Source organism: Adiantum capillus-veneris, chromosome 24 (assembly GCF_014529385.1).
Source record: "Adiantum capillus-veneris isolate H3 chromosome 24, ASM1452938v2, whole genome shotgun sequence".
In the NCBI taxonomy this organism is placed as follows: Eukaryota; Viridiplantae; Streptophyta; class Polypodiopsida; order Polypodiales; family Pteridaceae; genus Adiantum; species Adiantum capillus-veneris.
Window position 1 is genome coordinate 136,415,704 of NC_140954.1, and position 140,578 is coordinate 136,556,281.

The 140,578-nt window shown below is 42.6% G+C and overlaps 2 protein-coding genes across 2 annotated transcripts; one reads left to right on the forward strand and one right to left on the reverse strand.

Moving 5' to 3' along the window:
* The first annotated feature begins 53,156 nt into the window (after window positions 1–53,156).
* On the forward strand, window positions 53,157–57,256 carry LOC147427213 (uncharacterized). The gene is made up of 3 exons (XM_086498896.1): window positions 53,157–53,527; window positions 55,169–55,239; window positions 56,387–57,256. The coding sequence occupies exons 1-3, from the start codon at window positions 53,425–53,427 to the stop codon at window positions 56,522–56,524; spliced, it is 312 nt and encodes a 103-aa protein (XP_086355022.1). The 5' UTR covers window positions 53,157–53,424; the 3' UTR covers window positions 56,525–57,256.
* An 819-nt stretch (window positions 57,257–58,075) lies between these two features.
* Window positions 58,076–116,294, reverse strand: LOC147427214 (uncharacterized). Its single transcript, XM_086498895.1, has 14 exons — window positions 115,867–116,294; window positions 92,905–93,034; window positions 87,983–88,046; window positions 87,823–87,894; window positions 87,683–87,746; window positions 60,569–60,702; window positions 60,340–60,491; window positions 60,174–60,261; window positions 59,908–60,104; window positions 59,748–59,822; window positions 59,563–59,653; window positions 59,339–59,467; window positions 58,945–59,016; window positions 58,076–58,767 (listed from the first exon to the last, which is right to left on the reverse strand). The coding sequence occupies exons 1-12, from the start codon at window positions 116,189–116,191 to the stop codon at window positions 59,432–59,434; spliced, it is 1,428 nt and encodes a 475-aa protein (XP_086355021.1). The 5' UTR covers window positions 116,192–116,294; the 3' UTR covers window positions 58,076–58,767; window positions 58,945–59,016; window positions 59,339–59,431.
* Between the last annotated feature and the right edge of the window lie 24,284 nt (window positions 116,295–140,578).

Below are 140,578 nucleotides of genomic sequence, written 5' to 3' on the forward strand. Positions count from 1 at the left end.
ATAGATGCACGAGTGGATATGTATGTCATGCCAGCTAAGGGGGAGGGCTGTCCCATCATCCTAGGGAGGCCTTGGCTCATTGCTGTGAATGCAGATCAAAAATGGGGAAGTGGTCGTTTGATTCTTAAGAAGGGTCAACCGGTGGTGTATGATTGGCGAGAAGGAAAGCAACTAGATATCAACTATGAAACCACGGCAGATGAAGAGAGCGAGGAGGAGAGTCCCTACTCAAGTGATGAGGAAGCATCAACCAGTGCATCAACCAGTGAAGAGGAGTCTTCTTTGGAGGTAATGGGAATTGTATTCAACACCAACACTCAAGATGTTCCAGTAGAAGAAAAGCCAACAGACAATCACACACGAGGGGATGAAAGATGCCACCACCTTGAAGAAGGATTTGAGAAGATGCTTGCAAAAGATCTTACGTGTGAGGAGAAGAGGTCCTACATCAATATGTTAAGGAGGTATCCCAATTTGTTTATCACTGACTACTCACAAATAAGAGGTGTAGATGTAATAGAGCATCGAATTGAATTGAAACCAGGGACCAAACCCGTGGCTCAAAAGTTAAGGCGACTAGGATCTGTGCAACAAAAGGCTCTCCTACAGGAAGTGAATCGACTCTTGAAGGCTGGCTTCATCTATCCAGTATCCAACTCCAAATGGGTATCACCTATTGTAGTCACTCCCAAGAAGAATGGTAAGTGGAGGGTCTGCGTGGATTACAAACCCCTCAACGCTGCGACAAAGAGGGAGCACTTCCCTCTCCCTTTCCAAGATGAAATTTTGAATGAAGTAGCAGGTCACGAATGCTACACTGTGTGTGATGGGTATTCAGGATATTTTCAAATTAGAATAGCAGAAGAGGACCAACCAAAAACCACCTTCATCACACCTTGGGGATGTTTTGCATTTAGAGTAATGCCTTTTGGGCTCACCAATGCTCCTAGCACCTTCATGAGATTCACAATATTTGTATTTCAGCCATTCTTTGGAAAATCTATAAGAGTCTTTATGGATGATTTCTGTATTTATAGTTGTAGATCACTTCATTGCCAAAAGGTTGAAGAGGGGCTTAAGAGGCTCCATCAATTTGGGGGACAACTCAACCCAGAGAAGTGTCATATTGGTGAATCTCAGGTGGTTTTGCTAGGCCATGTGGTTTCTTCACAAGGAATTCAAGTGGATCCCTCTAAAGTAGAGGCCCTTTTGTCATTATCTCCACCAACAACAACAAAGGAGCTAATGACCTTCAACCACAAAGTGAGGTACATGTCTCGCTTCATCCATCTCCTAGCAGAAGCCATCGCCCCTTTGCATAGGTTGGCAAGCCAATCTACATTTGAATGGGGGAGGGAACATGCAAAATGTTTTGAGGAAGTGAAGGGCATTCTTAGCTCTCTCCCAATCCTAATGCCACCAGATCCAAAGGAGACTTACTATGTCACTCCAAGTGTAGGTTTCGAAGCAATTGGTGTTGTTTTGATGAAAAAAGATCCTAAAACATCATACATGAGGCCGATCTATTTTGCAAGCAAGGTGATGACTCCAGCCGAGAAGGGAGACACTGAAATGGAGAAAGTGGTCTTTGCAATCTTGTTTGCGGTAAGGAAGTTTCGATCATATCTTCTCCCTGTGCCATTTGTTTTTCTCACCTTAGAGCACAATCTACCATATGTAGTACAACACATGAGCCTCTCATCTAGAATAGCAAAGTGGGTGCTTGAACTCCAAGAATTTGAATACACTTTCCTTGTAGAAGATAGCACAAGAGCAGGACTTGCAGACATTCTCACCTACAAAGTGAGAGAAAGGGAAGGATCACGACTACAAAGAGAGGAAGGCTCAAAACAGTTCAAAGTGAAGGAGATTGATAATGTCCATACTTTATGCTTTGATGGAGCCTATCAACGCCAACAAGACAAAGCAGCAGGGGGGATCCTCATTTTAAACCCACAAAAGGAGGTAATGGTTAGAAAAGGTATCACTCTACCCAATGTTCACTCTAACAATGAGGCTGAGTATGCTGCTCTAACCCTTGGGTTAGAAGAATGCAAAGAATTAGGCATACAAAGACTTATTATAAAAGGTGATTCTTTGCTAGTGGTCAAGCAAATCCAAGGGACTTGGAGGTGCAAGAATCGTACATTGTTTGAGTGTCTTAGTAGTGTAAGAGCTTTGATGAAGGGTTTTAAAGCAACATAGGTACAACACATTGTGAGAACTCATAACAAGGAAGCAGACTTACTCGCAAATGAAAAGCTTCAAATGGCGGTAGGAGGTGTGAAACTATATGAACCCAAATATCAAGGTCAAGAGGAGCTAAAAGACATTATCTTCTTTCTACAAGCAGGTGAGTGTCCCAAACACTTAGACAAGGTGCAAAGACATAGACTAGTTAAGAAGGCCACACCTTACCAGTTGATCGGGGATGATTTATATCACAAAGGGAAAGATTTGGTCTTGAGGAGAGTACCAGGTGTGCAAGAGATAGAGAAAATTCTTCTTTCATGTCATGATGATGTCTGTGGTGGTCACTTTTCTCAAGATATTACAAGTAGGAAGATTTTACAAGCAGGGTTTATTTGGCTGAGCTTACATCGTGATGTCCAATATTGGTGTAAAGAATGTAAGCCATGCCAAATTGCTGGGGATAGACGACTAACATATGAGCCTCGAGTCCCAATAATATCTTATGGCCCTTTTGAAAAGTGGGGTGTGGATGCAATAGGTCCCCTACCTCGTACTTCTACAGGGAAGGTTTTCATCATCATGGGTGTTGACTACATGACACGATGGGCGGAAGCAACAAGCACAACCCGAATCACAGCTGAAGAGGTATCAAAGTTTATTTTTGATCATATTTGTAGTAGGTTTGGAATACCCCTGGAAATCTTATCAGATCGAGGCCCGGGTTTTAGGGCTGACCTTCTGAATGATCTCTTGAGGAGGTCAAAAGTGAAACACCTGCATTCCACACCCTACTATCCTCAATGCAATGGATTGGTGGAAAAAGTGAATGGAATGATATGTAAGATCATTTCTAAACAGGTTGTGGACCGGCCTAATGATTGGGATCGCCATTTGACGGCTGCTCTTTGGGCGTATAGGACATCTTTCAAGGTATTTACCCAATTCACCCCTTTTCATCTAGTTTATGGACAGGAAGCACTTCTCCCCATTGAGGTAGAGCTCTCAAGCTTGCGCGTTCTTGCAAGAGTGGCAAAAAAACCAAAGGAGGTTCTACATGAAAGGATCTTAGATCTCCAACGACTTGAGCTAGATAGAGAAGAGTCCATTGATCACTACATCACCAAAGCGACAAGCCAAAGGGATAAAATCAACAAGAAGCTCAAGGGGAAAGGATTGAAGGAAGGTATGTTGGTTCTTCACTATGATAACCGACTTGATACTCGACTTGACAAAAATTTTTTGCAAAGATGGGAGGGACCTTTCATGATAAAAACAAAGTTTGGGAATGGTAGTTACAGATTAGCAGATTTATCATGAAAACTCCACAAGACCAGAGTCAATGGATGGAGATTAAAGCCCTACTTTCAACGTATCAATCCGTTGATAGGCAGTCATCTGCCTACATCGTCTAAGCTCCAAATTGGCATGGCTCCCTTCGGCTTGGCAAATGCTCCACCTATTTTTAAAGCTTTGATGTGCAAAGAAGAACCAGACTTGGAATCTGAACATACCCAAGGCAACCCTCCCATCTCCGATTTATGGGATTGAGATAATGAAAAGCAGGTCTAATGGAGTAAAAGAGTGCATGACACTCCTCCTATTGAAAAAAAAAAAAGTGGAAAAGGAAAAATGACAAAAAAAAGAGAAAAAAAGAAAAAAAGAAAAAAAGAAGCAGCACCGTCCTCCTAAAGATATGAATATCTCTAGGCTTGGGGGAGGGCTAATATGAGTGGCATAAAATGGTAACCATCTTTTTGCAACATTTGTCAGCCTACTCAACATCCTCTTCCTCATATGTGTATATATTTTTCTATGCTATTAAGTTATCTAGAGTAAATTCCCCCTCTTTGTTTAACCTTTGTGGCGACACATACATTATACTCTTTCCAAAAATGTCACCTTAGTCATATATTTATATTACCACCCTTTTCTTTTTTGCTTTGTAAATAGAATAAGCATACAATAACCAACTATATACCCCCAAACTTTCTTACCTCTTGTGAATTAGTAGTAGAAAAATAATATATCCATCTTCCACCCCTTATAGATAAATTCCCATGGAAATAAACTCTCCACTTGTCTTTACCAAAGATTATGGTCCCTCTCTACAAGTCTTCTATGCCCCCTACATAGGTGGCCCAATATCTCTGAAGAATATACATATAGTTTCTCTCCTTTCAAAAAGACTCCAATTGTATATTCTTTTCACAAGAAAATAATATTGGGCCCTCCTCTATTTGTTTAAGCATCATAGCCTTTTGAAAAAGCATGATTCCCCTTGGATGCATACAAGCAAAGGGCCCATACAAGAAGACTTTGAAGCAAAAGGTTCCCTAGCCTAGTGTGGACCTTCCAAACCGAATTCCTTGGTGCATGGGCATGAAGAATAGTCCAAATTCATATCAAACATGTTGAGAAGGTCAATTTTGCCTTTTGAAGCATATCATTCCGAGTTACAGGTAAAAAGTTATGGTCAAAATAGTGTAAATCTGTCAGATTCGCAGCAAAAGGGAACTGTAAATCAAGTAAATCAAGAGAGTGAGATCTTATTTTTCCCCTACTCATCTTCTAGAAGAGCAATGAGTGTTCAAGGTCACTTGCATGTGATGGGACCAACCTAAAGATGCTTTCTAAATGCCAAGACAGACAAGTTGAGATACCCCGCAGGAGCCACCCGTAGGGCCTCATGGTGGGGCCCACCTACATTATGCACCCCTATGGAGCCTTCACGGTCTAAAATGATATTTTTGGTGAATAAATAGTCCCTTTTATGTCCAATATTCAATGAGTGGTCAAAGGACACTTAATTAGGTCTAATCACTTACTCTAATTAAGTGTAGCATAATCCCACTCCTACACAACTATAAATAGCCCCCCTTGGAGAGACTCAAGGACACACACACCTATATTTTCAACTTCATGTTGTTTCTTGATCAATAGTAGAGAAAACCCCAACTCTCCCTCTTTCACATCCTCCCTCCTAACCCTCCTCTTTGGAGGAAGTGCAACTCTATTCTCCACTCTCTCCATTCTACAATCTCTTACTCCATCAACCCAATAAATCATTTGTAGCACCTCAATAACTTGTAAATACATCATGATCTCTCTCATGGTTATGTTAATGATCATGAAATCATCTTCAAAAACTTTCAAGTGTCGCAATTCGTGATGGTTAGCCAGCGTCAGTCCTCCCCTTAAAAGGTGTGCGAGAAATCAAGTAAGTGTTCTATTCTCAATTTACCATTGGTTTGTTTCTCCACACTTATTCAATTGGTCTAAAGAAATTTCTCACTCCAACTCTCTTTTTCTTCATTACATGTGCATGTGGCTACCTCTCATGGTGATTTTATTTGTGTCATGGCATTGCATAGATGGAGATGAGCTCTCTATGCAAAGTGTGTTAGTTTGATGAGCTCTCTATGCAAAGTGTGTTAGTTTGATGTAAGTGATTCTCTTGTGTGTTTGAGAGGCAAGTCTTGCGCGCATAATTTTATTATGAGTGCTTGAGAGAGGAAGAGTTTGGATGTATTATGGGTATTCTTATAGGGAGAAGGTGAATGCTATTCCACAAATTGCATATTTCATTTTGATGCACGGCATTGGGTTGCATAATCGTTGATGGTGTTCAAGTGTCCAAAGTGTATATAGAGTAAGGGGGTTTTCAAAGTGTGTTGCTTGGGTAGGTGAGTGCAAATGTTTTTTTTTTTTTATTGGTTTCCTTCTCCACTCCCAAAAGAAGGTGGTGCCCCAAGTAGTGTGCATACCTCTTTACGAACATTTTGTGAGGGTAGGCCCATTGGTTTGGGTTTAGAGGCCCCATTTCAAAAAGCTGGCCCTCAATAGATGAGCGTTGAATCACTCACGATAGTGAAGTTATGGGCAACTTTGACACGACAACACAAGAGGTGAGGGAATGTGGAACAATAGAGATGATAATCAAAGTGGACTTCAGAACATTTCACAAATATCTCTTTGACTGCCGATGGTTTTCGGGTGAGGTTAAGAGACATGAGAATGGACTCTATATGGTAGACTTTGGGCAATTTCATCGCCGGAAGACCGACAACTTGGTACAACCTAGTAGTTGTGAGCAGGTAAAGTCCATGTGCAACTCACTAAAACATTATATGATACATACAAAACTACATTCATGTTGGTGTTTGATCTATGACCTACAGGTGTTTTATGTGCCTTGTATGTATCGAAGACGACTATGGTATGTTATTCCAATCGCACCATGGAGCAGATCTATCTTTGCAGATATGAACACAGAGACTTTGGCAGATCCCACCATACCATCTCAAGAAGACGCCAATGACGATGATGCAGTTGAGGTCGAGGAGAACCAACCATTCCCAATAACCAAACATAGTGAGGAGGAGGACGAGGATGGAGAGGATGATGATGATTCAATAGGAGAGGCTATAGAGGATGAATCAATAGATTTATTTGTTGATTTAGCTACCATGGGGTTGGACATGGATGTAAGCACTTGTAGAGATCTCTTGGAGGATTAAAATTAATAAATATCTTTTGGATTTTGACTTCTTTCTCTACTTATGCTGTAAAAAAGGGCTATTTGTTTATGAACGCAAGACAATACAATTTTGATCATCGTTCGCTTGCCATTTCCATATGAATGCATAGTTGACATAAGATTTTGAGGTGGAAACAAAATATTTTTGTTTATAGAATCTCATGGAGTACAAATGAGTAGAGTAGGAGAATCATACCAATAGATGAGGTAAGCAAAGAGAAGAGAGGTACTAAAAATCCCAATGAGAATGGGATTTCTTACACTCCGTGCAAAAAGGGGGTGACAATACAATTTTGATCATCGTTTGCTTGCCATTTTCATATGAATGCATAGTTGACATAAGATTTTGAAGTGGAAACAAAATATTTTTTGATATAGAATCTCATGGAGTACAAATGAGTAGAGTAGGAGAATCATACCAATAGATGAGGCAAACAAAGAGAAGAGAGGTACTAAAAATCCCAATGAGAATGGGATTTCTTACACTCCATGCAAAAAGGGGGTACCAATTTCTGAAAAGTAACAAAATAGAATAGGATTTATAGAAAGAGCAAAGTGGGAGAGGAATGGGTCACTTGGATCCTTTTCCGGGTGCGGTAATTTGGGCGTTTATTTGTGCGGTAATACATGCGGTAATTAGCATGGTAAAGCAGGGCAACGGGCCACCGGGTCTGCATCATACACTATCTCTCTTTCTTGGAGCTCTCTCTCTCCTCTTATGCGGTAATGGTGTGCGGTAACAGCACCATTCTTCCATAGTGGCGTCAGTGTGCTAAGAATAGCCAAAAGCGGCCAAATCAAGATCTCGCATGTGAACAGGCTCTAACTAGCTAAATTTGGTCAATATCAAGGCCAAAACGAATCTCTATTGCAAGTCGATGTCAAATATGATCAATCGTAACACTCTACGGTCAAATCAAACCAAAATGCAATATTGCACGTGAAACAGCTCTGAAACGTGTAATCTGGAAAATCGTAGACCCCAAATCAAAATCCGTGTCAAATAAGGTCTGTGTGTGTAATCTGGCTCAAATATGCTAAAAACAGCTCAAATCGACAAAATCGGACAATTTTAGATAAAATCTGACTCTCAGGGCTCTAAATGCGTCTATTCGTGCTTAAATGCGTGTGAACGGGGCGTGTGTGGTTGTTTGATGCATGTGCAATGCAATGAAGAGAAACAAAACAAAGAAAAGCAAACAAAACAAAAAAATTTGTTGTTTGAGTTTTTGAAAAAAAAATTAAGGATTTTTTTTTTGTCTCTTGTGTGTGTGCGAGAGAGAAAACGGGTGTGTGTGTGTGTGTGTGTGTGTGTTTGTTTGCGACTTTGTGAGTTTGTTTGTTTGTGACTTTGTCGGTTTGTTTGTTTGTGTGTTGACTTTCTTGTCTTTTCTTTTTTTGTTTGTTTTGCTTTTGTTTTGTGTGTGTTTGTGTGTAGGGGTTGGGTCACACAACGTCAAGGAGGAAGAAAAAGAGAAGTATTTTATGCGCCGCAAGGCACGATATCAAAGCTTAAAACCCGCTTTTAATTAATTTTTTATTTTCAAATATCCAAAAAATACCAAAAATGGCCGAAATTTAGCCGAAACTCCAAAAAATCACCTGAAAACCCCAAAATTTGTCAAAAATTTTCTTAAAAATCTCCAAATAAAATTGCCAAAATCACATCAATTCAATTGCCAAACAATTTTATCAATAAAATCAAGACTATGCAATTAAACCGGCAAAATTAGGTCAAAATTTGACGCAATTAGAGTGTGTAAATCTCTGTTTTGAGCACAAAAATACAGCATTTTAATCATTACACACATCATTTATGCAATCAAAACATTGAATTAACCATGTAAATTAAACACTTTTTTATGCACACACACACTAAAAAATTGATAGTTTTTACCAATCTTTAGGTGCGCACACAAAAGGGTTAAACTTGTCGGATTTGCAATGTGATTTCACAAATCAATAGTTGCATGAGCACAACACACATCAATCATCACAATTGAAAAATCATAACGCACACATTGATTTCTAGGTGCACAAACATGGCAAAATAGTGCACACACACCTAAAATTAGCATACACACACTTAATTAGAATGCACACACACTTGATTTTAGTGTACAAACACTTGAAACTGGCCATTCAAGCATACAATTAACTCAATTAGGCACCCTATTAGCAATCCACAATCACCAATTAGCAATTGAAACTTATTAAATTCATGCGCCACCAATTCTTAAAAATTTCGGCATTACGACGACGTGAAAATGAATAATCGCATTATTTTCAATCCATAACATCAACATTGCATTGCATCACATAGCATTACATTACATTGCATCATGATTTCTACACAATTCAACACATCTCTAGATTCTAGAGAGGTTGAGAATACCACCTTGATTACTTTTCCTTGAAGATTAATTGAATGGTCGAATGCTCCAATCCTTCATAGCACATTAGTAAGTTAGCAAAAATTAGTCAAATTAGCAAAGGGTTAGTGTCAAATTAGAGTGCGTAAACACACGAGGGGCAAGATATGGTCACACATTAGGGAATTATGAACACAATGCTTCATGCACACACATTCAAAATCCACAAAAATATATATACACAAGTGAAATTAGTAGTGAAATTAGTGAGGGAATGCATTTGTTTATGCCACAATTATACTAGCTTAGGTCATCGTCCCTGGCAACGGTGCCAAATGTTGGGGGTCCCATCGTTGCTATAGCTCCAATGACCAACAAAATTATCAATCCGGAGGGATGAGCTACCCGACTAGGGAATGGAAACACTCACACAGTTAGTGAGCTAATCGTGGCAACACAAATGGTTAACTCTATGAGGTGAGCTTCTTAGCCTATGGAGGAGCTAAGCCGCAATGAAGGGCAATCTCCATATCCACTTCTCTTCACCTCTAATCAACCCAATCACACACACTATGATTGCAAGATTCACACAACACTAATCCTATCATGCAACACACTAATCGCAAGCACACACACATAGATCTATCGAGCACCACACTCCAATCAAACCTACATGCACACACAAGCAAAAGAGAAAAATCACACAAGATTAGAGAGGGATTAACCACTAATTGCTTAAGATCTAGTTAATCTAAGCATCATAGGCAATCATAAGAAGTAAGAGAGAGGCATAGTGAGAGAGAATGAATAATTGATTAGTGTTAATCAAGTCTCATGAGCAAGGAGAAGCTCAAGGACTCCATAGCCACACACCTCAAGAGCTCTCACCAAAGAGTGCTCTCAACAAATGACTTGAGAACCCTAATTTCTCTTACACACTGCCTATATACCTAGGTTAAAAATATGCAATGTCCGGCCACCCAAGGCCTTTAGGGCTTACCACTTACTGAATCTGCAACCTAGGCACAGTAAGTGACCTATTATTTACAACTTGGAACTCCCATTGAGCCCGTAACACATTAAAATATTACAATGGCTTGAAATAATTTGGGAATTTACAATACGTGACCATTTTGAAAAAATGTAAAAAATGTGTAACTGCAATCTTTACTGCTTCTTTGCATTCATCTTCGATGTGCATTCGTAAGTGTTTGGTCTTTAGCAGCTTCTGTTAACTGACGTTGACTCAGTTAACATAGAATTAGAGTAGGATTTTGAGAATGATTGGCAGATGAGATAAGTCTTAAGAGCAAGGCTCATAAAACCATAAAAAACAAGAAAACGAGTGTTTGTGGACACTTTCCACAACCCCATTGCAGTAGAACCTAGGATTAGGGTAAGTAGAATCCGAGGTGGATTTCAAGACATTGCTCTCTCCAAAAGAATCAATTGTGAGTGTTTATGCGAAGTTGTAGAATTTCAAGTCTACGGCTAGAAATAGCACCAGAAGACTGTCAACCACTCAATCCGATTGGAGAGCATGCTTTAAAGGTTGAAAGAACCAGTGGGTAAGCTCAAGGACACATTAAGGTAAAAATTTCAAGAATTTGCAAAAACTCATATTATTTACTTTTTCTTGATATTTTAAGCCAAATTAAGTTTTGACTTAACTCAGAGGTTTAAAATAACTCGTGAAAAGACTGTCCAAGGAAAAAGTACAAAAAAGTGTTCATTTTAAGCTTAAAGTAAATAATCACAATTATTTACTTTCAGCTCAAAACTGACCAAAGTTAATACCATAGACTCTATGCATGTGTACAAACATCTTCTGTAAAGGACCACTGAATTTGGATCAAAAACTAAATTATGTACTTACTTTCAAGAATTTGAGTGTAAATTGGGAAACTTTTGTTCAAACCAAGTGAAGTTTGATTCATAGGCTTATATTGATGTGATGAACAAGTGTACATGCTCAGTTGACCAAAAAGATGCGAAAATTTGCCAGAAGTAAATAAGCGCGATTATTTACATCTGCTCCACTTTTCAACTTTTTTGATCAAGTCAGCATACCACTAGTTTTATCACGTTCTATTAAGCCCACAAACCAAATTTGGTAAGATTTGGATCATTGGCTTGAAATTGTGGCCAAATTTCCCAAGTCAGTCTGCAGAGACAAAACTGATGACCATTTGAACAAAAAATGTCCAAACTTGATGAAACTTGGCTAGGGAGCTTGTGTTAAGCTGCTTAACAGATCTGTGTCAAGATTGATGCAAAAAATTGCAAAAAAATAGCTGAAGTAAATAATCACGATTATTTACATCTGCTACAAAAATTGATATTCTTGCACATTTGAGTATACCACAAGGTAAAGTATATCAAGTAGATCACACAAATCAATTTTGGTGAAATTTTGATCACAAAAGTGAGACTTAAGCCAGATTCTTGAAAACTGAGTTTGCGGTCACGAAACAGTTGATAACTTGAACAAATTTTGTCCAAACTTAGTGAAACTTGTCCAGAGACCTTCACAAGTTGCATACTTGGCATATCAAGCAAAAAAAAGTGCAAAAAACTGACAAAAGTAAATAATCGCAATTATTTACCACTGCTACCCAGAGACACCATTTTTTACTTTTGAACTTGTATAGTGTTAGACCAACATAATGTTGGGATTAAATCCCAAGTGGCCTCTTATACGGATATGGCCGCCCGCCCACCTAACTCACTTATCACTAACTCTTTGTATATACTCACTTATACTTTTGTGGATAATAAGGTTTTGGGAGATAACCCTTAAACGACTTCTCTATGTACTGTGTAAGCTCTCTGTGTATCTCTGTGTGTGTGAGTCGATCTATGCTCCGCTCCGCGACTTCAATTGGTATCAGAGCTTGGTTCATTGCGGTTTTGCGTAATCGCGTGCGCACACTTTTCAGGCAGATTCTCGATCCGGAGCTTGGAAATTCACACTCGGCGTTTTGGGAGTATTTCCACAAGGTGACCTGCGATTTTACCCCCCTTTCGAAGATGTTTATGCCCTCAGAATTTCATTTGAGCACTACATCAGAAGATAGGTTTCAGCCGCAAAGAAACCCATCTTGTGTAGATTGGCAAGCAGGAGGTGGTCGGCATCAATATCGGCATCGACATACATCACTCATTAGTCTTCAAAGCATCATCCATAGACCAGGTACACATATATATCATCAGATATATATATATATATATTGCAGTTTGCATTGCTACTTCTTGTGCTTGCCAGGTTCCAAGGGAGGTGTGGCCATACGACGGCTTGACACCACTGGCATGTATTGCAGATTGATGTACTATGATTGTGGGTCGGCTAGTTGTGAGTCACGCTAGCAGACAGACCACCGCAGCAGTCATAGGACAGTGATTGGTCTATTGTAGGATGTATGCTAGTTCTGGGCAGTTTGCTGAGCCATCTGAGAGAGTCGTGTGTGAGGTTTTTTGAAGCCAAGCACTGGGGGCTGGGTTACCCAGTGTGAGGTGGATTAGGTTGCTGGAGTTCCCCTCTACACGCATCCTCTTCGGCGACTTTTATCCCATAGCATGTATGACTTTGTGTAGACACTGGATTGCATCTTATGTGTCAGGCCGTTGAGGCATTGTTCAGGGTTCAGCCTTGAGACAGATACAGGTTCTGTCATCGCCCAGACAGGAGACAATGTATGCTTACAGGATAACATATTACAGAGATTCTTAGATTTGTCAATGGTCAGCTATTTATGGTTGTTTTTGAGCTATCTTTTGGTTTCCAGGGCTCAGTTTACAGGGGAGACTCTGTCAAAATTTTTCAAAATACTGACAGTTCTTGAGGAGAGGTGTTCAGCTTGTTGTTTACAGCTTGTTTATTGTGTACAGAGGCCAGTTTACAAGGGAAACTCTGCCGAATTTTTCCCAGGAGTAAACAGTTTGGCAGATATGGCATCTTCTCAAAGTGAGACTCTTTACAACATAAAGAAGCTGGATGGCACAAACTTTCCATTCTGGAAGAAGCAGATTTGACAGGTTTTGGTGCAGAAAAAACAAGTGAAGCCACTGAAGCTCAAAGGGGAGAGACCATAAGTTATGGCTGAAGATGAGTGGGAAGAGCTTGACGAGTTAGCTTGTTCCACAATCATGCTGACACTGGCAGAAAATGTTTACTTCAACGTAGCAGAAGAGACTACATTGTATGGCGTATGGCAAAAGCTATGTGGTATGTACGAGAAACAAAGTGCTGCTTCTCAGATTTACTGGCTCAAGAAATTGGTGGATTTGAAGATGAAGGAAAGGACAGCCATGTCTAATCATCTCAATGAATTTCACACAATTTTCAGCCAGTTAACAGCACAGGAGATAGTCTTTCCAGATTCAGTGAAGGCTATGTTTCTCTTAATCACTTTGCCAGGCAGTTGGGATACTTTCGCACAACGTTAAGTAATTCTGTCGCGCTAGAAGGTCTTACAAGTTCCAATGTAGAAGGTAGCTTGCTCGCAGAGGAAGTGAACAGGAAGAACATTGACAAAGGCAAAGGCAATAGTGCTTTGGTCGTTCGAGGGAGACAACAGTCTAAAGAGAAGAAGGGTAAGAAGGCACAAAACCAAAGTAAGTCTCGTGACTCGAAGTCAAAGGATGACATAGAATGCTACCATTGTGGCAAGAAGGGTCACATGAAAAGAGACTGTACGAAGTGCAAACAAGAAAAAGGCAAAACAAAGAGTTCTGAGCAAGATGAAAAGAAGAGTTCAATGAAGATTGAAGAGGTGAATGTCACAAGATCCGGTTCAGACAGTGATTCTGGTATAGTAGCTGGTGACATCTTCCTCATGAGAAATCTTGATTCTGTTTTCTTGACTGCAGAGGATGGACATGCTATGAGTGATTGGATTATCGACTCAAGGGCATCTTTACATGTTTCTCCGCACAAAGAGTGGTTTACATCATATGTGGCTACTAAAGATTATGTCAGACTTGGCAATGAGCAGGTTTGTGACATACTTGGAGTGGGAGATGTGCAGTTGAAGTTTCAGAATGGCTCTTCTTTATGGCTCAAGAATGTCAGACATGTTCCAGCAATCCGAAAGAGCTTGATCAGTCCAGGGAAGTTGGATGATGCAGGTTATGTGACAGTTTTTGGGAACAGCGCTTAGAAGATCTCCAAAGGTTCAATGACTGTAGCACATGGCAGCAAGTCAGGAACTCTGTACACTTTACATGTTTCAGAGGTTAAAAACCATGTAATTAATGTGATTGAGTAGCCAAGTGTGTCACTGTGGCATCATAGGCTAGGACATATGTCAAAGAGAGGAATGGAAATACTTTCTCATTATGGTTATTTGCCTGGCTTTTCATTTCAAGATTTCGAGTTTTGTGAGCATTGTGTTTATGGTAAGCAAACATAGGAACCACACAAATCAAAGAGGAATCGTAGGGACGAACGGTTAGCTCTTGTGCACAGTGATCTATGCGGACCAATGCCTAGTTTGTCACTAGGGGGAGCAGCGTACTTTTGTACATTCATAGATGACTATTCTCGCAAAGTATGGGTTTACTTCTTGAAGCACAAGGATGAGGTGCTCAAGGTCTTTAAGACATTCTTGCAGCTTGTGGAGAATCAAAGTGGTCAGAAGCTGAAGTACTTGAGAACTGACAATGGTGGAGAGTACATTTCCAAAGCTTTTCAAGACTTTTGTGAAGCAAAAGGGATTAAGCGGGAACTTACTGCACCATATAATCCTTCACATAATGGGGTTACAGAACGTATGAATAGGACCATACAAGAGAAGGTCAGAAGCATGTTGTCAAATGCTGAGTTGCCTGATGGATTTTGGGCGGAAGCAGTGGCTACAGCAGTCCATTTGATCAACAGGTCTCCTAGTAGGGTTCTGGATAAGAGTGAAGTGACCGATATGGTATGGACAGGCAAGGCACCTTCGTTTAAGCATCTCAGAGTCTTTGGTTGTGAAGCTTATAGTCATATTCCTAAGGAGTTCGGGAATAAGTTAGAACCAAAGAGCAAGAAGTGTATATTTCTTGGCTACGGAGAATCGGGCGAGATGGGTTACCAGCTTTGGGATCCTGAGTCCAGAAAAGTTATTCGTAGCAATGATGTGTATTTCAATGTGTCAAGTGTCACGCTAAGCCAGAGAAGATAGAGGAGATCAGAAGAGTTGTCTTCAGGGAAGATGGACCTAGTGCTAGCACATCAAGACAGCCTGGTCAGGCTCAGGAACAGCCTATAGTGGCTAGAGAGGCAGAATTAGTTGTGGTGAGACATTCTGAGCGTGTCTCCAACCCACCTGATCATTAAGTGCCATCTCTAAATTATGTCATGCTCATAGATTGCGGAGAACCATCTTGTTACAAGGAAGAATTATAAGTGGTTGACTCAAAAAAATGGCAGTTGGCCATGCAGTCAGAGATGACAGCTCTGCATAAAAACCAGACATGGAAGCTAGTTAAATTACCACAGGGCAAAAAGGCTCTACCTTGTAAATGGGTTTACAGGTATAAGATCACCGCTCATGATAGTCAGCCAAAGTACAAAGCAAGGCTTGTTGCCAAGGGCTTTAGGCAAGAACAAGGCATTGACTTTGATGCAGTCTTCTCTCCAGTGGTCAAGATGATTACATCGAGATGCTTTCTTGCATTGGTTGCCATATTGGATTTGGTGTTGCACCAAATGGATGCCAAGACAGCATTCTTGCATGGTGATTTAGATGTGGAAATTTACATGCAGTAGCCAGAAGGGTTTCTTGAGAAAGGCAAGGAAGATTTGGTATGCCAGTTGTTAAAGAGTCTTTATGGCTTAAAACAATCACCGAGGGCATGGTACCAGAAGTTCCACAAGTTTATGCTTTCTCAAGGCTACAAATGTAGTGAGTTCAATCACTGTCTATATACAAAGAAGGCTAAGGATGGCAGTTGGATGATCCTTATTTTATATGTAGATGAAATGTTGATTACTGGCAAACACTTGGAAGAAATTTCAGCTTTGAAGTCAAAGATGGCAAAATCGTTTGACATGAAAGACATGGGTGAGGCAAGTCATATACTTGGTATGCGCATTGAGAGAGACAGATCAAAGAAGTTGATTTGGTTATCTCAAAGAGAGTATATTGACAAGGTTTTGCAACGTTTCAATATGGAGAAGGGAAAGGCATTGAGTGTTCCATTGCCACCAAATGTGAAACTTAGCAAACAAGATTGTCCTGTGTCTGAGGAAGAAAAGGCTGAAATGGATAAGATTCCATATGCGTCTGCAGTGGGTAGTTTGATGTATGCAATGATTGCTACACGTCCGGATATGTCATTTGCAGTGGGAGTGGTTAGCAGATATATGTCAAATCCCGGCAAGAAACATTGGGAGGCAGTGAAAGGTATCATGAGATACTTAAAACATACAAAGAGTATGTGCATATGCTATGGTAGTCAGGATTTGAGTGTCAGAAGATACACTGACTCAGATTATGCAGGAGACTTGGATAAGAGGAGATCTACATCAAGCTATGTCTTTACATTGGCTGGAGGTGCCATATCATGGCGATCTCGATTACAAGATTGTATTACGCAGTCTACTACAGAAGCTGAGTATGTTGCAGCAAATGAGGCATGCAAAGAAGCTATTTGGCTTGGTAGATTGGTAGCAGACTTGGGAATCAAAGTAGATATGCCAAAGTTATAGTGTGATAGTCAAAGTGCTATACAATTGGCAAAGAGTCTAGTGTTCCATTCGAAGACTAAGCATATTGATGTGAAATATCACTTCATTAGGGAAGTACTTGAAGACAAGCAAATACAACTACTGAAGATCCACACCAAGGACAATCCTACTGATCTGCTCACAAAGGGACTTCCAAGAGAGGGCTTTGTGCATTGTCGTGAGTTATTGGGCATTGGATAGATGGCAGCCATAATCTTTGTACATTTCTCTTCATAGATTTACAGTTACTTAAAGTGCCACATTGGATTTTAAGTGGGAGGTTGTTGGGATTAAAGCCCAAGTGGCCTCTCATACGGATATGGCCGCCCGCCCGCCTAACTCACTTATCACTAACTCTTTGTATATACTCACTTATACTTTTGTGGATAATAAGGTTTTGGGAGATAACCCTTAAACGACTTCTCTGCGTACTATGTAAGCTCTCTGTGTATCTCTGTGTGTGTGAGTCGATCTACGCTCCGCTCCACGACTTCACATATACAAGGCCATCGGCAATTTTAGGTTCAATCGGATCCAAATTGGTACATGTTCACTCAGTTTACAAGTTGCAGATTAGTCCTTTGGCTTTTTGCAAAAGTAGAATCTGAAAGTCTCAATTGATGACTCACTTAGCTCAAATTGGAGTGATATACATAGACTAGTCACAATAGTTAGCAAGAATTCTACAATCTTTGTGAAAGAATAGCTAACTTGATTAAAACTGATACAGGAATCAGGTTGCAGACAAGGGATTGAAAGCTTGACAGAATTTTCAATCAAGTCAAGTGAAAGAAGCTGATAACAAGTCAATCCGATGGTAAGTACTCTATCCAGAGCTTCACGAGTCTATATGAAACTTAGATCTGGTTGTATACTAGCAAATCAAGGCATATTTGGAGAGACCGCTGGTAGAGTATCCACCAAAGAGAGTGTAAACCAAGGAGATCACTTGCAAACTATCTTTGAAGAAGTCTTAGATACATTTTCAGAGTCAACATCTAAAATGTCTTCATATTCAACTCATTCAGAAACCGGAACGACAGTGCAATATAAGCACATACTCTCTTTTTATAAGACTAATCGCCATGGGGCTCAGGTTTACCTAGATCCTAATGAGGAGTATGCCATTCGCATTGATGACCATGACATAGAGTTTGAAGAGGAAATCAGGGCAAACAAACAAGGAAAATGTGCATGGATAAAAACGGAACTCAGTAATTACAAGCGGAAAACCCTAATGTGATAGACAAATGGGGGTTAGAAGTAGATACCATAATTCCAGATATGGCAGCAAAAGAAGGACTACCTACTTTAGAATTTGAGGGATACGATCAAGTTCATTTGAAGCCTTTGAAACGGCTTAGTACAGATAATCCTAGAATCGGAGTCTATTGTTGGGAGAATAGAAACGTCAAAGATCTCCTATGGACTTCTCATGCCAAATCAGGACGGCTAACACCCATGAAGATCATTTATATCTTCAAAAGCATAGATAAGGGATCATTGGATCTAGCAACCTACCTGTTTAGGGATTGTTATAACAATAATTTTGCTATGATGACTTGTGAAGAGGTGGAACAAACCAAATACCAAGGGTACTCCATAAGGGATCGGATATTGGGCAAAGGACCAAAAACTATTCCACAAGAAGAACTCCACGAGAGATCTTTTGAGAGTGATGTTAAGAAACTAGAAACCACCTCATCACGAAGAAAACCGGGTGACACTAAGGCCAGTCCAGGGCTACATGAGTCACTATTTCCAACAGACTGGTTTGAAGGACTCAGAACAGGACCAACTGCCAGAAAATCGGGAGTTGAACCAAACACATATGTCAGACCAGCTGATTTTCAAATATGGATCAAAAAATACAGTGGATCTGGGGATCCATATGACCACTTAGCAAGCTTTAAACAAGTGCTAAGAGCAGAATGCATATTTGATTTTCATACCCAATTCGAAGGATTTGGAATGACATTAGAAGGAGAAAGCACTGACATGGTTCCAAAACATTCCACCAAGGTCAATCATGGACTTAAACACATTAGCTCAAGGATTTGTAGCTGCTTGTTCCAAAACGGGGATCAAACACAATATGGTAGCTCAAATCTATAGCTTCAAACAGAAACAAGGTGAGTTGTTAGGGATTCTGCAACTAGAATGAAGCAATACATTGCAAGATACCCAGAGCTAGAGATACCTGCAGAAGAAAGACTAGTATCATGATTTCTAGAGGGACTACTAAACAAAGAATTTCGTGCTTTATTGTATAGCAAGAAGCATATGACCCTAGAAGAGTGTGTGTCAGATGCTATTGACTTACGAGATAATTGTGATATTTTCAACGAAGAAGATGTCCTTAAGGATAATCAAAGCAAGAAAATAGCATCCACCAAACCAGCACAAGTGGGAACGGCTACTGCAGCACCGCTTTCAGCCATAGAAGACATGCTCAAAAGGATGAATGACATGATGAATAACATGCAAAAAACGCCTACGAGGGGACCAAGGCAAGGAATACCTCAACAAGGACAACCAATTAGGTTGTAGAAATGGTGTGCAATCGAGGGTAAATGGACCAACCATGAGACCAATGAGTGCTATTACCAACCAAAGTATGATGGGAATGTTCAATATGTGCCTATGAGGCCACAAGGACAACCCATGTACAAATATCAGTCTAATATAGCCCCATCTCAAAGATCGCCGATGGGTATGGAAAGAACTCAACCTGTGTTGGGTCAACAACCTCCATATCCTAGACATAATGCAGTACCTGTAAAGTACATGCATTCAGAGGGAGTCATAGATGAACAAGCACTAGTGCATGTTACACCCTATGCTGAGCTAGCCCATCTACCATAATGGTAGAATGAGATTGGTATAATTCACATCCACCTCCAGTGGAAGAACCTGTGACTTATGCTACACCAGATCTTGTACCAATGTACTATGTAGCTAATCTAGACCCATGATTAAGCCACCAAGAACGGGAAACTGTCATAACTGTGGTGCAGATGATCATTGGAAAAATGAACGTTCAGAGGCTGACAAGAACATTAAGTGAGTTGAAGCTTTTTGTATGCAATGTTGCAAAAAGGGAGTACACTTCCCTGAAGATTGTCAAAAAATCCTTTAAACAAGGGTAAAACAGTCGTAAACGTAGTCCAAGTGATACCTAGTAGCTCGTTAGAGAGTGAACCAATTGTTCTAATCAAGATAATCACCAGAGCCCATGTTAAGAAAAAGAAACATAACTCCCCTGATAATTCGGAGAATACAAAAATCTCCTCTCAAAAGACCAAAAGAAGCAGAAGCAAAAGTATGAAATGAGAAAGCAGAAACAACGGATTAAAATTGAAAAGAAAGCAAGGAAACTATTCCAGGAAAAGGTGAAAGAAACTGGAAGTGAAATCAAGGAAACCACAGTGAAATCTGGAGGATCAATTTTGGTCGAGCAAAATTTTTGAGCCTATTAATACAGCCTTGGAAGCTTACCAAGCGGGACTTAAAGTAGGCCAAAACATGGAAAACAAATGGAAGAATTATCCTTCTCCAGACATGGAAGTAGATAAGCTTGAAGCTTATCAAAATTTGGTAAGAATTACTCAAGAGATGTTGGAAAAACAAAAACCAAAGTTCGAGAGTATGGAAAAAACTGAAGAGCTTGTGGTGGCAGGAACTAGTAAAGAGAAATCAGAAGTGGTGGTAGAATCCCACCTTGAAGAAAAAGAGCCACAACTTATAGTGCCAGACAGCAAAGACGCTTTAGACGGAATTCCATTAGTAGAAATATTGACTAGGACACTTATGGAAAAAAGTTAGAGAGATTAATGATAGGAGCCTAACTCTAAAGTCAGCTCCTATAGAGGAAGTTTGGTTAGACAATCTACTTCTTGATATAAACATGGATGTACAATCCTTGTATGGAATTGCGGCTCTGAAGCTTCAGGAATGTCTGAACCATTGACTTTAAAAACATTACCCTCTTACTTGGGAGATAACAAAGATGAATCCATAGTGTGTAAAACCACTCAGGTAAAAAAAGCGAAACAGATCCAGAGGTAGACAACATTCATTCAATCATGTCTACACCCATTCAATGCACTTTTACTTTAGGAGAATTGTTGAAAATCAGACCATATTTATGGAATGATCTACAGAAAACTCTAGAGAAGGTGGGGATAATGTTGAAGATGATGAAACAGGAAACAGAAGGAAGATAGCAACTTAGTGTAGGAAGAAGATGGAGAAGGAGAAGACACAGAGCTTGCGTAGGAGATCTCTGTAGTCTATCTCTCTGTATTAGAATAATAGAGTATATACAAACTCAGAGCTACAAATCTTATATGAGACCCTAAGAGATAAGGTGTCCTTTCACACCAGATGTTCAGGGGGAAAAACCCAGTGGGAGAAAAGTCCCCTGGTGAAGCGCGTATACACACTAACACTACTACATGTCTACAAATCCCACCTGTAGTGATAGTGTGAATCCGTACAAGGTAGCAAATCATCATGTGTATGAGAGTAAGCCCAAAGATTTTCGGAAAGCTTCAAACTTTTCTTGTGATAACGCCTTTGTAAATAGATCTGCAATGTTATCCTGTGTAGGACAGTAAGTTAGTGTGATCTCCCCTGCATGTAGCCTTTCCCTGACATAGTGGTAGTGAACCTCTATGTGCTTTGTTCTTGCATGAAATACTGGATTCCTTGCAACTGCCATAGCACTCTGACTGTCAGTGAAAATGGTAGTGGGTGCCTGTTGAAACTCACAAAGATCTGCCAATAACCTGTGTATCCATACACAATCAACGTTGCCGTGAAAGCTGCCCTGTACTCATCTTCACAAGTTGATGTAGCCACTGTGGGTTGCTTCTTGCTTAGCCAAGATATACATGCATTTCCCAAAAAAAACAATTCCCACTTGTAGAATGTTGTGTGTCAAAATCACCAGCCCAATCTGAATCGTTGTAACCAAGAAGCTGCATAGAACTGTGCTTTCCATACATATCCCCCCTTGGAAAGAACATGGAAAGATTAGGGGTACCTGAAACGTAACGAAGTATGCGCTTCACAGCCTGCCAATGATGCATACCTGGGCTGTGCATAAATCTGCTTGCTTGTGAAACCCCAAATTGAATGTCTGGACGAGTGTTGCCTGCCAAATATATCAAGCAACCAACCGCTGCTGCATAAGTATGTACATCAAAAGGTTCTCCAGCATCGTGCATGCTCAACTTTGATCCAGTTTCTACGGGTGTAGAGATTGGTTTACAATTTTGCATACCAAACTTGTCCAAAATTTTATGCAAATATTTTGCCTGCAACATGTATATGCCATCATCTGATTGCACAAACTGAATACCCAAGTAATAATGTAGGAAACCAAGATCAGACATCTCAAAGGTTTTTCTCAAAGCATCTTTAAACACTTCAATTTCATCTGTAGTATTGCCTGTAAGAAGCATATCATCCACATAAAGTGTTAGCATAATGAGAACTCTATCTCTCTTTTTGACATACAAAGTACTTTCTGTTGGACTATTCTAAAATCCCTGGCCAATCAAATAAGTATGTATCTTCTCATACCATGCTCTTGGAGCCTGTTTGAGACCATACAATCTTTACGCAATCTACATACCTTTTGCTCTTGACCTTTTACAACAAAACCATTCAAAAAAGAAATTTTGATATCCAACTGGTACACTTTCCAACCATGATGAGCAGCAATTGCAACTAGTGATCTAACTGTGGACGCACGAGAAGTAGGAGCAAAGGTTTCATCATAATCTATGCCTTTCTGTTGCGCATAGCCTTTTGCCACAAGCCTTGCTTTGTACCTGTCAACAGTACCATCTTGTTTACTTTTTACCTTAAAAACCCACTTTGTACCAATAGGCTTTTTACCTGTAGGCAAGTCCACTAGATCCCATGTATGATTCTTATGAATAGAATCAATTTCTTGTTGCATAGCATCTTTCCCCTGAACACACTCTAAAGCTTGTTCAAATGAATCAGGCTCATCTGCATCACAAAGAGTGCTAAAGCAAGCCAGGTCTACTTGCTCTCTGCCAAAAGTAGTACCAGCACGTGATTTTCGTGTCAACGGTGCATCCAACTTGCTATCCTGAAAAGTTTTTTGAACCCATTTAGGCAAGGTTCTTTCTTCCCTGAGAACTTCTTGCTCTTCACGCACAATTTCCTCTACATCATGAGGTGTCACATGCTGATCAAAAGATTGATCAAGATTATCAACCTGTTGTGATTCTTGATTCTCCACAAAAGAAGGAAGCAAACCTTCAAATACATCATGTGTCTGCATATGAGGTACATCAAAAGCAACCATAGGTTGAGCAGTAGTTTCTGCAAAAATTACATCACGACTTTCAAAAATCTTGTTTGTAGCAGGATTGTAAAGTCTATAACCTTTACTTCCACTACTGTACCCCACAAATATACATATGATTGCCTTATCATCAAGCTTCCCACGTAACTGCTGAGGGATGTGAGCATAAGCAAGACAACCAAAAACACGAAGATAACTAACTGAAGGTTTTCTGTCATACCAAGCTTCATATGGAGTAATGGTCTTCAAGGCACGAGTAGGACACCTATTCAAAACATGTGCTGCACAAGCAACTGCCTCCATCCATAGCTTATGAGGCAAACTCTTAGCCTTGAGCATACATTTAGCCGTCTCCATTAAAGAACTGTTCTTCCTTTCTGCAACACCATTCTGTTGTGGTGTGTATGGCATAGTGCATTGGTGTTTAATGCCTTTCTTTCCCAAAAAATCCTTAAATGCACCTGACATATATTCACCTCCTCGATCGGTACGAAGAGTCTGTACTTTTCAACCTGTTTCATTTTCAACCATGGCGACATAATGTTGAAAAATTGCAAACACATCTGAATTTGCTTTGAGTGGATACACCCAACAAAACCTGGAAAAGTCATCAATGAAGGTCACAAAATAAAGGCTGTTTCCAATAGATGGCGTCCTCATAGGACCACATACATCACTGTGTACAAGATGCAACTTTCGTGTCCCTCTAACTGAACCATCCTGCGGAAATGCAAATCTGTGCATCTTTTCAAGAACGCAACCTTCACATACATGTCTTGGTGGCATCTCCAATAAAGACAAATCATGCACCATATTATGACGTTGTAAAGTCATCAAATTGCCATAACCAACATGCCCAAATCTAGCATGCCACAATTCAGCATCCTGCATGGCCTGAGTCTTTGTTTCTGCAATACATACCTGAATCTGCTTTTCATAATGATCTAGCACAAATAGTCCATTTTCCAGCGTACTTGTAGTGATAAGAGAATAGCCATTCTCTCTATCTCGTACAACACATTGTCATCCTAAAAAATGACAACAAATTCTGTCATCCGCAAGAGAGGATACAGACAACAAATTCTTCTTGATCCCTGGAACAAATAAGACATCTGGCAAGCATAAATCTGAACCATCTGAAATGGTAATCAAAATCTTACCAACGCCTTTGATTGGATAAGAAGCATTATTTGCACATGTCACCTTCTTTCCTGCTGGAGCTGCATCCAATGAACAAAACAAATCCTTCCTTGAAGTAATATGCCTGGATGCACCACTATCAAAGTACCAAATCATTTGTGTCTCATCAACACTGTAAGCAGAAAAATCTGAACATACTAAGAAAGCATAAGAATCCTGCACAAAGTTTGCAAACTCTTCTTTAGCTGTAGAAGAATCACCAGAAGCTGAAACAACCAAACTTGACTCTTTCTTCTTTTCTTTAGCAATTCGCTTTTTACACTCACTAATGTAGTGACCAGGTTTCTTGCAATAGTGACATTTACCTTTCTTCTTGGACTTGTCGGAATCACCTTTAGACTTCTCTGAAGACTGTCCTGCACCAGACTTGGAGTAATGAGCACTCTCTTTACCCTTGTTTTTGTTCTGTACAACAAGAGCATGATCCATACCATCCACCTGTAAAGACTTGTTCTTACGTGATTGATCTTCCTTCAATAGCAAAGCCACTAACTCTTCAAAACGAAGAGGCTTAGGATTAGCTCGCAAAGACAGAGTCAAAGAAGTCTGAAAAGTCAAATAAGATGGTGGTAGTGAATTGAGTGTTTTGGAAACCAAGTCCTTCTCTGGAATCACTTCATCAATGCTAAGCAATTGCTCTTTAAGATCCCTGATTTTTGTAAGATGCTCGACGATATCGTCACCTTCGTCCATTTGTATTTTGTCAAGTTGTTTCTTCAAAAACTCTATTCTGGCAGCGTTTCTTCCTCCAAACATAGCTTGCAGAGTGTCCCAAGCATCCTTACAAGTTCTGCAAGATCTGATATGTGGTGTGATTGTCCTCTTTATGTTTAAGGCAATCACAGGTATAGCTTGTGCATCTTTAGTATCCCATTTCTTTTGCTTTGGAGTGACTTGTGCGGGTCATGCACCAACAGCTGCACCACGGCCAGGCGTGGCAGGTGCAATGCTATCTGGATAAACTTCATCTCCAGATACATAATCCCACAATCCTTTACCAACCAAAACATTTCTGGCCATAAAAGACCAAAGAGAATAGTTGGTACCATCCAATTTGTCTTCGGATGTAAACGCACCAAAAAAATTTTTCTCCGTAGATTGAGCCATACTGTGGATGCACACAAGAGAGCAAAAGAACTTCCAAGAGATTCACAAATCTCCTCTCCAATGCAAGCAAAACTCTACACAAAATCTCAGCACAAAGCTAAGACAAGCTGCTTCTCAAAATAACTGTTTACGTGAAGAAATTCTATCAAAAAGCACACCCTCTTGATCTAAACGCCTCCAAAAAGTAACTTCTGCTACGCTACTCATAACAAAATTTTGAGGGCTCGAACGGCTTCAAAAGGGGGGTAGAACTGCAGGTCACCTGCTGAGAATACTCCCGGAACGTTGAGGATGCTCCCACGAGCAAATTTTCCAAAAACTGCCTGAAAACTACGATTGCGCGCACGGACGCGAAAACTCAAGTAGAGGCTCTCGAAATCACCTTGCTCTAATACCAATTGTTGAAGATGATGAAACAGGAAACAGAAGGAAGATAGCAACTCAGAGTAGGAAGAAGATGGAGAAGGAGAAGACACAGAGCTTGCGTACGAGATCTCTGTAGTCTATCTCTCTGTATTAGAATAATAGAGTATATGCAAACTCAGAGCTACAAAGCTTATATGAGACCCTAAGAGATAAGGTGTCCTTTCACACCAGATGTCCAGGGGGAAAAACCCAATGGGAGAAAAGTGCCCCTGGTGAAGCGCGTATACACACTAACACTACTACATGTCTACAGATAATAGGGCTAATCGCAAAAAAATTGGGAAAATCAAAACACGAAATGGATAACAAAGAGATTCGATCTGTTCCAATGAACAAAGTCGGAGAATACTACGAAGGGGAGGAAGGAAACACAACCCTTCCAGTGAGATACAATGATATATAAACCATGGCAATATTGGATAGTGAAACAGGCATAGCCATAGCCACAAAAGCAGTATGGGAATCATGGGGACAACCAACCATTAGACAAACTTGAATGAAATTGCAATTGGTTGATGGACATATCAAAAGACCCTTAGGATTTCTTGAAAAAGTGATAGTTAATTCCTGTGGGATTGAATATCAAAACACTTTTGCCATAGTGGACTTTGGAAAGAAACTCAATTACGAAATCATCCTGGGAAGACCTTTCATGCGACAAGTACAACTCGTCCAAGATTGGGAAAACAATAAATTATACTTGAAGCAAGTGGGATCTATAACAAGGGTTAATCTAAAAGATCACACTTATAGAGATGTCATGAAAATACCCATACAAGAATTTATTCAGTCTCTTCGGCTTAAACTAAGCTTCCATCTTGGTTGAACAAAGACACACCTATTTGGATGTGGGGAGCCTCAGAAAACGGAAGCTTAAAACAAAATGAATACATCTTAGAAAGGGATTGCACAGATGAAGCCTATGTACCTGAGCCCTTTCCAGAACACTTGTTTGAGCCATTTGACTGGAATCAGCAACAATAGATGTATGTGTAAATACGTTTATGCCTACTCAATTTTGCAATGAGGATGTCTATGGCATAATTACCATACAGATGATCTCAACCCTTCACATTGAAGACGAAATTCAAGAATCCAAGAACTTGATGAAAGCTCAACAAGTATTTTCAGACCTCTACTATGATGCAACAGATGAGTTAGAAGAACATTCAGCTACCTCAGATGATTCAGGGTCTAAAAAAGAACATGTAAGAGCTAAACTACTCATAAAAGGAGGGGAGGAAAAGTTTTTTGACTTTCCAAACCAAAAACCGAGAAGACAGAAGTGGTACAGAAGAAAAAGAGGCACAAAAAAACTTGAAAGCTAAACCTATGCCATCAATCTCCAGTAGAACACAATTTCTGATGCAGGTAGATACACATGATTGTGTCAAGGACAAAATCACTGGTAGATATCCTTTAAACAAAAATCAGGAAATATCGAAAACATTGAGAAAAATGAGAAAGTAAACTTAAGAAAAACCTAAATACCAGGATAAGAATTCCACCATGACACGAGTTGAACGGAGAAAGAAATATCAAGAGTTGAAAAAATCTCTAAAGGAGATGTATACAACTGAAATGGAAACCACAGAGCAGGATGGTAAAGATGTAATGAGTGTTCCATCCATTACAAGAAATATACTCTCCAAGACCAAAAAATCATAGTCGAACAACCTGTCAGGGGACTACAAAAACAGGGTGAGTCCTACGGAGGACCTGAAAATGCAAAAAAGATAGATCTAGCCAAACCAGGAGAAGAGCTTAGACCTGCCTACATTGAAAATGACCTTATGGAAGAAGAAGAAGAGATTTTTTAAAGCTTATTGAAAGATACCGAGATATCTTTGCTTGGTCTTATAAGAATCTCAAGGGTGTTGATCCAAAAATTTGTCAACATACCATACTGATGAGAGATGATGTGAAACCAAGCAAACAACAGCCATACACTTATAATGAAACATTTTCCAGAAAGATTAAAGAAGAGATTGAAAAGCTAAAGGAAGCTGAATTCATTTATGAAATTGAACACACGAATTGGGTGTCTCCTATTGTGGTAGTCCCCAAGAAAAATGGAAAATTAAGGGTGTGCGTCAATCTCAAGAAAGTGAATGTAACTACCATTAGAGACAACTTTCCTCTTCCAATCACTAAGCATGTTTTAGAACGAGTTGCAGGAAAAGAAGCTTACAGCTTTTTAGATGGCTTTTCGGGATACAATCAACTTTTGGTTGATCCCAAGGATCAACATAAAACTGCCTTTGCGACTGAATGGGATATTTTTGCCTATCGGGTTATGCCTTTTGGGTTAACTAATGCTCCTGCCACCTTTCAAAGATAATTGAGCCATGCTTTTAAAGAATATCTTTGGAAATTCTTGGAAGTATATATGGATGATCTATGTGTACATTCATCAATCTGGGCTGATCATTTTGAACACCTCAAAAAGGTATTCGAAAAATGTAGACTTTATAGGATTTGCTTAAATCCTGAAAAGTGCACATTCATGGGTAGACAAGGAAAAATTCTTGGACATATAGTATCTAAAAATGGCATAGCTACTAATATGGATAAAATTCATGTTGTTTTTTATTTGCCTAGACTGACAACAGTCAAAGAGGTTCAAGCATTCATGGACATTGTGGATATTACAGATGGTTCATGTACATGTACGTTATAATAGCAAAACCCATGTACAGCTTGATTACACATTTTGAATGGATTGATGAGTATGAAGAATCCTTCATGAAGCTTAAGCAAGCTCTCAATTTAGCTCCAATATTGAAAGCACCAGATTGGAATAAAATATTTCACATACATGTAGATGCTTCTAATTTTTCCATTGGGTGTATACTAGCTCAACCAGGAGACGGAAAAATTGATTTTCCTATTTCTTATGCTAGCCGACGGTTGAATATGGTAGAGAAAAACTATACCACCACCAAAATGGAAAGATTAGGAATGATCTATGCCATCAAAAAGTATAGACATTACCTATTAGCAAACAAATTTGTGTTCTTTGTGGACCACCAAACCTTATTGTACTTGGTCAACAAGCCATGCACATGGGAAGAATAGTGAGATGGTTCATCAGTCTTTTGGCATTTGATTTCACTGTAGTTGTGAAAAAGGGCACCACTCATCAAAGAGCAGATCATTTGTCAAGGATTATTTTTGGAGAATTACCTAAGGGAGTAGACGATGATCTACTAGATGCATATCTGTTCTCGGTTGAAATGATACCTCTATGGTCAGAAACCATGGTATCATTGATGGCCATAGCTCAAGTGGATTCCCAAATACCACTTCTTATTACAATCAGATTAATTGGGCAATCGGCTATGTATCAATTACTAGCTGGAAGGTTGTAGAAAAGAAATCAAGATGGAATATTGCTTTTATGAATTAATCCAGAAGAAAATCCAATACTTGAGTCAAGCACATATTACCATAGTAGGACTTTACTTTGTGGAAGACTAGACTATGCGACGGATCTTGAGACTTGGAGTATTTTGGCCAACTATGAGGAGGGATGTTCATTCTTTTGTGAAAAATTGTCCTCAAAGTCAAAAACAAGCAACCATATCTCATGTAACATTGTTCCGAATATCACTTGTTCCTAAATGGAGTAACTATCTAGTTACTTACTTATCAAGCCGAATATTTCTTGAGGATATGAGTAAACGCCGTCAAAGAGCAATTGAAACTGAAGCAAGAGACCATGCTCTTATTGGAAACCAATTATATCGGAGGGGTAAGGACCAACATCTGCGTCTTTGTGCAAATGAAGAAGAATACATTCCCATTATAGAACAAGTACATGCTGGATTAGCTGGAGGTCACTTCTCTAGTGAGACCACCGCCAAAGCAATCTTAATGGTAGGCATATGGTGGGCAACACTTTTTGCAGATGCCAAGGAATATGTTTGAAGGTGTGATGCATGTCAACAAGCTAAAATACAAACCCGTGTAGATAGCATGCCCTTAAGACCAATGATGGGGGCTAGAGCTTTTGCAAAATGGGGTATAGACTTTGTTGGGCCAATACAGCCACCTGCTTATAGAACCCAAGCTCAGTATATCATTGTAGCTACGGAGTATTTGAGCAACTCAAAAGAATGATGCCGGAACCACAGCCACATTCTTATATGAGTATGTGTTCACAAGATATGGACTACCAATAGAAATTCTCAGTGATAGGGGAACTCATTTCCTCAACGAGGTAATAGAGTATCTGCTTAATGAGTTTATGGTCATCCATAACAAATCAGCTCCCTATCACCCACAAGCAAATGGACAAGCTGAGCATACGAATACAATTCTTAGCTCGGTATTGACTAAAGTGGTTAGTTTAGGAAGAATAGATTGGGAAATGAATCTCCATGCTGCTCTATGGGCTTATCGAGTTTCATTCAAAACTGCTATAAATGCTACACCCTTTTGATGCCATACTGCCAATAGAATTTCTATTGCCGACATTAAGGGTAGCCAAGGATCTTGAGTGGACTGGACATGAATTGTCAAAAAGACTTGAAGATTTAGAAAAGCTGGATGAGCAAAGGCTAACTATTGTAGCTCATATCTACGCACAAAAGAAAAAACAAAAACAGTTTTTTGATTCCCATCTCGTTATAAAAATCTTCAAGAAAGGGGACTTAGTTTTAGTCTATTCTCTTAAGCAACACATTTCCAAGTTTAAGAAAAAGGGAAACGGACCATTTGTAATTGAAGATGTATCTCCGAATGGAGCAGTGAAGTTGTCCACTCTAGATGGTGACCCAATGGCTAATTGGATGTCATTTAAAGAAAAATAATTTTCCATTAACCAATGAATTGCGAGAAAGGATGCATGCAGCCAAGCAAAGAAAGATAAAACGACAGCAAGTTATTGATGAAGCCCAAGAAGAAGCTCGTCTTCGAGTACTCAAAAGGAAAGCTGCTCTCGAGAATCAACAAATATCGATTCCCATCAACACTCTGGAACCAGATGATCGACAATGGGAATTGCAGAAAGATGCAGATGATGAATGGTTAGATGGAATGGACCTTCAGATCAAAGTACAGTTGAACAATCATAGCACAAATGCATTGGTCGACAAAGGAGCGCGAGTAAATGCAATCAGTTATTCCATGTATAAGAAAGCAACAAGTCAGTCTTTGACAGCAGGAATAGCGACTAGTAAAGGATGCAACAAGAACTGAACACCGACATTGGGAGTAGTCAACCTAAATGTGATAGTACATAGATGTTCATGCCCTCATCAATTTGTATGCTTATCAAATGAACACATGAATGAAACAATGATTCTTGGTATCTCATGGATGCAGACGTACAAGGCAGTACCAGATTGGGATACGAATCAACTCAAGTTATCACCTAAAGGCGGACAACTCATTGTTCCAATTGCACCAAGCAAGGAAGAACGGAAAGGAGGTTACCAGCAGAACAAATCACGAAGCAATCAATCTTCTCCATCCTATTGACAAGCAAATGTTACAATTAGCATGCAAGGAGTTAGGCAAATTCGGGTACCAAAAGCACAGCTTAAGGACAAGCCGATTCAAATCTGGGTGCCCAAAACGTCATCTACTGTACCAAAGACGGTTCCAAGGTTCAAAACACACAGAGGAGTATCTTCGAGCAGGGAACCTAACACGAAATGGATTTGGAAGAAAAAGGAGCACTTATCTTCTCCGCAAACACTAAAATCGACAAAGCAATGGAGGGTTAAGACTCAAAAGACTCAACCACACCATAATGACCAAAGCAAACCAAGATACCTATGGCGGGTAAAAGCTCGACAACCATCATTATTGATACCGGCAGCTCAGAAAATCAACATAACAAAGCATCTTGATGGTACAATCAAGCAAAGAGCACACGAGCTACAAGATTTGCTCTTTGGAAGACAGCAAAAGAAAACCTCGACATTAGAAACCCTTGAGTTGATTACTCAAGACCCAACTCTTGCACAACATAATGGTTTTAACTGCATTGATCTTCAAAGCATGGTAGATCCAACCAAGGCTATGCATAGACACGATTGTTCAACCCATGCACACAGTCGTCCCAAAGTACGCCATCTAGGAGAGATGGAAGGGAACTAAGTAATTAAGGGCAATGTTTGAAGAGGGAGGAAAAAGGTTGATGTTAATGTGTGATTTTTTACAAAATTACCTAATAATGTCCTTACAAGTCATCAACAAGGAAAATTTTAATTGATAACATATCCCCGATGAGTGTAAATAGTGTATATACTATCAAAAAATCATCAAAAAAGAGTTTTTTTTTGTTATTTTTCATCATTTTTCTTGATATTGAGACTTAAAACTAGAGAAATCCAACAAATAAAAACAATCAAGGCAAGCTCTCAAAAAGAAAAAAACAACTCGAAGGCTACAAAGCGTCAAAATTGACATACGAAGTCAAACTGACTCCAAATGGGCCAAAATTGAATGGGTAGCTTCAGGACTATATAGCGGACAAGTCCATAGCCTCAAAAGTGATTAACCAATTCCATAGGCCATGTAGTCACAAAAATTGATGAATTCAAAGTCAACAAAGCATGAAGTGATGCCGACAAGACAAACCTTTACCAAATTCAATTTAGGACTTGTTTTAGGTGTATTGAATATGTCTAGGTCAAAAATTATCAAGTTTAGCAAGAAAAGTGACTGCAATAAATAATCGCGATTATTTACTTTTGCAATTTTTTGGCTTGAAAATGGTACCATCACTTCACCTATCACTTGTGCACACCTATTACATGCCACATTTCAAGTTTGAGCCAAAATAATCAATGATAACTTAGAAAATTGTCAAAAAACGCAAAGAAGTCTTTCCAAACCGATTTATGAGTTATTTGTCACATTTTTTGATCCAAATCACACTATATCTCATACACAGGGTCTCCATCATGCTTAGAACCAAGTTGCAAAAAAAAAAGTACACTTTGGTAAAAAAAGTTAATAATCGTGATTATTTACTTTCTTGCCAAACTGGATGAATATTGCAATTTTGAGTTCATGGAACCAAAGCACATGATGTTCCAAGCCCACTGACCAAATTTGAGCTAATTTGGATCTTAAAATCTCAAAATCCATTTATATCTACTGTTTCAGAGACGAAAAGCCTAAATCTGGCACCATTTCCACCTTGTGCACTCAAATGAGTCGACACTTTATTCAGAGCACCTAAATGCCATATAGCACAAGCCCATCATGTCAAAAATGCAAAAAGTTGGAAAAATCCCTCTACTGTAAATAATCGTAATAATTATTTACTTTTGTTGCAAATTTTTGTTTGTACTTTATGATTTTGATCTTTACATGTTTTTATGCATCTATGCATGTTCAAAAATTGCTTTGAAGCAAATGGGACTTAATTGTCAGCAATTCAGAGTGAAGGGCATTTCAAACCAGAAATTGCAAAAATTTTCTAACTTTGGCACTGTATTCACCTAACAAGAGCAATGCAAGCTGCCCAAAAGGCAAAGAGAAGGGTGACCAACAAGGAAAAGCACATCAAGTACCTTCACTAAGGAGACCGCTGTGACAACCTTTGTTGACCTCAATCCAGAAGCAAGTGGAAGAACCACCAAGGTATACAACACCCAATCATGCAGTTGCGACTACATTCACACAAGTGTTGAAGTCGACAACCAGGAAACCCATTGATCACGTACAGTATGTGCTATCAATGATGAAAGGTACTAAGAAAGAGGGTAAGATAACTTACCTGGGTGCACCTGAGGTAATAACAAGAATAGCATACCATGCTATCGGCCTGGCAGACAATTTTTCGCCTGCCTTAGATTAGAACACATGGATTGTGTCTGCACAACCATCTCCAAGAACCACCCGCTCCTCAAAGAGAGTTTACAAATTTGATGAAGAGTCTCCTGAAAGCTCCCATGAATCTCATAGCAGTGAGAGCTCAAACAACAAGGAAAGACGGGCCAAAATAGAGGAGATGAACAAGAAAGCAGTGGTTGTGCACCAAGAGGAACCTCAACAGAAAAGGGCGAGGTTTGAAAGAGAAAAAGAAACCTATGAAAGAAGCCGCCAAGCTGCAGGTGAGGACCCAGCAAAGTGGGTTCCCAAAGTGATAAGGGGTCCCAGAACTAAGAACCCTTCCTGAAGAGAACCACAAGATCCAAAGGATTCTCTAGAACGCATGTATGCAGAGGTAGAAGCCCTCAAGTTGAAAGAAGCTCAGGAGGCAGAATCCCCAAAGCAAAAAGAAGCTCAAGAAGGTGCAAGAAAGGCAAGGGAGGATGAAGCGGAACAGCAAAGACAAGCTGAGGCAGCGCAACAAAGTGAAGCCCAACACGAACAAGGTGAGATGTCTCCCAGACCAACATCACCATATACAGAGTAGGTAGATCATCCGATGCCAAGCCCTCCCCCATCACCAACAACTAGACCCACTGAGGGTGAGCAAGCCAAAGAAAAAGAGCCAGAACCGAAAAGGGTAGCAAGTCCTGAACCACAAGAGACTACCAATTTTGAGCAACCCAAGGCACAAGAAACAGAAGCCACACCTTCTACAACCACCCAGAAGGAAACGGCAAAGGCATCCATGAAGCCTCAAGAAGACAAAACAGCAGAGGCAACCGCACAACCTCGAGGAGAGGTAGAACCCCAACCGCTACCACAAATAGCCGCCACAGCCCCACCCAAGGAGCCACATACAAAGACTATTGAAACATCTAGGCAGCTCACAGAGCAAGAAGACTGGCAGACGAATGACAAAGTTATTCTACAAGTAAACGAATATGCCAAGCAGATGCAGGAGATGATAGAGAAAATGCGAACAACAGCACTTAGCCGCAGTGCTGAGGCTAGAGAGCTGGAGATGGTTATTGACGCTCTCCAAGGAGAGCTAGAGGACATAATGATTTTCATCACTGATCTGCAGAAACAAATTCAAGAGCTGAGAGATGAAGCTAAACAACACCAACTGGCCAGAGAGGAGGACACGGAATCACATTGTCTGTTTCGGGAGTGCCTCAATGATGTAATGATGACATGTGGGTATGAAAGAGCTAATTTTTTTGTCTTCATGGGCGGATGAAGCTCAAGAAAATTAGAATGCAATCCAAATTGTTTTCAATGGTGGCGACAAGAATAATACAATGAGCGATCGAGAGCGTTCTTATCTTTTCCATTGGAAGCAAAGCTTGAATCAACATACAACAAAGTATATGGCGCAAGCTTCTCAACACATACACAAAGAAATGTGTGAGAAGTGGAGGCAAGCACCAACAAAAGAGGTAGCAACAATAGAGGCTCGTCCGATACGCCAATGGTGGCGTAACGGTCATTGCATAGACCGTAACATTCCACACATGGATTCATGGCTTAGCTGGTGGGAAATTCGTATTGCACATTGGGGTGGCATTATGACGTGCGTAGAAAGAAGCTCTGTTGGACCAAACATCGTACGCACAAACCTTACTGAGAGCAAGCATGGCAAACTGGCTACTAGCAGGGGAGGGGTTTTGTAAACACATTTCATTATATGATGTTAAAGTTACAAGTCCAACACATCTACTTGAATAAGGTGGGAACAAAGGCTTAAGCATGATGCTATGGTAGCATGATGGCATGGTAGCTTAGGATGATGACTTGACATCATTTTGGATGGTCAATAACCCTTGCATCATCAGCTATACACATTGAAGCATCTACAACAACCACCAAGCAGTTAGGTGGAAAAGTATCTAAAAGGTAGGAGCAGATTCAGGAGGTGCAGCAGGCAAATTTGTAGGGACGAAAATAGCCACCTACAGCTGTGATCTCGTGGAGAAATACAAATAGAAATTCTTCTAATCCATGTGGACTATAATCCTATCAGAGGGTTTATTCTAATTCAGTTTCTACCATATTTGGTGAAGGCGCCAAATTGGCTGCCTGCAGAGTTGCAGACTGCACACAGAGGGTAACCTGCCAACTTGGGAGCTACCTATTTGGAGATACAACCATGATCTCTTCTTGGACTATGAAGGAGATATGTTCCCCACATAATGGTGCATCTACCTACCAAAGGGATCCACGACTTATGCTCAGCATTGAGAGATACAGATATATAAAGATGTACTAGTACACAAGTTCAACAGAGAGACAAACACAGAGAGAAAGACAGAGAACAGAGAAAGAGAGAGAGAGAGAGAGAGAGAGCTAAGAGACCTTGTGAGGCTTAGATCATCTTGTATAGAGTGCTTTTATCTGGGAAAACACACTCATTGTACTTGGGACTTTAACCTCTAGCTTGGGTTTGGGGATCAACCATTCAGTCTCACAGAAGTACCTATACTGTGTACCATTGGTACTTTCCGAGTACCTGTCTAGGTACTTCCAGAGTACCATAAATGTCTGTTTGGTACTATTTACTCTCTGTTATTAGTATTGTTAAGTCTGTGTCACAATACCTGTATTGGTAGTCTGCAGTACTTGCATTGGTAGTTTGCGAGTACCAATATTGTATCTCAAGGAAGCTTCATCATCAATAAAGATATTCCTTTCAGTATATCATTGTCTCTCTCATATAATTTAGTTAAACACTTGTCACTCTCACACATATCTTAGCACAAAGATCCATCCCTTTACTCCCCCTATTTTTTCACATGGTATCAGAGCAGGTTGTAGTGCCAAGATAGAGTGATCTTGAGTGAGTTTGAGTGAGTGCAAAAATCCCCCTTCATCACACTATTTGTGAGGAGTTGAAGATGGCACCAAGCCTACATAATCTATATTTAGAGGGAGCTGAAAAGCTCAATGGCAACAATTATGCAACTTGGAAGGTGAAGATGGAGTCCCTACTCTTCTTCCAAGATTGTTGGCATCTGGTTTCCATGGAGAGACCAAGTGAAGAAGAACATGATGAAGAGGAGCTAGAAAAATGGGACAAGAAGGCCATGTTTGCAGTCCACATGCTGAAGTTAAGTGTCAAAGATGACATCCTTAGCCACCTAATGGATGTGAAGACTTCCAAGAAGGCTTGGACACAATGAAGAACATCTATGAGTCAAAGAGCACCTCAAGGCAAGTAGCATTGAGATCTGAACTTACCAACACCAAAAGGAATCATGGAGAGGATGCTACAAGCTTCATCAAGAGGCTCAAAGATCTACATCAACAACTAGTAGCTGTTGGAGACAAGATGACAGACAATGAGTTGTCTACAATCATCATCCATGAATTGAGAGAAGGATATGAAGGTCTTGTCCAAGGGCTTATTATCTTGAGGGAGAAGCCATCACTTGATGAGATGGAACAAATCCTTAGAGATGAGGATCAAAGGCAAGTAGCCATGAAGATCATACATGAAGGAGGAAATAATACAAGTAGTACCACCAACAATGACAAAGCACTCTTTTCAGGAAGAGGAAAAGGAAGGACAAACACTCAAAGAGGAAGAGGAAGGCATCAATCCAACAACACTCATGATCAGTATTCTCATGAAGGTAACTCATCCTATCATGGCAGAAGAGGTCATTCATCTAGAGGTAGAGCAAGAGGAAGAGGTAGGAGCACCTACTACTCTATGCAATGTTATAAATGCTCAAAGTATGGGCATATTGCAAGGGATTGCAGAAGCAACCAAGCTTATTGGAAAGGAAAATCAGCCAACTATATGGATGGAGACAAAGAAGAAGGAAGTTCAGATTGCTTTCATGAAGATACATCATTGCTGTCCTTGGAGGAGATGGCAGCTCACACTCATGAAGACCCATGGTGGATTGATAGTGGGGCAAGCTCCCACATGACCTCACATGCTGAGTATTTCTCTAGTTTAGATGATACTCATAATGGCATCATATATACAACAGATAGTACTCCTAATAGTATTGCAGGTAAAGGAGATATACCCATTCAATTGGGCACAGGAATGAAGAAGACTCTTGGAAATGTTCTCTTGGTACCATCCCTTACCAAGAACCTACTTTCAGTTGGAGCTATGACAGAGAAGGGCCTCAAAGTGGAGTTTGAAGGCCAACAATGCCTCATTAGAGATCCAAAGAATCACTACAAAGTACTTGCCAAAGGGCAAAAGCATGGAAAGCTCTTCAAATTGGAAGGAACACCATCAGCATTTTCAGCCACATGTGGTGGTGAATCAACACCTATTTCAACCACAAAATTATGGCATAAAAGGTATGGGCATTTGAGCTTCAAAAGCATGTGTATGCTAAAGAGTCAAGGCATGGTTTTGGGCATTCCAACCTTACAAAGGATTGGGAAAGTATGTGAAGCATGTTGTCTAGGAAAGCAGTCTAGAAGCAAGTTTCCTAGGAGCAAGACTAGGTCACTTGGGATAATTGATTTTATCCATGCAGATGTGTGTGAATCAGCCCACACTTCCTCACTTGGTGGGCACACTTATTATGTGAGTTTCACTGATGACTTTTCTAGATATACTTGGGTTTACTTCATGAAGTTCAAGGCTGAAGTATTTCAGATTTTCAAGCTCTTTCACATGATGATTGAGAAGATGATAGGTAGAAGAATCAAAGCTCTCAGGTCTGACAATGGAGGAGAATTCTTATCCAAAGATTTCAGTAAATACCTCCTTGAACATGGGATCAAGAGGCAACTAACTTGCAGCTATACTCCTCAACAAAATGGAGTAGCAGAGAGGAAGAATAGGACACTCTTTGAAGCAGCCAGGTGTATGCTCAAAGACAAAGGACTTAGCAATAGCTATTGGGCTGAAGCTATCAACACTTCATGCTATTTGATGAACAGGTCTCCTACAGATATCTTGAAGGGAATCACACCATATGAAGCTCTACATAAGGTCAATCCAAAGGTAGATCACCTCAGAGTCTTTGGGTGTTTGGCATTTGCTCACATTCCAGATGAGAAGAGGAAGAAGCTGGATGACAAGTCAAGGAGATGCATACTTGTTGGATATAGTGATGTAAGCAAAGCTTACAAGCTATATGATCCTATCAAGAAGGAGTCATTCATTTCAAGGGATGTCATATTTGATGAGAGTGCAAGCTTCAAATCAGCCACAAAGTCAGAGGATGCAAGCTCTCCATCACCTCTCAAGATGGACATACCATCCAGCATGCAAGAGGAGATTATTGAAGAACTAGAGGAAGAAGATGAGGAGCATCAAGCAGCCCTTAGAAGGTCTTCAAGGACTAGAAGACAACCTCAAAGATTAACATATCACAGAGGTAATGAATCAAATTTTCAGCAATGCAATCTTGCACTTGTTAGCTCCATATTACAGCATGAAGAACCTACCACATACAAGGTAGCTAGTACCAAGAAGGAATGGAACCAAGCTATGGAAAAGGAGATGGATGCTCTCCACAAGAATGAGACATGGGATCTATGTCCATTACCCCCCAACAAGAAATCCATTGGATGCAAGTGGCTTTACAAGCTGAAGTTCAACAAGGAAGGGAAGATTGATAGGCACAAAGCAAGATTGGTAGCCAAAGGCTTTGCTCAACAATATGGTTTGGACTATGATGAAACCTATGCTCCTGTAGCCAAGATGAGCTCTATTAGGTTGTTAATTTCTATAGCTTCTATCTTAAAGTGGAAGCTTAAGAAAATGGATGTCGACAATGCCTTTCTCAATGGGCTACTTGAGGAGGAAGTCTACATGCAGCAACCAGAGGGATATGTTGTTGCAGGGAAAGAGGACATGGTATGTAAGCTCAACAAGAGTTTATATGGATTGAAGCAAGCTTCAAGAGCTTGGTATGGGAGGATTGATGATCACCTCCAATCTCAAGGATTCCAGAGAAGCCATGCTGATCACACTCTTTACTATAAGGTACAAGGCAAGGATATGATTCTTGTTATCATCTATGTGGATGATCTTATCTTGACAGGTAGCAATGAAGCTATGGTGGAGGATGTTCAATCTCATTTCTCCAAGGAGTTTGAGATGAAGGACCTTGGATATTTACACTACATCCTTGGTATTGAAGTCTCTAGGCTGAAGAAGGGAGACATCTTTATCTCTCAACAAAAGTACCTCCACTCCATTCTTGATAGATTTGGAATGATCAGCTCAAAGCCTATTTCTACACCTATGGAGTCTAGTCTTAGACTCACTAAGGATGAACATGGTATTCCCTATGATGCTACACTCTATAGACAACTCATAGGTTCTCTTATCTACTTAACTATCACTAGGCCTGATATTTGCTTTGTTGTCCACTCACTTGCTCAATACATGCAAGCCCCAAAGATATCTCATTGGAATGCAGCCAAGAGAGTACTTCGGTACTTGAAAGGTACTCCTTCCTTAGGTATTTTGTATGGAGGAGACAAGCTGAATCTACATGGTTTTAGTGACTTTGATTATGCAGCAGACTTGGTGGATAGGAAGAGCATTAGTGGCAATGCTTTCTTTCTAGGTGCAGGAGCTATCTTTTGCAGGAACTTGGTTTCTTTGGAAGTGGCCAAGCTACACCTATCATGTGTGACAACACCTCAGCTGGTTCTTTAGCAAAGAATCCAGTGCTACATCAAAGGACCAAGCACATTGAAGTCAGAGAGCACTTCATCATGGAGAAGGTGCAAAGTGGAGACATAGTCTTACACCATTGCAGCACCATGGAGAATGTTGCTGATATCTTTACCAAAGCTCTAGGGAAGGAACTTTTCTTCAAGCATAGATCAGCACTTGGCATGATGGAGCTTCCCTTAAGGGAAGGAATTGAAGAATAAGGGAAGGCTCTTCATGCAAGATCAAGCAATAAGGGAAGGCATCACAACAAAGCCTTCAACAATTTAATGTTTGGTTTGCTTTAGTTGTTTTTGATTTCAGGTTTTACTCTTTTCAAGATGCTTATGGACTTGAGGGAAGGTGTTAAAGTTACAAGTCCAACACATCTACTTGAATAAGGTGGGAACAAAGGCTTAAGCATGATGCTATGGTAGCATGATGGCATGGTAGCTTAGGATGATGACTTGACATCATTTTGGATGGTCAATAACCCTTGCATCATCAGCTATACACGTTGAAGCATCTACAACAACCACCAAGCAGCTAGGTGGAAAAGTATCTAAAAGGTAGGAGCAGATTCAGGAGGTGCAGCAGGCAGATTTGTAGGGATGAAAATAGCCACCTACAGCTATGATCTCGTGGAGAAATACAAATAGAAATTGTTCTACTCCATGTGGACTATAATCCTATCAGAGGGTTTATCCTAATTCAGTTTCTACCATATTTGGTGAAGGCGCCAAGTTGGCTGCCTGCAGAGTTGCAGACTGCACACAAAGGGTAACCTGCCAACTTGGGAGCTACCTATTTGGAGATACAGCCATGATATCTTCTTGGACTATGAAGGAGATATGTTCCCCACATAATGGTGCATCTACCTACCAAAGGGATCCACGACTTATGCTCAGCATTGAGAGATACAGATATATAAATATGTACCAGTACACGAGGTCAACAGAGAGACAAACACAGAGAGAAAGACAGAGAACACAGAGAGAGAGCTAAGAGACCTTGTGAGGCTTAGATCATCTTGTATAGAGTGTTTTTATCTGGGAAAACACACTCATTGTACTTGGGACTTTAACCTCTAGCTTGGGTTTGGGGATCAACCATTCAGTCTCACAGAAGTACCTATACTGTGTACCATTGGTACTTTCCGAGTACCTGTCTAGGTACTTCCAGAGTACCATAAATGTCTGTTTGGTACTATTTACTCTCTGTTATTAATACTCTTAAGACTGTGTCACAATACCTGTATTGGTAGTCTGCAGTACCTGCATTGGTAGTTTGCAAGTACCAATATTGTATCTCAAGGAAGCTTCATCATCAATAAAGATATTCCTTTCAGTATATCATTGTCTCTCTCATATAATTCAGTTAAACACTTGTCACTCTCACACATATCTTAGCACAAAGATCCATCCCTTTACTCCCCCTATTTTTTCACATATGATGCATGTACAACTAACCTAGAAAATTTCGTCTTACAGAGCACAAAGGCCATTTCATATAGCCATGGAAAACACATTGGGAAGGGTCCATCAATACCGAAGCTTGCGGAGCGCCATGAAAAACGTCCCAGTCAAGTAATAAGAGCAGTGAACGAGGCTATCGAGGGCACTGCAATGTTTAAAAAATCGACTCCATTGACAGAATATAAGGAGACATCAAGGCAAAAATGCGATCCAAATGAGGTTATCAATGTGGATGATGATGCATCGCATAGGCTTGAGTACAACTCAGTTACCAAAGATCGTAAGAAGTGTGGAAGACCCCGTAAGATCAACTTTGCACAAGAAAACACATCACAAACCCCAAACCAAAGTACAACTTCAGGAGGGCAGTATGTAGTGGAACACAAGGTGAATGAGGCAATGTGGGCCATATGACAAACTCCACAAGGAAGTAGAGTCACATGTAGTGGCACGAGAAGAGGAGGACGAAGGTGTGGAAGCAGTACTGCAGGTTCAAGCCTTGGTATATCGGGCCCATCTTTTGAAGGATATCGAAAGCATCCCAAAGGTGTGGTGTGTCAGTGGTTTTGGTTTTGTCCAGATCATGTCTTGCATTGCCACATAGTAGACCAAAACATTGAGCCACAACCTCAACATCCACCACACATTTGGCATGTGCATGTGGGCACCAACCTAATTAAGGATGAGGTGAAAATACTGCATGAAGAAGCTCTCCTCTAACACCAGTTTCTCCTACACAAAACCAAACCAATACTCCTTCAAGTCAAAAGATACATCCTCTCCTCAAGGCAGTGCACGAGCCACAATGCAAGATGGTGTGTGTGTATTGTATCGGTCTTCCATTTCCAAGGACGTTGCTCGCAAGATCAGTCTAGCGCTAGCACTAAGAGAAAAAGTCATAGAAGAGATATGTAGGGAAGATGGTGTTTGTGAGGTCTTCAAAGTAGAGACCCAAAGTGAAGATGGTCATGTCGGGTTGTACAATGTTTGTATTTGCAACCAACCATTGTGCACATGTCCAGACGTCATGGAACGGGTGACAAAGTAAAAACCATATCTTGCATGTAAACATTTGTATTTTATTCTTCTGCGTGTGCTAGGGTTAAGCCAAAATGAGAACATTTTTATCCATCAACCAGTTCTAGCAGATGTTGATATATTTAAGGCACTGAGCCGAGGTAGGACCTATCCAGGCATAAATGCATAGCATTGGCCGTTTCCAATTTCTTGTATGTCAGATCACAAAGTGGACAATAATACCAAGTTCTAATTTGATATTATGATGGCCACCTTTTGGTGCATTGTTTTGCAGTTTTTTCAATAATTGTTAAAGTTGGAAGGTGGTTGTTTATGTGTCATATCGTGAATAGTGCAAATAGAAATAATTTAATATTCTCACAATTACTATAAATTGATTGGGCTTGTAATATTTTTGTGAAACCATCCACTAGCTACAATAGTGCACTTCTCTTTCTTTGCACGATGATCGACGATCTTGAGAATAGAATCAAGTCTGCGTGGGATGCCATGGAATCCATTCCCAATGGAGAGGTATTGTATGGAGATGAATGGTTTAAGGAGGCTCTCAAGGCAACGATCAATGTGTATCGCCTTTATTATTGCCGCACATACCTCAATATGTGCACCTTGCTAAGCTTGAACAAGAAGGGACAATTTGCCTTCTCTTGTTGAAAGAAGGTTGCACTCATCACAGAGGAGGATGAGGAGCAAATGAAGGAGCAGCTAGGGAACGTGGTGAATCTTCTTTTGCCACTTTAGGGGAGCTCTGCTGCAGATCCCGGGGCTTCTAGAGGATGAACGCTTTTCGTGATTCTAAAGTGTTGTCTATGTAATGCAAGTGCAATAAAATGTAATGTTTTCTATTATTAATGGATGTTCATCTTTCAAGTACCCTTGTCTCTATTGTTTTTGAAACAATTTGAAAGGTGGCACATCTTTGTCTATGTCTAAACCTCCCTATTATCTTACTGCCTATCTCTATCCTCTTTGATTCATACTCTCTCTCTCTCTCTCTCTCTCTCTCTCTCTCTCTCTCTCTCTCTCTCTCTCTCTCTCTCTCTCTCTCTCTCTCCCCCAAGGTGCATGAAGGTGGAACAACGGTTGATTCATACTCTCTCTCCCTGTCCCCCTCTCTTTCCAAGGTGCATGAAGATGCAATGACGGTGGGGGGGGGGGGGGGAGAGAGAGAGAGAGAGAGAGAGAGAGCAGGAGAAGAAGGAGAGGATATTGGAAAAAATGAATGAGATAGAGTCTTTGGCCACTAAAAGATTGGATGTTAAGGTTCTTGAGAAAGAAGAAAGAGAGATGAGAGAGAGATAAGGAGGGGGAGAGGACAAGACAAAAAACTGAATGAGAGAGAGAGATAGGTTTCAAGACACTAAAAGATTTGATGCCAAGGAGCGTGAAGGCAAAACAATAGAAGAGAGAGAGAGAGAGAGAGAGAGAGGTAGAGAATCTTTTCTAGAATCTGCTCGACCGATTCCTAAAAAGCGCTCACCAAAAATTACTCGCCTAGAAATATCCCCCGCATTTTTAAAAGATGACCAGCTACCCACTTAATAAGTGGGCAGCCAATTATAAAAATAAAGTAAGGTATTAAGTGGGCAATCGATTATAAAAATAAAGTAAGGCTTCTTATGAAACAAATCAGAGATACCTCTTGGGTTGAAAATATAACGTGCGATTTGTCTCTCTTGCCTTGCCAAATATGTCGCCAACTCTCCCTCTTCTTTATCCCCCTCTACTGCTATTGTTGCCAGCACTAAACTAGATATACTTGCCGGTCCCAAGTGCCTATTAAATTAGCCAACATCCCCTTCTCTGCTCCCAGTGCTAGCAATAAGGAGCACTCACTGGGAATCTGGAAGTGATCGTGCAAAGCTAGCGTACGAAGGTCTTTTGTACTTGGAGGGGCAGCTACCGATTGTGAATATGCTCTACGAGTATTGTTTTTGTATTGTGATTTTTGTAGGTACTCCATCACGGAGAAGGTGTGAGGAGGCCTTGGCCTACATTCAGGATTCTGAAAATGGAATTAGAAACGGTCTACGGAGTTTTGCACTCCGTGTGTAGACAAAATAGAGAGCTTGCCTCTCAGAATTTCCCATAGGGGAAGGAATTGACCATTTAGTCTAAGATTTAGAATGAAGAGGTTACCTTGGTTCTTGTGCTTGTAAAAATATTCTCCCTAATAAAGATTCTATTTAAGAGGGAGAACCAACTCATCTTCTAGTCCCCAATATACTATGTCGATCTTCTCCTCTGTCTCTTTTGGTTGGAAGGTTATTTATTTTCAGCTTGTTGATTATTTGTGTGCACTCTTGTTTGTGGCAGCCATCAACAAACTTGGAAACGCATTGTTGCTTCTCTGAGTTGGGGAGATTAATCCCTTTGATAAGTCCTTAATGAGGCAGTTGAGCCCATCAGCAAAAACATCAATCGAGAGGGAGCCAGAGGATAACCTTGCCTTATTGATCTTTCTAAGCCAAAGCATCTAACAACTGCCCATTAAGGGAGATTCTTGTCCCTACTTTCTCAAAAAGGGTTTTAACACAGAGAATGATGTACTGACCAAAGCCCATAGCTTCAAGAATTGTCATAATAAATGACCATTCCAGCCTAGCATAGGCTTCATCAAATTCTACAACACAAAGTTCTGCCCAGACTCTGCAGCATATTCAAAACCTTCCCATAGTGTAATGAAAGATTCTATGATTTTCTTGCCCTTAGTAAACTCTTTTTGTTCGGATGAGATCCGTTCCATCAAACTTATGCATATTCTGTTAGCCATTGCTTTAGCAAATATCTTATAGGCAGTTGTCAGCATGGTTAGAGGTCTCCTATTAGACAACTCATCTTTGGCCCGTCGCTTGTGGAGAAGATTGATAACCCCCGCATTGATGGAACATGGCAAGGCTTGATTGTGAGATCCCCAACCCGTCAATACCAAGATCGGGATGGGATCCTTGACAGGTCTCTAGGTCTGATAAACATCAGAGTCTCTAAACAAAAAAAATCCAAGGAATATACCTTTACCATTAACAATGGCTAGGGTCTATAGCCTTAGAAGAAGACCTAGTCCTGTCTCGCAGCGGAAACGGGACAACGTATTAAAAGTCCAAAAAAACTATTTCGGCCCTATAACTTCCACAAATTTGGCTAAGGTATCCTCAACCAACGCTTTTTTCCCCCTAACATATGTGATGGCACAGCCGTTGGTGGACTCCTCTTCCAAGTAAAGAAGTTTTCCAAACGTTTTTAGTGCGCAACATGGATAATTACCTGACTAATCAGGTCTACCCGTCCATGATTGACAACCTTAGTCACTTACCACCCCGCACTCACACATGATTTCTTTGCTTTCTAATTACTATCACATTGTTTTAACATTTAAAATAATGTTTTCTTTTAACTTTTCATCACAGTATTTCTTTCAATCAAGTATTAAAGACAGCATTGAAAAGCATTCTTTTGGCAAACAGACATCTTTAAACTTAAGACAGGGTACTGTCAATCAAAACATTGTCCATAATAACCATGACCAGTACTTTTCTTGTCTCAAGATCACCTAAGGGTGAAAAAATGGCACCCATTCCTTATTCACAATCCGGAGTGGATAAATCCCCACCCAAGGTTCCGGGTGACCATACACCAAACCAGTTGCCCATACAACCGGGTGGCTCCCCTAGGATAAAAATACGGTATCCTAACTTATGTAGAAACATCAAGACATGACACAGAGTAGAAACTCAACTTTCATGGGGGTAATCGACTTATCCGTGGCTAGAAAGCCATCATTATCATCAAAATATACCAAGGAGTCGGAGGTGTCTTGAGACAAGCTGTTTTAAGGATGATCAATCATATCTTTCCTAATTCAACCAGTTTTAACCCAAACAATTCTTTCCTACTTTATAAACAAATGCACGTTGGTTCTTAGAAATTACCTTCCGTCTCTGACCAACTATTCCTTTTCTGATTCTTACTCACTCCTTACATATGCAATGTTAACTTATAAAAGAACTTAAACTATTTAAAGACTTAATTGAATAATGGGAAACCCACCTAGGACTGATCGTCCATTTGCTGGCTGCACTAGCGCCTGAAGACTCTCCTCTGTAGGCCTACTACTAGGCCCGGTTTCGTCGTCGTGCGATGCTCTAGTTCGTTTTGGAGCTACATCCTCATCATCAGATGTAGGATTTGCTCGGGTCCTTTTAGGTGCCATAACTTCTTATCCTTATAAAAAGGACGTCTAATCATTAGGTAAATTATCGGAAAGCTAGACTTAACCTTTGTATCCAATTTTACCCAGATCTAGGTTAAATTTATAGTGTTAATTGGTAAATTCTTAACCTAGTAATTTCTTATTTTCTTATATAGGCATGATAAATTTTTCCAAAGCTTTCCTAAGGGTTTTCTAAGCTATCCTAATTTTCTAATAATTTTGTATATCTTTTTCCCTAATTTTTTCATTGACTTTTAAGCTTGGAATCTGCTTATTTTGAGATTAATATTAATTCTATTTTTTTCTCTCAAAGATTTCATTTCCTCAACTTTATATCACAGGTTTATACTCACTATAATTTTCCTAAAAACTTTTGACTACAAAGTCTGTTTATTTTAATTAATCTATGACCAAAAATAGGACTTTTAGTCAATTATAATTTTTTACTTTTACTAATAAACTATGGTATAATTATCACAAGTAGATAAGGATATTTTTTTTCTCTGATAATTATCATATTATTTTCCAACTTAATTATATAATTTATATCTTTAATTTTCAGCTAAAATTAGTATAATTTGACTTAAATAAATATTTATACTATTTTTCTAACCTTGATATTTTTATAACGGCCTTTTTATCATGTAGTCTAACTCCAATAAATAGTATGTAATCATATCACATGATTTACTATTTTTCCCCTTTACTTTATCCTCAAAAATAGTGTTATTCTACTGAGATAACTAGTTAAACTACTTATCTGAGATGATAATTATTTAAGGTATTATTTAATTCTAATAATTATCTCAAAATATTTTGGATTAGTTTACTATTTTTTCTCTTTTATTTTCTCTTAAAACTAATGTAATTCTGTTGAGATAATTAGTTAGACTAATTATCTGAGGTTAGGATAATTGTCATGAGTTTCATAAGATGTAATTTAACTTTGATAATTATATCAAAGTATTTTGAATCAATTTTGTATTTTCTCTTTTTTAATTTTCCTTTAAAATAGTGTAATTATGTTAAGATAATTAGTTAAACTAATTATCTGAGGTTAAAATAATTATTACGGGTTTCATAAGATGTGATTTATCTCTGATAATTACCTCAAAGCATTTTGGATCAATTTGCTATTTTCTCCCTTTTAATTTGTCCTAAAAATAGTGTAATTTTGCTAAGATAATTAGATAAACTAATTATCTGAGGTTAACATAATTATCATAGGTTTTCTAAGATGTGATTAATCTTTGATAAATAAATCAAAGCAATGTGAATTGATTTGCTATTTTCCCCCCTTTAATTTTTTCTAAAAGCAGTGTAATTCTGCTAAGATAATTCGGTAAACTAACTATTTGAAGTTGACATTATTATCATGGGTTATTTAAGATATGATTTACTTTTGATAATTATCTCAAAGCATTTTGAGTCAATTTGCTATTTTCCCCCTTTTAATTTGTCCAAAAAATAGTGTAATTCTGCTAAGATATTTATGAAAATTACTCAAAAAATTATAAGATAATTTTCTTAGCATAATGACAGTCTAACACAGCTTTGATAATTATCTCATCTTAATCTAAACTTAATTAATATAATTACCATTAATTTATGATTAAAACGAATAATTTCAGTCCTAATATGATATAATAATTAATTAGCTTAATATCCCTAAGCTTAATCACAATAATCAATAGAGAATATTTAATTAAGAGAGGATTTTTGAGATTAATCTTCAATTATTTAAGAAAATTATAAATAGGTTAAGTTAGCTTTGTTAATTAAGAAAGATTATGGCTAATTACCGTTTAATTAACCAACTAGAGCTTGATCTCTAGTGATTTCTGCGTAGAGGTCTCTCTATATGAGAGAGAGTGTGCCAAGGCTCCGAGTCTATCTGAAATTGTGAAGCAAGGGTCATATTTATAGGTTTTTGGGCACTCACAGGCTGGAAAATGGCAGTAACTTGTATCCCAAGCAGCCCTACAGCTCCAAAAATGCCCCCTGCTGTTAAATCTAGTCTGGGAAAGTTCATCATTACCCCACACAGCCCCCTCAGCTTCCAGAATCGATTTTGACTAATTTTAATGATTTTTAATGATGAAAATTGGAATATCAGTAATTTCTAGAACCTTAGGATAAGAAAGTCTTTGTTGATAATAATTACTTAAACCATCCAATTTTACTTAACTAATTGAATTCCTAGTATAACCTTTCAGGGCCTGTAACTTTTCCAGATTTTATCGGAATCCAGCTCTGAAAAATTCTAACCCTAGTAAAGCTCTGGTTACGGTTCCAAAAATACCAATATTGACCATAATTGGATCATTCTACAGTGTTTTCTCAACATCCAAGTTAATTTGATCGGCTTTGTACAATTTCTAAGGTTTTAGAAACTGGAAACCTTACATTGATGCTTGACCAATTCCTCCCATACTAATAGAAGATAAGGTGCTGTTAATTCCTTGAATGTTTAGAAAAACTCGGTAGGTAAGCCATCCAACCTCGAAATTTTGTTATGCTTCAGACCCTCTATGTACCCAAAGATGTTGGAAATAGAAAGGGGAGAATCGGCTAGGTGAGCTTCTTCTTGGGGGACGACTCTAGCATTCAATACTTCAATTATGGCATTAGAGGTCACCAATGACAACTTCTCTTTAGGACTGAACAATAAGGAGTAGTGATTCCGAACATACTCTTAAGTTTTGGGCTTATGAAGTAATGGGGGGTGAAGCATAAGAAGGGGATTTGGTCCCTATGATTCTTCCTCCTTAGGGACTTATACATTTCTTTGTTGGGTCGATCTACCTTTCTTGCCCACCATTGTTTAAAGGACGCAAAAGAGTGCCGATACATGAGTTTGGAGCAGAGATCTATGATGGAAAGATTGCACGGCTTCAAAGGGGGGAGAAGCTTCCAATGTTGCTAGAGAGTTAAAGAGTGTGTCCCTCCATATCTTCCTAAAACTAGCAACCACCTTGCGGGCCTTTATGAGTAAAGCTCGAGTATCTTGAACATCAACACTCCAAGCTTTAGCAGGGGATCTAAAATGGTTGAAGGATGAAGACCAAGGGTCCTTTGGAGCTTCTTGAATGTTAGGAAGCTTGAAAAGAGAGGGGTCTGTATGGAACGAGTGATTCCTGACCTTTGTTACTTTGTCATCGATTGTCAACGAATAATTTCAGTCCTAATATGATATAATAATTAATTAGCTTAATATCCCTAAGCTTAATCACAATAATCAATAGAGAATATTTAATTAAGAGAGGATTTTTGAGATTAATCTTCAATTAATTAAGAAAATTATAAATAGGTTAAGTTAGCTTTGTTAATTAAGAAAGATTATGGCTAATTGCCGTTTAATTAACCAACTAGAGCTTGATCTCTAGTGATTTCTGCGTAGAGGTCTCTCTATATGAGAGAGAGTGTGCCAAGGCTCCGAGTCTGTCTGAAATTGTGAAGCAAGGGTCATATTTATAGGTTTCTGGGCACTCACAGGCTGGAAAATGGCAGTAACTTGTATCCCAAGCAGCCCTACAGCTCCAAAAACGCCCCCTGCTGCTAAATCTAGTCTGGGAAAGTTCATCATTACCCCACACAGCCCCCTCAGCTTCCAGAATCGATTTTGACTAATTTTAATGATTTTTAATGATGAAAATTGGAATATCAGTAATTTCTAGAACCTTAGGATAAGAAAGTCTTTGTTGATAATAATTACTTAAACCATCCAATTTTACTTAACTAATTGAATTCCTAGTGTAACCTTTCAGGGCCTGTAACTTTTCCAGATTTTATCAGAATCCAGCTCTGAAAAATTCTAACCCTAGTAAAGCTCTGGTTACGGTTCCACAAATACCAATATTGACCATAATTGGATCATTCTACAGTGTTTTCTCAACATCCAAGTTAATTTGATCGGCTTTGTACAATTTCTAAGGTTTTAGAAACTGGAAACCTTACATTGATGCTTGACCAATTCCTCCCATACTAATAGAAGATAAGGTGCTGTTAATTCCTTGAATGTTTAGAAAAACTTGGCAGGTAAGCCATCCAACCTCGAAATTTTGTTATGCTTCAGACCCTCTATGTGCCCAACGATGTTGGAAATAGAAAGGGGAGAATCGGCTAGGTGAGCTTCTTCTTGGGGGACGACTCTAGCATTCAATACTTCAATTATGGCATTAGAGGTCACCAATGACAACTTCTCTTTAGGACTGAACAATAAGGAGTAGTGATTCCGAACATACTCTTAAGTTTTGGGCTTATGAAGTAATGGGGGGTGAAGCATAAGAAGGGGATTTGGTCCCTATGATTCTTCCTCCTTAGGGACTTATACATTTCTTTGTTGGGTCGATCTACCTTTCTTGCCCACCATTGTTTAAAGGACGCAAAAGAGTGCCGATACATGAGTTTGGAGCAGAGATCTATGATGGAAAGATTGCACGGCTTCAAAGGGGGGAGAAGCTTCCAATGTTGCTAGAGAGTTAAAGAGTGTGTCCCTCCATATCTTCCTAAAACTAGCAACCACCTTGCGGGCCTTTATGAGTAAAGCTCGAGTATCTTGAACATCAACACTCCAAGCTTTAGCAGGGGATCTAAAATGGTTGAAGGATGAAGACCAAGGGTCCTTTGGAGCCTCTTGAATGTTAGGAAGCTTGAAAAGAGAGGGGTCTGTATGGAACGAGTGATTCCTGACCTTTGTTACTTTGTCATCGATTGTGATGGCAAGGGGATAGTGATCAGACAGGCACGACGACTTTGATCCTCGAGAAGGCGTTAGCTAAAGAAAGGTCTATATAGCACCTATGTAGCTTGGTATTGCTTGCCAAGTCTCCTTTGCAGTAGTTATGCCATGTAAACTCACGTGCGATGCCCATATCCCACAAGTTTAGCTAGGCTAACTTTAGATCCTCCCATGCCTCCTTCTTAGCTTCGCGAACAAAGGTTCCTTTTGACTCAACCATGTTAAGATCCCGATGTGCTTCCACCGTTTTGGTCAAGATAGAAATTAAGGTCTTGTTGGTACTCTCAGCTTGGCCATTTTCTTGTGGATAATAAGGTGTGGACTTATGGTGAGCTATCAATTTGGCGCTGTCTGCTGCTGAGCCACATGCGTACATGACTATGAGTCTACAATCCAAGGGAGGGGGAAGAAGAACATAACACCAATTCAACCCTCTTTGGGAAGTGGCAGCTACGTCTTTGAACTGCTGAGGGAGACCTATGGCACATCCCCCGGACCTATGGGGGTGACTGTTCACGACCCAAGCGATACCATGTCTAGGGCATTTTTCAGCTTATTACCCATAGTTTTCAGGTCTTGAAGAGCTAAAATGTCGAAGGGGTTGTTGAATAACCAACTGCTGGCTATCTTTTTGGCTTTGAGAGCCCCTATATGTTCCGTGAGAGAACTCTCATTTGGTAACCCTCTTATCTTTCTTCCCAGATGGGGGGTTGTATGCAACATCAGCATGGCTCCTCTTGTTGTCTTTTAGGACCTCCGTGGGGGAAGGACCTGCGGGTTTAGCAGGTTTGTCAACCGCGTTAACCGGGAAATTCTCTTCATTGAGGTCAATTAGGGTGTCTTGATCCATGGCATTGACTTGCTCTTCGAGTCGAGAGGGTGGCTCTACTTCTCTTGCTTGAGTAGGGGGAACATGCTCATCACCATCAGCTGAGTCAGCGTCAATGTAGTCTCTGACCTTTCTTAGAATGGCATAGCTATTAGACTGAGCCCGGGCTTGGGGTCAAACTTTTTGTTGGGTGGCTTCTTGAGTTCCACATTAGCATTTCCATTCTGAGGAGTAGGGGTGGAGTTGGGAGGCTGGGACCAGTGTTTGGGAAAATTCATTTTTTCAAACATACAAAATTGCTTTCGTTGAATTTGCCAAGAGGAAATTTTAGAAAATTAGGTTACTTTTTTAAGTTTTTATACTATTTTTCTCTAGTTTGGGGAGGAATTTCTCTTTTTCCCCTTGCCTTCAACCGGCATTTTTGAATTTGAAAACGGCACGATATTAAGGTAAGACACATTTTTCCTGAACACTGGCTGGGACACTCCTGAGTCCTAACAGGCTCAAGGGAGGTACTTGTACTTGATGGGTTGGTCAAGCAATCAAGGAGGGCATCGAAGGATTTAATTTCTGGTAGCCGAGACATTCGGGTTGAAGTTTTGAAGTTTGAACGATTTGAACCACCCACGGGACTCTGAAGGCTGTCCGCAGGCAGTTGCTGCTGATGCTGGCCAGGTGCCGGTGCAACTTCTCTGCGTACTCTGGCCGATAAGCTGGTTTAAAAGGGAGTCCATTGGGGGCCATAGTTCCAAGAACCCCGATGGGTTGTCCTCTTGGGGCAGAGACGGTGATGACGCACTTTAACTCTTATTCCTTCAACTGCTTAACGTTTTCGAGACATATTCCCCTCCACTATCTGTTCTGTGAGTTGCTTTTCTAGTTGCACTCTATCAGGGTTGAAAGGGGGGTGTGGGTCGAAGAGGTAGCGTTGAGATGCTGATTTCTGTTGGCTGGTATCATGTAAGCCTTGATGCACGGATCAGAGGTAGCAAGAACTCCTCAGCATCTTACAGGGCCCCCTTTGATCAGAGAAGATTCATGGCGTTGTTGCCTTTTTGCTGATGGAGGCATCCTCTGGATGACGCTTTGCAACCCGTTTACTTATGGCTCTTTTAGGCCGCCCCTGGTGTTTGACATGGCTCGGAATGCTTGGTCCTACTGTGATCAAATTGTAAGCTACATCTCCTCGTCAGACCTTCCTGACAGAGATTCTAGTACACAAACGTGTTCCTGATCGTTGCATGCTTTGTCCAATGTGTACAGTGGCGTCGTTTGTAACTCTTACCATTGGATTTCATGTTTTTTTGTTCGTTTTCTGCAGTTTTTGTAATGGCTGATTGTTGGTCTTACTGATCATTTTGTTCCAGTCGTATGCCTGGACTACACTTAAATGGAAGTGTTTTAACACTTAACTTTACTAGAGCAGAAGCCAAATTTTCAGATGGTATTTTGTCTCCTTCAGTTAGTCATGGCCATGGTGGGACGTGTGCGTGCATTGTATCCTCTTAGTCGCCATGTCACCGTATGCTTTCGTCAGGCTATCGTAGGTCTAGGAATCTGTTTACTTTCCTGCTGTTGTGTGGGTTACAAGTTGAGCTATCGAGTGGGTTTCAAGTTGTTCATTCAGCCTTCTGTTAGCTTTTGAGTTTTTCTGTAGGAATCCAGTTGTTATGTTGAATGTCCTCAGTGTGATTGGCTTCGGATTTTACGGTTTTTGTGTCAGAGCTGGGTGGTCTCACTATGTGTTAATAATATGGTTTCGTGTTCTTTCTTTTGGAGGCTTTTGCGGGGCTGTATTATGGAGGTTTCTCTGTAGTTTTAACGTTCAGACTTCACGTAAGCTTGTGAACCTTCATGTAGGATCGGTATAGAGTAAGTTTTACTCGTAACTGAACTCTTTACAAACCTGCACCTACTCTTGGGCACTGATGACTTGAGTAGGGATGTCATAGCTGTTGTCCAAGCTATGCATGATATAGGTGACGATCTTCTTGGACAAGTATTGCGAAGTAAGGTCGCATATTGCCAAAGTTTTTAGCTTTATACTTGATTATGCTCTGTCTCTTCTAGGTAGGTACATAGATAGTCTTTAAAGACTCGAGAATTTGTTCTTTCGGAAGTCGTGTGGTGTCTGAATTGTAAGGTTGAGTTTTTGTCATGTCTTATCATTCTTTGTGTAAATTTGAGTACTTGTTATAGAGTTCTAGTCAAGTAATCATCTTCTAATAAATAATGGGTTGTTTTGCTCTTGAAATTAAATCGATTTAGTATTTTACTTTATGTTTTTGGAATTGTTTTAGCCTCTCTTTATAATCCGTAAGTTCAAACAGTTGTGTCCTTACGAAGTTATATATATTGGTATAGCTATTCCACATAACATGGTTAATTTTGGTCTTGTATAAAATTTGGAACTCGGATATGCTTTTGTGAAGATCAGATAGGGGGATGATTAGTTGTTAGAAACACTTCCTTTTTCCTTTCTAACAGAAGGATGACTGATCCAGGGTACCAGCCAATCTGCAGCGTGAGGATGAGCATGATAATAAAAGGCTACTTGTTGAGCAATTTTGATCAGGTTGGGCCTTGTGGTTTGTTTAAAATGTCAGGATGATATATTTTTGCTGCTTGTTTTTTCTATGGTTGTGCGATCCATATGTACATATGACAAACATTTGGTTCATGTGTCATAGCTTTCTTTAAAAGTACGTGAAAACTATGCCTCGCGTTAGCATGGCCTTGGGCTTAGAGAGTCTGCACTTCTGTCGGGTATCTTCACATACTGCTCTCTGCTAAGCATGGCTTTCATGCGGTCGTATGACTCCTGAGTTTTGATGCATTCCTTGAATAGAGTGGATTTATGGTGTGTTCTGGCGCCCATGCATTTATATGGCCTTGTGGTATTCCTTCATCTCCCCATTTCAAAGAGCTGCTTCTCTTCATAGATCAGACTTGGGTTTTGGATCAACAGGTTAAAGAAACACCCGTTGATGAGGTTTGGCAGGCTTTTATTGGAAAGCGTCCTGCGTCCTTTATGGTTTGGATTCGGAGCCCGGTGCTCGTCTCTTTCACTTTTTGAGCAGGTTGCTCTTGAGCACTCCCAAGTTTTTATGCATAAGTTTTGGAATAGAGTTTGTGTGCGATGGGGGAGGCCACAAAGGACTCCGTCACTAAAGGATAAAAATGCCTACTTTTTAAAGAAGACTAGGGGGAAGTGTTGAATACTTGTATATGAGTGACTACCCTAGTTGTCAGGGCCTTGTACATACCTCTAGATTTTCCAAAGGAATAGCTGAAAAAAGCTACTATTTAGAGCCGGGTCTCCCTATGAGCTAGAATATTAACAAGATTTAAGTGCTAGATTTTTTTAGGTTCTAGTCCCACTCCAATTTTGCAGAGGAGGCTCTTTCTATGAATTACATAAGGTGATGACCTTTTCTTCTAATAGAAAAGAAAGGTGAATGTGGGGTCACCTAGATATAAGGAGAATTTTAAGGTTTGCATTCTCATTGGATAGTCATCCTTTTAGCTTCTTAATACAAAGAACAGCGTATGTATTAGTAGCACCATTATTTTCAAGGTTTTTGTCCCCCGTCATCCCACTAAACTCCTAAAAAGAGAGCGTGACGCTTACTTTATTATTTAAACTTAGTACCACAAGTACCGGCTCTTTGCCAAAAACAAAGCCAACCGTTTCCCTTAATGATCTTTGGTCTGTGTTGCAGTTACAATCACAGATGAGTCATGCAGGCAACTTACCCAGCTATGATTTGAAGCTACATCCTTGGCACTTGAAAAGAACAGCAATTATATTGCTACGAGGAAGCTTAAAAAGACATTGGTTGTTGAGACCTCTCCACTGAACCATCAATTTCTTGATCAAATAGAGAGAAAGTCTTGAGTTACAATTGAGGCAGCACATTGTTGACCTCACAAAATCCTGTTGTCATGCAGTTAAGTTGAAGCATTTGTCTTAGTATGCTTCCTATTGTCTCTATCTACGAGCTGTAGCTTCCTCTCCCATTGACACTACAACCCTAGTTGTGCCATCTATTTGAGCATCCCTACGTCCACCATGCGGTGTTGCATCTCATTCAAATTGCCACCGCTCTCCTGCTTTTTGAGTATCTACATTGATTGACAATAGCTGCACACCAAACCATTCAAGGCACACAAGTTTTGTATATGAGAGACTACCCTCGTTGTCAGAGCCTTGTACATACCTTTAGATTTTTCAAAGAAAATACATATGCAATTTGCTTGACAATCCTATGGGGACCAGGGCAAAGTGCTTCCAAACATAAACACAAAACATGGAGGAGATGACAGGTTGCACACAGAGGGTGGAATAGTTGGTGTATGCAGATTCATACAAGGATTGAAGCACTAAGAAATTCATGTTGGAAAATGACATGGAGAAAGAGGTGACTAGAAAATACAAAAGGAACATATTGAACTTTTACAAAACACCCACGATATGGTTCTCTCTCTCTCTCTCTCTCTCTCTCTCTCTCTCTCTCTCTCTCAAGTGTGGTAGATTGGTTATGCCATTTCCCTCTTGAATAACAAGTCTTGAGTTCAACTCCTCGTCGGATAGATCTTTAAGGTCCCTTGGGATAGTTTCCTATGACATAAAAATTCTTTTCTTCTCTCTCTCTCTCTCTCTCTCTCTCTCTCTCACACACACACCCCATTGACATTAGAATCAATTGGAACATTATATAAGAAACCCTGGCCAAGAATATCTAATATCTGCTAATGACTCTAGAAGTCTAACTAGACTACATATGACTCAAGATGGAGTATTCTATGGATGATACTTGCTTAAATTTTGTATCACTAGACACATGGTTACCTATGGTTAGAGTGGGGAAGAATGGTTTATATCTACTTAACCCTAGTACTACCGCTCTCTCTCTCTCTCTCTCTCTCTCTCTCTCTCTCTCACACACACACACACACACACACACACAACCTAGTGACCTTTTGAATGGCTACTGGTTATTTTTATAATGATACTCTCACACTTGTTATTTCCTGATGCTACTTGCTTGGATTGCAGTACCTAACTGATGGAGATCATTACTTCAGGATTTACTGGTTTACTATTTGAAGATTTGATTCCAATAAGACCTGTATCCTAATTTCTCTATGTTTTTTTAATGAAAAACGAAGCCTAATAATACTTTCATACAACATCTCTCCTTTTGATGTTACTCACTGGTGCTTTAGCTACACATCTTTGATCGTGATCAGTGGCTTTTCAATGCTCTGCCCCATATGATTGTGCCTACTGAATATTTCTGCCGTTTTTCATAAATTTGGCTTGGGCCACCTTCAGCACTGGAGGTGTCTATTGGAAACACATTTCTCCGTGATCATGTAACGTGGGAGAGGCTTGGGCCAACTCTTTGCCTTACATAAGTTTGGTTCTTTCCTCCCCTATGCACAAAATGCATGTACATTGTTAACTGCCATGACATGCAAAAACTTGGGCATGCTAATCACATTCTTGCTCAAAGAATACATGTTGAACCATAAACACAATGGGAGATTTCCAAAAAAAATTCTAAGAAATATATCACTTTGAGAGTATGAATTGACAGCTTCAACACACAAAGAAATGGTCTAGGCTCTACGTCAAGGACAAGAAGTGCGTGTTTATCCATGCCGCGACTGGCTCATTGCAACTTTTTGAATGTATTAGCATTAAATCAGGACCAATCAAAAACAACTTGATAGGCGTAAATGACTTGACAGTGTCAAAGTTGAAGAGAGTTTCATATTATTACACATTTCTCATTGGCAGCTGGTTTCACAGCACTCCTACCAGCTTTGCCATCATAAATGTGAAAGACACAGCGGGGAGCATGGCCACAGCCGTAAGGGCCGAGAAGCTGTCGTGAAATAAGTGGGGCTTCATCAAGTAGTAAGCTAAGAGAGCAAGAAATCTTTGGAATCAGTGAAAAGGTTCTGTTGGGGACTTGAGAGTTTAAGCTTAAGACAAGTGTGTTTGCTTTGCAGGTGCTTGGTGCTTTTGGGAAGATGTCATCCATTCAGAACAGTCCAGAACTTTCTTAGCCAGCAGCATATCTCCCTATATTACCTGCATGACGAGAGACCGATTTTGGAGGCATGGTACATGTGCGGAAAACAGCTCCTACTGTGCATATTCTACGATCAATGCATTCCAAAATGTGATCAGAAACGTTCTTTGACAAGGCCACCACACTTTAAAATGCTGATTAATGATTAATGATCAGGCCAAACAATGCAGCCTTACATTCATCTCCTTGCACTGCACGTCCAAAGAAAAATTATCCAAGCTTCACATTCCCCCCTTCTCAACGAGCACCTAAAACAGCAGGCCAAATTATAGACACAATCAGATATCTTACAGCTTTGACAAAATCCCTTCAACACCCATAAGGATTACACATGTAGGCATAGTGTTGTTTGTCTGGTACACTGCATATTTGTTCCTCATCTAATAATACTCATCCCGTTAATTTGAGAGACTCCACGCATTAAGCTAAAGAGATTGCTTTCGAGGAGATGACCATACAGTCCAGAGCTTCCTTGGCCACCCTTGCTTGACATATGTTTTAATTCAAACCTAAAGATTGACTATAACATGTTAAAGATTACAAAACAAAAAAAAACCCGATTTAAAGTACCTGCTACCGTAGCATGTGTAAACGGCTATCTACCTCCAGCCTCAACAGGGGCTCCTCCTCAAGCGACTCCTTCTCCAACTCTATCAGCCCGGCTCAAGCAAGATCTTTACACATGTGGAGAGTGTAGTCCTACAATAAGAATCGGTAAGTCGATATCCACCTCAAAGTTGAGCAGGATTCTCAAGGTCTGCGAGACGAAAGCACTTGCCTTTGCCAGAGTTTACCTCAAAAAGCATGTGAGTCCCTAGCTGCAGCCACGCTGATGGCCGTCCTCCATCACTCCAATATGAATGCCTGCTGGACTGCCCAACTTCGCTGCCATGATCCAGAGCTTCTGAACCTTATAGTTTGAGTCCTCTAGCTCTAGCACCAGGAAGTTGTGATTCAGTAGGGAGCATGTGTGGACTACCACAATACATTGTTGTCGCTGATATAGACCAGATCGTAGACATGCTTTGCAAGAGTCTCCACATTTGTCAAAAACCTGCAAATACACATTTAACATTTGAATCTCTTGGAGCGCAGTGCCAGAGGTGCAGTAGAGGAGTATCATGGGACTCTCTCCTTACTTCAGCACCTTGCATCTTCCTCGAAAAGCGTGTAGCATGTGTAAACGGCTATCTACCTCCAGCCTCAACAGGGGCTCCATACCCTGTAGTCGTAAAGAGGCCACTGTCTTGTTGGATTGAAGCATCTCTTGCAAATCAGAGAGTACAGCCCGTTGGGCTCGCCTATTTGCGGGAGTGTCACTCTCAAAAAGATGTGCCTGAAATATAAACAATAATTATGTGCATCTACGACATCCTAAACAAATCCATTTGTAAGAGTAACTCACATAGAAATTCCTGTCGAGTCTTAATCTATCAAACTTTTTTATGGCTTCGATGAGCTGTGTCGTTTTGAGAACAGCATTCGGCCCGTACCTATTATTGATATCATAAAGAACGTTTAATATGTCTACTACAAGCGTAAGATTTAGATTAACCGCATTAAGGTATTACCTGTTTCTAATGAACTTGTCCTTCGCTTTTTTTAGAATTCTTAAAATGACATCCTGGACATCTTTTTCCTTCTCCTCACAATGCGTGCAGACTATTGTTGTTTGAAACCCAAATCGCCCTGCTTGTACCTTGTGGGTTTGAAACCCACATGACTGAAATCATGGCAAAAACATTAGTGACTTGAGACCAAAAAACTTTTCTTAAAGCTTACGCGTTTAGATTAACAAACCTCAAAGTATGGGAGATATGTCCTGTAACGATGACTTTCTAATAGGTTCCATAGGATTTGATCAATTTTTGCCTCAATTTTTTTCATGAGGCTTGAAGCTGACATATCTCTCGAACAAAGAGTATCTATCGAACCTGTAACAAACTTGTTAATTAAGAGGAACCAGTAATAAGTAAGAAAAAGTAAGACGAATGGCATATTGCTGTTTAAAAGGAACTAAATATATACAAGACAAGGACAAAACAAAAACCAAAAGTAGAGAGAGAGAGAGAGAGATGGCATGAAATGTTATATTAAACGCTTCAAAAGGCCAAAATGACCTATGAGACCAAACTTATACAATCTTGGTAGATCTAATCCAATGTCTAGGTACAGAAATAAAAATGAAGTGAAGTAAAGTGACAGACTAAAATCATCATCATCATCAATGCCGGAGGATGCCCGAGAGAGAGAGAGAGAGAGAGAGAGAGAGAGAGAGAGAGAGAGAGAGAGAGAGAGAGAGATCTATCATTTGTAGCAGATTGTTATCAAATTAGAGATTCCTATAGTTTTGTGGGCGTTTTCACTATTTTCGTCCTTTGATTGAGTGGACTGGTTTTTTTTTTGGAAGATAATACTTAGGATGGGCTTTCCTCACATGTACTAGCCCATTGTAGAGTTGCCCTAGTGTGGTCACTGTCGAGGGTTGTTGGTAGTCATGTCACTTTATCTTGCTTTGTTAGACAAGGATGCCCTCTTGCCTCTTACCTTTTTCCTTTTATGGTAGAAATACCTTTTATTCAATGTCTTCAATTTTTTTGAATGAGGAGCTAGATTTGATTCTTCATGAGTATGCAAATGATACTTTGTGGTAATCTATATAGCATACTCATGTTTGAATGTAACTCATTTTTTTTTTGTCTTACCACAGGGACGCAAATTGACTCGCGTAAATCTTTTGGGATTCAAGTTGTGGTGCAAACGAGAAGCCTATGTGGACGGACCTCAAAGGATTTCTATTGGCTAATCCTTATCAGACTTATAGATATTGTGTTACCATATTGCTATATAATGGTAGTGATCTATGTGACACTTAGGATTGCCACGGCATTTTTTTCCCTCTCTAGGAGGTTTTTTTTCCCATGGCTTGTATATGCACCCATCATTCTAGGGAACTCACTCATCTTTCTAGTAGCACACTCAATATGCATTACTTTCTTGAGTTTTGTGCTCTAGAGCTTCTATTTCATCTTCTCGTGCATTCTTATCATCATATTTCCAACAATTGATATCAAAGTAGGCGTCGACATCCAAGGCAGCATCGCCAGCACCCTTGTGGCTCACATTTTCAGATCGAGGTGAGATTTGGTGTGCAATTCCAGGGAAATTAAGTCTTCGATTTGCGCTCACTTTGATCCTTGTTTCCACTATTGATGGTACTATGCAAGCTATATGCAGATTTTTCGACTTTGGATCTTTTTCTAATGAGATAGTTTACAATTCTTTATGGGTAGTGCTATATAGCACATACTATTTCCGTACAGGTTTTCTATCATGCAGGCATCTTTTGCATCAGATCCAACTACTAAAAATGGTTGATAGCAACAATGATATATTTTGTTTGATGTCTACAGATGACAAGCTGGAAGGAGATAATATCTGCTTTGGTCATGTATGATGTAGCATATTTTGGTGACAAAAGGCGTTTCCAAATTTGTGCAGGGCTATGATGTAAGACTAGGTCCTGCGGATACGGGTGTAGTTGTGGATGTTGTGGGTTCTAGCAGTGCTACTGCTATAGTTGTTTTGCCTAATACTGATTATGCACGTTGGGATGCTAGGGATATGCAGACACATGGAGTGATTGCGCTTTGTATTAAGCAATCTATTATTCCTCACATCCATTGGGGCTCTTGCATCATTACTTGGGCATTGAACTCAAGGAGGTTGATGGAGGTATTGTAATGTGCAGCGGAAGTGAGTGATGGTGTGGCTCAGAATGAGAGAACAGTGATAGTCAAGGTTCCTTTTACTTTAGCGGAAGGGAGAGCCTTCCGTACTTAGAAAGAGAATGTGCAATCACCAAAACAAAGTGAGTGAATGAGAGTGCTAAGGAGAGAGAGAGAGAGAGAGAGAGAGAGAGAGAGAGAGAGAGAGAAGATACGACACCAGATAGGGTCCCGAACCCCCCTTCCAAGGGCCCCCCTCTCTATTTCTAGAGAGGTATTTGCTTTAGATTGTAGAAAGGTCTGGTACAATGGTCTTGATGCTATGATGCTAGATGATGACTATGTCGATGACGACGATGACTGTGTCGACGATGATGACGAGGCTGAAATCTGAAAACTAAGATCTATTGCCGTGGTTCTGCTACTGTGACGGTATCGGGGCTGATCTGCTGTCGCCGGGTCGATGTGTGACTGGGAACAAGAGATCGATGGCTGATGCAAAAACGCTGGGTGTTTGCTGCTGAAAACTAAAAACGCTGATGAGGGAACGGGCTGAAAACTGACTGCTATGGAATCGTTGGTAACTGCAAAGCCTGGCAAGGATCTACGATCGTAAGGAGGTAGATCTTGCAAGGCTTAAAGGCTGAAATGAAAACGCTGATGAAGGCTGACAATCTTGAGGTTTGCACTTCAAAAACACTGGCTGACTGTTGAGAAAACTGTTGGAATTAGGGTTGTAGGAAAACACACACAGCTTGGAGAAGACAAAGGAAGCTGAAGGCACACAACAAAGAGTGTTTTACTTAGTGTGCAATGGAAAAGATAGATAGCCCTAGAATGTTGGACGTATATACAATGCACGGGGAAAAAAAATCCTAGTGAGGGAAAAAATGCCCCGGCGGTCCTAAGTGTGCTCGCACACATCGCTACCACATGTATATGGTAACAAGTCTCCCCTGGGAGTGACGGTGAACGAGAGATTGCACATGGAGTAAAGGGAAGTGCCATGCCCTGAGGACATGATCAGTCCACAAAGGGGAGTAAGCCCAAAGATTTGCAGAAAGCTTCGAACTTCTCAGGAGACAATGCCTATGTGAAAAGATCTGCAAGGTTGTCCTGTGTTGGCACATAAGCCAAGCTGATCTCTCCTATTGAGAGCCTTTCCCTGACATAGCGGCAATGCACTTCAATGTGCTTTGTGCGAGCATGAAAAACTGGGCTCCTTGCAATTGCCAATGCGCTCTTACTGTCACTGTAGATAGTGTTGGCAGTGTCCTGTCCAACACCCAAATCAGCCATAAGGCGTCTGAGCCATACACACTCAACCGTAGCTGTGAAGACTGCCCTGTTCTCAGCCTCACAACTAGAAGTGGCCACAGTAGGTTGCTTCTTGCTGTTTTCAGCCTGTTTGAGTGAGATTGTCACACACATTGCACTGAGGACCACCCACTGTAGAGAGCACGACACATTATCCGCGCTACACGCGTGTCAAAACAACCACCCCAATCTGAGTCCGAAAAAGCATGTAGGTCTGGCGGCAATGATCTTCCCTTGGGATAAAACAAGCCAAGATGTAAAGTGCCACTCAAGTAGCGGAAAATCCTCTTGACAACCTGTCAATGCTTAGACCTTGGGCTATGCATAAATTTGTTGATGTGTGAGACTACAAACTGAATATCTGGCCTCGTGTTGCATACATAAATGAGGCATCCAACAACAGTTTGGTAAAGAGTGGCATTTGCAGGATCACCAGCATCATGAAAACTCAATTTCAAACCTGCTTCCATGGGAGTGGTGATAGGTTTGCAATCCTCAAGTCCGAACTTACATAGCAATGTGTCTCTATGTAACTTTTCTGACACAAGGCAATACAACCATCACACTGCTTAAATTATATACCCAAGTAATGATGCAACAACCCCAAATCTTTCATCTTGCAAGTAGCATTCAAATCAACCCCTTTTTTTTTTTTTGAGAAAAGGATCCTTCTATTAGTTAATGAAACTGCCCATAGAGCTACAACCACCTCTACTAGGGAGGGCTATAGCAAACAGAAGGGGAGAGTCTGAAAAAACATCATATGTACAATGAGGCTAAATCAGGAGATGTGAGGAGGGAAAAGCCACACAAGTGGACGGTAGTGCCATCTGAGCCCACCCTGGACCATGGTGAAGAAAGGTCCAGGGCGCCAGAGTCGAAGGAAAGCCTCTCTATGCTTCCGCATGCGGTCTGAGCTACCCTTGAGTCTCTCGAACAGTCCCTTGAGAGTATGGATCAGCTCTAGCCAGAGATCTTAAACTCTCTCTGCTGGTGGTACATGGCGAGTCTCGAAGATGCGGAAGCAACGGGCCCGCCAGATGAACCAGAGTGTCAGGCTACAGATGAGCTCCCAACACTCCTCTCTCTCACTGTACCACTCTCGTGGAGTAAGCTCTGTAGTAGGCTGGAGTGTAGGTCGACCCCCCTGGATCGCTGGTGGAGGATAGCTCAAATTGTAGTGCCGGGCCCGTGAGAGTGGACCGAGCAGCTCCCCCCAAGTGTACTGTCGTACTGTGGAAAAAGCTGGCATCAGCCGAAGAACCCGAAGCCAAACCTGCTGTGTCATAGGACAGTCTCAAAGATAATGACGCTGACTCTTCACAGGGTGGCCACAAGCTGCACATGCTGCCGAGAGACCACTATGTACAAGCCAACTCCCCACTATTGTAGCCCTGTGTGCAACCAGCCATTGGAACAACGTGACTCGCCGCGGCTGTCTGGCGTCCCACCTCGCCCAAAAAGCTGACAAGATTTCAGTTGTGAGACCCTCCTCCTACCAATGAGGTGCTGCAGCAGCAGGACGAGCCTTTCTCCGTGCTACCAATATGTGGCGTCCCAGTCGAACAATGTACTGAAAGAAAGGGACACCTGGATGGCCAGCTGAGGCGAAACGGTCCCGCCAAAACCCCTCTCCACGATCCCACTGCACTCGTGCAAGTGGACAACTCTCCCAAGCCCACAGCCTCCAGTGGCCAGTCTCAAGAGCTGCTGGGTCAGGATCTATGACACAAGTCCTCCCACAGATGCCCACAACTCGGATCCTCTGAAAACAACACTCTGCAACTTGTGGGGCCTCAGCTGACACTCGGTGTAAACGACCCTCACCCTGTAGCTCAAAAAACAGGGAAGGTACAATCTTTGAACAAGCCCAAACTACGATGAGGACCTCCAGTCGCGTGAAGGCCCCCATCCATCTGGCGCTGCTGACTCCAGAGGTGTGAGCCACTCAGCTGGTAGTGCCTTTGTAATGTCCTGACACATGCTCTGCACCCCTATCAAGCCCTGTAATTGGATGCTCTGGAGCTCCTTTGACAAGCCTGAGAACTGTAACCAGTCACCTAAGGTGCGTGTTGGACCTTCTGCCATGGGATCCCAGAAACATGAGGCCTACTACCAATCAAGTGGCCTCTCTGAGTGCTAACCATGGGGTTCCAAACAAGGGGCTGTCGCAAGCGCTCCTCCGTGCAAGTAGGCTGGTGCTGCTCCAGGCCTCTCCTCAGATGCTCCCAGGAGCCGAGCAGACTCACAACAAAACGGTCCTCCAGTCTCCTACTCAGGCCAACCCTGCACATCTCTGTAAAAATTCATCTGGTCGAAGGTCTCCAAGGGCCTCCAGTCTGAGGCACTCTAGCACTAAGCCGCTCAAGAAAAAACTCCTTCCAAGGCTCCTCCCCTAGAGCAATCCTCTGATAACAAACTTCCCAAGAAGGGCTCTGCTCTGCTGTGCTGGGTCTATGGTCCCCAACCCCCCTTGAGAACAAGGAAGAGTGATCACCTGCCAGGCCACTATGGCCCGGGCTTTCTGAGTGGCGCACCCTGACCAAAGGAAATTCCTGATCAGCCTCTCTACCTGGCTGATCCAGGAACTCGAGAAAATCCAACATGGTGTAATGTACCACATAGTAGCCAACAACACCTGGTTGGCCACTACAACTCTGCCTACCAGAGAGAGTCGTGCGGAGCTCCAATGTAACGGCTTCCTCCTGATGGACAGAAGGAGGGGAGCGATCTGCTGCTTAGGAGACAAGTCCAAACAAACCTGACAACCCAAGTACCGAACTGCAATCCCTGGGGGAATCCACCTGAAACCCTCACGTGGCAACCAATCAGGTGAGGAGCACTACCAACCGAGAAAACCACTATCTTGCTCCACTTGATCCGTGCGCCTGATTGTAGCGCGGATAATGTGTCGTGCTCTCTACAGTGTGGGTGCCCCTCAGTGCAATGTGCGTGACAATCTCACTCAAACAAATGGAAACTCTCTCGAACAGAATGAAACACAGAAACAATGGATAACAACAGAGACACAACAGTGGACCAGAACATGTGGACTCGACTAGCTCAAAGAACCATGTACAGACTCTGGCGTGGCAACACACTCAGCTTCAACCCAGGACTCACAGGTACAAATGGGGTGTCGAGGCTCAGATGTGCAGGGATGGTGAAGCAATGCTCTGTGTAAGACTCGCTACCAAGACGGCGACGACTAGACCATCCATGAAAAGATAATGATAATGACCCAACGGCTACTACTCATAGATACAATCATAAAGAGCCACCAACGGCCCATAAATGTCAGCCAGCTAAGTGTGACCTGGCCACATGTCCACTAGGCCACCATCCGTATCCCTGCCACGTGTCACTGCCCAGAGTGTCCGTCCAGTGTGAACAGACCAAACCAACTGTACTAACTGTAACTGTGTCCTGTGAAAGTGACACTGTAGCCTGCTACAGGTTGCCCGCTACAAGACTGGTCACCGTCTCGGTGAGCCAAAACTGAATGAAACTACAAAAGTAACTATATGTACAATGAAAGGTGGATCAAGAGCACAGCCCTGTCACCCAAGGGAAAGTGTTGTCGCCACTGCTGCTCCAGAAGTATCCGGATCGGGAGGAGCCATCAGATCGATTGTGTAACGATGCGGTTGCTGGACTGTGCTTTGCATAACCTGGCTTCTTGTGGCTATAGCAGCCATCTGCTGCACAGCGGATGGAAGCACTTGTCCTGAAGTGAACTCCGAACGCCTAGTAACACAACCATGGCGGTGTGCACCAGCCACACCGTCACAGCAAGGAACACTCTGGCTCTGCATGTGTGGCATCTGGACCTGAGACCCCTGCTGAGTAAAGTACTGGAACTCGGGCTGTGGGTAGTGTCCCATGAACTGCTGAGAGGGCTGAGAGGGACCTGCTGGGTAGTGTCCCATGAACTGCTGAGAGGGTTGAGAGTGACCTGCTGGTGCTGCAAAGCCTGCTGGATTCTGGACCTGTATCCCTGGCCCAGTCCATCCATATCCCACAGGAGCCTGGGTAGGCCTATTACCATACATAAGCCCTTCTTGAAATCCTTGCACCTATGCTTTTAGGTCATCAATAATCCTTGACTTTATCTTCAATGCTTGCTGTAGTGCAAAAATCGTTGCATCTCGATCTGCGATGGCACTCTCGGCAACCCGCAAGCAGCCTTCCATGGCCGCATATGTAGCTGAGTGCTTCTGGTGGGTGGCTGCTAATTTCTCTGCACCAAGTTCAATCATTGCTATGGCATTTCTTGATTCCTGTAGGTTTTCTTCAGAGATTTTGAACAACAAATATGAGTTGCCTCCACTAGAGGAAGTAGTAGTAGCACCTAGAGATGTAGTAGTAGCAGGGTTACCTGGAGGCACTACAGTGGTCGGGGTGATCGGTGTTACACTAGTAGTAGGCTCAATAGGTGAGCTGGAGATTGGGGGAAATGACGAAGATACTACAGGTGCTGCCAAGAACGGTATTGTAATATTGACAGTAGTATAAATGGTAGCAGGGGGAAGAGATACCTGTGGAATAGAGACCGCCTCAGTAGCAGGAGTGGGCGTACTAAGAACATTAGAGCTCACAGCGACCTCTGGCACTGTAAAGACGGGCACGGGGTGAGAAGAAGACCGTCTAGGAGGAACTGTCACCCTAGTGTGACTCTCTGAAAATGGCAGAGGTCGTAGTGTCTCTGCCGTGTCTTTGACCACTTTGACTCTTTTTTTCTGTTTCTTCTTCTGCTCATCTGCGCCGAGAGATTTCCTTTTTACTAGCAGTGGTACTGTTGTATCCTTATCCACTTCCAAAGGGTTGATATGGATGTTGATCACCCAGGCCAATAGTGGTGCGGCAAAACATTGGAAGCTGGATTGAGATGACTGTACTTGTGCTCTAAACCTTTTTTCCCTTGTCTGCAATGATGTAAAGAGGATCTGATGAAACCCACAAGGAATGTTCTTGACTAAACAATAAAGACTATCACATAGTGGGAACGTGGTCGGCACTTCTACTTTTCCCTTTGCTCCTTGCGCATCTCGCACCAAAAAGTAATATCTGAAAGCTACTAAGAGAGCTTTGTGATGCTGCAGCTCAGGATGATCGGGTTCGAACAATGCCTTGCATGCCTTTATGGTATCAGCTTTGGAGAGCTTTGAGTAAGACCAGGTACTAGGCTGCAGGGCGGGAAAGTTGGTCATCCCCATTGCATTTCCTAGATGTGCAGCTGTCAAAATGTGACCTCTGACTTTTGGGAAATTTTTCAACATCTGATGAACCATATTGACCGGTATGTCATCTGGGAGGATAGCTTCAGCTAGTGATTTGATACCCAAATTATCCAATTGGGCCTGTGAGAGAATATCTCTCAGAGATGGTTTGGGCGGCTGCATGAGAAAATTTAGTGAAAACTTTGTTTTATGTTTGTTGTTTCAGGCCTAGCCACCTCATGACTGATTACATGATTCATGATTTTTCGTTTTCCTTTTGGATCTTTCTCTTGATCGCTTGAGCTGCCGTTGGAAGTGCTATCATCACTATCCCCGTTCGAGCTGGACTCTGCCTCTGAAGCCGAGGCCTTGTAACTTTCGTTTGATGGAGCACTAGAAGACATGTCAGTGACCCCATGGCTGTTGTGATCTGATTCCTCGTCAGTTGCATCAATTTCCTCTCTTTGTGGTTGAGCCTTTTTCCTAGGCAACCCAGGGGTTATGTGGTACTCATTTAAGCCAAGGAACACAGCTGAGGAGAGAACATGGGGAAGGTTAAGAGATGCTAAGATACTTATTGAGCAAGGGAACAATGCGGTAGAAAAGGAAGGAACAAGGAGGAGAGAAAGAGCTAGATATAAATGCTGTCAGAGATAGAGAATAAAATTTTTAGGCACGTCTATTCGGCTATGGAGTCTCACTACCCAGATGTCTTTGGAAATGTTATTTCTTTTTAATTCACACCCTCAAGAAACTGACCTTGCAAGATAGGAAACAGATACTTATTGAAAGGAGGAAGGCATTAAGGATTGAATCAATTTGATAAGAATTACAAAAATGATAGCCCTAGAAAGGCAAAGAGAGAGAGATGTGATGATGAAAGAGTGCATTTAAAAGTTAGAGACGAAAAAGGGAGATGCAGTTGAGCTGCTTTAATCTTCAAACACTATCCCATAATCAAAATGGCTATTAAATGAGACTTGATTCTCGAAAATTACAAGAACAGAATGCAGCAGAGACAGAGTCAGAACAATAAATGATGCATCAGTGAAACAAGGGGAGTTTTCCAAGATAAGAACTGCCGTGATGAAGTTTGGAGAAGAGATGAAGATGGTAAGCCATAGAGAAATACCGAGCTGGGGAGTTGATAATCATATGGTGGTGAGATGGCTATCATCATTAGCTTTGTATATGATTAGGGCTAGTGATAGCACTTAATCCTTGATCCGTTGACCAGTGGCAAAGGAACTCCTGTCAGGGTGACTAACTGGACAGCCCCCTGTGACAGAATCTCTTCCACCACGAATGGCCCTTGCCAAGCTGGAACCAGCTTCTTTGCTTTTTTCAAATATTTTGCCTGATAGAGTAGCACCAATGTGCCTTGCGTTATTTTCGGCTTTCTGAGGTGGCGATCATGCCGCGCTTTGCGACGAAGTTGCTCCGCTTGCAGAGCATGAGAAGCTAAAAGGCGGCTTTCATCCAATAAGGTAAGACGGGATATAGAAGCAACTTCCATGCCCCAACTTGCACGCAGACTGCCGACCCTAGGGGATCCGGAGTTGAACTCAAATGGAGCTATGGCTTCCAAACCGAAAGCGAGTTGAAAAGGCGTGTGATTCGTTGTTGCTTTGAAAGATGTGCGGTATGCCCAAAGAGTGTCGTGCACAGCTTGAGCCCACGATGCTGGATGGAGATGACATGCTTTCCGCAGGAGGGCTATGAGAACCTTGTTGGTGCTCTCGGCCTGCCCATTGGCTCTAGGGTAATAAGAGCACGACTTGTGATGAAAAATCTTGTAATTGGCCAGCAAAGTTGAGATCAGGTCATTGACAAAATGACTGCCCCTATCACTGGTGATCTCTAAGGGACATCCAAATCTGCATAAAATATTTTCATATAAAAATTTGGCTACTGTATTGCCAGTGCAATCTACTGTCGCCACTACCTCTGCCCACTTTGTTGCATAGTCTATAGCCACTAGCAGATATTTGCGATTACCTGGTTGAGCCGGGGGATATATTGGACCCAGAAAGTCCAAGCCCCATCTCTCAAAAGGTAGCCACGCCATCGAGACCTGCAGAGGACGGTTGGATTGCTTACTTGGCTTCGGCCCACAGCACTGGCACACATCACAAACCTTAGAATATGCTATTGCATCCTTAAAAACGTAGGGCCACCATAGACCACTCTGTAGAATCTTCTGGGCGGTGATGTGACCAGGGTAATGGCCACCAGTGGGACCATTGTGGGCATCCTCCAGAATATGCTCCACCTCATGAGGCGAGACACAACGCTTCAGATAACCATCTGGTCCCGATTTGTAGAGCTGGCCCCCAATCAGAGTGAAAGGCCTGGACTTCAACAGCAATCTCCTCTTCTGCAGTGGAGATGCCTTCTCTGGGTACAGCCCAGTAGATAGAAAATGTAGGACCTCGCCGTACCATTCCGGTGTTGTATCGATTTTAAAAAGACTGCTATCTGGAAAGTCATCCGCAATCTCAGTAGCTTCTTCACCTGTGTGAATGCGAGAGAGGTGGTTAGCCATTACATGATGCTTACCAGGACGGAGTATCACTTCAAAATCAAACTCTTGGAATAGGAGGAGCCATCGCCATACTCGACCTGTGACCTGTGGCTTATTAAGCAGATAGCGCAAGGCATGGTGATCAGTAACAATTGTGAAGTGGACCCCAAGCAAATAGTGACGAAATTTTTGTAGAGCATACACTATAGCCAAACCTTCTCTCTCTGTGGTGCTATAGTTGCGCTCTGCTTTGGTGAGCAGGCGACTTGCATAATGTATAGGGCGATCCAAGTTGAACTCTTTACTAGGCTAAGTCAGCACAGCATCCACAGCCAGCAGACTGGCATCTGTATGCACATGAAAAGGTAGGGCCCAATCCGGGGCAACTAGAATAGGCGCTTCAGTGAGGCGTTTTTTGAGGTATGCAAATGCTTCAGCCTCAGGTGTTGACCACTGGAAGGGAACAGCAACACTGGTGAGCCGGGTCAATGGTTGAGCCACCTGTGCATACATATGTATAAACCTGCGATGATAGCCAGTGTGGCCCACAAAGCTCTGAACACCTTTGGGATTTATGGGAGGAGGTAACTTCAAGATGGCCACTATCTTCTCTGGGTCAGGTGCTAAACCTTGAGCAGACACCACATGGCCCAACCGTGTGCCCTCTGTGACCAAAAAATGACACTTGTTCGGATTGAGCTTCAAACGTGCCTCTCTGCACCTGAGGAAGACTGCAGAGAGCTGAGCAAGATGCTCCTTTAGATTTTCTATTGGGGTCGAACATTGAGCACCCGAGAAGGTGGAAAAGTCGTCCATGAATATGCAAAGGTGATCAGTAAGCAGAGGACAAAAGATGAGATATACTATGCGATTGAAAGAAGGCGGTGCATTTTTAAGCCCAAAAGACATTCTAGTGTAGATGAAAATACCCCAGGGAGTCACAAAAGCTGTTTTGATTTGGTCGTCAGGATGTATTCCTAACTGATTGTAGCCGCTGAACCCGTCCATAAAACTATACAATACATGGCCAACGACATCTTCGAGAACTCTCTCAGTGAAAGGTGTCGGAAATCCATCAAGGATTGTGACCTTATTCACAGCCCGGTAGTCGACGCAAACTCGAATTTTGTTGGACTGCTTCTTTGGGGCAATAACCATAGGGGACAACCATTCTGAGTGCTCTACTGGTACAATAATACATGCTTCTTGCATTTTTTCCAACTCGATTTTGACTACTTCTGCATACTTGGGATTCAGTTTGTAAGCCCGTCCTCTGACCGGCTTAGCCCCCTCAACCAGAGGAATTGTGTGGACTCCTAGCTCTGCTGGGATTCCTTCCAAATCGTGGTAAGACCAGGCAAACACATCCTTGAAAGAGCGCACGAAAGAGATTACCAGGTCGAGTAGAGCGGGGTGATCCCATAACCAAGTGGCTAACAAGATGGGCTCATGGTTGTCAGGGCCGCCTAGGTTGACCTCTCGGACTGGGTCAGGCAGTGCAGTGGGCGAGGCTGCGTCAAGGAAAGAAGACCGCGCCGCCTCTGTTAGCTTCTGGACATTATGAGCTGGCGTCTGATCAATGTTGAAATCAGCATACTCTTCCTGCAACCATCCTGATGGAAGCTCTGCAAATGGTAAATCCTCAGATACCTCAAAGTGCTCCGGCATGGGTGGAGAGTCAGATGGAGTAGAGGCTAAGGAAGGAGCTCGGGTGTTGGCCAACTCTTGCAAGGGAGACTTTTTCCCACTTCTATGGTGGATTATAGGCTCACCCAGGCCGACGGTTTCCATCAAGGGACCCTCTGAAGGATGGGCACCAGAGACCGGTCCACTTGGTTCTGGGTCACTTGGCTGACTGGGATTACTGGCTTCAGCTGTAGCTTCAGGTTTAGCTTCAGGTGTAGGATCAGGGGGAGAGGGTGAATCTGTTGGTAAAGGTTGAAGAGAGACTACATAGCATGGCATCGAAGAGGTAGCTTCTAACCACTGCAATAAGTCTTCATCGGACCCATCAGGAGGGACCGGCTGCTCCAAGTCAGGGTTGGACTCTACTGACAAAGAGCTTTGCTGAACGACTGGATCCATACCTCCTTCGAGACGAATTTGTTGCATAGGAGAGCCAGGAGTATGTATCCACATGGCGTCGTTTCCCCAATCGTGAAGTGCTTTCGTATGTCGCAACCATGGCCTACCAATCAGCTAGGGATAACCTCCCTCTACCTGGGGAAGATTAACTACCACAAAATCCAAGTTGAAAGTGAAATCTTGTACCTTCAGAGGCACCTTGTCGACTATGCCCACTAGGTAGACTGTTCTCTGATCCGCCAATGTAACAGTGAAAGGAGCAGGTCGGGTAGGCTTTAGACCTAAGGCCATCATAGTGAATTCGGGCATCAAATTGATTCCAGATCCTCCATCAACGATGACGCCGGATAGCTGGTGCCCAAGAATAGATACAGTGAGACGAGGACTTTTATAATCGGTGAGGGGAGCAGATGGATAGGAAATCAAATAAGACTCTGAGGGCTGTACAGAGAGGTGCCCGCCACTAGGCCAGCCCCCGGGTACAGAGACTGAATGACTGACAGGGTGTCACTTCTAAGTGTTGCGTCGAGCCTTAGCATGTCGTATAGTGACACCTGCTGAAAAGTATTTTTCAAGATGGCTTCTGCTATGGGCTTGGCACCTTTGAACTGGGCTCCCTTTGGGACCTTAATCTGTTCCAAGTCAGCCACTGCTTCCAAGAAGGCTCCATCAATGTCAGATAACAGGGAAGTTGGTTTGCTCTGAGCAATTTTGAAGGACTCGTCCTTTGGGTCAAATAGACCAGCTTGAGGAAGGGGGGACTGGCGAGGTGGACCTGTGGGCAGATTGAGACCAAGAGCTGCTCTTTGTGCCCGAGTAAGGACACCAGCAGGCTCCTCCACTTGCAGCCCGAGTAAGGACACCAGCAGGCTCCTCCACTTGCAGTGTCTTAACCACATGAGTAGCAGGTGATGGTTGAGGCACGGTGTTCACAGTAATCAAGTTTATCTTCGGGAAGGTGAATTCTTGCTGGTTCTGAGTCGAGCTTGAAGATGTGGATTCCCTTTGCGTGGGACAATCCTTACTGTAGTGATCCTTCGAATCAGAGCAATGACGACAAGGAGGGGACCCCTCAGGTAAAGGACACTTGCTCTGATAATGCCCATATTCTCCGCATCTGTAGCAGGGTATGGGCTGATTGGAAGGACGAAACGGGGGACGAGGTGGTTGCTGCATGGAGTTGGAGGCTGAAGTGTAGAAGCTCTGAGGGGTTGAGGTGGCATTAGCAGTATAAAAACTTTGAGTCGGGAAAGTACTTGACATACCTTGGACAGCAAAGGTATTGAGCAAAGGTGGCATGTAGTTGGGATGGCTGTAGTGGGAAACCATGTTGGATGCTGGTGCTAACCCCTGTTGGAGAGTAGGATCAAGACTTTGCTGTATTTTGTGCAATCCCTTTTATAGTAGCAATCCTTATCTTCATGACCCGATTTTTCGCAGAAGTGGCAATAAGAGCGAAGGGGACAGTCCTGTGGAGGGTGTCCTAGAGAGCGGCATGAACTACACCATACCATAGCCTTAGTCTCCTGCTGAGACCTGAGCTCTTCTAACTCTCTTTTAAGTTGATCATAGGCCTCTTGATGTGGAGGCTTCTCCTGTCTGAGAGAGAAGGATCTCTCTTCGTGAAGGGCCCGCTGTAACTTTAGGACTTCCGGCTCCCTTCTTAAAGAAGTCAAGGGGTCTGATGGACTGTCCACGAGTACAGGGGCAGTATCTAACTGAGGAGAGTCAATGAACTGCCTTCTTGCTCCCTCTATTCTAGTAGCAGTAGCAACAAAGTCCTCCAGACTAGCTTCAGGACGGAGACTTTCTCTGAGCTTTTATTGAGAAGTCTTAGGCAGAGCCTTCTCTACCCACTTCTTCACCATGAATTCCCCTGGTTGCTGAGGCAGCTTGGCGACCAGGGACTTTGTTCTGGTCATGAGCTCTGCAAATGTCTCCTTGGGCTGGAGCAACAGGTTGGCCAACTCATCTAGAATCTTCTCTTGATAATCCCCTGGTCGGAAAGCTTCACAGAACTGCTGTCTTAACATGGTCCAAGTAGTAAAGTGGTTTTCAGCACACTGACTGTACCATTTATCTACAAGACCATCCAAGGTGGACAGGAAGAGCACCAGGTATGCGTCTTCTCTGTTGAGGCCACGACCTCTGCAAAGAGAGACAAACCTCCGAGCATGGTCGTCTGCATCTTCTACGGAGAGACCTTTAAAGGTAGGGAACTTGATGTTCACCTGTGCCAGAACACTTGTGAGCTCCTCCATGGCCTCTTGCTCCTGAGTCTGTCGCTCCCTAGCTTGCTGTAACAAAATGGGGGAGAGCCTTACTGGAGAAGGTGACCTGGAGGATGTAGAACCGGTCGAAGGAATGGAGGTAGCCGTATGAGTAGGTATGGGTGATGGGGTTAATATGCTTCTACTGGGCACCAAGGGTTGACGCCTTCTGTGGTAGTACTTCAGAGGACTCAGTAGTGCACTTTGACGCTCCAATGACCTCCTTGTATGTGTCATGCAGTAACTGCCAACCTCACCAAGCTTTGGGCAAGAAGACCTTCACTTGGGCAAGACAACCTTCACTTGGCTGAACATTGGTCTAAACTCTACTAAACCAGGGGGAGTGACTAGACCACCTGGCTTGGACCAGGACGAGGAAGGACTAGACCAAGGACGAGGAGGACTAGACCAGGACGAGAAGGACTAGACCAGGACGAGGACTGGGTGGACCAGGGCAAGAGAGGACCAGACCAACAAGGCGAGAGACTAGACCAGCTAGATTAAGCTGTCCAGGGTGAAACTGGACCAGACCAACAGGCTGCACAGCGAAGCGAAGAAACCAGCTACTCAACAGAGTGAGACTTCAGTTGAGGTCCCACCGTGATCGCCAAAATGAGAGCAACTGTAGCGCGGATAATGTATCGTGCTCTCTACAGTGTGGGTGCCCCTCAGTGCAATGTGCGTGACAATCTCACTCAAACAAATGGAAACTCTCTCGAACAGAATGAAACACAGAAACAATGGATAACAACAGAGACACAACAGTGGACCAGAACATGTGGACTCGACTAGCTCAAAGAACCATGTACAGACTCTGGCGTGGCAGCACACTCAGCTCCAGCCCAGGACTCACAGGTACAAATGGGGTGTCAAGGCTCAGATGTGCAGGGATGGTGAAGCAGTGCTCTGTGTAAGACTCGCTACCAAGACGACGACGACTAGACCATCCATGAAAAGATAATGATAATGACCCAACGGCTACTACTCATAGATACAATCATAAAGAGCCACCAACGGCCCATAAATGTCAGCCAGCTAAGTGTGACCTGGCCACATGTCGACTAGGCCACCATCCATATCCCTGCCACGTGTCACTACCCAGAGTGTCCGTCCAGTGTGAACAAACCAGACCAACTGTACTAACTGTAACTGTGTCTTGTGAAAGTGACACTGTAGCCTGCTACACTGATGCACAACAAAAGGTCTCAAGAACCTGCTCACACTTGTGAAGGTTGGCCTCCTGGCCCTCCAAGTATAGAGCTGAGTCGTCTGCAAACTCAGCATCCAGTAACTCGTCGCCCCGAATAGGGAGCGCTAAGCCTCGTAGACCAACTTTCTGTGAAACCAAAAATCTGCTCATCGCCTCATCATAGAACAGAAAGAGAAAGGGGGCAAGAGAGCAACCCCGTCTGACCAAAAGTGTGAGCATGAAGCGGTCTCCTCTACCACCTGCCAAAAGTACCTGACTGTGTGCCCGTCTGTACAGAGCTGACACACCTCTGATCCAAGCATCTGAGAAACCCATCCTACGTAGAGTGCCCTCCAAAAAGTCCCAGTCAACTCTATCATAGGCCTTCTCAAAATCGAGAAGATATATCACGAGATCCTCACCATGGAGGCGAGCGAGGGCAAAAGCCTCCCTGAACGTAAAGATGTTGTCAAGGATACTACGCTCCTTGACAAAACGAGTCTGTGTCCCATGTATAATGCTCTCAAGAAGTGGTTGAATTCTCAAACTCAAAGCCTTGGCAAGAATTTTGTAGGCTGAGTTAAGGATGGTGATGGGCCGCCACTGTCGAATCTCATCCAAGGAGCCACCCTACTTGGGAATGAGGTAGCTCAAACCCTCCCTCATGCTGTCAGGCATCTCTGTTGTGTGCAGTATGTACTGAAAAGCGCTGCAGAGATCTGAGCCAAGTAAGTCCCAGTACTCTAAGAAAAAACTGGGAGTCAAACCATCCTCTCCTGAACAGCTACCACGGGGAAGTGCTCTGAGGGCCACGTGAAGCTCCTCTAGCTGAAGAGGCAGCTCAAGCCTTTGGCACGTCTCCTTAGTCACAAGTTAAGGTATCTGTGTAGCGTGGATAATGTGTCGTGCTCTCTACAGTGGGTAGTCCTCAGTGCAATGTACGTGACAATCTCACTCAAATAGACTGAATCTCCCTCAAATAGACTGAACAGAAAGGAAACAATAGACACCAACAGAGCTCACAAAGACACAACAGCAGACCAGAACATATGACTCGACTATCTAAAAAATGCGGTAAATGCTCATGTTATGGGTATTGGGTGGTAATGCTCATGCTACAGTTTATGCAATCAGAGGGTATGCAACTACTCTAAGTGCCTGGACATGCACAACCCGCGAACAAGCTCACAAAGGTGCCATAACACTTCCTATGTAACAAACTTGGATACCCCAAGTCTAAAATCTGTCGCGACACGAGAGAGAATCACTTAAAATACTTCACAACTTTAAAATCACAGTTCAATTTGGTCGACACGGGCTGGCGTAGTTCCGTGCCCAAAGAGATTGGCCCCAAAGATTGGCGCACCTTTTGGTGTTTCTTTTATATTGATCTTTGAGCAAAGTACAGCTCTCACAGGATCCTCTGATCTCAGACTCTACGTCCAGATGCTCTGAAGAGTGAGGCCCTTTTATTCTTACAAGGGATGCCAAAAGCAGAGCCCCAAAATCAGTTAAACTCAAAAGCAGAAGTGCTAAAAGCTTCAAACTTAAAAGCAAATAAGTTCCAAAAGCAACTAGTCCTCAAAAACTGGCAAAAAGCAGCCAACGCAAATTACGGAATTCCGTACAGCTACCACGTCAGCATGTCAGCGCGAATTGTGGGCGTCCGTACAGGTACCACGTCATCAACCTGGAAACGCAATTTTTGGGCAGTCTGTACAGTTTGCCACGTCATCAGTCTGCCGCTGTGTGTGTGTCCAGGCAGTACTCCAACATCATCAATTTGTGACATACCCCCCTCTTGAAAGAATTGAAATCGCCCTCGATTACGCCTTCAAAACAGACAGAGGCCATAACCTGTCTTAGTTGACACTGACCGTTAGTACCGACACACTAGACACGACACATCTAGCACTTGTACAAAGACGACAGTCACATCACCACACACATTCATTCCAAATCTCAGACAATGACTGCCAGTAAAATATTTAGTAACCACACCTAGATCCATTCTGGACCTCATTGATGTCAGGTTAACTAATTCTATATTGCGATCATGTTCATAGAGATTTTTTTCGACTCAAGCACTGTCATGTGCGAGAATCGTTCGCCTCAAGCACTGTAGTGTGCGAGAATCTGTCGCCTCAAGCACTGTCGTGTGCGAGAATCGTTTCCGGGCATCCCAATCCATCACTAAGTTCATATTGAACATAGTGGTCCAGTCATTCATTCCATTGAATCATTCGTTATTCATAATTCCTCGTTATCAGGTTCATTCGGGAGCTGTTACTGCTCCATCTCATTCTTAACTCTGCTCTTTTTCTCCAGAATTATCAGATTCTTTCATAAAACATTAGTTTTATTCAAAATTTAAAATCATCTTTCAAAAGAGTCTTGTTTCATAAATTCATAAAGCAAAATAATGCTAGTTCAAAAATCTGTTGTAGAACGAGTATCGCCTCGTCATGCTGTCCTTTCAATCTGCAAATCATCCTCATTCTTGTGCCCTTTTGGGGCACCGTGTAGCGATATGTCCTTGTTAACAACTCCACATTCAAAACACTTTCCTGCTTTGAAATATTCATCTCTTTGGTCTTCTGTGGGTCGTCTATCTCTTCGTTGATTGTTTCTGCTATGACTTGTGGAAGGTTCATCTGATGGGTAAGTCAAGTTACCCAAATGTATAGCAAATCCCCACTTCACGTATCCCATCAATTTTTGTATAGACACGGACTTCCTTTCGAGATAGCAGTCTCGAATTTCTTTGGGAAGTCCACAACAAAAACATTCAATCTGCTCCTTAAAATTGATCTTCTTAAAGGATGAAACAAGTAGAAAAATTTCCCACAAACTTTCACAGTAAGAATCCAAAGATTCTGTCTTGACCATTCGAACATGGTTCCAATCAATAATCACGTCTCGTTCGTATTCTTGTGTGAGCCATGAAGAAATAAAGAGTTTATTTAAATTTGAACCACTTTGTCGAGGCTTGTTTTAACAACAGAGTGGACCACCATGTCCGTGCATTGCCTTTCAGAAAGAATACCACCCGTCTGATCTTGGAGTGCTCTGTATAGCGGCCTTCAAAAATTTCTGTGTCAAACTCTTGGACAAAGGCTAAAGCCTTAGAAGCATCTCGAAACCCTAAAAAATGCTCAAACTTTACTACGTGTCCTCCCTCTCTTTGAATTCTTTGGGCTTTTTGCCCTTGCCGTCGAGGAAATCATATTGATTGGCTCTGTAAAAGTGCTTTCTTTTTGCATAAAACATGTGATCTTTCCATCGTTTCTTGCCCTTCCTGTCCTCATCACTCGAATCAGAAGAAGATGAGGTGTCCGAGCTGTCAGAAGATGGGACGAACTGGGCAATCCTTTGAAGCGTACACGCTTCTTCTGTTTTCTGGCATTTTCAAAAGTGCATTTTTGATCCAAGTAATCGGGGAAATTAGTTCCCTTGTTACGTTGCTTCAGTTGCTTTTCCGACGGCTTCTTCGTGTCTAGAAGTTGATTGATATGGGCCTGGACCGCATCATGAAGTTCTTCTTCAGTAAACATTCTCCGGAGTAGAAGGCTTCTTGATTGCCGGTTTGATTGGTGGCTCGGTTGCTTTCTGCCACTGATTGTGCACTTCGGCGATGGATTGCTGAGACAAAAATTTTGCAAAATGAGGGTCTTTCGCAAATTGAATTATCTGCTTTGTGCATTCGTCAACCTGCTATAGACGCTGCATCTCTTGAAGTTCATACTGAGTAGGCCGAGGTGGCCCGTACTCTTCCTCTGTTAAATCGTTAAAATCTTCTCCATGGTCTCCTCCCGCATCAGCAGATGCAGAAGAAGTTGACTGATTCTTGTCGGAATCCATAAGTGTAATCTGGGATTCTTAATGCCTTTATGCCCTGTAAGCCAGAGCGATGAAGACGGGAGCGCGCCTGATGCGCGATGAAGTAAGGGTGGGAGTGGCTATTAAGTCTGGGGTCGGAGCACAAAGGTTCTCCAATAACAATTTCCAAATTTGTGAAAAGTGCCTTGTCTACTCTTTAGTAGGACCGGTATGCTTTGAGAAAAGCACACCCCTGATGCTCTCATACCACTGTAACAAACTTGGACACCCAAGTCTAGAATCTGTCGCAACGCAAGAGAGAATCACTTAAAATACTTCACAACTTTAAAATCACAATTCAACTTGGTATACACGGCCTGGCGTAGTTCCGTGCCCAAAGAGATTGGCCCAAAGACTGGCGCTCCTTTCGGTATTTCTTTTATGTTGATCTTTGAGCAAAATACACCACAGGGTCCTCAGCTCTCAGACTCTACGTCCAGATGCTCTGAAGAGTGAGGCCCTTAGGGCTCTTTTATTCTTACAAGGGATGCCAAAAACAGAGCCCCAAAATCAGTTAAACTCAAAAGCAAAAGTTCCAAAAGCTTCAAAATTAAAGGCAAATAAGTTCCAAAAGAAACTAGTCCTCAAAAATTAGCAAAAAGGCCAACACAAATTACGGAATTCCGTACAGCTGCCATGTCAGCATGTCAGCGCCAATTGTGGGCGTCCGTACAACTGCCACATCATCAGCCAGGCAACGCAATTTCCAAGCAGTCCGTATAGTTTGCCACGTCATCAGTCTACCATTGCGTGTGTCCAGTCCGTATAGTTTGCCACGTCATCAGTCTACCACTGCATGTGTGTCCAGGCAGTACTCCCACGTATCAATTTGTGACATCCTAGGCTACCTAAACCCTAGAAATAGGAACAACTTGTCCACATACACATAGGATTAGATGTGTACGTGACATCCCCCCTTTTCAAGGTGAGGTACTGGTACCAAGCTGCATGGCTCCTTTGTAGTCGGCGAACAACTCAGGGTAATCCGTGAAAAATGCTTCAATCCACACTGCCTCGCCTCGATCTTTGAACTTCAACAAGAATGGTCGTGCTTGCTTCTTGGATCCATGGCGAAACTTCTCCGGTTCCATGACTTCTGCTTCGTCAATGATATCGGGTTCTTCTTCAGAAATGTCCTTTGGTGTGTCTCCTTGAAACAACTTCAACCAAGAAACATGGAAAACGTTGTGCATTGACCAGTTAGGTAACTGCAATTTCATAGAAACCTCATTTATCTTTCTAATGAAAGAAAATGGACCATACATGTGAAAAGACAACTTTGGACACTTCTTTCCTACTTGCTTGAGTCGTTGTTTCATGATCCTAAGATAAACCCAATCCCCTTCCTTGATAGTAACATCCTGACGATGCTTGTTAGCCTGGCAAGAATAAGATTTCTGAGCCTTGCTTAGCCGAAGCTTCACACTCAGTAATCTCATCCAATGACTGGCTCTCAGCATTGGCATCAGGCAACTGACTAACTGATCAAGCCAATAAAAACTGAAATGGATGGCCAAACGCTGCCTCATACGTAGTTCTACCAATGGCACTAGAATATAAGTCATTCAAAATTGCTTGGACTAACAAGAGATATTTTTTCCAATGTTGATCATGCACATAGGACTTCAAAACATCAAAAGCCAATTGTTGTAAATCTCAATTTGACCATTGGACTGTGGATGAAATGCGGATGAAAAATACAACTTAGTGCCAAATTTTTCAAAAAGTGTTTTCCAAACATTAGACGTGAACTCAACATCCCTATCTGACACAATCCACTTTGGCAAACCACAAAGGGCATACCAATGCTTAATGAACAAACGTGCTACATCTTGGGATATCATTGTGGCCTTACAAGGAATCAATATGCAAAATTTGCTGAAACGATCGACTATGGTCAAACACTGAGTATTCCTTGAATGCAAACTAGGTGGAAGATTAGTCACAAAATCCATAGAAATGTCCTGAAATGGTCCTTCGGGAATAGGCAGCGGAAGCAAGAGGCCCTGTTGCTTACCTCTAGGGGCTTTTACTTTCTGACAAATGAAAAACTATGTGACATACGTAAACACATGTTTTCGCATTTAGGGCAAAAAAAGAATCTTTCTACTTTTTCTAAAGTGGTATTCATGCCTCTGTGCCCACCCGTGAGTGCATCATGTGTATCGTGCAATATGGCTTGCCTGAGAGGAGGCAACGCACACAGACGGTGGCGAAAAAACAAGAGACCCTCACGAATGAGATAGTTACTAGGCACTTGGGAAGCAAGAGCCTCCAACCATTGCTTACCAAACTCGGAGTCTGCATACTTGTTCTTCATGCTGTCAAAAGAGACACCTGTAATAGAGACGGCTGAGCTTGTCTCAAAAGTCAAAATCTGTCCTTTGCGACTTAACGCATCTTCAACAGAATTAGCTTGCCAAGAATATATTCAATCAAATCTCCAAATTGCTCAAAAAACTGTGACCACCGTGCCTGGCGGTCACTCCAATGTGCAATAGGCATAGACTAAAGACATTTGAGGGCTTGATGATCAGTACAAACAGTAAACTCTTTACCATGCAAAAAATGCTTCCAATGCTTGAGAGAATGAATCACAGATAGAAGTTCTTTATCATACACAGAATAATTTCTTTCAACACTGTTTAATTTCCTACTAAGAAATGCAACTGGGCGGACATGCTGTTGTCGCACAGCTCCTATGGCAACGTTGCTCACATCCGTCCATACCTCAAAGGGATCATCCCAAGAGGCAAGGATAAGACATGGAGCCTCAATCACCAACCTTGAGAGCTTCAAAAGCCTCAATGGCTATCTCGAGCAAAACAATGCGATGACGGCGAGTTTTCACCCCTTTCAAAACATCAATCATGGGTGCGGCAATGCGTGCAAAATTCTTTATATGAGAACTATATGCTTGACACAAACCAAGAAAAGATCGCACATCATATGCAGTTTTGGACAAATCCCAATCACCTCACCTCGATTGGCTTGCCGCTTAGTGCAAGTTCCGCTCTCAATGGGTGGAAAGAGGATGAGGGGAGGATGGACAAGCCCTTCTTTGTTGGGTTACCTGCCACTCTTCAAAAACACAGATTAGGGGTAGACACGTCCAAGTGATCTTGGGTTATGTGCGATCACAACAAGCAAAAAAAATTCTTGTGGTTCTTTGTGATTCTTTCCTTGAGTGATGATACCGAACACTACCAAAGAGCTCTGATACCAATGTAATGTACAACGGAAGTGAATGATGGTGTATGGCTCAGAATGAGTGAACAGTGGTATGCAAGGGAGAGTCTTTTACTTTAGCGGAAGGGAGAGCCTTCCATACTTAGAAAGAGAATGTGCAATCACCAAAACAAAGTGGGTGACACTGAGAGTGCAAGTGAATGAGAGTGCTAAGGAGAGAGAGAGAAGATATGACACCAAAGTGGGGTCCCAAACCCCCCAACAAGGGCCCCCCTTCTCTATTGCTAGAGAGGTATTTGCTTTAGATTGCACAAAGGTCTGGTACAATGCTCTTGATGCTATGATGCTAGATGATGACTATGTCGACGGTGATGACGATGATGACGACGACGGTGACTGTATCAACAATGAGGAGGCTGAAATCTGAAAACTGAGATCTACCACCGTGGTTCTTCTTCTGTGACAGTATCAGGGCTGATCAGTTGTCGCCGGGGGCTGATGCGTGGCTGGGAACAAGAGATCGATTGCAAAAACGCTGGGTGTTTGCTGCTGAAAACTAAAAACGCTGATGAGGGAATGGGCTGAAAGCTGACTGCTATGGAATCGATGGTAACTGCAAAGCCTGGCGAGGATATGCGACCGTAAGGAGGTAGATCTTGCGAGGCTTAAAGGCTGAAATGAAAACGAAGATGAAGGCTGAAAACGCTGAGGTTTGCACTTCAAAAACGCTGCCTGACTGTTGAGAAAACGCTGGAGAGGCTGCTCTGCTGCACTTCTTCGCTTGTGCACGGATGCCTTCGTCTGTTTTTTGCTAAAACTACAAGCGCTGGCTTTCCTTTTATACCTTGCCCATGCTGGGTCGAGCAGTGCTGAGAAGACCCGACGATTGACTTATAAAATAATAATTGAGAAAGCCACTTATTGGGTATTAGAGGTGGTTCACATGCAGTGGGTGTTCATGCGGTAAATGCTCATGTTGTGGGTACTAGGTGGTAATGCTCATGCTATGGTTTGTGCAATGATCAATCAGAGGGACTTCTAGTTATGAGGCTGAGTACAAGGCAACTTTCACAGCTGTGGTTGAGTGCTTTGGCTCAGATGTCTTATGGCTGATTTGGGTGTTGAATAGCAGCATGCCACCATTATCTTCACAAACAGTCAGAGTGCTTTGGCGATTGTGAGAAACCCAGTGTTTGATGCTTGCACAAAGTACATCGAGGTACGCTTATCACTATGTCAGGGAGAGACTCTGTGAGGGAGACATTATTTTCACTTATGTGTCTACGCAGAACAACCCGGCAAGTCTTTCACAAAGGCTCTTCCTAGGGAAAAGTTTGAAGCTTTTCACAAAGCTTTGGGCTTTTACTCCCCTTTGTGAATTGATCACTTGGGTTCTGATACTGTTCTATATATGAGTGTTATCTCATGTTCACAGCATCCCTCCCAGGAGGAATTTGTTACATATTACCATATTATGGTAGTAATGTGTGCGAACAAACTTGGGACTACCAGGGCATTTTTCCCCTCTCTAGGAGGTTTTCCCCCTAGCTCATCATTCTAGGGCACTCACTCAATCTTTGTATTAACACACTCAACATACATTCTAGAGCGCTACTACTTCATCTTCTCTATCTTCCCGCATATTCCTGTTATCGCATTTTCAAGATATATGAATTTCAGGTGGGATTTGATGTTTCGCCTCGCAAGAAGCTAGCTCAGAGTACCCTGTTAACCATGCGTCCAGAAATAATAAATGAGTTCCTTGGCCGACTGCGACATTGCCTTGTGAAGACTGAGGCTTGTGTATCATTCAAAGATGCAGAGCTGAGCATTGCATTGAAGGCAGACAGATGGGGGAAGGCCTTGTACAAACTAGGTAGTCTGGGGTTGAGGGCCTACCATATCATTGATAGAGTGGGTGCAGAGCAGGTTCAACCTATGGATGCCGATCTCATGGCCACGAACTATGGCATAGAGGATCCAGTCTAAGTATCATGACATAGACACTGGACAGTTTTTTTGTCAAACTCATCTCTCAGCAAACCCAAATGACACGATTGACCTCTGCACAAGGGCAACAGCTACACAGATTAGCACATCTAGAAGACCATGCCAATTGCAGGGTCATCACGTTTATCAATACTGGATTTGGGCCATATTAAGCAAACATAGAGCCACTCCTGCTGGGGTCTTCACCATAGGAAAGTATGATTGTATTTGTGGTAGTTTAGACACAGTTGGCAGACTTTGTCAGGCCTTCATAAGACTTTTGATCAATGGGGCCCTTCTTCGCATAGAATTATAGAATTATTCCCTCATTCCATTTTTTGATAAAGCCATTCTACATTCTAAGTACTCTCTTGAAGAGTCTCCCTTGTAGTGTGTATCTCACTCTTTTTGGCGTATTTTTCATTAAATGAGTACTTTCTATGTATATCAAAAAAATACTAATTAGTAGAAATTGACTGCTAGAGATGGGTGAGGCTGTAAGTTAAGTTATACCTCTCAGATTTTCAAGTTTTCATATCGTTTTTTAGGCCTCTAGCTTTTCTCTATTCATCACATTTCACTTTGCCCGTGCTTCGAAGCCTCAAATCACCCCTCTGGTTCTCGTTGGCTGGCAGGCCTAGTGAATTTATCACCTTGATTATAAAATTAGAGACATCGTAGGTTAATAGCAGAGTTTAAACAACAAAAGGTTTCATGAAGAAACTAAAAAATTAATATAACAAGATAAAGGTTCAAAGACTATCCCAATGACTTCTTCCTGAGTGACTATAACATAGAGGCTAACCCAGGTAATTGCCCTACACACATAATCTTGAGCACACATCAGAGGCCAGATAGAAAAGTTTAACCAGTAGTCTCACTGCGCAAAAACAAGTGGCTGTAGTGCCCCTATTGAAAGTCCTTTTCCCAAGAACACAGCCGCTCTCCAAGGAAAGTGCCAAAACTGTCGCTGAGCGTGACCTCTGACAATTACTACGAACAAAACAGCCAGCACAAAACTTCTAATATTGAGAGCACATAACGCATTGGCAACTTGCAAGAGAGATGATAGGCACCTTTAGTCAAGGGCCCCAACTCGGTGAGACACAATGGAAACTCATATTGTGGTGCTCCAAGATATCATTTAGGAGGACTTATTGAGAGAGAAAAGAACGAGCGTACGAGCAAAGAAAAATGTCAGGAGGGAAACACCTAGTCAGAGCTGCAAACCAAAAAGTGAAAGACTTCAACATGGCAACATGGAAACTGCTACTGTCAACGGACGGAAGACGAGAAATAGGAGAACAAGAACGTGGAGACCAGACAGCTTCGCCATACCAGGTTTTAAATGGAGGTCCAATGCACAATCTCTTAGACTGTAATTGCTATTGGTAAGAACTGATGCTAGTTACAATTGATGGAGGGAAAATGAGAAGAGACAAGAGTCGAGATCAACATAAAAAAATGTAAACCTGAAACAAAACCAAGAATGACAATTGCGGGCTGATGCCTCCCTCAACTTTACCTGGGAGAGAGACCATTTTATTTTCCAATTGGTCTCTGGCCCTTCTCCTTGAAGCTTCAAGATACTATTCAATAGTAAAAGTAGATTATTAGTCAATACCTTGGAAGAAACTCTTCAAACAAATGCCCGTACCACCTTACCTTGATTCTCTTTTCTTTTTCATGCAACAATCCTTTCAGCTCTTCACATCTGGTTTCTATCAAAGACATTTCCTGCACAACAGAAAAATCGAACAAGCAATGTGTGTTTCTGGTTAGCAAATAGTTTATAAAAATCAAGAAAGAAAATTTTAATGCTTACTTTTTCCTTGCTATCCAAAGGAGAATTTTCGTTGAATTGTTTCATGATTTGTATCAACATGGCACTGAAATGAAAAAAAAAAGGAATATTTACACAATCAACTCAATTGTTTGCAAATAAAATTTCTAGTCTCCAAACACATGCAAGCATATAGGGGAGCATGTGGCTTCTCTCACCATATCTAGCTCTCTCTAAAGGTCATCACAATTTAACATAACACTCAGTAATGCCATATTCTTAATAGCACTTGCAAAGAACTGCTGCCCATATCAGTTTAAATAACATTTTTATAACAAGTAGAGACCGGTCAAGTTTACAAAAGTATGAAATCCACATTCTTTCCAAAAGACCTCTTTCTAGATTCCTTTTACTTTTCAAGTATTCTAAGGTTGGTTGCATGCTTTACTGAGATAATTCAAGAGACAGTAGGAAAAGATTCACAATATTATTGTCAATCATATGTCTAATATACGTAACCCCTGTTTTAATAACCGCATTAAACATAACTACTCGTCCTTGGACTAATCCACTATACATGTTTCCATGTAAGTGTTGTCCTTTGAATTGAAGTAAAACAATACGATGGCATGATGAGTGGGAATTCTTTCAAGCATGGGAAGCAAAGAAAATACAAATAACAATCTGGCCTCACATCAATGCTGCAATATAGCTGCTTTCTACCCCATGAACACTTAACTTTTCAAGTGCCTACCAACAGCCCTATTTCGTGACCTCAATCCTTGGACATTAAATTGTAAAGCATCATCTCTCTCTCTCTCTCTCTCTCTCTCTCTCTCTCTCTCTCTCTCTCTCCAAAGGACTTTCTTCTCTACCTCTCCCTCTCCTATTGCGGTTCTCAAACATGAAGAAGAAAGTTGACAAGGACCACCCTATGGAGGAGGCCATTCAAAAATGCAAAGAAGAAATGTGCGAGACCACCAAGAAAATTAATCGCAACTTTCTAAGCACAATAAAGACACTTGAAGAACATGTGTCTGCTCAAGAAAGCAAGATAAATACACTTGAGGATCATGTGACAGTCCAAAATGAGGAGATTGCGTGACTCAAGAAGGAGCTTGCAGAGGTGTGACCATAAAACACACTCGAAGAGGGAGAACTCCAACCCTCAGTGATTGAAGAACTCAACACGATTATCTCTCTCTCTCTCTCTCTCTCTCTCTCTCTCTTCCCCCCCCCCCCCCCCCAAAAGGAATTCTTCTCTACCTCTCCCTCCTATTGCGGTTCTCAAACATGAAGAAGAAAGTTGACAAGGACCACCCTATGGAGGAGGCCATTCAAAAATGCAAAGAAGAAATGTGAGAGACCATCAAGAAAATTGATCGCAACCTTCTAAGCACAATAAAGACACTCGAAGAACATGTGTCTGCTCAAGAAAGCAAGATAAACACACTAGAAGATCGTGTGACTGTCCAAAATGAGGAGATTGCGTGACTCAAGAAGGAGCTTGCAGAGGCGTGACCATAAAACACACTCGAAGAGGGAGAACTCCAACCCTCAGTGATTGAAGAACTCAACACGATTAAAGAGCAAGTGCGGGCCATCAAAGAGGGGGAGGACCAACTCAAAGAAATGATGACTTCTTGGGTGGATGTTATTACGAAGACTCAACAAAAAGCGGACAAGGCCGAGAAGTGGATCGAAGTTGCCAAGAAAGGAAAAGGAAAGGGAACAACCCCCACACCCATTACTATTAACATGACACTAGAAGAGGAACAAAGGAGATGGGTGGGTGCCTTACATGTGAGAATTTGTGGCCCCAAAGATAAAGATAATGTGGATGAAGAGGTAAAAGAACTCATGACTATGATGGGGGTTAATGAGCTGACGCATACGAGAGCTTGGAGAGTAGGCAATTAGAAAAATGGAAGCAATGGGGAAACCTTGAAGGAAAGGGCACGGCACTTATTCTTCGTTTCCCCTCTAGGGAAGCGAAGGACTTTTTGAAAAAGAGAATCGAGACCAACTCTTAAAAAGACGGGCATCTAACATGGAGATGACCTCACGCTCTCGCAAATTGCTCATATGCAGGAGGTAATGCCGGATATTAGAGGAACAAGGGAAAAAGGTAAGATTGCTTTCTACCGAGATGGAAGGGTGGTGATATTGGAACAATGTGGAACCACACTAAAGATGGCAACATGGAATTGTAATGGGTCACTTTGTCTTGATGTACAGGCATTTGAAGACAGCTATATGGGGAGAGGCATCGTCTTTTACTCAGAGACAGACCAGGCACCGGGACAACTTATGTCACATGTAATTGGATATAGGTGGGAGAGCTTGTCGAGCAGAGACGAGATCATAGCATAGAGGCAAAGGGTCAAGGGGAGTAGGAGTCCTATTCAAGGAGTTACAACTGCTTGTGCACATTGTTTAGAGAGATGATCAGGCCAGATACATGTGGGTGAGATTGAGAGCTGAGACAAGCAGATTCTTGAACATTGCTATACATTACTTTGCCCCCAGCACATTAGTGTATGCCGTACTTAGAGGACAGTCCCCTTTCTCTGCATTAGACGAGGAAAGTTGGGAGTTTTCCAAAGATGGTGATATCATTCTCTTGAGGGACTACCCGCACGAGAAATCATCAGACAATTTTTTATGATACCTTAGATGAGATATTGAGAGAGTGACGTGGGGCATTACTAGACTCATTCGCCAGGACCTGAACCGGTTGGACACTAGGAGGACATGGATAGAACCGACACAGGAGCTGAGTATGAAGATTGCTTCTCTATAGAGAGAATCTTATCCAACTTACAGGGGATGGGTTTGTGATTCAACGCAACTATCTCATGGGTTACGGTGTGCCATTGGTCAGATACAGACATCTTCCCACCAGCTTGAGATTGAGACTAGTAAATTTAAAGGGATACCAGCAGCCAGCAGGATATGCCGCCTATGTCATATAGATCCAAAGATGGAGATGCATTTTATATGTTAGTGCACAGTGTACTATGAGATACGGGGTCACTTCCACTGTCTATTCAGAGATGGCTTTGGATCCTTCTCCAGAGTCATGAGCTATCAGACCAGAGATGCCTTGGACAGTATCCACTTGAGTTACACAGACACAGAGAGTTTACTGAGGAGATGTGAAGAGAGACAATCCCAGAGATAGATTACCGATTTCTTCACACCAGACACTAGACAGATAGAGGATCAGCCACCACTACAAAGCTCAGCTCATACTCACACCTGCCGTACTCTCATTGACTGAGCATTGGATCTAGGGAGATCGAGACGCCTACGACTAGGAGAGGAGCTTCACAGCATCGACAAAGACTGCATCAAAGGATTTGAGCCATACTATCTTGACATCGAGAGTACAGATGAGGATAGACTCATGACCCATTAAATCACCCCCTTTTGTATTGGGCACCCATTGTATCAGTGTTCACACATACCCCACACAGTTCCAGCTAGTACCACTCGTAGATTCATTTTAGCATCTCCTTTTTTGTACCTAGACATGGTATCAGATTCATCAGTTTGTACTGTTTGGTCTCATAGGTCATTTTGGCCTTTTGGAGACGCTAATATATCGTTTCATTTCTCTCTGGACCGATGTTCATTGAGGAGAGAAACAGAGACTAGACTGACGAGAGCTTATGCAGCCTTGGAAGGACACCCACTCTTAAGAAGATGGGTGTTTTTCTTGGCAACGACCTCACACTCTTGAAGATTTCCAATATGAAGGAGGTAATGCCATGGAAGATTGTGTTTTACTTAGACGAGAGGGTGGTGACAATGGGGTGACTCTCCACATGACGGTGTGAAACCTATAGGACCACATTAAGGATAGCATCCTGGAATTGTAATGGGTCACTTCATCTTGATGTAGGGACATTTGAGGAAAACTTTATTGGGAGAGACATTGCCTTCTACTTAGAGACACACCACGCATCGGGGCATTTGGGACAACTTTACTGGGAGAGACATTGTCTTCATCTTGGAGACATGGGTCACTTCATCTTGATGTACAAGCATTTGAGGACAACTTATTAGGAGAGACATTGTCTTCTACTCAGAGACACACTGGGCACCGGGGCAGCTTCTGCCACATGTGACTCGTTACAAATGGGAGACAACATGTAGAACAGAAAATCACAGAGGTCGAGGGTTGGAGGGGATAGCAATTTTTTTCTGGGAGGATCTACAACCACTCTTACGCAATGTTCGCAGAAACGAGCAGGCTAAATACATGTGGGTGAGATTGAGGGCAAAGACGGGTAGATACCTGTATATTTCTAAATGCTATTTTTCTCCCAATACTTCGTCTATAGGGCAGTCCCCTTTCTCGACTTTAGATGATGAAATACGGGAATTCTCTAGGAAAGGGGATATCATCCTTATTGGGGCCTTCATGCCAGGACGGGCCACTCCCAAATAGTATTCTATGACACCACAAACAAAATGCTGAGAGAGCTAGATATCGGTGACATGGGACTAGCCAAGATGAGGAACGCACAAAATATGGGAGATACATGACAGATATAGGGAGTGCACATGGGTTGGCCATACTTAATGAATTACAAAGATTCCCCTCAAGGGATGGTTTCACTTGTTTTCCGGCATCGACATGGGGCCAGCATAGTACGTTTCCCACTAGTAAATTAATCAATCGATTTACAAAAAAAAAAAAGTGTGTGTACAATTGTGCATGTGTGTGTGCATGCTCCCCTATGTCAATCCCCTAGATGGGTTGAAGGTTCTGCTACTTACGCTAATTTTTACTGCATATTTCAGAGGTTTTTTTGGTTTACCGATCTTCAATCCAAAGGCTTCAAAAAGCCCTACTTACTTAGTTTTGAAAGCATCTTTTAAGAGTGACACAATAGGGTAAACCTCAATTTACAGCTAAATGCATGTTTGAAAAAATTAGACACAAAACTACATACCCAATCTCGCCCTGATCACTGAAATCGTGCCCGTCAACTCCAAATCTGTCTCCAATCTCGTTTTTGACATGGGTAATGAGCATCATAGGCAGGACATGTCCGATGATGCAGTCAGCAATCACCAAGTATGCTGACACACATAGAATTCAGTCAGATGTTAGGCAAATTAAATAAATGTGATAAAAAAGATTCAAAACTAGTCACTAAAAACATATTAAAACTGCAAAATCTGCCTCATGTGAAAATGATCTTCCACAACCAAAGCAGATCCAAACAAGTTTTTTTTTTTTCCTGTAGATTGTTACGTGCTTAAGAGCTTCCAATTCTAGGCATCGTAGTTTCCTTTGATATGAGAACAATTTAATTCCAAACAAAAAATAACTGACTAGCAAAGATGCACCATCAACAGAGATGCCACATTGAAAAATACAAAGAGCTTGCTAAAAACCATTTGACAAGAGTCCATTCCCACTCATTCAAATATACCAGACCACTAAGCACACCACCTACGCACTATTAGCTGGTCTCCACTTGCAGCACTGAATACAGAAAAGTATACACAGAGAGAGAGAGAGAGAGAGAGAGAGAGAGAGAGAGAGAGAGAGATGTGTACGGGAGCGAGTTAGATACAATGCGGCGGAAATGCTGGCTGAGAACAGAGATGCATCTCCAATCTGTGGGTGCACGGAGCGTGACTTCTGAGTGTGGGTTATTCGTGTGGAGGAGAATTTGCAGATGCTTTGACTACTTTGACGAATCAAATTTCTAAGGAGTTTGAAACTCAACAGAGTTAGGATATTCGGCCTTCATGCTATCCACGTTTATGCCCTGAATCTCCAACATTGTGGATCATTGGATGGCTTGTAATACCGAGAAGAGCATTTGCAATTGGGTTGTGCTTGCTTGACACATAATCTAATTATGCCACCAAATTACTGAAAATTTGTCTCCATCTAGCTTGACCATCGCTCCAATCGACACTAGGTATGATTTGAAAGCAAGGGCTTGATGGTCTGTTTTAACTGTGAACTCTCTACTGTGAAGAAGTGCTTCCAATGTTTGGATGCCAAAATGATTGCAAGCATCTCCTTGTCATAAACTAAATAGTTGCATTAAGCACTTACCAAGCTCTTACAAATATAAGCCAAGGGTCTTAAATGTTGCTATATAATTGCACATATGCCTATATTACTAACATCGGAGATGACCTCAAAAGGCTCTTCCCAATGGCAAACTTCAAAACAAGGGCTTCGGATGCCAATTTCTGAGGAGCATTAAATACATTAAGAGACTTTCCCACCATAGTCACTTTGTGCATTTGTTCTTGCATCCCATCGGAAAATTCATAAGTGGTGCTGCAATTGATCAGAATCCTGCATGTGCCTGCTAGAGGCCTTACAAAGACCTACGAAAGGAAAGAGCAAATATCCTGAGCAGTTTGGGGAATATGAATGGCTTGGATCTTAAAGGAACGAAAGTATGAAACCTCTTGTAGCCCAAAGGTACACTTCTTGATGATCGCATGGAGCCAATCCTTCTCCACATCCAACAAATGTTTCTCATATCTTGTTGAAAAGAATAATACAAATTTTCCAAAAACCACAATAAATGTGTGTAGCAACAAGGAAAGTATGTCGTGCTCTTTACTGTGGGGGCTCCTTAATGCAATGTGCAAGAAACCTCACTCCAACGGAAAGAAAACACAATACCATAGAGCAATGGAGCCAAGCAAACTCAAAGACACAACAATAAACTCTCGATGGAACCCGACTAACTCGTGGAATAAGTACAAACTCTGGCTAGCAGCACACTCAGCTCCAAGCCCAAGACTCACAGGTACAATGGGGGTGTCGAGGCTCCAACTGTGTAGGGAGAGTGCAGATGTGCGGTGCTAGATTGAACACAAAACTCAAGACTCTAGACTCATAGAATGTCTAGGAAGCATACCACAACTAAAACCAACTAGCCAACGGCTAATAAATATCCCTCATAGTCCAGCTGCGTCTATCTCCAAATATTGGTGGCGGTGAACTGGCCACGGTATCCACTCGACCATCATTCCCTATGTCTACCATGTCACTACACATGCGAGAGTCCACCCAATGCGAGCCCAAGACCAATTGTAATTGCGAAGTGGGACGGTAGCAGGCTATAAGTTGCCCGCCACAAGACCACTCACTGTCCTGGAGAGTGGTGGTATAGCTATCTGTAAACTCTGCAAAAGCACTATTGGTGATATGTACGCTGGAGAAGATGAAGATGCTGCTATCTATATTAGTGCTCCAATGATGGCGGGGGCGGATAGAATGGCGGGTATGGGGATGCAAGCCATGCTGATAGTGGCCATATGCTGGATGAGAGTCGATTGGATATGGCGTGCAAGCCTTGTAGGCAGCAGATGGAGGAGAGGCAATGTGAGGGATAGGGGTAGCGGATGGCAGATAGCCTGGACAACCACCATAAGGCAAAGCATAATTGGACGACGGTGGTTGGAAGAACGAGGCTACCGATGGTCCCCAAAACTAAGATGAAGTAGAAGCGGGATATGGAGACTCTGTGGTCGCATGCTTCTCTATACCCTGGGAAACGAAGTGATTATCTATCAACATCTTCTCTTGGACCGCCACAGCAGCAACACTAATAGTACTCGTAGGGACAGTGACAGTAGTCGGTAATGCAAGTAACTACAAAACCACTATGGAATGCATGTGGGCTCATGCGGGACACACTTGCACGACCACTGAAGGAAGCTCCTGAACAGATGCAAGATCATTGGCCTCTCTAAGCTCCATATGTAAAGTTCTTGCATATGTAAAGTCCATATGACCACTTTTTTGAGATCTTGCACCTGTCTATTAGAATTCTCATGCGATCCTAGGTCTGTGCAATAAAAACATTTTCCTATCCATTGATCTCCGAATGTGGTTGTGAAGCTCCCTTTGCTTGCTATCATACATTGCATGAAGCAAGTCGTGAGTACCCTGCAATGTAAGAGTTCCATTTGCAATACCCCGGATTGCTTTTCTATCCACCTCCAAAAGTCTATCAACCTGGGCCAAAAAGTTGACATCAGAGTACCTCCAGATGGATGGAACAATTTGGAACGGCAGGAGCATTTTACCTTCATATGGGAAAAAACACCATCACTTTTTTAAAGACCCTTACTTTTCCCCTCCCCACCCCACTAGCTCTCTCCCTCTGGCGAGTCCCTCTCCCCCCCTCTCCCACTCAAGGCTCAACTTTGAACTTTCAAGCTCTCTCCCTCCCTCCCTCTCAATTTTGAATTTCAATCTCCCTCCCTTCCTCCCTTCGAAGCTCAACTTTGTGCTTTAAGTTTCAAGCTCTCAAGTGACTGTTTTGTACATAGAGACCGCACATCACCACATTCAAGCCATAGTAGGCTGAAACAGCCTTCAAATAGGGCTATTTGTTAGTAGTAGTAGTCAAAGGACTCTAATATTACTTGTATTTAATCATGTGATGTTAAAAATTCCATTATTTAGGTGTTTTTTAAGCCTCCTGTTCCACGGCGTTCTCGTTCCGGGCCCTTGGCCGTTCCCCATTTCGCCCCCCGCCCCATTCACGTTCCCATTCCCCGTTCCGGATAACTCAGGTTGACATATGGGTGGATCTCCTTGCCTCTGAAGTAGCTGCCTCTACAATAGTAGGCATGCCAGTAGTTGGGGGCAATTGGAATTTGTAGCTAGGCAACTGAATAGTGACAATGGGCGGGGTGAATGTAGAGGTGGTCAAAGAAGTGGACTCTGTAGTAGTTTTAGGAGCATAACCTGGACTCAGAAATTCTAACTTGAGACTCAAAGAAAGACAACGCTGATGAGTCTTCAATCAAGTCTTTGAATACTTTTGCGTGGGTGGCCTTTCCCTTGTGGCTTATGGGATGTACCCATTTTAGCATTGACAACATCTCGTTGTGCTTGTGCTTGAGAACAAGCAGTAGCACTTACTTTCTTTTGCATACTCCGAGCCACCCAATACATGATGGGAGCTGCATAGCAATTGAATTTCTCTGCCTTCCCTTTTCTCTATGTCCGAAATCGCTTGGCCCTGTTTTGCAGTGCATTAAATAGTAGGTGGTGAAAGGGTTATGGCAGAAAGGGACAAAGACCAAAAATAAAAAGCATCGCATAGTAGTGCGGACAGCAGGTGACTCCCTTGTCGGGTGCACGCAGTAAGAAATAATATTGTAGACAGGAGTAGAGCTGCTAGTTCCTGAGATAATCCGTATGTGAGTGCACTAGTAGTATCCTCAGCAAAGAGATTTAAAAATGTTTCGTGGTAGGCAAAGGTATCGGCACATTCGTCATCCCCATAGCTTTCCCCACATCCTCTATTGTAAGAGTCGCAACGTTTAGCTTTAGAAAAGTGAGCAGCAGTGCACCCACGATCAAATAAATTCCACAACGTCATACATGTATTTTTGAAAGGCTAGAGAAGGGCGAATGGTGAGGCCAGCAAGGAAGAATGGCAAGGGTGGGTGTGCGCACTGCGATCAGCCAGGGCGAATGGCGAAGGTGGCGAGCATGGGCAAATGGCGAGTGTGTGCGAGCAGCCAAGGCGAATGGAAAGGGTCGAGCAACAAGAGAGAAGACAAGTGGTGAAGCCAAGAGAAGCGAGAGACACTAAGGCAGGGTCGAGGCGAGTGTGCAAGAGCATCAGACGAGATGGGAGTTTGATGACCGGAGAATTGGCCAGGATTACCATGAAAAATGCCAAGCAATAATCTCTTGAAAGGTGAGCCCATGCATCACTATGTCACTGGATACATTTTAACTTAACGTGATATTCTTGAAGATGTGAGTTCATTGAGTGCTTCTAATTATGTCAGTGCCAAAGAGGAGCTAGGGAGGGTGTACACATGGAAAGGTAGAATGAGTAGTGCATATCACAATAGAGATGTCACCAGAGGCTGAGAAGTGTCTGGGAGAGAACAATGGAACATGCATAACACACATAACACAGACTTGAGCAGTGTTAAAGAACAACATACTTTAACTTGCTAAGATCAAATTCAACACACGATGAGCTACAAAAAGCGGGTGAAGGGTGATACCAAAGACATTAACAAGAACACAACGTGACCATCATGATAAGGAATACACACTGAACACAAGAGCTGTCTAGAGAATGTTTCTGAGGGAACACGGCGGTAGATCTGTATGTTGGAGTTGGCAAGGTCCAATCCGAGAGTTCTTGAGCTAGTAGAGATTTTTCAAGTTGCAGGATGATAGCACTTGACTCTAGATCCATTTACTAGGGGCAGAGGAACACCGTCCTTGGGGTAAAATCTCCTGCACTCTGTATGGCCCCTTGCCACGCAAGGACGAGTTTTTTGGCTTTTCTTTGGTAGTGAGCTTGATAGAGCAGCACCAAGGAGCCTTGCATGATTTTAGGCTTGTGAAGATGATGGATGATTATGCCAAGCTTTGCCATATAGCTTCTGTGCCTGGAGAGCACTCGAAGCTAACAGTCTGCCCTCTTCTAGCATGGAGAGACAAGAGATATAGGTCTACTCCACACCGCAATCGACACAAAGATGCCTACCCGAGAGGAGCTTAAGTTGAATTCAAACGGGGCAATTGCTTCCACGCGGAAGGCTAGTTGAAAGGGGGGGTGATTGGCCGTTGCTTTGAAAGAAGTGCAATCTGTCCATAAGACGTCGATGAATGCCTGAGCCTAAACACCTGAAACTTCTTCACTTGTTGGTACTCGAGAGGTGGTCGACCATGACGATGCTTCCCGGGGCGAAATTCCTGAAATATAGGTAGTCACCGCCAAACCCTGCCTGGCTTATTCAGCAGATAATGTAGAGCATGATGATCAGTGATAATTGTGAAGTGTAAATAATGGCGGACTTTTTGTAGTGCATAACGATAGCCAAACCTTCCCTCCCTGTTGTACTATAGTTGCGCTCAGCTTTGGAGAGCAAGCGACTCGCATAGTGAATGGGGTGAGCAAGGTTGAATTCTTTGTTAGGTTGAGTCAGAACAACACCCACAGCAATCTGGCTAGCATAAGTATGCACATGAAAAGTTTGAGACCAATCTGGGGCAACTAAAATAGACACCTCACTTAGGCCCTTTTTGAGGTTAGCAAAAGCTTGGGCCTCAGCCTTGGACCACTGAAAGGGTACAGCAGCACTGATCAGGTAGGTCAGGGGCTAGGCAACATCGGCATGCATAGGAATGAACCTGCGATGATAATCTATGTGGCCTACAAGCTCTGAACACCCTTGGGGTTGATTGGGGGATGCAACCACAAAATGGCCACTATCTTTTAGGGCCAGGAGCTAAACCTTTAGCATACACCACATGACCCAAAATCATACCTTGAATGACCAAAAAATGGCAATTGTTAGGATTGAGCTTTAGATGCGCCTCCCTATACTTGAGGAAGACTGCAGAGAGCTGAGCTAGATGCTCCTCCAAATTCTCCAATGGGGTGGAGCATTAAGCACCGAAGAATGTTGAAAATCATCCATGAAGATTCGAAGATGATCAACAGTGGTTAAAAGATGATGTAGATTGTACGACTGAAAGAAGGTGGAGCGTTCTTCACCCCAAAAGACATTCTTATTCTTATGTAAATGAAAATATCCCTTGGAGTCACAAAAGCGGTCCTGATCTGGACAGTAGGATGAATGCCCAACTGATTGTAGCCACTGAAACCATCCATGAGACTATAGAGTATGTGCCCAGCCACATCTTCAAGCACTCGTTCTTGGTGAAAGGGGTTGGAAAGCCATCCAGGATTGTCACCTTGTTCAAAGCGCGGTAGTTGACACAGATGCAGAGTTTATAGGATTTCTTCTTGGGAACTATGAGCATGGGTGACAGCCACTCAGAGTGCTCCATGGGCACGATGATAGCTGCTTCTTGCATTTTCTCTAGCTCTAGTTGACTGCTTCTACATAGTTGGGGTTGAGCTTGTAAGCACAGCCTCTAACTAGCTTAGCCCCCTCGACCATAGGAATAGTGTGGACCCTCCTAGCTCTCGTGGGATCCCTTCCAAATTTTTGTAAGACCAAGCAAAAACGTCCTTGAAAGAGTGCACAAAAGAAACTACCTAGTGAGCAACACAAGGTAATCCTGCAACCAAGTGGCTAAAAGAATGGGCTGAGGGTTGTCAAGGTCACCAAGGTTGACTTCCTTGACAGCTTCAGGAGGGGCAACTGGCAAGGTTGTCTAAGAAGATGAAGATGTCGCCACTTCTTGGAGCTTTGAGACATCATGAGTTGGTGTCTGATCAATATTGAAATTGGCATATTCTTCTTGTAACCATCCTAGTGGAAACTTGTCAAAGGGTAGTTCATCACATACAGAAGAGAGCTTTGCCTTGGTTGGGGAGTTTGACACACAGGAGGCTGAGGGTTGGGCAAACTCTTGTAAAGGAGATTTCTTGCCTCTTCTACGGTCATTTACAGGCTCATCAAGCCTTTAGTCTTCCACAGGATGAGCATCTGATTCATCGGCTTCTATGACCTCGACACCTACTTCTACGCTAGGCAGCACATTGGGGCCAGCTACTCATAGTTACTCGGAACGGGAAATCGAAACGGGGAACGGGGAACGGCAACATGCATGAAATGTCATTCCTTGTTTCGGATACTCACGTCTAAAACACGGAGCGGCAATGCGGAACGGGAAATTGGGCTAGGAATGAGGAACGAGGACCTGAAAATGGTCATTCCCTGTAACTATGCAACTACTAGAAGTTTCACAAACGGGAGTACATACGAATATTCAACAAGCTGAAAATAAAAAGACTTTCAACCAAAATAAACGGAGGAAAAGATCTACACAGTATTGGGGACCAGAAGGTGGGTAAGGTCCCTCCCCCCCTCTAAGAGAATCTATATTAGTGAGAATCTTTTTTACAAGCACAAGAACCGGAGCGACCCCTCCGTTCTGAATCTCAGACTCGACGGTCAATTCCTTCCCATGCAGGAAATTCCAAGAGACGAGCCCTAAATTCCGTCTGCACACAGTACGAAACTCCGCAGACTGTTCCTGATTCTGTTTCCAGAATCCTTGAGCGTAGGCCAAGGCCTCCTCGCTCTTTCTCTGTCACAGAGTACCTACAAAAGTACAAACACAAAACAACTCGTCTAGCGTACTCACAATCAGTATTTGTCACTCCGAGCGCAGAAAAGCGACCTTCGCATGCTGGCTTCGCTCGCTCGCTTGCGGATGCCGGAAAACCCTCCAAAAGTTAGCGCTAGTGAAACTTTCCAACTGAGAGAGAGGGATGGCTGAATTTATAGGCACCCATACCCGGTAGGAATAGCCGGTGCGGTGCTGGCCATAATAGCTGCAAAGAGTAGCGCTAGAGAAGGATAAGCTGGCGACAGTTTTGGCATGAGGAGAGAGAGAGAGAGAGAGAGAGAGAGAGAGAGAGAGATCACAAGCTATTTCAGCCCAATAGCTGGCGCTGGCTTATTTTTTGAAGACCCTTGCTTGCTATTTCAGCCAATAGCTAACGCTGGCTTATTTTTTGAAGACCCCTTGCTTTATTTTAAGCACTCGTTGCCCACTTATTAGGTGGACGGTCAGTCACCTTTTTAAAAATGTGCGAACCTTTTTTAAAACTCAATGAGTTGAAAACTCATGCCACACAACACTTCCCGGGCGTCCCCGGATGCAATTCCCAGGCATGGATGCAATGCAAACACAAATTCCTCGTGGGAAAGCATCTACTTTTCCCAGAAAGCACTTAAAAATATTCCACTTTTAAAAAATAGCTTCTCATAAGCCATCTTTATTCTTGTGCCTGCGTCTTTACGTGTATTCCTTTTTCCAATTCAAATTTCTTGCCATACCAATGGAATATTCTCTTTTTGATGCTCCCGTCACCCATCACGTGACGCATTAGAAATATTCACGTCTCTCCCACCGAACTAAGAGTAGTTGCCCTTCGCGATGCTTAATATCACCCATTATATGACACATCGGTGTTGTCCGTACCTAATGGCTTTTGATATTTCCAATAGATCTACAGTTCCTAACCTCTAAGATTCAAGTAGAACATTTAAATATCCTAATTTCAATATATAGAAATTACTCGAAAAAATGAAAAAATAGTCTATTTAGCAACATCCATTTGGCTTTTAAACAGTTGTCCTCAACTGTAATGCTTGTACATATCCTTCCAGAATCTCGAGGTAAGATGCGAGTTCGTGCTCAGTCATTCATCCACTGAGCGTATAAAGTAGAATAATTCTTGAACTTTACCAAACACTTCCCTGTAATCTTTCCGGACTTCTGTGGCCGCTCTTGATAATGAATGATATGCTCGGTGGGAGTATTTCTTCTGTTTCCTCAACCTCGGGTGGTTCCTCAGCAATATTCTAAACTTGGAGGTGGTCCCACATATGGCCGGAGTAAACTAACATGGGAAGCATTATGGATCCTCCAATTAAGTGGTGATAAACCACTTTTGGTATGTACATAGTCGTGGGTATATGCATTAGCTTGTGTATATAAAGAAGCTTTTACATGCATTGGAAGGTTTTCTAATGTGATATTAGGTTTAAAAATATGGTGGACAATGTATATATGACAAATAGTCATGTTGCGTGCCAGCAGTCGGGTACACATACATGCCTGGACTAGGTGTCGAAGCCTTAGATGTGGTTCCAAGTGTCTTATTTTGGCTCTAGAGTATGTGTTTGAGCTTTTTAGAATGAAAATAATGCAAGTGGGAAGTGTGGGCACCCTCGTCCCGCCCAAGAAGTTTGACATATCCAATAACTCTCTACTTGCAGTGCCTGATATGTAGCGATACGCGAACCGCCCTAGAAGTGGTAAAAAGTGGTATGTAGGTATGTATGTGGCAATGAAGTTTCGGTATCAAGGACCAAGCCTACAAGACTTGGTGGATTTTGGAGTCGTTTGGTATTTTTCTCGTGAAAAATGCCCGTCGGGAATCAAAAGTAGGCCCAAAAAAGTTCAAAAAGGTGTGAAAAGGCTTAAAATTGCCACATCACTTAGGGTGATGTAGGTGTTCAGGTTGAGGGAGAATTTTTGGAGCCCAATATCAGCACTTTCACCTCTCTGTGTGTGGGAGGAAGCAGGGTGTCTACAGGTGGTCCTATGCAGTCCCATCGCGTCCTATTTTCGAGTGTGTACAGGAGTCAATGAGAGCTTCTTCTCTTCAATTTGGCACTTGGGAAAGTTCCAACTCGACTCATCTTGTAGTGTTTGTGGGCAGGCAAGGACTTGTAGGTCGAGGTGTTTCCAGTTCGAGAAGGGGTTGTGGGGAGGATTTTCATTGAGCTCTTGAGTAGTGGTGTGTGAGGTGAGGAATTTAAGTGAATTCCTTGAGTTGCGTTAAAGTGTCAGGGTGTAAGTGTGCACACGGTGTTTTTTGCTCCATCACCTTTTGGCAATCCTGTTGGGGAGTGAAAATTGTCCGTTGTGCACTCAGAATTTGAAGTTTGGGCCGTGATGTATTCACATTTTGGTGTTTGAAGGGAGTTTAAAGATGGTGGTGCCATTCCAACTATCAATTTTCACAGGTTGTGAGGATGTAGAGGATTGGCTTGCATCATATGAGTTTGACTTGACATGTTTATGCCGTGAAATTCCAAGTGAGGTGCAAAAGCTTGCAAGTATCAACCTGGTGGTCAGAGGTAATGCAAGAGAATGGTTTGAGGGCTTGTCACAGGATGACAAAGTGAATTGGAACAGGTTTAAGAGATGCTTTTTGAAGCGGTCCAAGAAGGTAATTCCTCACCAAGATGCATATCAGCAGGTCACCAATATGTTTATGCAAGAGCACGAGTCTCTTGCAGAGTTTTGGTCAAGATTGGATGATGCTTAGAGAGTTTGGAAAGATGCTCTATTGCATGTGGAAGCCATGTCCAAAGAGCAAATTTATTCCACTTTTACAAATATCCAAAGAATACAGGTATTCACGAGTCTGTTGTTGTCGATCCTTAAGATGAAATTGCAAAAGAGAGTCCAATCCCATGTGTGAAGCATTGAAGATAGCGCTACGAAAAGAGAGAAAAATATGTGTTGTTGCAGGCATGAAGTTCCCTTTGTCTATACCCAGTATGGATAGTGTGGATGACCTTTACATGCACAACATTGCAGTTGCAGATGCTCATGTATGCAAGGATAGCACTTTGGAGACATGTGTAAATGACCATACGCTTTAAGCAAGTATGAATGAAGTATGTAATGCGGTTGTTGAAAACATATGCATGCCTATGGTGCAAAATGGCAAGGACACAGTAGATGAATGTGAAAGTTTGAGCACTAGCATGGGAAGTGAAGATGATGAGAGTGAAATTTGAGTAGGATGAGGCCGTTTATGATGGTGACACATCTGATGTTGATGAGAGTTGGTGTGCGGATGTATGTGATGATGATGTAGAGTTGCAAGATCCATTGAAGGACATGGTAGCCTTGCACCAAGAGCAACGTCTATTTTGGGAAGGAGCTTTGCAGCAACTAGGCATGGATGTTTGGAATGATGATGAGATGATGGGCTATGGTCGGGGAGTTTCTACACCAAATGAAGATGATGTAGGAGGGAGTGATGCTATGCTGGATGATTTGACCTTGGATCCATGTGCTTTACCAGAGCTGGGGGTTGGGCAACCCTCTAATGATTGTGATGCAAAGGTATTGGGTCATGAAGATGATAGGAATGAAGTCTATGTGTGCAAAGATTTGATGCTAATGCCATCTCCAAGAGATGTCGGCGATGATACGTGCCCTGTGACTGCTCAAAATAAACATCTTGAGGGTGCGGTAGACAGGAAAGTTAGAGTGATCTTTTGCTTGCACGGTGATCTTATGGATGCATTTCACATGCTTCAACATATGATTGGGCCATATCTTTTTATCTGCAAAGATCCTGATTGGCAGCTAGTGAGTCGTAAGGCAGGTTGGTATGATAAAGACTTGATCATGATGTGTTGTGTGGCTTTGTATGCATGTTTCGAGCTTTTCAAGTGACAGACGCCTTATGTGGAAGAAGAAGATGCTAATGATAGCGTTTCTGAGGTGATATTCCAATTTTGAAAGGGACCTATTAGAGTTTGGAGTGATGATCTCTTGGGCATGGGGAATGAAGTGCAGTCAATGCATCAAGAAGATGATGTGAGATTTATCGTTGTCAATCAAATGGGCTCTAGTTATGAGATGCATTTTGAGGTATTTGTGGGTTCGACTGGTTGGAACAAAGTATGGTACAACATGGCATGTACCAACCTTGCAGAAGATCCATATGATGCTTGGGATCCATGTGGGCGGTGGCGCAATGGCAAGAAAATAGATGCTTTTCCCTTTGATGTGGGTAACACACGTGGGTACTAAGGTGGTGCTATGCAAGAGGAAAAGTTTCCATATGATCCACGTGGAAATTGGGGTCGCTTTTGCAAGTTTCATGTGAATGTTTGATACGAGTGTTGAGCATAAATGCTCAACTTTGGGTTAGGCAATGATGATAAACCACTTTTGGTATGTACATAGTAGTGGATATATGCATGAGCTTATGTATATAAAGAAGTTTTACATATATTTGGAAGGTTTTCTAATGTGGTTTTAGGTTTGAAATATGGTGGACAATGTATATATGGCAAATAGTCATGTTGCGTGGCGGCAATCATGTACACATACATGCCTGGACTGGGTGTTGAAGCCTCAGATGTGGTTACAAGTATCTTATTTTGGCTCTAGAGAATGTGTTTGAGCTTTTTAGAATGTAAATAATGCAAATGGGAGGTGTGGGCACCCTCGTCCCACCCAGAAAGTTTAACACATGGAATAACTGTCTATTTGCGGTACCTGATATGTAGCAATGCGCGAACCGTCCTAGAAGTGGTCCATAGCGGAATGTGGGTATGTGGAAATGAGGTTTGGGTAGCAAGGACCAAGCCTACAAAATTTGTGGATTTTGGAGCATAGTCACAAGAGAAGGGTCCCGAGGAGTTGGGGACAAGGGACGGGGCTCAAATGGTTTTTTAGTGTAAAAAAGAGGACGGGACGGCAAGTGGGGATGGAAAGCCCAAAAGTGGGCGTCCCCTATGACTATGTTTTGGAGTCCGTTTCGTATTTTTCCCGTGAAAAATGAACGTCGAATATCAAAACTGGCCCAAAAAAGTTTTTAAAAATGGTCAAAAAAGGTGTGAAAAGGCTTAAAATTGGCACATCACTCGCGTTGCCCTGAGTATTCAGACTAAGGGAGAATTGTTGGAGCCAAATGTCAGCACTTTCACCTCTGTGTGTGTGGGAGGAAGCAGGGTTTCTACAGGTGGTCCTATGCAGTCCCATCGCGTTCGCGTCCTGTTTTTTAGTGTGTGGAGGAGTGAATGAGAGCTTCTTCTCTTCAAAATTGCACTTGGGAGAGTCTATGGAAGTTTTGAGGTTTCCATGGATGTGTCTGTGCGAGGGATTGAGGGAAGAAGGTGCGACCTTCTGCAAGACTATGTGAGCCTGTATCGGTGCCATTAGGGTTGGAGCTACTCCAAATAGTTCAATAGAGTGGAGTTTCGTTAAGCTTTGCAATGGTTTGAGGGATGCCTTCTGTGGCTAGAGTTCTTGAGTTTTTATTGGTTTTTCTTGTATATTTTGGTCGTCACATCAACTGTGATTTCAAGCCTTGATCAACTCGATTCACCTTGTAGTGTCTGCGGGTAGGCAAGGGCTTGTAGGTCGAGGCGTTTCGAGTTCGAATAAGTATTGTGGGGAGGATTTTAATTGCGCTCTTGAGTGGTGGTGGGTGAGGTGAGGAATTGAAGTGAAATCCTTGTGTTGCGTTAAGGTGTCACGGTGTGTGAGTGTGCGCACGGTATCTATTGCTCCATCATCTTTTGGCGATCCTGCTGGGGAGCAAAAATTGCCGATTGTGCACTCAGAAGTTGAAGTTTAGGCGGTGATGTATTCACATTTTGGGTGTTGAAGGGAGTTTCAAGATGGTGGTGCCATTCCAACCATCAATTTTCACAGGTTGTGAGGATGCAGAGGATTGGCTTGCATCATATAAGTTTGACTTGATATGTTTATGTCGTGCACTTCCAAGTGAGGTGCAAAAGCTTGCAGAAATCGATCTGGTGGTCAAAGATAATGCAAGAGAATAGTCAGAGGGCGGGAGAGTTGGGAAAGATGCTCTATTACATGTGGAAGCCATCTCCAAAGAGGAATTTTATTCCACTCTTACAAATATCCAAAGAATACAAGTATTTACATGTCTGTTGTTGCCGGTTCTTAAGATGAATTTGCAAGAGAGAGAGCCTAATTCCATGTGTCAAGCATTGAAGATAGTGCTACAAACGAGAGAAAAATTTGTGTTGCTGCAAGTATGAAGTGCCCTTTGTCTACACCAGTATGGATAGTGTGGATGACCTTTACATGCACAACATCGTGATTGCAGATGCTCATGTATGCAAGGATAGCACTTTGGGGACGTGTGTAAATGAACATATGCTTCAAGCAAGTATGAATGAAGTATGTAACGCGGTTGTTGAAAACATATGTAGGTCTATGGTGCAAAATGGCAAGGAGATAGTAGATGAATGTGAAAGTCTGAGCACAAGCATGGGAAGTGAAGATGATGAGAGTGAAATTGAGGAGGATGAGGTCCTCTATGATGGTGACGCATCTGATGCTGATGAGAGCTGGTGTGACGATGTACGTGATGATAACGTAGAGTTGCAAGATCCATTGAAGGGCATGGTAGCCTTGCACCAAGAGCAACGTCTATTTTGGCAAGGAGCTTTGCAGCAGCTGGACAAGGATGCTTGTAATGATGATAAGTCGGGGAGTTTCTACACCAAATGAAGCAGATGTAGGAGGGAGTGATGCTATGCTAGGTGATTTGATCTTGGATCCATGTGCTTTACCAGAGCTGGGGTTGGGCAACCCTCTAGTGGTTGTGATGCAAAGGTATTGTATTGGGTCATGAAGGTGATAGGAATGAAGTCTATGTGTCCAAAGATTTGATGCTAATGCCATCTCCAAGAGATGTCAGCGATGATACGTGCCATGTGAGTGCTCATAATAAACATATTGAGGATGCGGTAGACAAGAAATTGAGAGTGATCTTTTGCTTGCAAAGTGATCTTATGGATGCATTTCGCATGCTTCAACGTATGATTGGGCCATATCCTTTTATCTGCAAAGATCCTAATTGGCATCTAGTTAGTCGTAAGGCAAGTTGGTATAATGAAGACTTGTTCATGATGTGTTGTCGCTTTGTATGCATGTTTCCAACTTTTCAAGTGACACACACCTTATGTGGAAGAAGAAGATGCTAGTGATAGTGTTTCTGAGGTGATTTTCCAATTTTGGAAGGGACCTATTAGTGTTTGGAGTGATGATCTCTTGGACATGCAGAATGAAGAGCAGTCAATGCATCAAGAAGATGATGTGACATTTATGATTTGGTGGATTCTGAAGTGCGTTAGGTATTTTTTCCGTGAAAAATACCCGTCGGGGATCAATATTGGCCAAAACTGAACCCAAAAATGTCAAAAAATGGTCAAAAAAGGTGTGAAAAGGCTTAAAATTGCCACATCGCTCACGGTGTCGTGAGTGTTAAGGCTTAGGGAGACTTTTTGGAGCCCAATATTAGTACTTCACCTCTCTGTGGGTGGGAGGATGAAGGGTTTCTACAGGCGGTCCTATGCACTCTCGTCGCGTTCGTGTCCTATTTTCGAGTGTGTGGAGGAGTGAATGAGAGCTTCTTCTCTTCAATTTTGCACTTGGGAGAGTCTATGGACGTTCTGAGTTTCCATGGATGTGTATGTGCGAGGAATTGAGAGCAAAAGGTGCGGCTTTCTGCAAGACTATGTGACCCTGTATCGGTGCCATTAGGGTTGGGGCTACTCCAAATAGTCCAACAACATGGAGTTTGGTGAAGCTTTTGCAATGGTTTGAGGGATGTCTTTTGTGGCTAGAGTTCTTGAGTTTTTGATTGTTTTTCTTGTATATTTTGGTCGTCACATCAAGTGTGATTTCTAGCCTTGATCAACTCGATTCACCTTGTAGTGTCTGCGGGCAAGCAAGAGCTTGTAGGTCAAGGCGTTTCAAGTTTGAATAGGGATTGTGGGGAGGATTTTTATTGCGCTCTTTAGTGGAGGTGTGTGAGGTGAGGAATTAAAGTGACTTCCTTGTGTTGCCTTAAGGTGTGAGGGTGTGTGAGTGTGCGCACGGTGTCTTTTGCTCCATCATCTTTTGGCGATCCTGCTTGGGAGCGAAAATTGCCAGTTGTGCACTCAGAAGTTAAAGTTTAGGTGGTGATGTATTCACATTTTGGGTGTTGAAGGGAGTTTCAAGATGGTGGTGCCATTCCAACCATCAATTTTCACAGGTTGTGAAGATGCAGAGGATTGGCTTGCATCATATGAGTTTGACTTGACATATTTATGTTGTGCACTTTCAAGTGAGGTGCAAAAGCTTGCAGATATCAATCTGGTGGTCAGAGGTAATGCAAGAGAATGGTTTGAGGGCTCGTTACAGAATGATAAAGTGAATTGGGACAGATCTAAGAGATGCTTTTTGAAGCAGTTCAAGAAAAGTGATTCCTCACCAAGATGCATAAAAGCAGGTCACCAATATGTTTATGCAAGGGCACGAGTCTGTTGGAGACCAAGAAAAGTTATTCCTCACCAAGATGCATAAAAGCAGGTCACCAATATGTTTATGCAAGGGCACGAGTCTGTTGGAGAGTTTTGATCAAGATCTCGCCGCACGGTCAGATCCCGCGAAGTTTGCAGATTCAGCCTGGAAAACGCAGACTTCAGCATCTGCGTTTTCAGCGCGTCGTCGTTGCATCGTCGTCATCGCCGTCGTCATCGACATAGAGTCAGAATTCAGCAAATAAAGATTTGCAGATTTCAACCATTAGAGATTTCAGATTTCAGCCCGTCTCGTCGTCGTCGACATCATCGGCAAGTCCAAGCATTGTAGAGATTTGTGCAATCATAAGTAGACCGCTCTCGCCATAAAGAGTGGGGCCCTTGGAGGAGGGTTTGACAACTTTCTGGTGTCGTATTCTTCTCTCTCTATCTCTTAGTCTCAGCATCTTCATTCACAATGTCATTCACTTTGTTTGTGATCATTTGCACTCTCTCACAAAAGGAACGGAAGACTCTCCCTTCCGTAAGTAAAGGGAACCTTGAGCACAGTTCGGAGCACTCATCTTGAGCAAAGTTCAACATTCACTTCCGCCGCACCTTACACAAGCCCACCCCAATTTTGTGTCGATCTTCTTTCTCTCTCTCTTTTCTCTATATCAATTGGCTTCAGTATTAAGTGGACTGCTTTCTTACCAGCTTCCTTAGTGATCTTGGTAAACTTTTCATCCCTATGCAATGAATACTGAGAATGTGCTTCTCTTAACTACTCGGCTCGTCAACAATATCCTGCACCACTTGTGCCTGACTGCAGGCTTGAGCTAATGCTCATCCAAGTTCTGCTTGCAATGCTAAACACTTTGCGGTGCGGCCTAAGACTCTTTGTTCGTCTTTACACTCTCCTCTTTTCGGGGCGCCATGGCCTATCTCTAGACTTCTCGTCTTCTTGTAAGAGTGTTGGCCCACTGCCTTATCACCTATTTCCAAGGTTTGCTAATATGGCTATTGGTAGAACTACTAGTTGACTTGTCCCTGCCGTGTGCTCTTACAATTGTACTACAGGCATTCTCGGTAATTTCGCTTTGCAACCGCCGCTTGTTACTAATTGAAACCTCCTTTTGGAGGTGGGATCAATGGCTCACGATCGCCGGTTGATCGTGACCATTGGATTTCCGAGAGAACGCAAAAGATTCCCAAGTTTTCGGATCCGGGTTTTAAACCCATGCCCCCTCTCCCTGTTGAGATTTGACTCTAACCGCTAAGCTATCACGGACTTGTTAAAAGGAGGGTGTGTGGTAAGTTTATAGATCACAGCGTTGCAGTTAAGTTCACACCTAGTTCACATGGAGTTCACAACAAATTGGGTGTGGTGCACATATCCTCCCAAGTTCACATCAAGTTCACACTAAATTTTGTGTGGTGCCCATACCTCCCAGGTTCACAGCTAGTTCAAAAAGTGATCGGACGGCCCAGACGCTCCCGCCTCGCGACGCCTAATGTGGACCATTGATCCCACGTCCATAGGGAGGTGTCAATTAGTGACGACGGCTTATGCTTCCCAAACCATCTGTGTGACTTGTGCCATATGTCACATGGTCCCTTTCTGACGAGGCCAAGGGACATGCGGTTATTAAAAGAAATCCCAAGAAGATGAAATCGTGCAAGAGGTGTTGTGAGACCCGGAAGCCCTTATTTTCTTTGATGGAGAAGCCAAGGCCAACTTTATCTCAACCGAATTGGCGGCTCGACTTGGAATTACGCCCGAGGAAATGGGGCCACAAGCCGAGGCTATTCTAGTGGCACCCGGACGGGATGTTGCCATTACACCTGTCATTGGCAAACTACGTTTGCATTGTCAGGGGTATTTAGGGCATGAGGACTTTTTCATCATGCCTTTGGAAGGGTGTGACGTCCATCGAGGAATCCCTTGGTTCCCCAAGAACAGTCCGTGGTCAATTTCAGGGCATGGAAAGCCATCTTGAAGCATGAGAAGGACAAAGAGATTGTACTTGATGGAAAACTGAAAGGCGAGTCCGTCCCACTTGATGAAATCCAATTTTTTTTGTTTACCTGATTTTCTTGAAAGAACTAAATGATGATTGAAGGTCGAACATGTCAGACCTCAAAAAAGAACATTAAGATTTTTTGTAAGCTCAAGCTAACTGTTTTTCCGAGGGCTTACCAAGAGAGTTGCCTCCTTCACATCCTGAAGATCACACGATTGATTTGATTCCCGGTAGTACACCACCGAACCGGCCATTTTACCGACGTATCCGAGCCCAAAAGAAAGAAATAATGAACCAAAACAGATTCCCCTTTCCGAGGATCGATGATATACTCGACAGACTTCATGGTTCTACTTGCCAAATTGATCGAAAGAGTGGTTATCATCAGATACGAATTGCTCCCGGAGACGTCTACAAGACAGCTTTCAGGACGACTTTTGGTTTGTACAAATATTTGGTGATGCCATTTGGCCTTACAAATGCTCCGGCCACATTCAGCCGCATGGTGGATAGGACCTTCAAAGAGTACCGATCGTTTGGGGGCACTTTCTTTGACGCATCATTGTCTTCTCCAAGAATGAAGCAAGACACATACACCATCTATTGCACGTTTTCCAGACACTACAGTGACATAAACTAGTTGTAAGTGCGAAAAAGAACGAATTCTTTTTTTCTTGCCTGAGATACAATTCTTGGGACACATCGTCTAAGCAAAAGGGGTTAAGATGGACCTGGCCAAAATTGAGACTACTCGTGATTGGCCTGATTTGAAGATTGTTCAAAGCTTTCTGGGCTTGTGCTCATATTATCGGTGGTTCATTCCAAAATTTGCAAAGATAGCTTCTCCTTTGCATATGCTGACTCGAAAAGGAGTTCCTTTTATTTGGGAACCGACAGACTCTCAAGGAAAAGTTGAACAGTATTGGCTTTCCCAAACTTGCAAAAGCCCTTTGACCTTGACTATGATGCATGTGGTCGTAGTTTGGGAGCAGTCTTGATGCAAGAAGGCCATGTCATAGCTTATGAGAGCAAGATGTTTTCACGTCCTGAACGGGTTAAACAGATTTCTGAGAAAGAGCTTTTGGCAATTATCCATGCTCTTATTCAATGGCAACATTTTCTACCCAGAGCCGACTTTACCGTCTTCATAGACCATCAGAGTTTACGCTACTTCTTGTCGCAAAAGCATCTTACAGAAAAAGCAGATAGGTGGGCTAACCTTCTGACAAAGTTTCATTTCCAGATAGTCCATGTTTAGGAACAGAAGAATTTAGTGGCAGATGCGTTGTCTAGAAAGCCCTTAGTTCTGGCTATTTCCACGATACCTCATCGAAGCTTCGAGGATATGGTAGATTAGGCCACAGATCCTGATTTTGCAAATATCTGTTACAGGATACAGAGTGGAGAGATAGTTGCAGGCTATTCCATATGGGACGGAATCTGTGTGCTCACTCATGTGATTGTGTTTGAGTGCAGGTTTGAAAGACGAAATGACTGCACCATTTTGGCATAGAATCTTGCACCATTTTGGTATTGAGATTCTATGGACATGATCGCAATAAGAATTAGTTAATCCGACATCTCTGAGGGCCGGTGTGGATCTAGATGCGACCGCTAAATACGTTGCCAGGAATCATGGTCCTAGATCTTGATCGATTCTATGTGACTTGATTTGAATGTGATTTGATGTTCAGTGACTGTCGTCTTTGTGCAAGTGTTGAATTTGTGTCGTCTAGTGCGTTGGTACTTAGAGTCAGTGTCTGCTAAACTGGTTTGTGGCTTATGTCTGATTTTGCAGGTGTAACCGAGGGCGATTACAATTCTTTCAAGAGGGGGGTGTCACAAAGTGATGATGTGGCAAGACCCTAATAGATGAAAAATGACTCCATTAGTTGTCCCAACTTATGGCCCCTTCCGACGAGGGCCAAGGGACATAAGGTTATTAAAAAAAAGGCCAAGAAGATGAAATCGCGAAAGAGGTGCTGATGTGGCACTTGTATGGACGACGTCCCGCGTTTCACGCTGACTGCTGACTAGGCAGGATAGTACGGAATTTCGACAAATTGCGTTGTTGTGCTGATGTGGCAGGCTGTACGGATTTCCAGAAATTATGTTGGTTGCTTTTGGGAGTCCCCAGCGCTAGCTTTTGAGAGCAAATACTTTTGGGACTTGAGGCTAATGAGCTGATTTCTTTTGGGGCGCTGCTTTTGGGGCATCTGATTAATGATAAAGAAATACCGAAAGGGGCGCCCGACTTTGGAGCCAATAACTCTGGGCACGGAACTCCGCCGGGCTCTCTCTCTCTCTCTCTCTCTCTCTCTCTCTCTCTCTCTCTCTCTAAGTTCAGTGATTTTGAAGTTTCTGTTCGTGTGTTGCTATTGATTTCTCGCTTGGAGTGTCCAAGCCTGTTACACCATATTGCTCGTTGTTCGGCCCAGTTGGCCACAACGGGACTAGCCACTGTATGGCATTCACGCCTGCAAATGGATTGTTCCCACTTGTTGGTTGATACTCGTTGGTAATGACCGCCTATCAGGCTACTTCATGCTCTTGCAGCAACGGGCAATCATTGATTAGATGACTTGGGTCAGTTCAGCAAAAACTGCCTTGGTTATACCAATTTTCTTGGCCAGCACAACTTTGCTGGTTTTTGCCTCTTGCATATCCTTGCCTCAGCCTCGGCCATATCTTCTACCGAAACCTCGGTAATATTTATTACTTATGTCCCCATATTAGCGGTATTGGATACCACTTGTTCTACATGAAGTTGAGTGTAACTAGGTCCGCACATCTGAACTACGTCATGAACTGCATTGGGTGAAACTGTTGCACCAGGTTGGACAACACATATTTCTGAACAGGTCGACCCGAGGTTGGGATCGGCTGCTAAACATAAACTCCTATTGATTGTGGTGTAGAAGGTGGGACAAACACGAAGGTTTGTGGTGCAATCACTGGTTGTGCCGACTGCACATTGCTCAGCACGTATGCTTGTACCATCGGTTCTGGACTACCCATTATTAGGCTCTTTGCATTGTACACACAACCATCCGTGACGTGTGTATTGACTTGACAAATGTCACACCAGGGGCATCGCTCTAGACATTCCATGTCCAAGTGTCCTTCTCTTGTGCAGAAACCGCACCAAATGCCAACAAGCGACCAGAATTACAATTCTGCTGCACGCACTACCAAAGGCTACACCGCCCTCTCCTCTCTGAACCTCGAAGCCGGCCGTGCGAGGTACATGCCAAGCAGTAGTGTGGACACTGCCCCTCCTTGTAACCTAAGGAACCATTGTCAAAATTTGGCTCCTTAGGTTCATCTAGGCTCATCTTGCCATTTTGGGTGGTGCGAAAAATTCAAACAAAGTCAGAGAAATCCCAAATTTTGTGGGATCACTCATAAGCATAAAAAGCATGGCTATGCATCAAATTTCATCACTTTTCATTTGTTTTCACAGCAACGCACATTAGGTACTATATTTGGACAATGAGTGTCCACATCAACTTCCTAGGCAAATCCCCTGCATTGCATTAGATACATTCATGGGAAGCTCTACATCCAGCAGGCATCTCTGTACAAAGCATGCATCCACCAAGAGTACAGTACATTCAAGGCAAGCTCTATATCCAGTAGGCATCTCTGTACAAAGCATACATACACCAAGTGTACGATATAAAGAAGGCGCCTGCCCTAGACTTATATACCAGACTATGGGTATTCTAAAAGTATATCGGGCATCATTTACATTAAGAAAACACCAATGGTGATGCATCCAGGGCCATAAGTCCCCGATAAGACACACACACAATAGCAACCATTTTCAAAGACATCACACTATGTACAGTGTAGCAACCATTCCCATACAACAAAGAACATAGCAAAAGAGAATTTAAAGTGCATTCACATTATGTATATGCCACAGCACGACATTGTGCATGTACATGCTTCTGAAGAGCCACTCTGCCTTGCAATCTTGTAGTAGTCTTGGTGAGAATCTTGCTTTAGAGAATCGGAGCTACGAGATACACACACCAAAACATCTATCCCTCTTCTCAAAGGATGACTACTACAGGGCACTTTGGTTAGGGCTCTCTCTCTCTCTCTCTCTTTGGCCTTTTGAAGACGTTAATATAACATTTCATTTCATTTCATCTCTCTCTCTCTCTCTCTCTCTCTCTCTCTCTCTCTCTCTCTCATTCATGGTGTCTGTTGTTGGATCACGTTTTGCATTGTTTTCACACATGGACTGAGTGAAGCACTAACAAAGTTTTGTGACTGCCATACCCAAATACATCGTATAATGTATCAAACTGACGCTCTGAATTGAATAAATATTACTAGACTTACCAGCATTAATCTGAATAAGATACGTCAATGTGTGCTGCGCTCCAGGACACGGGTTAGTAAAACCTTGTTGATTTAGGACATTTTGAGCTTGAAGGGTAGCGAGGTATTCTCTTGCAAAGATGCTAAACGACTCTGCATCACCGCACTCTGCAACTATGGCGCCCATGCGCCCCACGCAAATATATAGGATTGCCATAATCTGAGAGAGAGAGAGAGAGAGAGAGAGAGAGAGAGAGAGAGAGAGAGTCTCTGTGTCTCTCTGCTTGTGTGGGGCGGAAGGGCGCGAGTGTCTCTGCAGTTTAAAAGATAGCCGTTGACATATCATTTCGCCCGGCAACGGCAAGCCGAAGCGCCCGTCAGTGTTGGACGTTTTAAACGTTCCACCCCTCAACGGCAAGCGGGAGCCTCTGTCAGTTTTAACCGTCAAGCAAACCCCAATACTCCTACATTATAAGACTTGAGGTGGAACCATTGGCCCCTATTAATTGGGGGCGACGGATTGGTTTTGCATCGTAAGATGCTACATTAATCTTCAAGTGATTACCATGTGATCCCCATGCGATCACCTTGTGAACACATTGATTCCAAAGTGATCACTCTCCGATCCCATCCATCCCAAAGTGATCGTCGTGTGATCTCCACCTCGTCATTTTTGCTATAGTTCTCACCACCATTTCAATTGACGCGTGATAGCTTAATGGTAGAGTCACAGCCTTCGGACTGGGGGGCACAACCCGGCTGTAATATTTTTACTCTTGAGAATAAACTGATAGTCCACATCATCCAAAGATTCTGGACCGTTGATCCCACTTGAAAGTGTGGGTGTCAAATAGTCCCGAGGAGAAGGCCTAACAACCTAACCACACCACAATGCACAACAGCGGGCAAGTGTAGTCAATGTTTGATGTTGATGTGGGAGATTGTTGATTCACCATGTTTTGTTCTTTCCATGTTGTTGTTTTAGAAGTTGATTGTATGTTGAAAGTTGAGGTGGTGACCAGAGTGTGATAGAAAGACAAGAGTGTTGGTTCGTGCTTCTCACTCTTCAGGGCGAGGTCGACAATGTGCAAGAGTTTAAAGACTTCATCCCATCGTCGTGTCGAGAAGCATGCAGGACTAAGACACAAATAGAAGTGCAAAATTAGCCGCAGTTGAGAAATCGCCTTCCATACAAACCTTGAAGTAGATAATCATCTCCCTTGGAATGTATACAAGACACACGGTTGTATACAGACAAGTGAATCAGAGACACCATCTATCAAGCAATGCCAAACAACTTGAGGAAGAGATTGGGAAGTGTCAACCCCTCCCAACTTCAATGCCACATACATGATCACTAGCTTCTTAATTACTTGGTTGACGTATGGTCTTTTGATCAAATGTCTAGAGGCAGCTCCACGTTGTTCAGCTCGCTGACGTCTGATTAGTGGCATCATCCTATGGTCATCCTATGGCATCCTATGCAATTGTTCGTCACTTTTTGGACCCAATATCTTTTCATAGATGACGCTTTTTGAAGCCTATATAATTACTACCACCGATGCTTTGTAAAGGTGCTGAGCAAATTATTTGGAACTCAATTTGTAGACCTATGTTTGTATCTCCAACAACTAACGAGAAGTACAGAGAAACATAGAGCTGACTGCAATGACGGACATGTTGTGTCATCCTCGACCTGCAATTGGAACATGCATTGTTGGACTGTTGCAATCAACCTCCAACTAGTAGACACTTTCTTGCATTATGATCTTTGACATCAACCATAGACAGTAAGGCCACAATGAGAACTCAAAGGCCATGTGTAAATATGTAGACTTTTTTGCACCTTCCTTGTTGCAGCAACCAATTCGTGCACCATGATGTTCAACAACATCAGTTCCTCTAACAGAAATCACCTCTAATCAATGCCACTTTTCCTTGACTGCAACATCGATGGTAGTAATAGCTTCACCTTGTAAACCCTTTTTTGCACCTTCCTTGTTGCAGCAACCAATTCGTGCACCATGATGTTCACCAACATCAGTTCCTCTAACAGCAATCACCTCTAATCAATGCCACTTTTCCTTGACTGCAACATCGATGGTAGTACTAGCTTCACCTTGTAAACCCTTTTCTTCGGCCCCCATTGTCAAACTTGTCTGAGGGTTTGGGACCATCAACAACGATTGATTTGTCAAGATTATTTCACAAATGGCAGATTATAACACTAAGTTGATGTGCCACCCATGCCCTCACTTGACAACCCTATCCCCAACATGTTCCTCCTACAATAGGGCCAGCGCAAAGAGTTTTTCTTTCTAATTGAATAAATATGTGCGCTCACAAGAAGGATTTGTACCAAGTCAACAATAGTGGGTTACTTCAAGAAGATGCATATTCAAGGTGGCAGCACTCTCAAGTTCAGTGTGGGCATTGGACTTGACAATAGGTGGAGTTCAGTGACTAGGCGGGGATTTCTTGGTTGCATTGCCATCTATAGTGACAAGGGCAAAAAACTCGAGCATTAGCAGAGGGGAGTCCAATGGGAGCAAAATAAGTTGTATCGCATGAAGCAACAGAGGGTTGAGGGGTGTTGAGTCTACTCCATGCAAGAGTGGAGGTGAGGATAGTCATACAAGGATATGACAACATTGTACGTTCCGCAGATACAAGCAAGGTTCAAGGTTTGTAATTTGCCTCTACACCTCCATGCCTATGTGTTTGCTTGGTCAACACAACCAATCTATGGGGGAGGCCACAAATTTCGTTCCTTATAATTTTTGGGGAGACACAATGCCGACTCTCCACCATACTTTTGTATGTCACTTCTATGCTACGTGCACTATTTGATCTACAGTGTTTCTCTTTTTCTTATTGCATGGTACTTAAGTTTAACTAGTCGTGTTGCTTTGTTGTAGCTCGACAATACTGGAGTTCTTTGCATTTCATAGTCAAATGATACCATTCTCGTTATCTAGTTTAGTAGTACATTTCAATCTTTACAATTTTCCATCGCTTGTTGTCCACTAATTTTACAATTTGTTCTGGTTGTACTTTATTTTAGTCACATCTTAATATCATAGCCTACAACCCCTACCTAGGTCAACTAAGCAAGACCTGTTTTTGCTACAACCCCTATCTAGGTCAACCAAGCAAGACCAGCTTTTGCTACATCCAATCAATTGGTTGCCATGTGTATGTGTAATATTGTGTCATGACATAGATTCAACTCTTCATAGCTCTTGCCCTCCAACCCCCAACCTTGATGGTTAATGAACAACTGGGGGGAAATGCAATGTCTTGACTGACATGTACAAATGTCTATCCATGAATCATGGCAATCAAGATTTTGATGAGCATCGGGTTTGGGATATTGTATCTTTAATGTACTTATTATAAAATAATGCATGTCAAGGGAAAGGTGAGGAAGCTATGGTCTCTTTTCAAATGAGGAAAATTGAAATCTTCTCCCCTGATGCAATCAAAGTGTTCTTGCAGAACTAGCTATTTTATGTGTCTAGTCAATCTACAAGACCGGGCCATAAAAAGCTTAGAATATGTATCATTAAAATTGAAAATGTGGTCTAGAGTGTCAACTAGGATATAGATTTTGTATGTACTTGGTAGTTTATCTTTGGTAACAATGTACACTAAGTGATGTGAAAGCACTAAAGGGTGAGATTTTTCGTTGGGGTACTCTCCCTTAACTTCAAAAGAGAATTTGGCTAACTCTCCTTTGTGAGCAAGTGTCAAGGAGGGAATGTTTTCAATGAATTTAGATAAATCTGCTATCCCTTCCTTAGAGTTGTTGACAAGTTGGGAGAGGGTATGGACACATTTATCAAATGATATTGTTTGAACCAAGGAGTTCGCTAGATCAGCAAAGCTCCTGCTATTAGTTCAGATGTCATAGGGTCATGATTGCATCTAAGTACCTGAGTGAGGATTTAGAAAGAGGCTCCTTAGGAAGCTCTAGCTCTTGAGATAGTGTTAAGTTTTGCATAGTCCATAAAATGTTAATTAGAGAAAATTACAACAAAGATCAGAACTGGTAGCCTCTTCAACCTTCAACCGACCAGGATAACCTATAAGGGTCGTGTGAAGAGAGCCCCATCCCACAAGGATAAGTCCAAGGTAAAATTATCTAGGACAAAAACCAAGGGATAAATATAGTAACTAGGTCTTTGAATAGCATCAAAACTACTCTTGGCGTTAGGTGTGTGTGTGTGTGTTCCAATAACAATATAACATATACACCAAGGAATCCTTACAAATTACAAAAGACACTAGAAACTATGTCGATGAAAAGGTGGTATAATTCCCATTCATACTACATAACAGTCTTTACACACAAGTACAAGAGAATCAAAAGCTTGAAGATATATATCCGCCATCTTCAAGCCAAGGAACTTTGAAAACCATAGTTGAGAAGGTAACCCTCACCTGCACCCATGGAAACAAGACAACATATAGTTAGCATTGGCACCGTATGCAGGTGATGCATGGGTATCCCACATGTTATAGATGTCACCCAACTACATTGCTTTCAAAGACAAATAATAAGAAATGTAAAGCAACCATAACATATATTCAGAGATGGTTTCATTTACAAGGGGTTGCATGGAAACCATGTGGAGCCTCTTTTGCTTTGCAAGCTCTCATGAGATAAGACTGGAGACGAGTTTTAAGAGGCAATTTAGCCTCGAAGTGGGCCACATATATACCCATTTCATAACTTTACAGAGTGTGGCATTAATTGCCACTATCTTTTTTGGGTCAATAATAGTGCTCATACGTGCATTCAATCTATACTTTGGAGTCACCTGTACCACAAAGAGATGTTAGTAAGTAAGTTCTACACCTTCCTAGATGGAGTCAAAAAACCACATAAAAGGTAGTAAGTATGAGTGTTCAAATCCCCTTTATCATAACACATGGAGGTGGGATATTCCAGAATCCCCTCGTTGTTCCAAAGACCAAGAGAGTGTGCCACCACGATCCATAAAATTGATGCAATAAGCAACCATATACGGCCACATGAGCAGCCATAAGGTAACCATTTACAACCATATCGGCCATATTTCACAACCCTATTCACAACCATATTCGGCCACATGAGCAGCTTTGCCAAAGATCTGTCACATAACCCTCAACAGGCATACATCGTATCTGAGCAGGAAAGGTAAGCGCAATAATAAACCCTAAAGGCACCTCATCGATAAAAAAACCGCAACAACAACCCCAATACCATAGACCAGGCTACTAATCTTAAACCTCATAAGTAACCAATCCTACCATATAATATAGGGACCTTCATCAAGTTGTAAGAAAAAACATTTAACATTACTTTTTAGCTACAATAAAATTTCAAGACAATCATAACCCTGTATTGAAGAGGTACTGTTAGGAAATATTACGTAGCTAAGTAGATAATTGAGTAGCTTGCTTAATGGAGAGAGACAAACTTTCACACACGAAAAATTATAGAGTAGAGTAGAGTAGAGTAGAGAGAGAGAGAGAGAGAGAGAGAGAGAGAGAGAGAGAGAGAGAGGACACACGATATACGGGGTTCACCCAATGTGGGCTATATCCACGGGAAAGCAACCGCTCAATGGATTTTGTACTTCAAACAAGAAGTAGTTTACAAAGGGATTATTCCCTTTATAGTGTCATGCCAAGGGCTAGAGGGCACGACCCGACATAGGGGGGTCAGGGACCTAGGCCAAGGGCCAAACTGAAGGTGTGGACAGGGGATCCATTTAGGGCAAAGGGCCATGGGCTCTCTTATAAAAGGTTGGCTGGGAGGAGGATCCAATATTTAGTCTCCCCTCTGCCTTTCACTGGCATCAGAGTTCAGGGAGGAGGAACCATGGAGGAGGAGGGAGGAAGGTTGCATGAGCCACGATGCTCTCTCTCTCTCTCTCTCTCTCTCTCTCTCTCTCTCTCTCTCTCTCTCTCTCTCTCTCTCTCTCTCTCTCTCTCTCTCTCTCTCTCTCTCTCTCTCTCAGTGTTCCATGGAGAACAAGTCGCGGGAACGGTCCATAGGAGGGCGGAGGATTCGGGGTCGACGATGACCGTGTGCAGGCTCGCTTAGGGAGGCGGGAGCCCTGTCCTCAATCAACGTGAAAGCTCGCGAAGGTGGGCTCGTTGGGGTCGCCCTGGCTTGCGGAGGGTTTTTCAACACAAGGTCCCCCTCCGACTTGGCCTACAACGGGCTCCCTATCCCCTTCTCTTCCCTGCGGATCTGCAAATTTCCGCCATCATTGGTGTGTCTTTTTTGTTCATTTTTTTTTCACATTGGGCACCCTAAAGGTGCCCTAAGGCCACCCTTGGGGGTTGTTCTCACAGACTTGGCCACACACGAGCCAGTCTAGGTCGCATGCATGGACCATGCAAGCCATACACATGCAGAGCTAAGAAAGTTGTGGTATGATCAAGCTTTGCATGGAGTAGTAAACCTGTACATGGCGTCATACATGGGCATGTCAGGCAGGCCTTGGCAATTGCCGAAGATCAATGTACTTGGCACAATAGCACGGCTACATTGGCCAATCTACAAGTGATTAGAGGACCACGAGAAGGCGGCAGGCACGACATGCACTTAGCATTGGCCATGCAACAACCCTCACATCGCAAGCCATATTAGCGTCAACAGGACATACAAGGAATTTAACAAAGGAATCCATGACTGGCTCAAGCTTGCACCAAACCAGTACGGCACGATCATCAATCTATTGGCTTCAACCTACCAATGTATTCAAGGGAAGCAAGGATCCCGGTTCTCCACCATCGCCAATGAGGTGAATCTAGGACTTTCAAGACAATTGCTTCATGTCTGAAAAAATTTGTCAATATAGACGTCTTTGATGGCCCATGAACTGGAGATTAATGTTCATCATTCATTTAAATTTTGCAACATTTTGCAAGCTTCACAACTATGACTTATGAGGAAAGGGGAGCTTGTTCCAAGGTATATTTGTCAAGGCTAACTATCATGGGTGTTTAGGCAAGGCCTATGGCATATCATTCCAGGCAAGGCCCGTGGCATGTATGGCAAAGCTATTTGGCAAGGCCAACCCTTACCTATAATTGCACGCTGCTGTCAAGAAAGTTTTCTCGGGCATGGCTCCTATACAAGTTGTCTGCCATTGATGAGGTCAGGCAAGGAAGGACAACACCTCGTGTTACCTAGCAAAGAGGGAAATCAAGGGTTTTAGGAGCACAACTCTATGCATTGGATATATAATCACTTCAACGGTGTTGTAGCTTGCCAGGGAGCAGGCAACATAAGTATACAAAGCAATGGTAAACACATTGACATCCACAACTATGAGTTGAATCCAATGCAATCACCAGACATACGACATAGTAGTTTTTGAGGTTTGGAATATGCTATGAGTATACGAACTTGGGAGTCTTTGCAATGTCTGCATGTTTTATCACTCGAGATCAGATTAAACCAAGCCAAGCAAGCATGTGTGGGACATTCGACAGCTCTCAAGTCCTTCACATCTATGGCTATGACCATTCAAGTGCACTATTAGAAAGTGGGCAACAAGGTTAGTCCATTTCAAGTTATGTTTGTTTTTTGTCTATGATGAAGTGCGAGCTCTCCTTATACTATCATCTCTACTGGATAGTTGGGACAACCTTGTGATGGTTTTAAGTAATTCTATCTCTGGCACAAATGACTCTTAAGTTTCATGATGTTGTGGGTGTTCTCCTAAGCGAGGAAATGCAAAGGATAAGCGCAGGAGAATCATCAAGTGATGCATTGTCAGTGGAAACAAGAGGAAGGCATAAGGAGAGGTTCAAAAACCAAAAGGGTTGTGATCGCTCAAGGTGGAGCAAGTCATGCACAAAGTCAGTTCTTGAATGTTGGAACTATAGCAAGAAGGGCCAAGCCAAGAAGGATTGTTTATCCAAGAAGAAGAAGGAGTCGGAGTCTCAAGACAACAAGCCAACATCAAAAGCAATGTGGCAGGTAAACTAAAGCAAGATGCTCTAATTCTGTCATTAGACGATGTGTCTAATTCTTGGATAGTATATTCCGGGGCTTCATTCCATGCGTCACTACACAAGTAATATTTCCAAGATTACACCAAAGGTAATTTTGGGTATGTATACTTGGGAGATGATGAAGCTTGTGAAATTGTTGGCAAAGGTATAGTTTGTGTCAAAATTGCTAACGGAAATGAATGGAAGCTTAAAGATGTTAGGTATGTTCCTTCTCTTCATAATAATTTGATCTCTACAGGACAATTGGATGATGAAGATCACAACATTGCATTCGAAAACAAACGGTGGAAGATCTCAAAGGGATCTTTGGTGGTTGCCAAAGGAGAAAAGGTTGGTACGTTTTACTTGTGTACTGTCAGCTCACAATCTTTAGCTTGTGCAACAACTACAGAAGTCGACAGTGCGGTGTGGCACTACCGGCTTGGGCATATGAGTGCCAAAGAAATTCAAATCCTTCAAACAAAGAAGCTTCTACCAGGTTTGAAATAAGTGGACTTAGAGTTCTGTAAAGATTGCGTTTATGGTAAACAAAAAAGGGTAAAATTTCAAAATCAAGAAATGAAAGAAAAAATAAAAAACTTGAGTTGATTCATTCTGATGTTTGGGGTCCTGCAAGTACACCATCACTTGGTGGCTCATTGTACTGTGTAACATTGGCTCGTAGCCCTTCCGAGTACCGTACTGACAAAGAAAGATTTCAAGAAAATCATGCCTAGTTGCTCTCTTCCCAAAGAGAAGTTGAGAAGAGAGAGAGAGAGAGGAGAGAGAGAGAGGAGAGAGAGAGAGAGAGAGAGAGAGAGAGAGAGAGAGAGAGAGAGAGAGAGAGAGAGAGAGAGAGATTGTTGGGTTGAGGAAAACCCGTGATTTCAATGTGATGTATGCCCCTTGCATGTGATCCCGTGCAGACCATGTCTGTGTCCTAGTGTAGCCTAGAAGCGTACAACTACACGCCCTTGTAGAGAGAGGCTGAGCTTATCCTATAAGACTACAACTGTGTACTTGTACCACACCCTCGTAGAGAGAGTACCATAAGTCACATCCTGTCCCACTGACCTTGTATGTGATTGTGACTGTATTAGGGTAACTGTAAATACGGAACTTTGCCTGTGAATAACATAAAAAATGTTTTAAGATATCAGTGATGTACCTTGGTCGTGACAGAGTATATAATGTGATAGCGGAAGCATACACAATGATGGCTATTGTACAACCATTGTACTAGTATGCCCTTGGCGTCTATGATAGCCTCAAACATGTGAGCCATTGGTATACATGCCATGCACGATACATCACATTGCAACATTGCCTGTGGGCTTATATCCATGGAGTGCTAAAGATGTCTGCCATTATCATTGATCTATAGTCAATCAATAATACCTGGGCACATAAGAGAAGTTGTGCTTCCCATGAAGACAGGCAAAGCACTTTGCTTTCTACATTGGCTTTGTATGGAGTCTGCCCAAGCACTTTGCTTTGCAAAGAAGAGAGATCTTGTCCAAAATGAAAAGTTATTTTTACCGATCTAAGTTGACTTATATTGGTGTTAAAGTCATTTAGGTGTTCTGCAACAACTGAACCATTCTCTACCATCTTTAGATTAAACAAGCACTTCATGAGAAATACCTTATTGGATGCCGATGGTTTCTTGTAGAGGCCGTCAAGTGACTTCATTAAGTCCTGCGTGATCTTCATCTCTGAAACATTGAAGGCCATCGTTGACATTGAGATTAACTAGATTGTTCCCAGTGCCTTTCGATCAAGGACAATCCATGCTTCATCTGCCATCGTTGCGGGCTTCTTTGCAAGACCGCCTAAATAGAGACTCTTCTGGTAGAGATATTCTTCAATCTGCATGTTGGTAGTTTTTTCCATTGAAATTCTTGATCTTGAGATTTCCTTTCTCCGCCATTACTCCCATTCAATTCAAGGAATCCTTTCCTTGAGATACTTTAGCTACGAGCAAACCTTGCTCTGATACCAGTTGTTAGGAAAGATGACGTAGCTAAGTAGATAATTGAGTAGCTTACTTAATGGAGAGAGAAAAACTTTCACATACGAAAGATTATAGAGTAGAGTAGAGTAGAGAGAGAGAGAGAGAGAGAGAGAGAGAGAGAGAGAGAGAGAGAGAGAGAGAGAGATCATACACAATATACGTGGTTCACCCAATGTGGGCTACATCCACGGGAAAGCAGCCACTCGATGGCTTTTGTACTTCAAACAAGAACTAGTTTACAAAGGGATTATACCCTTAATAGCACCCACCTTGCTTCACTTTCACCACCTCACACCCACCTTGTTGCATCAACTTCACACTCTAAAATGTGTGTAGAAAAGGACTCCTTTTATAGGCCAAAAGACTGCCCTCTCTCATGAGAGGCAGTCGTGTGTAGTCGCCCTTGTGTAGACAAGTCCAAATGGACCCTCCAATCCGCCCATGTGTGGCCGCCCTTGAGAAGACAAGTCTGCCTTTGAAATCGACCACCGACCATTGAATTCGGCCACCGGCCAACCGTCTGCCATTTTTCGACCACTTTTCGACCGTCGACCGGCCATAATATTCTAGCAAAAAGGAATATTTCGGCGAAGGCCCTGAAAATTTTGGGTTTCGGTGAGTGATTTTTCTTCATGCATGATGGATTCTCCTCATAATGGGGGCCTTACAAATGTGCATTTTTAATACAAAAAATTACAAAGGGGTAAATCATGCTCCATACTTAACAGGTACATCCATTCAATGTTTTTATATTTCCATATATATGCCTATGACTGGTCCGTAGACATGCATGAAAAGAAGTCTCTAAACTCAAAAAGGGAGTGAAAAACTAGTGCCGCGGACACCAAAAGGGTGCTCATATACACACTTATGACAAGTCAGTCATATATTGAAAGAATTTCCTAAATTTGAAAGGCAAATAAAAAAACACTACTGCAGATACTACATGGTCAGTAGAAGTAGCCAACCATATTCATATTTTGACTTAGTATAGCCAAGACATACATGAGGTCTATTACCATATCAGAAAGTGAATCACAACATATCCAAACAACTCGGACAGGAGTCCCATATCAATGTCTAAGTCACCTGAGATTGAGTTGGAGCAGCCAGCTCCACAATAGCCTGCTTGTCTTTGCCTTTTACCATAGAGCCAATCACTCTAACAATACACACCTTTGAGGGCAAAAAGCCTCACAATCCCAAGGTATAGACAACCCTTCACTAGTACACACACATACACACACACACACACACCACAAAAGCACATAGGTACGAATGCTAAGTGAGCATGGAAGCTCACCTTTTATAGGGTTTGGTAGTAGCCACATTCCTTCAGAGCAGTAGGGCGGGTCCCACCTCATGAGGAAGAAGATTCATCAATGCCGCCTCGGGGGGGGGGGGGGGGGGGAGAGAGAGAGAGAGAGAGAGAGAGAGAGAGAGAGAGAGCTTAGATCAGATGCTGCCAGGAGGGAGCCACCGTATCATCACATAGATGAGCACAATGTCTACAGAGCCAGGCCAGCCCCACCCGAACCCCATTATCCCACCTAATATCTAAGGTGCACTAATTTCCTTTAGAAATTCACCTAGTGAATTCACACCTTTATTCACAAAAAATTCCTAGCCAATACTAGTTATTGAGACCAGTCCCCGACTAATTATACCTATGAAGTAGCTACAAGCCACTCTTATATACTAGAAGGTATTATACTGCGTATAAATAGCAACATATGTGTGTGTGTGTGTGTGTGTGTGAGAGAGAGAGAGAGAGAGAGAGAGAGAGAGAGAGAGTAAATAAATCCTTCTTTTTAGTAAACATTGAAGAGCTCACAAACCAAAGAATTACTTTGATTCACAAGGAATGAAGTTCAAGGTGTGCAAAAAGTGCTCCATTAAGGCAACAAAAACAAAAGGAGTCATCCATTAGCTGCAAAGTAATTGGGCTATTGAATGGAGCATAATGTGCTTACTCCAATATGCTAAGTCAAGGAAGCACACAAAACCTTCAAGTTAGACTTGCCATAATTGTAGCTCTACAAATACCTTTGAGGCCACAAGGAATGCTTACATTGCATTCTCAGTAAATACTATAAATATATTGAAGAGTGTGAAGTGCAGAGTGTGTGCGCAGGAAAGGAGGTGAATAAGAAGAAGGAGAGATTTCTCCCGGTGGAGCTCTAAGTGAGTAACTACTCACTACCCCTTATTCTTTTGTATAAGAAAGAATATGATAAGGGTTAGTAGATGGGCAAGTGGCCACTTGGCATGAACCCTAAAAATCTCCCACTTGAAGGCCAACATGGCCCAAGGGGTTATAAGTGTAAGGGCTAGTTTGTACAACTATACAAGTGTGAAGCATGCCCATACCTTCACCCTACTTTATGCAATGTGCAAACCGCTCTGAGGATAGGCTCTTTGTTAGAGCATCCATTGGGTTCTCATCCTTGTGGACTTTGGCTAACTCAATGTGTTTGCTAACCAAAATATCCCGTATAACATGATTCATAACATCTATGTGTTTTGATTTGAAATGAAACACGGGGTTCTTTGCTAACGCAATCACACTCTAGTTGTCACAATGTAACATGGGATTCCGGTGTATACCAAGGTCTCCCACTAAATGAGATAACCACACAACTTCCTTGTGCTGACAGTGGAAAATGTAGCATACTCAGCCTCAGTGGTGGAAGACAAAGTGCAATTTTGGAGACACAACCTCCAAGAGACTACCGCTTCCAGCAAACAAGAAAACATAGCCAAATGTGGATCTCCTAGTTTCCACACAACCCGCATAATCACAATCATTGTATCCAACTATGGATACATCACTATTGCTAAAGCGTAAGCACTTGCTAGTTGAACCCTTGATGTATCTCAAGATATGCTTCGCTGTTTCTTAATACTTCCTGCGTGGATTTGCTATATACCTGCTGACCACTCCCATTGCAAATGCAATGTCTGGTCGCAATCTAACCATGATGTACATGAGACTGCCAACTACCGAAGAATATGGCACCCTTTCCATCCCAAGGTTATGTATGGAGTCAAGAGGATCATTGCTTGTACACAAGGATGTTGAATGATGGTTACCTCATCATTCTCATCCTATACGTGGATGACATGCTTATAGCTGGGAAGTCCAAAGATGAGATTGCCCTTTCTCAAGGATGCCTTAAGCAAGTAGTTTGCCATGAAAGATTTGGGTGATGCACATCATTTTCTTGGTATGCGTATCAAGAGAGATGGTAAGCATGGAATACTTGAACTATCACATGAAGAGTACATTCACAAGGACTTGCAACGTTTTAGTATGCAAGGGGGGAACTCATTGAGTACCTCAATGGGTGAATATGTAAAGCTTAGCATGAATGATTGCCCCAAATTGGATGAGCATCGTATAACCTTCTTAGATTTTGGGTGCCAAAGACAATATCCCATTTCTCTATCTACACTATATCCAATGAAGATGCACTTATGTGATTTGGGATCCAAGTTTTGTCTAAGCTCTTTCGGCACATGCAAGAATGCATCACACCCAAATACATGTAATTGATTGTAATTAGGTTGTTTGCCCGCCCACACCTCCTACAGAATCTTATACTTCAATGGTGTACTAGGTAACTGGTTTATCAAGAAAATAGCCGTCATAATAGCTTCCCCCCAAATCTCTTGAGTAAAGTGGCCGTAGACGTTCTTGGATAGTCCTATTCATCCTTTTTGCCACACCGTTCTGAGCAGGTGTGTAAGGCATGGTGAATTGTCTTCTAATGCCCCATTTACTGCAAAAGTCTTTAAACTCAGAGGATATGTACTTGCCTACATTGTCAATTTGCAAAGCTTTAAGATTTCTACCTGATTGATTTTCAACCACTTCTAAAAGACACTAAAGACTTCACTCTTCTGCTTCAGAGATAAAACCACACCTTCCTAGTAGAGTCATCTATGAATGTTAGGAAGTATAGTGCCCCCCCTAGAGGCTTAACAAGCATGGGTCCGCATAAGTCGATATGAACAAGATCTAGAGGACTTCCTAACTCCATGTCTAAAGGCGCCGAGGTCAACCTAATTTGTTTTCCATAATTGCAATTCTCACATAAAGAAAAATCATAGTAATCTAATAGAGGAATATAACCACAACGCTGCAATACCTTCATTCCTTTTTTATTCATATGTCTCAGCTAGCTATGCCACAACTCTGTAGACGACAACTAGACTACACAAGGGGCAGGTGGGTATGGAAAAAGGATGTAACAATCCCTGTGCTTTATGCTTGTCAAACTTGACCTTCTGGCATACCAAGAAACTGCGCACAAACTCGTCCACATCCTTCTAATCTCGACCAAAAGAAGTATCTCTCTACCCCTTTCAAGGTGGTAGCAATGCCACTGTGACCCGTAAAAGGCGGATAGTGGCATTTGGTAACCTTTTCTCTCAACGGCTGTGTAACTCACAACATGGTTTTCTTTATCAAGTAGCCATCCTGAATGGAATAGTCCGCTACTATCTCCCCTTTCTGTATTCAACTAAATACATCTGCAAAATCTGTATCTGTGGCGTATTGACTGACCATATCCTCGAAGTTTCTATGATGTATCGCGGAAATAGCCAGAACCAACGGATTTCGGAACAAAGTATTTGCCACCAATTTCTTCAGTCCCTACACATGGACAATCCGGAAGAAAAACTATGACAAGATGTTTACCCACTGCATCTGCTTTTTTCGATAGCTGCTTCTGTGACAAGAAGTAGCGTAAACTCCCATCATCTGTGAAAACCATAAAATTGGCTCCGAGTAGGTAATGCTGCCACTGAGTAAGAGCATGGATAACTGCCAAAAGCTCTTTCTTATATATCTGTACTGTCAATTTCGGCCTTGAAAACAATCGGCTCTCATAGGCAATGATATTGGCCCTCTTGCATTAAGACCACATCTAGACTAAGACCACAAGTATCACAATATACTTCAAACGACTTTTGCAAATCCGGCAAAGTCAAAAACTGGTCCCGTAGTCAAATTCTGTTTCAATTCCTGAAAGGCAGTCACTTCTATGGATCCCCACGAGAAAGCGACTCCTTTCGATGTCGACAAATGCAAAGGGGTAAACAACCTCTGCAAATTTTCTGATGAACCGCCGGTAGGAAGAACATAAGCCCAAGAAGCTTTCAACTTCATGGACATTCTCCAAATTGGGCCAATCACGGATAATCTTTATCTTGGCCCGGTCCATCTACATTCTTCCTGCTGAGACAATTTGTCCCGAACAGGTGCATCTCTGGGCTCGGCTCACACTGTAAGGTGGCCGGTTCGATGGTGTGATTCCAAGTATGAGATCAATGGAATGATCCTCAGGACGAACTGGTGGCAACTCGCCTGACAGGCCTCTGAAAAGCAATCGGTCTGAGTGTGGAGAAAATCTTGGCGCTGTTTGTTCAGGTGAAAACATATTCGACCTTTATTCATCGTTCAGCTCTCTCCAAAAGAGTGAAGAAACTGTAATTCATCAAGTACAATCTTTGAGCCCTTCTTTTGTCAAAGTCACTTTCTCTGTCCGGTAGTCAACAACGGCGTTGTTCTTGTGGTACCAAGGGATTTCGAGTAGGATGTCACAATCTCCCAAGGAAATAACGTAGAAATCCTCGTGTCCTAAACACCCCTGTCATTGCAAACGAAGTTTGCCAATGATCGGAGTAATGGCAAGATCCCGTCCGGGTGCCACTCGAACTACCTCCGCCTATGGCCTTAGCCTGTTGTGCGTAATTCCAAATCGAGCCGCCAATTCCAAGTGAAAAGAAGTTGGCCTTGGCTCCTTCATCAAAGAAGAAGATGGCTTCCTGATCCTTCACTTTGCCCCAAAAGCGGCAAAGTTTGTACTTTCATTCATTTGATTCGGTTCAGGCCCCACGCAATGTGGTACCAGCTCTGCTTTTTATCTGCCTTTTTTGCCACATCCCTCAGCTGCTTTGGTACTTTCTGGTCTTTCTTCATCCTGCTCATTCGGTGCCTCGTTAGGGCACTTCGTGGAGATATGCCCAGTTTTCCCGCATTCAAAGCACTTTCCCTCCTTTATGTAGAGAGCCCTCTAAGCTTGGGTCGTGCATCCTTGTCTTTCTGTTCTGGGTTTCTCTTTCTACTTTCATTTTTCGAAGTCTATTTGGATCTCTCCGTCATAATCTCATCTGTGGGGTAGGGTAGACTGCCAAAGTGAATGGCAAAACCCCGTTTCGCATGACTCATCAACTCCTGAATGGAAGCTAACTTTTGTTCCAAGCAGTGATCTTGGATCTTTGTAGGTAGACCCAAGGTAAAGCGCTCAATCTGTTCCTTGAACGAGATCTTCTTAAATGAAGAGGCAGGTAGAAAAGAGCTCCAAAATCGCTCGCAATAAGCGTCCACTGTATCCTCCTTGGTCATCGGAAAATGGTTCCAAGCAGTTCGTATATCGCGTTCATACTTGTAGCAGGGCTACAGTTGGTCTGGTCTGGTTCACACTGGACGGACTCTCTGGGCGAGACAGTGACACGTGGAGGGGATACGGACGGTGGTCTAGTGGACAGCGTGGCTAGGTCACCACCACTCAGTTTGGGGATAGATTTAGATGGTTGACATTTATGAGTCGTTGGTGGCTCTTTATGGTTGTACATATGAGTAGGAACTGTTGGGTCATTGGATTATCTACTTCATATATTATCCAGTGTGGTCGTTTTGAGTAGCTAGTCTATACACACAACACGGCTTCACCATCCCTGCACATCTAAGCCTCGACACCCCATTGTTCCTGTGAGTCCTGGGCTGGAGCTGAGTGTGCTACCACGCGAGAGCTTGTATTAGTTCTTTGAGATAGTCGAGTCATATCTTCTGGTCTGCTGATGTGTGTGTCTCTGTGAGCTCAGTTGTTCAGTTGTCTATTGTTCCTTATTTTCAATCTGTTTTGAGTAAGATTGTCATGCACATTACACTGAGGAGAGAGCACGACACACTATTTGGCTACAGGTGCTCTCATTTTGGCGATCACGGTGGCACCTCAACTGAAGTCTCTGTTGAGATACAAATTGTGAAGCTAAGTGGCTTCGCCTACTTTGCCTTGCACTATGTAGCCTGCTGGCCTGGTCCTGTCTGGTATGGGCCTTCCTCGTCCCTGGTCGTTGTGGTCATTGCATGACACATACAAGGCGGTCATTTGAGCGCCAAAGCGCACTACTAAGTCCTCTGAAGTACTACAACAGAAGGCGTCAATCCTTGGCACCTGGTAGAAGTCCACCAACCTCATCACCCATACCTCCACATACAGCCTCATCCATTCCTCCATCAAGTTTGACATCTTCCAGATCACCTTCCCCAGTGAAGCTCTTTCCCATTTTGTTACAGCAAGCTATTGAGAAACGGGATCCTGAGCAAGAGGCCATGGAGACGTTGGCCAGTGTTTTGGCCAAGGTAAACATCAAGTTTCCTACCTTCAAGGGACTCTCTTCAGAAGATGCAGACGACCATGCAAGAAGGTTTGTATCTCTTTGTAGGAGTCGTGGTCTTAACAGAGAAGATGCTTATTTGGTACTCTTCCTATCTACCTTGGATGGCTTAGCAAACAAATGGTACAGTCAGTTTGCAGAGAACCATTTTACAACTTGGGCAGCTTTAAGACAACAGTTTGTGCAGCATTCAGGCCAGGTGACTACCAGGAGAAGGTTTTGGATGAGTTGGCCAACATGGTGCTCCAGCCAGAGGAGACTTTTGCAGAACTTCTGACTAAAACCAAGTCTCTAGTTGCCAAGCTTCCCTAGCAACCCGGTGAATTTATGGTGAAGTAGTGGGTGGAGAAGGCTCTTCCCAAAACTTCTCAGCAAAAACTCCAAGAGAGTCTCCGACTCGACGCTACTCTGGAGGAATTCATCGCAGCTACTACCAGGATAGATGGGGTTAGGAAGCTATTCACCAACTCCCCTCACATAGAGACCCCCTTTGTGTTTTTGGAAAGTCATGCTGATCCTTGACTTCTTTACGTAGGGAACTTGAAGCCCTAAAACTACAACGCGCTCTTAAAGAGGAGAAATCAATCCCTCTTAGACAGGAGAAACCACCACATCTTGAGGCTTTGGATCAAATCAAGAGAGAGTTAGAAGAGCTTCGGTCTCAGCAGGAGACTAAGGCTATGGTATGGTGCAGCTCGTGTTGCTCTCCAAGACATCCTCCACAGGACTGTCCCCTTCGGGGGTATTGCCACTTCTGCAAAAAATCTGGGCATGAAGACAAGGATTTCTATTATATCAAGGGATTGCGGAAAATACAACAAAGTCTAGGTCCTTCTCTCCAACAAGGGATAGCACCTGCATCCAACATGGTTTCACCCTATGGCCATCAAAACCCAATGCCACCTCTGCTGACAACACCTCCTATGCAAGGTATGCACAACAACTTTGCATCCCCCAGCTTTTATCATGCTAGTACTCCTTCAATTCCCAAGCTTCTACACATCAACATCCGATCCCATGCAGCAAGGGCCAAGACCACCTCGCCCCTGCAACAGGCCAATTTTGTGTTACAGGTGCGGGGAGTATGTACATTATCAAAGCAAATGTCCGTTGCCAGAAGGGTCCCCTCCTTGCCGACATTTCCCTGAAGCTAAGGATCACTATAGTAAGGACTGCCCAAAACAACGTGTATCCACATCTGCAAGCACAAGCCAGAACCAGCAGGAGTTTACACTCCCAAAGGTGAACTTCATCATAGTAAGCACCATTCCACAGGCCCCGCCTTCCACTCTTGTAGTTGCCTCTCGAGATGGGTTGAAACACGTGGAAGAGCCGTCTGTTGTGCTCACACAAGCACAGAGACCTGCTCTTGGTCTCAGCCTCCCTAGCGGTCCAATTTTTTTGTCTCCGGTCCCACAAATAAGTCAAACTCCCTTAGTAGCTGACAAACCAGCAGGTAGTGCCAAGTGCCAACCTACCTCTCTTCTATCAGATATTGATGGTGCTTTCATGGAAGCAGTAAAGGACTTGCAGAAGCTTAAGATACCAGAGCAAGATCTAATCAAAAGAGAGAAGCCTACAACAGAGTCTATCTTGAAAAACACCTTTCAGCAAGTGTCATTGTACGACATGCTTCGACTTGATGCAAATTTTCAAAGTGACACCCTTTCCATCATCCAGTCTCTGTATCCTGGTGTAGGGCCTAGTGGCGGGCACCTACTTGTACAGCCCTTGAAGTCCCACATGATTTTTTATCCAGCTGCTCCTCTCACTGACTACAAAAGTCCTCATCTCACTGTGTCTATTCTTGGGCATCAATTCTCAGGCGTCATACTGGATGGTGGATTTGGGATCAATCTGATGCCAGAATTTACTATGTTGGCCTTAGGTCTACAGCCTACCCGCCCTGCTCCATTCACTGTTACATTGGCGGACCAGAGGACAGTCTACCCGGTGGGAATAGTAGAGAAAGTGCCTCTGAAGGTACAAGACTTCACATTTAGTTTGGATTTTGTGGTGGTTAGTCTTCCTCAGGTGGAGGGAGGTTTTCCTTTGCTTATTGGTAGACCATGGTTGCGGCATACTAAGGCACTTCACGATTGGGGAAACGACGCCATGTGGATACATACTCATGGCTCCCCCATGCAACCAATTTGACTCGAAGGAGGTATGGATCCAGTGGTTCATCACAACTCATTGTCAGTACAGTCCAACCTCGACCCTGAGCAGCCCATCCCACCTGACGGGTCTGACGAAGACATGTTGCAGTGGTTGGAAGCTACCACATCGATGCCATGCTATGGTTTCTATTCAAACCTCTCTTGGGCCAGTAACACTCTCTCTCCCAGCTCCTCAGGCGAACACCAGTGTCCCAAGCCCTACAACAGAAAGTGGACCAGTCGAAGAAGTAAGTGTGTTAGTCCCTGATGCCTATGATTCAAGTGTTCCTCTGATGGAAGCCGTCGGCCTTGGTGAACCTATAACACATCACTGAAGAAGAAGGAAATCTCCTTTGCATGAACGCGCCATGATCCCCCCCTTCCTCTAACATCTTCCAGTTCGGACGCCCCGCCCCCTCAAAAGCACTCGGCTATGCCTACGTCTGAAGATTTACCCTTCGAGGAGCTTCCACCAGGATGGCTACAAGAAGAGTATGCAGAGTTTCCAATCAATCAAACACCATCCCATGATGTCTCAAAGCTCCAATAGGTAGCTCATTTCTCAACTTCCGAAGTACCCTCCACAATTACACCTTCTAACCCGGCCAAAAAAGTCAACCAAGGCGACCCTGACAACCCTCAGCATGTCCTCTTAGCAGCTTGGCTATGGGAGCATCCCGCATTACTTGATCACGTAGTTTCTTTTATACACTCTTCTAAGATGTTTTTGCTTGGTCCTACAAGGATTTGGAAGGGATCCCACCAGAATTGGGTGTCCATACTATTCCTCTGGTTAAAGGGGCTAAGCCTGTCAGAGGCCGAGCTTACAAGCTCAACCCAAAGTATGTAGAGGCTGTTAAGTCAGAGCTCGAAAAAATGCAAGAGATAGGGATCATTGTACCTGTGGAGCACTTTGAGTGGTTATCACCCATGGTGATAGTGCCTAAGAAGCAGTCCAATAAAATCCGTGGGTGCATAGATTACCGTGCTCTAAACAAGGTAACTATCCCAGATGGTTTTCCCACATCTTTCACTGAGCGTGTGCTAGAAGATGTAGCAGGGCGTGTATTGTATAGTTTCATGGATGGATTTAGTGGATACAATCAGTTGGGCATCCATCCAGGTGATCGGCTAAAAACGGCCTTCATGACTCCTTGGGGTATTTTTATCGACACTAGAATGTCGTTTGGGTTGAAAAAGGCTCCACCTTCCTTCAATCGAGCAGTATATCTCATATTTTGTCCATTACTTACTGATCATCTTCGTATCTTCATGGCGATTTTTTGACCTTCTCAGGTACTCAATGTTCAACCCTAATGGAGAATCTAGAGGAGCACCTTGCTCAGTTCTCTGCTGTCTTCCTCAAGTGCAGAGAGGCGTGCCTAAAGCTCAATCCTAACAGGTGTTATTTTTTGATCACTGAGCGCACACTTCTAGGCCATGTGGTGTCTGCCAAAGGTTTAGCACTTGACCCAGAGAAGATCGTGGCCATCTTGAAGTTACCACCTCCCATCAATCCGAAAGGTATTTAGTGTTTTATAGGCCACACAGGTTATCATTGCAGGTTTATACGAATGTATGCTCAGGTGGCTCAACCATTGACCCGACTCACTAGTGCTACTGTACCCTTCAAATGGTCAAAACCGGAGGAGGAAGCATTTGCATACCTCAAAAAATGCCTCATTGAAGCACCTATTTTAGTGGCTCCAGATTGGTCTCTCCCTTTTCATGTGCATATTGATGCCAGTCAATTGGCTGTGGGTGCTGTGTTGACTCAGCCTAGTAAGGAGTACAACCTGGATCGCCCCGTTCACTATGCAAGTCGCCTGCTCACCAAAGCAGAGCGCAACTACAGCACCATAGAAAGGGAAGGTTTGGCTATGGTGTATTCTTTACAAAAGTTTCGTCATTACTTGTTAGGGGTTCACTTCACTATCATCACGGATTATCATGCGCTTCGCTATCTTCTGAATAAACCCCAAGTTGCAGGAAGAGTCTGGAGGTGGCTACTGATATTCCAGGAATTCGACTTTGAAGAAGTTCTTAGTCGAGGCAAGCGGCACGTCATGGCCGACCATCTCTCTCACATACATACAGGTGAGCCCGATACTGCGGTTGATGATGACTTTCCAGATAGTCATCTCTTTAAGGTCGCCACTATCCCAGAATGGTATGGAGATGTGTTACATCTGCTCTCTACTGGCCTATATCCTGAGAATGCTTCTCCCTTGCAAAAAAGAAGACTCTTGCTGAAGTCTAGACCCTTCTCTCTGATTGGCAGACAACTCTACAAATCTGGGCCAGATGGTGTGCTGCGCCGGTGTGTATCTCCTCATGAAGTAGACCACATTCTGGAAGATGCACACAGTGGTCCTACAGGTGGCCATTACCCTGGTCACATCACAAAGCAAAAAATCTTACAAACAGGCTTATGGTGGCCCTATCTATTCAAAGATGCTATTACTCATGTCAAAATTCGTGATGTCTGTCAGCGATGTGTGCCCAAGCCTAGCAAGCAATCCAATCGCCCTATGCAGGTATCTATGGCGTGGTTGCCCTTTGAGCAATGGGGCTTGGTCTTTGTTGGTCCAATCACTCCACCTCCTCAACTCGACAATCATAAGTATCTCCTAGTCGCAACGGATTATGAAACAAAGTGGGCCGAGGCGGTGGCTACCATGGACTGTACAGACGTCACTGTTGCAAAATTTTGTATGAAAATATTTTTTGCAGGTCTGGGTGCCCTCTGGAAATCACCAGTGATCGAGGTAGTCATTTCGTTAACGAACTAATCTCCACACTCCTCACAAACTACAAGATTTTTCATCGCAAATCTTGCTCTTACTATCCTAGAGCAAATGGGCAAGCTGAGAGGACTAACAAAGTGCTATTCGCGCTTCTTAAGAAAGCTTGTCACCTGCATCCAGCTTCTTGGGCTCAGGCTATCCTCGGCACAATCTAGGCTTATCGCACCTCCTTCAAGGCAACCACTAACTACTCCCCCTTTCCAGCTAGCTTTCGGTCTAGAAGCAATTGCACCATATGAGTTCAACTCAGGTTCAGCAAGAGTGGGAAGTGTTCGCGTCACAGCGGGATTGCTTCCGCAAACCTCTCTCGTCTCTCACAGTTAGAAGAAAGCAGGATGTTAGCTTCACATGCTCTCCAAGCCGAGCAACTTCGCCACAAAGCGTGGCATGATTGCCATCTTAGAAAGCCGAAAATAACGTAGGGAACACTGGTGCTACTCTATCAAGCTAAATATCTGAAAAAAGCTAAAAAGCTGGTCCCAGGCTGGCAAGGGCCATTCATGGTACAGGAAATTTTGCCACAAGAAGCAATCCAATTAGTAACTTTGGACGGTGTTCCATTGCCGCTGGTAAATGGCTCCAGAATCAAGTGCTATTATTCCTCCGAGTTAACATCTGAGTAAACAGTCTGCAACTGTTTCGCCATCTGTAATTGTTATGTCTATTAGGTTCTAATCTCCCATCTCTCTCCTCCCCACTTCCTTCCCACTAGAACGGGTGTTCTGTTACTGTCTCTGTCTTTGCAATACTCTCAGTCTCTGCTATGCCTTAGAAGCTTCCACCCAGGTATCCTTTCTCCACTCAGTAAACTCAATAATTGGGTATTGTCTCGAACTTCTCAAAATCCAATCATTCTTTCTCTAAGTGTTTCTATCATCAGTGTTATTTGACATTCTTACTAAGGTCTTTCAAGTTGAACTCCTCACTTAGTATGTTTTGTGATAGTTTCTTTAAGCTCACACGCTTCTCTCTGGAGCACGGAGCTGTCTGTCTCTATTGTATGCCCTTGCCATCTCTACTCTCTACTGCCCCAATCGGGTGCCTTGGCCTTGGTGTTCTCAAAGCACATCCTCTGCTGTCTTTAAGACAAACTTCACCTCTACTTACTTCAAGGCGCTATAGTTGCAGTCTCATCCCAACCAACTAACAGACTCCCTTAAAGACAAACTTCACCTCTACTTACTTCAAGGCGCTATAGTTGCAGTCTCATCCCAATCGACTAGCAGGCTCCTGTCCTCCAGAAGAGCAACCACAACTACAAGTGCATCAACCAGTCTACCTCTACTCTCATATGTACAACGACATATCCATTGTCATGCCCATCAACATGCTAATTAAAAGCTCTCACAATTATGGCCATCGAAATTCGTGGTTACAGCTAGTATTTTGAGCAAGAAGATGCATATCTTGCACTATGGAGAGACACAGATTTCTGTTTCAACTTGAGGACTATCATAAAGATGATGTGATCTTATTTACTTTGTGAAAGGTCACTGGTCATGCAGGAAGCCGACTCGGGTGGACTATTGTGAAGGACTACTCTGTTTATTCAAGGTTGCTTAAGCAGGTTACATCGTTGGTCATTATAACATCACACGGGACCCAATTGAGAGCAACACAGCTGTTAAGAACTATCAACAAGGCCTATTCTAATCAGCTTAGTGCCAAAGAGAAAGTTCCATTGGGTCTTCCTCCTACTTATTATGCAAGCAAAGGTTTGAGCTTTCATTATGCAGATGCCACACTACGCCACCGATGGAAGAGGCTGAACCAAACAATAGAAACATCACAATGGTTTGGCTTGCAACTATTGGAGCGAGTTACCGCAATTTTTTCAAAGAAGTGACAAGTACTTCACCAGGTATCGGATCCGTCTCTGCACTCTACATATAAGTTTTACTCCCAATCCCTCTCTATCTCCAAATTCGTCATTTTCCCAAATTCGCCCCCCCCCCCCCCCATCCCAATTCGCCCTACTCCCCCTTCCCTAATTCGTCCCCCCCCCCCCCCCCCCCCCCCCCAAATCCAGATTTTGTTTTTTACCCCTTTTCCTCAATTCGCCCTTCCTCCTAATTTGTCCCCCTCTTCCCTCTCCAAATTCACCCTAATTGCCCCTCTCCCAATTCGACTCTTTTCCCCAATTCGTTTCCCTCCAATCCCAACTCGCCCTCTTAGAAATTCGCCCCCCCCATCCCAATTCGCCCTATTGGCCCTCTCCATATTCGTCCCCCTCCTAGTCCCAGTTCGTCCCTCTTTCCCTTCCCAATTCGTCCCCTTCCCCTCTT

Coding starts and splice junctions, on each gene's coding strand:
- LOC147427213 (XM_086498896.1), top strand. CDS start 53,425: ATGGGTTGTCCTCTTGGGGCAGAGACGGTGATGACGCACTTTAACTCT. Junction 53,528..55,168: donor TCCCCTCCACTATCTGTTCT/GTGAGTTGCTTT, acceptor TGACTGATCCAG/GGTACCAGCCAATCTGCAGC. Junction 55,240..56,386: donor TGTTGAGCAATTTTGATCAG/GTTGGGCCTTGT, acceptor TCTGTGTTGCAG/TTACAATCACAGATGAGTCA.
- LOC147427214 (XM_086498895.1), bottom strand. CDS start 116,191: ATGATATGTCAACGGCTATCTTTTAAACTGCAGAGACACTCGCGCCCT. Junction 60,703..87,682: donor TAAAATGGTCTCTCTCCCAG/GTAAAGTTGAGG, acceptor AGTTTGTTACAG/GTTCGATAGATACTCTTTGT. Junction 60,492..60,568: donor CATATCTCCCATACTTTGAG/GTTTGTTAATCT, acceptor CCATGATTTCAG/TCATGTGGGTTTCAAACCCA.